The 135000-nt window shown below is 44.6% G+C and overlaps 8 protein-coding genes across 9 annotated transcripts in view; 3 read left to right on the top strand and 5 right to left on the bottom strand.

Annotated features, from left to right (window-relative positions):
• cubn (cubilin (intrinsic factor-cobalamin receptor)) overlaps positions 1 to 4981 on the bottom strand; it is a gene marked incomplete at both ends in the record, with an annotated part of 58673 nt that extends 53692 nt beyond the window's left edge. The window contains 7 exons of the mRNA XM_084475492.1: positions 1589 to 1715; positions 1939 to 2042; positions 2172 to 2273; positions 3058 to 3096; positions 3355 to 3450; positions 4127 to 4256; positions 4866 to 4981. Of these exons, the coding sequence (XP_084331618.1) occupies positions 1589 to 1715; positions 1939 to 2042; positions 2172 to 2273; positions 3058 to 3096; positions 3355 to 3450; positions 4127 to 4256; positions 4866 to 4981 (714 nt within the window). The remainder of the gene's footprint in view (positions 1 to 1588; positions 1716 to 1938; positions 2043 to 2171; positions 2274 to 3057; positions 3097 to 3354; positions 3451 to 4126; positions 4257 to 4865) is intronic.
• Positions 4982 to 5532: 551 nt separating this feature from the next.
• On the bottom strand, positions 5533 to 11836 carry trdmt1 (tRNA aspartic acid methyltransferase 1). The gene is made up of 11 exons (XM_084475001.1): positions 11741 to 11836; positions 10561 to 10670; positions 9441 to 9517; positions 9163 to 9234; positions 8391 to 8456; positions 7817 to 7886; positions 7618 to 7701; positions 6995 to 7365; positions 6399 to 6456; positions 6050 to 6188; positions 5533 to 5929 (listed from the first exon to the last, which is right to left on the bottom strand). The coding sequence occupies exons 1-11, from the start codon at positions 11805 to 11807 to the stop codon at positions 5829 to 5831; spliced, it is 1215 nt and encodes a 404-aa protein (XP_084331127.1). The 5' UTR covers positions 11808 to 11836; the 3' UTR covers positions 5533 to 5828.
• Positions 11837 to 12434: 598 nt separating this feature from the next.
• On the top strand, positions 12435 to 21847 carry LOC311355339 (vimentin-like). Its single transcript, XM_084475101.1, has 9 exons — positions 12435 to 13082; positions 13614 to 13674; positions 16001 to 16096; positions 17436 to 17597; positions 18453 to 18578; positions 19439 to 19659; positions 20327 to 20370; positions 21001 to 21080; positions 21225 to 21847. Exons 1-9 carry the CDS (start codon positions 12520 to 12522, stop codon positions 21264 to 21266), a joined length of 1395 nt encoding a protein of 464 aa, XP_084331227.1. The 5' UTR covers positions 12435 to 12519; the 3' UTR covers positions 21267 to 21847.
• Positions 21848 to 27391: 5544 nt separating this feature from the next.
• phldb2b (pleckstrin homology-like domain, family B, member 2b) lies at positions 27392 to 72193 on the bottom strand. The gene is made up of 24 exons (XM_084475145.1): positions 71919 to 72193; positions 66383 to 66439; positions 65100 to 65223; positions 63205 to 63303; positions 62959 to 63042; positions 56013 to 56132; positions 52460 to 52644; positions 50496 to 51806; positions 46733 to 47176; positions 45852 to 45989; positions 44950 to 45087; positions 42910 to 43038; positions 41616 to 41771; positions 40677 to 40787; positions 40237 to 40311; positions 39197 to 39349; positions 38367 to 38510; positions 38068 to 38167; positions 36541 to 36691; positions 30931 to 31021; positions 30360 to 30506; positions 29692 to 29911; positions 29365 to 29450; positions 27392 to 29114 (listed from the first exon to the last, which is right to left on the bottom strand). Exons 1-24 carry the CDS (start codon positions 71949 to 71951, stop codon positions 28974 to 28976), a joined length of 4437 nt encoding a protein of 1478 aa, XP_084331271.1. The 5' UTR covers positions 71952 to 72193; the 3' UTR covers positions 27392 to 28973.
• A 4383-nt stretch (positions 72194 to 76576) lies between these two features.
• plcxd2 (phosphatidylinositol-specific phospholipase C, X domain containing 2) lies at positions 76577 to 82491 on the bottom strand (the record flags this gene model as incomplete). The annotated part of the gene is made up of 8 exons (XM_084474880.1): positions 76577 to 76739; positions 78141 to 78271; positions 78687 to 78797; positions 80597 to 80752; positions 80861 to 80914; positions 81189 to 81308; positions 81740 to 81876; positions 82389 to 82491. 8 exons carry the CDS (start codon positions 82489 to 82491, stop codon positions 76577 to 76579), a joined length of 975 nt encoding a protein of 324 aa, XP_084331006.1.
• Positions 82492 to 86196: 3705 nt separating this feature from the next.
• On the top strand, positions 86197 to 97789 carry mak (male germ cell-associated kinase). Its single transcript, XM_084474917.1, has 15 exons — positions 86197 to 86313; positions 87890 to 87944; positions 88075 to 88196; positions 89483 to 89565; positions 89837 to 89969; positions 90286 to 90457; positions 90984 to 91151; positions 92203 to 92562; positions 93190 to 93401; positions 93690 to 93829; positions 94152 to 94298; positions 95380 to 95466; positions 96415 to 96534; positions 96883 to 96978; positions 97112 to 97789. Exons 1-15 carry the CDS (start codon positions 86210 to 86212, stop codon positions 97270 to 97272), a joined length of 2160 nt encoding a protein of 719 aa, XP_084331043.1. The 5' UTR covers positions 86197 to 86209; the 3' UTR covers positions 97273 to 97789.
• Positions 97790 to 98064: 275 nt separating this feature from the next.
• Positions 98065 to 99659, bottom strand: tmem14ca (transmembrane protein 14Ca). The gene is made up of 5 exons (XM_084475582.1): positions 99592 to 99659; positions 99108 to 99192; positions 98849 to 98950; positions 98629 to 98716; positions 98065 to 98281 (listed from the first exon to the last, which is right to left on the bottom strand). Exons 2-5 carry the CDS (start codon positions 99181 to 99183, stop codon positions 98224 to 98226), a joined length of 324 nt encoding a protein of 107 aa, XP_084331708.1. The 5' UTR covers positions 99184 to 99192; positions 99592 to 99659; the 3' UTR covers positions 98065 to 98223.
• Positions 99660 to 103832: 4173 nt separating this feature from the next.
• On the top strand, positions 103833 to 113815 carry tfap2a (transcription factor AP-2 alpha; the record flags this gene model as incomplete). 2 transcript variants are annotated; one of them, XM_084475603.1, is made up of 7 exons in its annotated part: positions 103833 to 103883; positions 106410 to 106829; positions 107875 to 107926; positions 109497 to 109722; positions 110678 to 110796; positions 112327 to 112468; positions 113527 to 113815. In XM_084475603.1, 7 exons carry the CDS (start codon positions 103833 to 103835, stop codon positions 113813 to 113815), a joined length of 1299 nt encoding a protein of 432 aa, XP_084331729.1. The 2 variants fall into 2 exon arrangements, with proteins under 2 accessions (XP_084331729.1, XP_084331730.1); XM_084475604.1 differs by lacking the exon at positions 103833 to 103883 and adding an exon at positions 105840 to 105866.
• Between the last annotated feature and the right edge of the window lie 21185 nt (positions 113816 to 135000).

The following is a 135000-nucleotide window of genomic DNA, read 5'->3' as shown; positions in this document are numbered from 1 at the left end:
ACAGACAGACCGTTGATGATTTATGCTAGGCTGCAGAGTACAGGATAGTCATAATGTAGCTGTTAGCGTTAACGACTGCTCATTGTAAAAGTCACGAAAAAATGTAGATAAGGTGATAGCTGTTTCTATATCGGCGGTTGTATAGTGGGAAGCGAATCCTAAGGAGAAAGAGCAAGGGATGGCACATGGTTCTCATCGGCCGAATGTGTTGATGGGAATCAGGTGGAATTCATACGTGACAAAACGTGTCCCACTGTTATCAGACAGTGGTTGTCAGCTGACTTTTTACAGCTGAACAGGTACGAATCTGAAGTCATCCTCTTTGGTCGACCTGCGACAGGAGCTGAGATTACACATAAGCTCGGGGTGCTATCCACATGATCACTGTGACATATTTCTCTTATTTCTCAGCCAGAATTCAATCAACCTGAACAAACTGAATTCATCTGAACAAACTGAATCCACCTTCAGTTAGTTTACAATGCTTCCTGTCTTTTAACAATCACTATGTCCATAGTGATCATATCACTCCTCTTGCAGCATCCCTGCCTACTTCCCTGCCACTTCCTACTGCCTGTCTCTTTTAGGATCGATTTTAAAATGATTTGTATCAGAGATCAAGCTAGGCTTCATCTCTGACCTTGTATCTCCCTACAGGGCTGTAGGCAGCCTGAGATCCTCTGCCCAGAACCAACATACATTCTGGACTAAAGTTAGGGCTAAAAAGTAAAGGAGATGGGCTTTCGCCACCACGGCCAACCAGGCTTTGTCGTTTCCCAGATTTATTATTTTGCTTCTAAAGACAATATCAACAAGTATTTGTGCAGAGTTTGTATGCATTGTCCTATTTATTTTGTCCTTTATTTTTTATAATATTCACTTGTAAAGCACTTTGTAACGTTCTTTAGAAAGTTGCGATACAAATCAAGTTATTATTATGAATATACTTAAAACTTAATGTGTCTTATTTCTTTACATTATGATGGGAAGAGTGCATTTACCACATGAGCCTTGATGGAACACAAGAGTAAAAGCACTCTCACAGAGACGGCTTCCTCCTTCTATCACTCCGCCATCCATTAAATCGCAATATTTATCTGCACTTCCAGGACTGCCATCAAGATAAAGGCTCCAGTTGGGCGGTGGACCAGTGCTAAAGCGTTGCATTATTCTAGCTGCTGTATGGAATATAATTGAGCCATAAAATTTACTAGCCTAGAGGGCCATCCGTCACACCAAGGTTATTACACTTGCTGGGGATGGGTGCTGGGGATGGGTGCTGGGGATGGGTGCTGGTGGGTACGGAAAAATGACCTTCAGGAAGACAACCCGAATATATAAAGACAACCTGGATAAATAAAGAGGACTGTATATATAAATATAAAAAAAAAAATATATATATATATATATAGATATATATATATATAGATATATTCTATATGTAGATATTCTATCTACTTTGCTGTTAGTGTTGACAGTCCTTAAATGTTTTATTGATACAAGGAACCATCTCCCGGTGTTCCGTCAAAGGAGGAGAACATGTGGGAATGTGAGAAAGAACCATGCTGGTGAATACTTGCTCGCTCACCTGTCCCGGAGTGACACGGTCGGCGTCGATGCACATGCCGTGCACGCACAGACCCTGCCCGGAGCCCCTGCAGTCGTCAAAGCGCACGGTGCAGAGCGTGCCCGACCACTCCGGAGAACAGCTACAGCTGTAGAGGGAGAGAGAGGGTGTGGGTGGTGTCCAAGCAGAACAATATGCATTCACGTATCGTGAGATAGTGTCCTGAGGTTCACACGCTTCAATGAAAACTATTTAAGTCTGTGTTCCGTCCTCACAGTCATGAAGATCAATGAAGACACACAGAGTGTGTGAAACGTAGAGCCTTCACGTTGTGTGTGTGTGTGTGTGTGTGTGTGTTCTTGGGGTGTTACCTGAAGGATCCTGGTCTGTTTTGACACGTGGCCCCATTCTGACAGCCCTGGGACGTCCCGGTATAGACCTGACACTCGTTCACATCTGTGGCACAGTCTGGGCCCTACCGCAGGCGACACACACATAGTCACACACATAGAATGGTACAGTGTATAGTAATAGAACTGTGTTTAGTAATGAAATATTGCATAGTAATAGTATAATAGTGTGTGTCTGTGTGTATGTTACTCACAGCCCAGTTGCCGGGACACATACAGTGGTAGGAGTCCAGGAGGTTCAAACAGGTGCCTCCGTTTCGGCAGGGATTGCTGTTGCACGCCTGCCGCTGAACGACCTGGGATGAGGCGCACCACACACACACACACACACACACACACACACGCACATACACAACACACACACACACACACACACACACACACACACACACACACACACACACACACACACACACACACACACCAATGAGAGCAGTCTGGTCCACAATCAAACTTCGCACCTATTCACTTTTTCATTACGACACTGATTCCAGACTGCAGGCGTCTTCACATCATCTTACCAACATACCTAAAACGTGACTAAATTTATGCCATAAAACATTATTTTATAATAACCTTTCTTAAAAACTGACATCCAAAAAATGTTTTGAATTGACAATCAACTTTTACAAAATATAACTACTAGTGTATTCTCTCTGTTTAGGCTGAATGGCAGCTTTGAGTTCCCAATCTAGGGAAAGTTTGGTGGGATAAAAAGGTTGAGAATCTATCGATGCATAGACTCCAGCAATCAATAAGGCATTGGGGGCCATTGGAGGCCAGTCTCGGATCAGTGGGTCCCTAGTTAGAATCATCGGCATCATATCATTAATTTACCACAAACATACACTCATACAAGCAATTTAACTTGGTTAATGTGTGTGTGTGTGTGTGTGTGTGTGTGTGTCAGTTAAATATGTAATATAAATAAAAACATTGACAACTAGACACATTATGTGCATGATGTGGCCTTATTGCGCACTGATGACAGGAGGTTTATGTAGATCCCTAAAGAGTAATCTCCTAGGAATTAACTGACAAAGATGTATGATAACAGTAACCAGTGTGTTGAATTCTTACTGATTCCAGTGAGGTCACTTTCGTCTCAAGCACTGACGTCTGAAAGAGAACAGAGCAAATCAAAGATGTAGGTTTAACGTCAACAGTGGATTAATTTGACATTACATTCAGGTGTATATCATTTAGACAGATTTACACTGTATTAAACTGTGTCTATGAGACACAATTGTTATATTTTGTGTTTGGGGTCTGGGTTTTTAGATAGTATTTAGTCATCTCTGGTTAGTTCTTATTTCCTGTCTGAACAAGTGAAGGCACAGACTGGGATGGAAGAGGTATGTGCACTGCTCTCCACACCTTAGTGTCCAGCTGGTTGAGTCGGGTGGTGATCTCCGGTGGTACCACACCTCCGTGGCTCTTCAGGTCCTCAATGTCAGCCTTGTTGCTGCTGATCTGCAATCAGAGACATGTTTTTATTTGGTGGCCATTTTAGATGTTACAACTGATGTCGACAGACTTATAACACGCAAGCATGCAAACCTAACAAATATGGGAGAGGGAAAAAGATGATAACAAATAGCAAAGTAAACACAGTATTGAAAGAAAAAAAAGAAAAGGAAAAGAAAATAGATATTTAGAAAATGGCACACACAGCTAAATTGTGGACGGGCAGTGTGACAAAAATGTGTAATTATATAGTACATGATTGACAGTTTGTTAGAGGAAGATGGTGATCATCGCTGCTGATAGAGATCTGCAGCGTGTGCGTCCAGAACTGTTAATCATTCCGGGTTCCACGTGAGCAAGTGTCTCGTTCACAAAGTGGCTAATAAAAGAAATGACCATGAAGGGAAATCGAATTAAATGAAGAACCATAAACATTTAGCATTAGCAGAAATGTATACATCAAATAAATAGCGTAGGTAAAGTAACCTACTTTGTTGTTGTCTTTGACTGTACAAGAAGTCTCATACTTTCCATGAGCTTGTGGAAGAGCAGCCTTCCATACCCGTATAAAACAAGGCTGGCGATACTAGCTAGTCTATACATTAGGGGGACTGGTGGTAATAGGCTGATGTGATGTGATGTGCTGATGTGAGGGTGAAACCTGGTGAGGGTCCGACCTTACCTGAGTCAGTAGCAAACTGAGGTCTTGGTCACCCACTTTGACCCGCCCCGATGCGGAGGGCTGGAAGCGGATTTCCTTGTTGTCTCCCGTGGAGAACACCAGGTTGCCGTTCTCCGAGAGCATCCGAGGTCTGTGGTGGGTGGAGGGGAGAGGGCTTTGAACAACTATCATAGCTAGCTTCATGGACAACTGATCCCACTTATGGAATTTACCTAAAAGTTAAATCAGCAATTTTTCTGCTGGCCCCACTTTGTCTTGATTAAATTGTGTTTTGATTGAGTCTTGTTGTTCTCATGTATTCGTTTGACTACAGGCCACTTGATTGAGATCCTTCAAAGCATTTGATGGACTTCAAAACTCAGTTGAGTCCAAACTAAGTGGAGTGAGAAAAGGTCCCTGATGTAAAGCTACTTATTAACTTATTAACCACCAAATAATAATAATAATAACTAATACACAGCATTTTCGATGTTGAAGTGGAACTCCATTAGGCCTACTTATCACTCGTTTTATACATAGGTTACTTGGTAGAAGTATGAATAAAACTAGCAATATATTTTAATATATTAAATATTTTGTATAAATATATTTTTCTTTATAAGCAATTCTATACCCACAATAAAACAAAATGCACAGGTTTTCAAGTAGTTCAAACAAAACCATTATATTTCTAACATCCATACATAAAACAGCCAAATTCACAGGTGAACTTCCCAGGTGAAAACACAACTCCACTCACAGGTCATTGCTGATGTCCCTCTTGTCTCGACCATGTACCCCGTCCTCCCCCTGCAGTCCCACCAAGAGGAAGAGGAGGACGAAGAGCGGCCGCGAAAGGCACAGCGGCCCAGCCATTGCCCGGAGGAGAGAATAGCAGAAAACAGTAAAAAGGACTTCTCCTCTGCACGTTCTCCGGACACTATGCTGACGACCTGACCGCTGGTAAGTGTTTGTATCTCTAAGGTCCTGCACCAAAACTCCCCCACTATGACACTTCAGCCTACAGAACTTTGGCCCTGAACCCCCCCCCCCCTCCACCCTGAACACAGCACAAAAGAAACTAATTTAGGATCATAAAAATCAGGTAGAATAATAAAGTTACAGAAGCATCTGTGGTGGGGGTAAGGGTACATTGGGATGGTTATAACACTTACGGGATGCTTTGAGCGTGTCCATCACATGCTTTTAATGAATAAGTAACAAGGTGGTGTGTATGTGTGTAAATGGTTCCCTGCCATAAGGGTTCTTCCACAAGGTAATGCAGCTGGCATGAGGTGTGAACGTCACTGTTACATCCTGTTGGTGAGACATGATTACGGATTCAAATTGAATTGAAGCCACAGTAGAATCAAGTAGCTGCTATAAAAAAAAAAATACTGCAATGCGTATTTTGGAGACATCTTTTATTTGTTTGTTTGAAAGATCATTAAGTAACATACAAAATACATATAACACAAGGAAATAGGGCTTTCTTCACTCGGAAGAACCATTTGAACCTTTGACATCGCCATCATCAATTGTGCGTTTTAAGCAGGAATCATCAAAAGCCCTAGGTTATCCTCATCATATCCTGCACGTCACGCATAAATAGAAACCCCTTTCCCCCCACTCCATCATGTTCCAATGCACGTGGGAGAAAGTATAGCTCAAATGAAAAAGTCTTTATTGGTCTTTGTGTTCTTCCGTCAGGTCCTAGCGTGTGCTAGGACGCCATGAGCTGTATGAGTTTGGCCACCACCCGTACATTGAGACTGTTACCCAGCACACGGTACCGCTGCTTGGTGGAGATGTGCTCTGGGAAGGCTGGGGGGCAGGGAAACAGCCAAGGATCAAAACAAACATTCTTCCGATGCAGCCGTAAATGTATGTATTGGGATGGTTCCAAAAGGGGTGTTGTAATGACGTTTCTACCGTCGGACTCACCCAGACTGGAGGGGAAGCCCATGAGGTTGGCGATCTCCCTCGGCGTGAAGTAGCGAAGCCTCAGAGTGCACAGCCGCCGCAGCTTCTCCTCGTCCTGCCCTGCAGACAGCTCCTCCAGGCCTTTAAACACAGAGTGCATCTGGGGGACAAGAGGAAGGGAGAGGTCAACCCAACAAGGGCGACACGGTGCGGTGGGCCCTTTCAAGAGGGCCCTGTTTTTGTTTTGCACGATAGACCAAGGGTCCTTTTGTGATTTTGCTCTTAAGGCTCTTGAGACACTTGACAAAAACACCAAAGGTGGTAGAGGAAGCAATTGTGTGTATAGGATGTAATGTGTGTTATAAGCTACCTCTGCCTCGACACCGGGCATCAGAACGGATCCTGTTCCCTCTACATAGTGGCCGTAGCTGTTCACAAAAGAAGGTACAGCCAATCACCAACCACAAGGGAACAGCAGGCACTCACCATCACAACCGTCCATCATCATTTACTGAGTCATTGGCTCATCAATTCAATTCATATCAAACTGAAGTTCATAGACACTAAGGAAAGTTTCTGGCTTGCCCATCAGCATATTATGATAAAAAAAAGACTGCACCAAATTGGAAGCAGGACTGAGCATCAAAAACATAGAAAAAAGTTAAAGTTCCATTAATCAAGTCCAGCTAGAAACTTTTCCAGTTGGAAAAGGTTGGCTCACGGTCCACCAGGTACTTGCAGTACTGCAATGCTGTGATATTTAAATGCAGCATTGGAGTATTGGATCTGCAATCATGTAGCATCACGTAGCATATATTGTCAATAATGTCACCCTCAACTATCGGTGGGTTTACATTGACGTTAACAAAACAAATTCTCATCTTGTGTTTTTAGATTGAATATGTATATATATATTTTTTTCTGGGACTCCAGGATGAATGAAGGACCCCTGGTTCTTATACGCACCCCTTGGTGAAGCAGACAGATCTCCTGCAGGTGGGCGTGACTATGTCCATGAGAAGAGCGTAGCGCAGCAGCGTCTTGGCAGGAAGGAGGTACTGACTCACTTCCTCTTCCTCTTCCTCTCCGCCGAGGTCTGACCCTGGCTTCAAGAATTCCTGGATCTGCCGGACCGACAGGTCTGCGTTCTGGTCAGACTTCCTGTCCGCGTCCCGGGCCGTCTCCAGCTTGTACAGGACCACGCGGCCCGGGTCCGGGGGAACCGCTTCCTGCTGCTCTTTGAGGCTGGGGCTCCGACAGGAAGTGGGTGGGGCCAGGGCCGGACATGGGTGTGAGGAGGACTTGGACGAACGTGGTTGAGGGAATCCTTCTACAATCTGCTCAGTAGCAGGGACACAAGGACAATCGGACGTAAAACAGAGGCAGGAGGTAAAAGTCCAAACCAGTAGTCAACCTAGTGGATTTTCAACCAAATCTACACATTCCATAGATACAACTAATGAATGAAAATATTATTTTTACTTTATAAAGATGGATTTTAAAATCACTGTCAGAAATATAATATAAGTATATAACAAGTTGTGTGAAATGATTCAAGATGACAGGAGTGTAGTGTATGGCTGTGTTACCTCTGAGCTGGTCTCGAATGAGAAGCTTCCGGGAGGTGCCTTGGCAATGAGGAAATAGCGAAGCCGTGAGTTTGGGATTCCAAGCTGTGTAGATGCATCAGGGATACATGAGACCAACAGAGCACAGGGAAAAATACAAGATTAGAATGAAGGCAGTCCTTCAACACATTCATTATTATTGATTATTGGTAGGGCTTACACTGGTAGGCGACACCAGGATTTCTTGAAACGTGTATCTGCAATCCTTCAGTGTATTTAGCAGTGATTCCCTGGACAACAAAGGAAAACGTTTATGCAACAAACCATACTTTTTTTTTTTTACATATTAATCATATTTTTTTTTTCTTCTTATAATTCTTTGTAATGTATTTTACATACTAAAGAATAATAAACTGACTGAATGTATTGTTATTGCTGTTCATTTTCAGTTAATTTCTATAATGTCAACTAAACTCAATGTTGAGCCAACAATCTTTTCATAGTTTCATCACCATTTATTACGTCTACTTCTTCCAAGGGCAAAATCCTTTCCCTAGACTTGGTTTTGGGCACAAAGAGCTCAAACTGTTCCCTGCTCCCATGGGGGGCCTCAGAGAGACTATTACAGACTCACTGGAGACTTTAAAGCATCTTGCCTTGTCTAGGGGAGGGGCAGCTCTATTGACAGACAGCCTTGTTGTCTTAGCGATGACCGCCCCCCCTAACCCCTTTTGCCCATGTGCAGAGGACACGCCCAGGCCCATCCTTCCCCCCCATCCCATTACCATGGTTACCTGGCCGAGGAGGTTTCGAAGCCCTTCACGTTCTCCAGCAGAATGAAACGGGGCAGGACAGCCAGCCTGCAGGGGTCAGGGGAGCATGGAGTAGGGTGGCGGGGGGAGGTCAGAAGACATGCATTATTGATGAGGAAGAGCAGGAATGGATGGAGTCTCCACAGTGGCAGAACTTATTGATTGCCTTGCGGAATCAAGAATACACACGTTATGCCGCATGGCATGCAGCCACCGACGTCCAACAGTATTTTAGAAACGGGGCATGACGTAGCAAACTACAACGGAGTGGGTAGGCATATCAAGAACCAAGAAAATAATTAATAAGGCAACGAATAGGAGACCCTATTAAGTGGGTCTAAATCATTCAAAGGCAATACTAGCACAATGATACACAAGATGGGAAAAACATGGTGTTTTACAGTATATGTCCTCCGTGTGTATACAATTCTCAGTAGAATTTGCTTGTTTTAGATGTTCTATATGGCTGAGATCAAAATAATTCTGTGTATGATTCACCATGATTTAAATATCACCATAAATAGAAACGCCACCTTAGAATCCCATGGGAATTCTCCCCAGCTGGAAGGCAAGGCTGAGCTCACCGCGGAGTCACCGCGCCACAATACAGTATCACAATGAGAGGAAACGAGCTGAGCTGGGGCGGACGGCGTAAAAGCAGAGCAGGCATGCAAGAGCGGAAGCACCAAATGGACACGGTTGGTAGTGAGAGAGGGGTGGACGAGGGTGGCGAAGCGTGAGTGTGAGGCCCCACCTTGGCAGTAGATCAAGAATGTAGAGAAAGCTCTTGGTCCTGGGGTCTGACGTGTCGCCCTGCAGCCCGATTCTGCAACAATGGAGAAACTCAATCAGCCAAAGTCGCTTGGTCAGCGGGGGTCCATAATGTGCAGGCCGGAGCACCAAAACACACGGTTGGTCATTTGGTTTGAATGAATCTGAAAGAATCTCACCATAGTGGCAGAGAATTAAAAGTACTTGAAAAGTGCTTTTCAAGTACACAGCCACACATACATACTGTACATGCACACCTACCTAGTGAAAGGTTGGCACGGTGGGCTCATCAATATCATGTCAAAGGACAGCTTGTTAAATTCCTCCAGTGATATACCCTGTAGATAAAACAGCAAGGCATAGGAACCCAGAGACAAGACAAACTGTTACAATCAAATCTAGGCTTTGCTGAACAAGGCTAAAATGAATGACCTTGATCCAGGCTTGTTTAGCCTGAAAAGTACAGACATTTTAAATAATGTTCCCGATGCAAGTCTACACTGCTTTTGATGTGTTTAAATGGAGTCACAAGATGCATATGAAATACAGCTATAACGCTATATAAAGGTGAAACTCTATTGCCCTTCTGCATGCCAGAATGCAAACAACCCTCAAATTCATGACACGATAACATCAGGCTGGACACGAGAGAGAAAAGGCTAAACAGTTCAGTGCAGTTCAGTTAATATTTTATTTTGCGTGAGGGAAAATCACTTTGGAGCAGGGCATAATAGACAACAAAAACAAACAACAAACAGACAGAAGGGCTATCCACAAGTGGAGCCAAGCTCCTTCTGCAGTGCAGTCAACCGTTATAGAAAGGGCCTGAAACACAAGCCTACTAACTAATAAGGCTACTTTCTGAGAGAATTCTTTCCCTTCGTCAGATTGGACCTTGACCCCCCCCCCCCCACACACACACACACACACACACACACACACACACACACACACACACACACACACACACACACACACACACACACACACACACACACACACACACACACGAGCGTCCTTGGGTATACTTTTACGAGAAATGTCCAAATAAAACAAGGACGGTCATGGGACGATGGTGAGAATAACAGAGAATAACAGAAATCAAGCAGATCCTTAATTATAATTACATCCTGATAATAGGAAGGTTAAGTCAGGGTCAGTGAATAGTCAGAGCTGTATTGTTGAACATAGAAGCTTTGCCATAATATGTCACAAGTCTTTGCACAGCTGAACACATCATTTATAATACACAGTATTATAAAGGAGAGGTATATTTTAATACACTGCATATGCTGAACTCACATTCCTGTATTTTATTATTTTTAAGGCAGGAGTTACAGTTAGGGTCCAACCAGTTAGAGCCCCAGATCACCCGACTCACCTCAATCGTCTTGGGCCAGAGGGGCGTGTCTGGGAAGTTGTGTCTGTAAATCTCATTGGCTGTGGTGTTGACATCAATGGCTGCAACTACCTTGGCAGCTACGCCACTCTCTGGATGAAAAAAAAGACTAGATAAGAGAAGTGGAACAGCTAGAGTTGCATTCTTTCCCCTGAACAGGCTATTATTGATATTTGCATCTTCGCTTGTTTAGACCCACAAAGATAGATTCAGCGTTACTGTCATGTCAAATGCAGACTGTTCATGTCAAATGCCGTTTGACATGAACTTGACATATAATTATTCATGTTATTTTATAACACGATTCATGTTATTTTATAACACGAAATCAAGAAGTTCTATTTTATTACTCATATTAATGATTGACAATGCTTTGAACATTTCCCCATTTCCTACTACACCCGTTTACATTGCTGGATCTTATATTATCGGGTATCGCTTTATTATACAGATATAAGTCCTGTCTTTTTAAATAGACCATGCTGTTCGACCACATATTAAATGTCTAACCTGCAAATGTTTAAATATTCGCAAATGAAGTCATTGAGAAGACAGTTAAAACACAATAAACATGCATTGCTGTCAAATTAATGGGTTAAACAAAAACCTCTGGATGGTACTTAATGGCCATTCCAACTCACAATGACAGCTCTCACAATTATATAGTAATTTAGTTAGAATCACTAATGATGACATTAAACCCAAGATAGGAGTTGCTATTGAGCTGTTGCCCTAAATACTTAATGTTATGCCTAGCCATTGATAAATATCTTGACTGAACTTGTTAAGCAACATCTATTAAAAATACATCTAGAAGTTAGCGAAGCTTTACATTTGTTGGTGTTGTGAAGTGATTAAACGCTTCAAAAGGTATCTTCACAGAAAGTTGCTCATACATGACAAACATAACATTAGACTTTTGTGAAACCAAAGGCATTTCGATACAAAAAGGATGACTCAAGATGTCCCTAGAGAGACAACATTGGTGGGTTTATAGCCATTAAATACAGGCAGCTAAGACTTATATTGTCATGTATAACGTTAGGGCTCTCCATGGAGGGGATTTAGAATAAAAGGTCGCAGTAATACGAAACTCTCGTCGAAAGTCGTTTAACGGCTACCTTTACCCGATCAACTACATGACGTTTACACCTACACCTACCTTTTAATGCATAATGCATTCCACCTATACCGCTGTACAGTTCTAGTACTCTCAGCTCCGCTGTCATATTGGCAAGTAAAGGTAAACATCAGGACCACACGTGTTTACAGAGGCGTGCGTCCGGGCAGAGGCAAGTGCTGTGAAGAATGGTTCCGCTTTTTTTTAAATTCCGCAATGCATTTGGTTCCGTGTCGTTGCGGCATGTATAAACGCATCGAACTAACTTTATGCCATAAGCTATAGGCAATTATTTAGCTTTTTAAAACGAATGTAGGCCTACTATATATAAAAAATTATATATATATTAATAATTTTTTATATTGCATATATGTATTTGTATATTATATATATATGTATTTGTATATATATATATATATATATATATATATATATATATATATATATATATATATATATATATATATATAAACGAAAGGTTGTGGGTGGTTAACTAGACTCACTTTGCAAAGCTGCATTCTTTGCTTTGTGAGGGGAAAACACCCGGAAAACAATAGCGGGGGGGTCGCAATGCGGGGATCTCTTTTCACTGCCCCATCTCTGACAGTCTCGCGAGCCAAACTCCTCCTGCTTTTACGCACCGTTATGTCATTTGCATAGGGAGGGGACTATAAAAACCAAGTGGAAGTCAGGACTGAGCTCTCACTGGTCTTGGAATATCAGTTGCTGGAGCGCCTGCAGACTGTACCATCCTAACTTTGAGCCCACTTTGAATTGCTTTAAAAAGGGCGTACTTCGGAGTCGGAGTGAAAACCGCAAAGATGATGAGTAATCGGTCCAGCAGCAGCAGTAGGCCTACCGCCGCCTCCTCCTACTCCAGGATGTTCAGCGCGGAGCGCCCCATCGCGTCGCGCACCTCCTACTCCAGCCGCCAGTACTCCAGCCCGGCGGTGCAGCGCTCCACCGCCCGCTCGTCCTACAGCGTCTCCTCGGCGCCCCAGCAGGGCATGTACGCCTCCAAGAATGTCCGCCTGCGCAGCGCCCACATGCCGCGTCTCTCGTCGGACGCCGTGGACTTCTCGCTGTCCGAGGCCATCAACACGGAGTTCAAGACCAACAGGACCAACGAAAAGGCGCAGATGCAGCACCTCAACGACCGCTTCGCCAGCTACATCGACAAGGTGCGATACCTGGAGCAGCAGAACAAGATGCTGAGTACCGAGCTGGAGCAGCTCAAGGGCCAGGGCAAGTCCCGCATCGGGGATCTGTACGAAGACGAGCTGCGGGAGCTGCGCAAGCAGGTGGACCAGCTGACCAACGAGAAGTCGCAGGTGGAGGTGGACCGGGACAACTTGGGCGACGATGTCGAGCGCCTTCGACAAAAGTATGACACTTCCGTTCCAAAGGCATTCCGGTTAAACACAGAGATTGATTTGTTAGACTATCCGCTCTTTTTTCATCATAATAAACGCCCTCGGTCGATAGTCAGGTCCCGTCGAAAGTGATGTAAACTTTCCAGTCTCAATGCAATTAATTTTTTATAAGACTACAGGCTAGTCGTCTAGGGAAGGTTATTTCATTTTGTTCCGATATTTTGATAACTTTTAGTCTCGTGGTCTGTGATAGCTTAACACTGCCAATGCATTGTTCCTAAAAAAAAAAAGAGAAATGAGCAGCCCTCCGGGTTAACACATGTTTTCACTTTTGTTAATACCTAGACCGTCCCTCCCGTCAACCTTGCGAAATACCTAAATTCGTTTCACGTTCTATCCATGCCTTTTACGTGAAAGCCATTTCACCGTGTGAAAAGACCTTCGTGTGGCCCAAAGCTAGAGAGCAATGGTGTGATTTCCCAGTTCCACAGCAGGCGAGGGCGTGGCAGCGGTTATGCAACTCTTTCTGTTTCTGTTGGCAGGCTACAGGAGGAGATGCTGCAGAAGGAGGACGCAGAGCACAACCTCCAGACCTTCAGACAGGTACGGCAGCCGAAACACAAACAACATACCGTTCTTGCATAAAAAATGATTCAGAAAGTCAAGCCCACAAATTCATCCAAATAATGCCTGAATATAGCCCTATACATCTGTTATGCAGCCCTGTACCCTTTGTTACTCATCAGCACATTGGGTGTGGCACGCCCTGCTGGGGAAAAAAAACCAACCTCTAGGACGACATCATCCACTTGCAGGTGCTCACTGGAGTCACTGCAATTAAGGATCCCCAAATACCCCATTATTTATTTATTAAAAAAACATCAATATTTTATTCAAGAACATCAAAGAAAAATTTCCACAAATGTTGGTGCGGTCTCAAAATATCAGCATTATTATCAATGAAACTGAATAACGTGAAAAAGTAGTTATTTTTTAATGTTAAGGATAATTATAAATTATCCTTAAATTGGCGGTTCCGATTTTTTTCCCGTGCAAATTTAGCCCAATCCTTTGATTCTTGAATGATTTATTTTGTCCTGGCATCTAGCATGCAAATGGAAAGCGTTGTTTCAGATAAGCCAGTATATGCCGCTCCATGGATTCCACTGTGCTGACTAAGAGAGGGGTATTCCTGGAGGAGGCAGTGTCTTTGTGGTGCAGTTTCCCTCAGAGGTCACAAGGAGAGCATCAAAACATGACCAACAGCTTGTCTTTGCACAACAAGCAACCTCTCAAAGCACCAGCACCAACAGAACTCTGTTCCATCTTTACCTTGACACACCTCTTTTATTGATATCAAGAAAGGCTTCTTGAGTGTGGTGAAGTGTGGTGACGGGAGAAGCCACGGGCGTGGCTTCTCCCGTGAGGTCGGGACGATGTGACAAAGGAGATGTTGGGGGTTGGGTGACTAGAATAACTAAATTGATTTTCTCTCCACCTTGAGCGAGCCCAGTGCGGTTGTTCGCTTACGGTGATAAAACCAATACCTCTGCAGGGTCACTTGTCAGGCAACGCTGAGAGGAAGTGATTTATTTCCGTTTTGGTGGCGCTCCCAAGGTGAAAGGATCTCAGGACAAGGGTGAGCCCTGAGCTCCTTGGTCATCCCCTTGCTTATTCTAAAGTGTCTCTTCCAATCAAGGGAACCTAACCCAGCAACGCAGAACGCCAGAGGTCAAAAGACTTGTTCATGTTGGTAGGCATCAGGCCATCAGAAAACAAAAAGAATATCTGATTTTTTACTCCTTTGACACATACTTAGTTTTATATGATGGATGCTATCATTTGTATTTCCAATATCTTTCTTTTTGTTGCCCACTGAGGCAGTGGGGCTGGTCAGTGCAAAACATACCAGCAGTTTATCGGAGTGTTAAAAAAGCCACTCAATGGGAGGCATTGTCTGGAGTGAGCCCTGGAGCCGGATGGCTGGGTCTCCCAAAAGCCGTTGTTTCTAACCTGATGAGGTTGTGTACGTGCGTGTGTGTGAGAACCACGTGTGTGTGGTTGTGTGTGTGTGCGCGCGTGTGTGTCAGTAGACTTGAGGAGTTTTGAGGGCACAATTTGAACGGACAGGAACTGCCCTCTCTCTGTCTTGCGGCCCCCAGCCCACTTCGGCCACAAGCCACTTGACACACCAGCAGCCGTACACTGTGTAGGGGGGTTGAGTGGGGGAGAGAGAGAATGGGTCCCGTGGAAAAATACGTCTGGGACACCAGCAGGCCAGCAGGCCTTTGTAAACCTGCCTCTTCACTGAGCCCTGGCTCCGCTCTCCCAATCACAGATAATTAGCTTGGCCAGACGCCCCCCCCCAAACGCCCTCCCAACAAATACATAGAATATCAGAAACTCCCCTATCACATGCTAAAGGATAGCTTGGTGTTGTTGTTTCTAACCACCGGTATCATGTCTAAAGGAGCCAGGGTCCGGTTCTGGATGCACTAAGGTTGCATTCATTCAAAGGTCACATTGCACATTTCACATGGGGATTCTGAATTATTTTTGAAGGTCAGGCTGAAGAAGGGTGTGCTATGCTGGCATTTCGATTTTCCATCCAGTGTCTCATTTTCCATGAGACAGATGTGAGATACTGCTTCGAAATTGAATTGCAGTGCATCTTCCTGTTGGTGATGTTGCTCTGGGCAAATATGACACAAGGAATAGTTATTCTCCATAAGTGAGTGCCTGAGACTGGCCCCAAAGATATGTATAACACACAGAAAGATGTTTTATTAACGCTCCTGGAACAGCATTACTTTCAACCAAAATGTAGGGATCGGATAAGCATGGGAATGTTTCATCAATGATGAATGCAATGCTTTTTATTGTGAATAATTGATGAACAATGTCTGTTTATGCATTTGTGTGTGTGCAGGATGTGGACAATGCCTCTCTGGCCCGTCTAGACCTTGAGAGGAAGATCGAGTCTCTTCAAGAGGAGATCATGTTCCTCAGGAAAATCCATGAAGAGGTAAGACGATGAACTGACAATACTGTAATACAATTATATGATAGTATTTAATTTATAACCATATTTCAGACAATACTGTTATACTATTATATAATATTATCTCATTAATAACCATATCTCAGATAATACTGTTATACTATGACACCCGTTCAGTTTACAGAGTTCAGTATCACTCGGCGCCTAACTTGAACTGTTATTTATTTATATATAAAAGCAATAGCATAGTTCACTGAAGCCTAAAGATATGTTGATTTCTGGAGAGGGTGGAAATGTTGTAAAGCAATAGGCACATGGTGAGTGAACTCGATAGTACCGGTAGGCTAAATTGCCGGCGAACCAAGCTACCGTCTCTAGCCTAGCCTTCTCTCTGAAGGACGCTACAGTGTGTTGCATAACAACCGCCGTACACTTTGCAGGCAGCCAGGAGGGACTACTTTTTTGTATTCGTTAAAAAAAATGCTTTTCCGACTTTCTCGCTTTTTCAAAATTGAGGGTGTCTATGACTTTCATTTCGCCATACTTACGTAACCGTTTTATAAAAGCAGTGAAATACCACAGCCTGTCGTGATCTATTGCTTAAATATGATATTATCTCATCCTGTATAACCAACTTGTCACAAACAAGACAAACAAGCTCTCACTTCCTGCATTTGAAACTCTGGTCATTTTTATGCAAAAAAAAAAAAAAAGGTTAACAAACAATAACAACAACCCGGACAGTTTTGTTTCAAAGGATGACAAAATAACATAAATAATGAAGTGCAGTTAAGCCTTTCATAGAGTTGGCACAGGTTATTGTTCCCTTTTGGGATAGATGAGAGCTCTAGAGCTGTAATCCTCTTGCACCCATTCTCCCCTGCAGTGCGTCAGCATTCCTTTCTTAGCCACCTGGGTTAATTCTGTTAAGAGAGACGTGAGATCACAGAGATTATACCCCCTGGGTAAGGCGATTAAAGGCGAGGGAAGGGGAGTAAATGCAACTATTTACTGTACTGGCAATGTATCAACAGCACAGAGTCTATGTGTGTTATATCGCATAGCAAGTGGTCTTATGAACTCAGAAGAGATATGGAGGTATTAAAAAAAATCATATATTATATAGACAACATAGTTATACAATTTTAACAAATTTAACGTGAAACAAAGGGACACTTTTCACCAGTACACATAGAGATTACATTCAGAACGAGGTTCCAAAAATGTAAATAAACTAATTGTGACTTGAGAACGCCACAAATCATTCATGTTCATTTGAGGATTTCACTCTTATCCTCTCCCTAACTCTCCTCTTTCTCCGGTTCTGCCCGTCCCCCTCTCCTCGCGTGGTTCTGATCTCCAGGAGCTGGCCGACCTGCAGGCCCAGCTTCAGGACCAGCACGTCCAGATCGAGATGGACGTGGTCAAGCCCGACCTCACCGCCGCCCTGCGGGACGTCCGGCAGCAGTACGAGTCTCTGGCCACCAAGAACCTGCACGAGTCTGAGGAATGGTACAAGTCCAAGGTGAGCATGGAGGAGGAAGGGGGATGGTACTGGTCCAAGGTGGGCATGGAGGAGTAGGGGGATGGTACTGGTCCAAGGTGGGCATGGAGGAGTAGGGGGATGGTACTGGTCCAAGGTGGGCATGGAGGAGTAGGGGGATGGTACTGGTCCAAGGATAGAATCTGAGATAAAGGGTGTCATTTGTCTCGTTTTGCTACATTAGGAGCTAATCACAGAGGTGAAACAGGTGTCCAGGGCTGATTATGGGCGCTACAGACCCTTAATTAACTTAATGAAGAACACCTGTTTTTCTCCCCTTCTATTACACCACGAGTACTTCATGCTATACTAACGTGTGCACTGTAGTCGGGCATACTACTGCACTTAGCATGCAGGCCAAAAGTTTGGATTTAATTATATATATAAAATATAGGTTACTATAAATGACCTCAAATGCTGAGGTATTGCGAATTCATTGAAACATTGAGATAGTAAATGTAGCATTGATAACATGACAATTGGTGAACCTCAGTTGGCTGAACTTGTCAATAAGGTGAATGGGTTAGGTAAAGGAAAGATGCAGCAGGTTGCTTTAAAGCCTGTCTTTGTCTCAGGATTATCCACTACTAACAGCTGACTCTGTGGATCAGATTGCCTTTATATGCTTTGCACGCACACACACACACACATAGCCATAATCACCCAGGATATCTGAGCCGTTACAGAGCAAACGTAATGGCTGATTTAAAAGTATATTGGAGCTCTGCAACAATCATTATTAATTATAAATATAATTTTATACTTTTCCAATGGGTATACCTTCAATAAAAAAAAGAAGCAATTACAGAGCCTGATGGATATCATATCACTTCTCAGTTTGCAGACCTCGCCGATCAACAGCAACGCAACGGAGACTCCATCCGGCTGGCCAAGACGGAGGCCAACGAGTACAGACGCCAGGTGCAGGCGCTCACCTGCGAGGTGGACTCCCTCAGAGGAACCGTAAGTACCGCCCATTGTGATTGACAGCTAGTAGGCCTGTGTACTGAGAGTAAAGACGAGTCCACGCCTGCCATCTATGGCTCAGTTCCAGGGAAATGTGTCTAATGGTCTAATCAGACCACTATCTAACGATGAATCTAATCTAATCTAGTCTAATCTAATGTTTCTATTTATTTGCTTCTAACCCATTTATTATTTTGTGATATTTTGTGTGTATTCATTTTCTATTCTACGACATGAATAAAAGCAAGTCATGTACTTGCTGCTTCAAGCTGACATGAGTTAAAGGCATGTTTACCTGCCTTACTGTGTAAACATGCAACAACTATACAACAACTATAAACACATCTAATATTAAATACCAAACAGGATAGCTGCAATGACTGAAAAAGTTCTATAATAAACCAGGCTTCGACCATAGCCTTGATAACTATTGTTTTACTTGGTGCCATGGTACCATGGTTTTTACAAAATTATTTAGAATCCCTCTCTCCCAGCCTTGAGCTTTTACACTGCGGTTGGAGCACAGCACTGATGTACGCAGCAGTGTGTTTTTACTGCTGAGTACAAGAGTTACAATACATTTTTAATGTGATTGAACGCACTCTAAAAATAGCAATGTGCCACACACGGCCTGCGTGAAAGCACGAACATGAAGCAGACCAACACGACTCTCATTGTGAACGTATAATGCTATGATTGACATTTTAAATGAATACATGGTGTTTCATCTGTCTATCACCACCTACATCCTAAGAAATATGTAAAAAGCTGTGGTTATATATTACATATTACATTTCTCTGTGTATTTTGTTTTGAAGCACAACATGAGGTTATCTCCTATCACCCCCTCCCCTCAGAATGAATCCATGGAGCGCCAGATGCGCGAGTTGGAGGACAACTTCGGAGCGGAGGCTGCCGGTTACCAGGACAATGTCGTCCAGCTGGAGGAGGACATCCGCAACATGAAAGACGAGATGGCCCGCCACCTCAGAGAGTACCAGGACCTGCTGAACGTCAAGATGGCCCTGGACATCGAGATCGCCACCTACCGCAAGCTGCTGGAGGGAGAGGAGAGCAGGTACAAGCAGAGCGCTGCTTCTGTTCTGTTGTCGTGGTGCCGTCGGTATACGCATTGAGATACATATGGAGATGGGTTAATTATTAGTCGGTGCTCATGCCAAGGTCATGAGATACATCTGTGTTAGCCCCTATTATATCTAATCTGTGATAGGGGCCAGTTGTGTCTCACAATGTTTATGTGTGGTAGCATCACAATACATATTGGGTTGTTAGCCGAAGGAAAAGGAGATACCATAATTGGTGCAATATTTGAATGTTTGAAACTGATTTATTTTACATTCCTAAATTAAAAGTCTGAGTAACTTTTAATTTGTGATTTCTTCTATTTATTTTAGGGGACTCTTTTCCTCTATACTCATTTCATTATATTTCAATCTGCAATTTTTTACTCAGAATACATTCAGTAACAACTCCTAGACTAGTATAGTTTATAAGTAGTTAATAATAAAAATTGTATCTAAAAAGTTTAAATGAAAATCACATGAAATGAAACATAATTAAATAGTACAAGAGAAACAGCAATTGTATTCCTTAAGTGGTTATAAATTATACAACATAGGCTAGATGTTCATGACTGGAGTGTATCTTTCATCTGCATGACGTACAAGCATAACCCGTCCTCTTCCTCTATCCCATTTCCCTTCCCCTCTCTCCTCATCTCTTAGGATTACCACTCCATTGCCCACCTTTTCTTCCCTTAATATGAGAGGTTAGTAACAAAGGACACAGCTCCTGATTTATTCAACAGGCAGCCCTGGTGTAGTTTAAATGGATTTGATACATTTTGTGGAAGGAGCTTTTCTATCGGTGTGTCCATGCGTGTGTGCGTGTGCGTGTGAAAGCGTGCATGCTTGTTGTCATGCTAGTGTGTGTGTGCGTGTGTCTGAGGGAGAGGGTTTTGCTGAGTAAGACTCCTCATGCATTATATATAAACTGAAGTTAGTGCACTTCATCCAGATGTCTAGCACAGGTAATCTGAAAGCCCGCCCCCTACCCCCCCTATTTCAAACATTTCTGCCAGGCACGCAATATTCATTCAGACCATTCTCTCACTGTTAGAGCTCTCCTTGACTTTGCATTACAATATTTGCATTAATTAAAAAAGGCCCTATCGCAATTGTTAACCATGCTCTGGCCTATATACATTGTACACTGTGTGGGGTTGTCAAAGATGCTATTGGTAACAGATTAAATGTTATTTGTGTCATCTATTTAAATGTGCAAAGTTTGTTAACAAGGCATTGTTTTTCCCCTATATTTTACATGTTTTAAACTAATTGCAATGCTGAGTTCTCAAAACCATGCTGTTGTTTTTTCTTCTTCTTCACTGCTGTCACAGAAACCATGATGGAGAGCCGGCCTATGGTAGACCACTCCAAGAGGGTCGTGATTAAGACCATCGAGACCCGAGATGGACACGTAAGTCCACAACTCCCTGTTCCCCCCTGCAGCGATCTGCGATCAGATCATTCAGTTGATTGATCTTCCATCAGTTGACTGGCAACACGATCCATATCATTATGTGCATTGATTATTCTCACCGTCTTGTTCTCCCCCCGTCAGGTAATCAATGAGTCAACCCAGCAACACGACGACCAGGATTGAGACCGACATGGAGGAGAGATGGGGGGGGGAGACTGGGAACACGTGATAGAGAAATGGCGAAGGGCGGTGGATACAGAGAAATACATTTCAAGCATGAAGACTAACAAAATGATAATGATATGCAGCAAACGGGGATATATTGATGTTGTGTTAGTGAAAGTTAAAAATAAAAAGAACATCTTAAAAAGTGCCTTTCAAAAGAGACACATTTTAGGGCATTGGGTTGCTAGTAAGGTTGTTCTAGTCTAGGAAACAGTAGAAGATAAGATAGACACTGAATGTAGAGGAGGAGGAGGAAATCCTGCGTTGAATGAGCACATTCTCTCCGGCGTTCTCTCTTGTAGCTTCTGTACCACATTTACTCCACCAGCACAAAGCGCTAGCTATTCAAATGGCTTTCCACAAGAACCACACGTATCTATCTTTAAGTTCTTATTCACTCTAGTATATATGTCGTGAGGGCCGCAATCATTTGCAATACAATCAAACCAGACAAAATGGCTTATTTTCAAATCATCTATGACAGATGTTCAAAGTGGGTGTGGTTCTTTCAGTTTCAAGGCTTCAATGGATCCACCAAATATGAAGAGATACGGTTCTGGACTGCAGCAATAATGCACTCAAAGCCATGAAGACCATGTCACTACTACTGTACCGTTCTGTATGACGTCAATAAATACTTTCAGTGGAATATCCTTTGGGTCTGTGATTTTCAGAGTTACTTATTTAATGACTGAACTATTCTATGTCAATGATTGGATTGTATGTACGGTGCATTTCTGGTACACCACAATGTCATATTCCAGGAAATATAAAGAGTAATTGACAAATAGACTATAATTAATAATAAAAAAACTAAAATCTTATGAACGGATTTGTGCCTTATATAGCACTTAAAAATAAAGGAAAACGGAGGATTTGCCATTTTAATCCATTGTAGGCAGATATGCAAATAAATGTACAAAGCACAACAAAAAAACATACCAGTGTGGTTGGTACTTCTTGCAAATAGAGTGCCCTCTGTTGATAAATCAAATTATACCAGCATGACCGTCTTCAGATTACTATGACATTTGGGAAATATGGCCGCCAGAGGGCGACCAACAACTTTACGTTGTAAAGAAGCAACGTCATGAGAACACCTTCATCTAAAATGGCTATATTAAGGACCCGTCCACACGGGCGAAAACGATCCGTTTTCCTTTGATGCATTTCAGGAATATCTCCGTAAAGACGAACTCGTTGCGAAAACGCATCGAGCTGTAGAAACGCTGTAGTAGGCTACGTATTCAAGGCGACCGTGTGGCTCTGGTTCTCCACAAAGAAAGTGGAGCGCATCAAACCTGCGTGCATAAAGTCATGCGCGCTGTATATAAACATGCAGTCGAGGAGGAGAAAGCAGTTGTTAAACCTTTTAGATTTAGCAGAAATACTTTTTAATGCACAGTTAGTAATTAAATTTACCAAGGCCCAAGGGGCTGTATTTAAAGCTACAAAAATAATACAAATCAAATAAATAAATAAATAAATAAATAAATAACAAAATCAACGCAACTCTAACGTCCCCAGGTGGTGGGGGGGCGACATCGTTTGCGTTTTAGGCGTCCACACGAATCCTAACACGAAACCGCATAGGTCCGTTTTTATAAACTACCTGGGATATATATATATATATATATATATATATATATATATTTTTTTTTTTTTTTTAACATATCATAGCTAGACAGGGGCGCAGATGGGATTTTTGAACAGGGGGGGGACCAAGCTGTCAGCAAATAATTTCAACTCAATAAGTTATTTTTGTGTAATTTGGGCTTTAACTAGCGCTCAAGTAGTTACTTTCGTAATAGCCTATGGGCCAATAGTTTGCACTAAAAAGCCATTGGAGAATTCTTATTTGAAATCATGGATAAACAACAGTGAACATGAGGGGCCCATTTACAAAACAAATACAGATTATATTATATTCCATTTACAAAACAAATACAGATTATATTATATTTATGGTTTTAACAATGCATGTATCTTTTTAATATCAATAAAAACAATATTCGTAACGTTGTTTACAGTTATCATTTGTAATAATAAACTCATACTATCTTTCATTACCTAGCTTAGGCATGGTTCCCGAATGGTCTCCTACGACCAGTTCAGTAATGCATTACATTACTGGCGTGAGATTCTGTAGAATCTTGTAATGCATACCTTATAGCAGGGTCCGCGGGTGTACTGGGCTGGGCTTTAAGCCCAGTTCAGACCAAAGATTCGCGACGCAACGACTTGCAACGAGACGGTTTTAGAACGTCGCAGGGGAAAAGTTGCAGCAGTGTGAACTGGTCGTCGCAAGGCGTCGCAATTTCTCTTCAGCCCATCAGGACACAGCACAGAACAATTTAGGCTTATTAAATAGGCCTACAAGTTGTAGATCCTTATCTTTGGTTCCAGAACAACGATTGTAGATAACGTTAGGCTTGAGCTGATTCATTGACATTATTTTAACGGGACCACCGTTACCGTTACACGTTAGCTGTTGTTATGGTTACATGCTGCCAGTCCGACGTGTTCCCATTCCGACAGTCCTGTGCGCGTATGCAAATTAGCCATGTGCGCCAAACAGAAGAAGGTCCCTATCTTGCGCCCGGCGCAATTTACTTTCTACACCGACGCATGTGTCGTTGCTAGTTTGCACCCGGCGCAAAGCTGATTTTCCCCCGCAGCAACCAGGCACCACTACACTTGCATGTTAAATATTATGTCAAAGATTATGCATATGTAACAGGAAGAGCGCTCACTGAACTGGCACCGGTGGGTTGAATGTCTCTTCCCCGCCCCGCCCACTTCGTAAGTGGGAAATTAGCAGCGGTGCACCATAAATAGGGTGCAGGCTCCGCGGGAGACATTCGCCTCTTCTGTCCGGAACCGCTTCATCGTGGTCTCTCGCCCCTCTTTCAACCTTCTGCACTGTTTGCCATCGGGTTACAGGTATGCACACTTAGCCATCTTCTAACGCTGTTAGTTATCTGAGTTGGAGAAGTTAGTGTTCTGTTTATATTCTAGCCACGGTGGCGTGCTGCACTTCCTGGACTAACACCCAACCTCGTACTTTCTACCTCATCAATGTTGTAGCGTGCGTGTCTATCTCACATTCAGGTAGGCTCTTACTGTTTCCGTTCTCGACTGGATATTGGTTAATTATTAAGATTACTTCATGTAGAATTATGTTGCTGTTTACAGTATTCGGACGCGGTGGTCCTCTGTCTGGGTTCCGTCTCTCTCTCTGTCATACGGTAGGTGTTCCGTCCCCTTAGTCAATTCTATAAATTAGACTAACATTGTTGTAATGGCTATCCACTCCTCTCAGGGTCTGTTGCAACTCATGCTGTTGCTGTTCTGTTCCCTTGTTGCTGTGCGGCCCGATCCCCTCGCTGTCGTGAGGTCGCATCTCCCTCTCCGGCCGCTCGTCTAGGCTCGGCTGGCTGTCAGGTGGCTACTAGCCACCGCTAGCTGGAGGGCCGCTTGCTTGGGGGCTTCTAATCCGAGTGCCGGTGTGTGCGTGTTCATGTGATAGTGTTGATCGTTGTGTGGCGGGAGCGGGTGTTAGGTGTATGCGTGATGTAGGTTGCCAACAACGCCACCTGGGACTCTACCCCAGGAAATAGCCCTCTAAAGGCCAACACAGGTCCGGAATCACACAAGGTCCAGAGGTCGTGGTTTCAAAAAGAATAACATTTTATTTAACAATTATTAAAATAACAAAACTAAGAGTAATGCAGGGGGGGAACAAGGGCACCCAGATGGGACCACCACACTGGCAAAATAAACCAAAAGGCACCAATCAGGGCTGGGCTTACCACGGCGGCAGGGAACTCAAAAGGGGATAAATGCAAACTAAACCACCAGTGTGCACTGCAACAAAACTGTCAAACACCACCAGGGAAGGGCTGCCGCTCGCTGGGACCCAGCACCTATGGTAAAAAAACAAGAAAACAAATTACAATCAGGCACAGTGTGGGGACATCTGGGACCTCAGTTAAAAGAAAGGGAAATCAATTGCAATTATTAACAAAAAGAAATATCAAAACCAAATACTAATTTATGTATAAACAACTTAACAAAAGAACGAAATCCTAATTTAACCCAATTTAGGCTGAACAGAAACAAATCAAAAGTCAAACAAAAGAATATACTATTAAAAATTGATATTGCTGTGTGAGGAGCAGCAATTACGTAAAACAAAGACAGGCGAGCCACTCGTTTGGATCGTGTCCACACCGGACCGAAGCTGCGGCCACGTGTAGCGACCCGAGCCAGTACGAGCTTCTCAGTCCGATTAGTCGAGCCAGGACAGGCTTCTCGATCCAGGACAAGCTTCTCGATCCAGGACAAGCTTCTCGAACCAGGACAACAGCGGACCTCGTCGTGGTGGCCAATGACCGGAACACACCAGGACGCCAAATGGATAGTACAGCACTAGTGGGAGAGTGGGAGACGCTGCATTACAGCGTCCCGCTCCGAGCTCTACTGCACCTAAGCACGCGCCCACCGAACTGCTCGCCCCCTCCGGCTCACCGTCGCTCCAAGCACTTAATATTGTGACGCGGAGACATGGGCATGCACGCCGACCGACACAGACTCACTGCAGTGTGGAGTCAAGAGGGAGAGTAGTGCCCAACACACCTGTTTTAAATCACGCACGCAGCGCCGCCCCCCAATTAACCTGTGTACGGCTGGCACAGCATCATGCAGTGACCAGGAGGGAGATGGCTCACCCGGTCACAGTTGTTTTGTAAATTGTTTTGTTATTAACGCTTGACTGTAAATCAGTGTTGGTGGCTTTGTCGCTTGCTGGCTTCCTCCCCTGCTGGTGGCTGGATTTATCCCCCTCTAGTGGTGTTAATTCGCTTTTTTGCATGTGTGTAGGCCTACTGTGTTATTTTCTTTAGTTTGTTTAAGTTTAGTTTTAAGTTTTTCTTTTGTTTGGTTTGGAGTGAAAAGCATGTTTTATTATTTCTACAGGGATTTATCATCCAGGAGGTAGGGCATTCATCTGGATAAGCAAAGGTAGCCTGACTCGTCATTTTGTATGTGAATTTGTGGGCCCATGTTCTTACTATTTCTGTGTGTTTCTTGTGTGTTTTATACTTAAAAAAAAAGAGTAAATAAATTATATTTTTGTATCCATTGAACTTCGCGTCTTTCCTCCATTCTCCAGACATTCTAAATATAATTCGGCTATGTCACACATACGTGTGAAACTGCATAGAAATAGCGTGTGGATTGTGGAAACATTTTTTTTTTCCATAGGGCTGCATGAATGAAGTATAGTAAGCTATGCCATGCGTTAAAATAATAATAATAACAATAATGCATTCGAGAAAGTATATTCCAGGCTTCCAAAACAAAATCTAGTTTTAGGGTAAATGATTGGTTAAATGATTTGGGAAAGAACAGCTGATACAGCGGTACATTGTAGGCCTACTTTTATTGATTTAAAAGTAGGCCTACAATTTACCGCTGTATCAGCTGCACATGGCTAATTTGCATACGTGCACAGGACTGTCGGAATGGGAACATGTCGGACTGGCAGCATGTAACCATAACAACGGCTAACGTGTAACGGTAACGGTGGTCCCGTTAAAATAATGTCAATGAATCAGCTCAAGCCTAACGTTATCTACAATCGTTGTTCTGGAACCAAAGATAAGGATCTACAACTTGTAGGCCTATTTAATAAGCCTAAATTGTTCTGTGCTGTGTCCTGATGGGCTGAAGAGAAATTGCGACGCCTTGCGACGACCAGTTCACACTGCTGCAACTTTTCCCCTGCGACGTTCTAAAACCGTCTCGTTGCAAGTCGTTGCGTCGCGAATCTTTGGTCTGAACTGGGCTTAAAGCCCAGCCCAGTACACCCGCGGACCCTGCTATAAGGTATGCATTACAAGATTCTACAGAATCTCACGCCAGTAATGTAATGCATTACTGAACTGGTCGTAGGAGACCATTCGGGAACCATGCCTAAGCTAGGTAATGAAAGATAGTATGAGTTTATTATTACAAATGATAACTGCAAACAACGTTACGAATATTGTTTTTATTGATATTAAAATAGAAAGATACATGCATTGTTAAAACCATAAATATATAATCTGTATTTGTTTTGTAAATGGGCCCCTCAATACAAATACAAATAAATCATGTAAAATATAGTACTTGTAGATTCCAAAGTAAAAGTTCTCTCTGCTGGTGGAGCCACAAGTTCACTGTGTCTCACAATAGATGTGGGATTTGAGTCGGTACCAACTCAAATCTTCCTTGTTGTATTCGTCTGTATCAAAGGCCAACATTCTTTTAAACCTTTTTCACAATAAAAGGCCCAGATCTATTTATGTTTCGTCTTCCTAACTACATATTGATACATGCTAATAGATGGAACAATGTCTTTGCGATTATAGTGGGTAATAAACAGTTCCATACAATGTAACATGTCGACTGCGACTGTCAAGGCACAAAATGTTTGAGATGTTGTATGACAAAGCGCAACTATAATACAGCGTATAATACATGTGAGATATAAACAGAAGGCCAAGTGGTAATTCAACATGCCAATGTATAATTATTATTATGAAAACGATTACTTGTATACAAGGGTCAACTGGTTTTCAAGCTGTTGCATTGCATTGACAAACCTGTTATCCAAATGCCCAGTATGGCATCTCCTTTTCTAAGATGGCGAAAAGCACATATTATATTAAACAATTTAGAGAGGGTATTTAGGCAGAGCAAATGGGTGTCATGTGTACTCAATGTCAATTGAAGATCAACGTCAATCAAAATAGCAACACGGAGCTACAGCAAAAACATTTCTGTCTTCTATCTCTCACCAGAAAATAAAATAAACTCTGATTCCATTTTCGCTATGACTGCTATGCAATATATTCCTAACAGCACATGTAATGGTCATTCAATATATAAAATACATCACATGTTGACCATTAAACATAAGAGTAGGCTCGTATATAAAGAGTCCAATATATGGCAAACACAACACAGAAATATGTATTTACATTTCACTATAAAGTCTGCATGGCTAACCAACATTTCAGTCAAATTCCTGATTAATTGCAAGAACAATATTTATTATTTTCCAAGAAAAGCAACTGGATAAAAGCATTGCTTTGGTTGAAAGGCACCGTACATTTAAGAAAACATGCCTTCTGTCAAACAGGTTTACGAAAGGATTTCAAAAGACACCGCTCATTGATTCATGATTGAGCAGAGAAACCCCTTCCTCAATCATGAATCATAATAATTATGGTTGTCATTACATAACAGCAATCTGTTGATAATAATTCCTAGACCGTTTCTTATTTTACATCTTGGGAAAGACTCTTAGAAGACACACAATCACACTTTGTTCATTCAATCCAAAAAAAAGTTAGGGTGCCACAAAGACACACACACACACACACACACACACACACACACACACACACACACACACACACACACACACACACACACACACACACACACACACACACACACACACACACCTCATTTCAAAATGAGAATGCCATCCATTAAGACAAACATAATAAAATAACCTGTAAAAAAAACCCACATGCTCCATCTGGGAGGGGGGAGGGGGGAGGGGGGGGGGGGGGGGGGTCCCAAGTGTGACACAGTGGAGGTTGGTTGCCGTGGCTACACCATAAACTGGGTGTAGCCCTCGGCACCGGTGACGATGACGTCCATCCAGATCCTCATGGCCTCGGGGGACGGAGCCACCATGTAGTAGACCCGGTCGTGGGTCTTCACACTGAACGTCAGGGACGGGTTGGGGCTCTGGGGCACAGAGAGAGAGAGGGAGAGAGAGACACACAGATTCACAGAGAGAGCGAAAGAGAGAAAGAAAAACAAAGGGTACATATTATAGATTTCAATGGGACATTGTGGTTGGACTTAAGACTGACATATATATTTTTTGGTGCGTCATTGTTTTTCCCCAATAAATGTCTCACTCTCACTCTCACTCTCACTCTCACTCTCACTCTCACACACACACACACACACACACACACACACACACACACACCTTGTGCGCATTCTTCAAGTGGTCATAATACACTTCCTCGATGGCTTGGAAGTAGATGACTCCTTTCAGTTTGGCTTCATGCTTGTCTGCAAGGAAGAATCAATACATAAGCTCACTTTAGACAGCGATCAACTCGTGTAGTTGTGTTGAACACAACGTCAGCTTAAGCACTTTTAACTTCAGGAACTCGCATGTATAAACTTGCATGAATAGCTCCTCAAAATCACAAGACACCCAGATCCATCTCATAGGACTACTCAGAATATAACATGAAACGATTATCCCTAAACTAAAACCCCTCCCTCCGAAAGCTCCTGGGGGGCTCACCTGCGTAGTAGGACAGCGTGCGGCGGTTGCGGTCGAACACAAACCAGCGCTTCTTCCAGGTCCTGATCTTGCCGCCCATCTTCACCAGGTACCCGCGGCAGGTCTTCTCCGTGAGCGACAGGTGGAAGCAGGTGTCGGCGCTGTGGCCCGCTGACTCGATGTGTGAGCGCAGGTCAAAGTCGTCCTTGCGCACGGGCAGGTAGCGGGTCAGAGGTCGCGACTGGAAGGGACCAATTAAGAAATGGGTGATTTATTTATTTTTATTTGATTAATCCCTTAAAGCTGCAGTAGGGGAGATTTGCTAATTGTGAAACGAGCGCAGAAAAGAGCTGGGGAATTTCACAGAACCAATCAGGGAAGAGATGCCCTAATTGGTCAGAAATGAGGGGTGGACTGAAGTCTAAATGGTTTCTTACAGAGGAAAGCACATTCAAATATAAACAGATATTCTCACAGAGAATTTCACTCACTAATAGCTGACAGACAGCTGTGGCCTTTCTAAGAAGTGATCTTTAATAAGTCCCTTAAATATATCAAATGAATGAATCCTTTCAACGATCCAAAAAACACAAAATGCTCATCAACGCTCCTTCAAAATAGGACGACAAACCAGGAAAAGGAATCAACCAACAACCAACAACCCAACACAAACAGAACTCTGTCCCCACCTGGGCCCGCTGCTTCTCCCGGAGCTTGACTTCTCGGTCGATCAGCTTCTGCCTCCTGCTGGTCTCCTCCTGCAGCCTCTTCTCCAGGTCCTCCCGTCGCCGCCGCTCCTCGTCAAACGCCTGCTTCCGCACCTCCATCTCCTGCTCCTGGAAGGGTTCAGAAGCACGCCAGGGTGTGTGAGACGCGACCCCAGGGTGCCCAACGTGGGGGCCCACCTAGGGACTACGATGCATGCAAACCGCGGTTTGGGCACAACGCCTTGGACCAAAGCATCCACCATATGGCGTATATTATGATGTTATGATGTTTGTATTTGTATTTGTTTATTATGATGATGTTTGTAATTAACAAATCCAGGCAGCATTTTAAACTTATTCGGCTGAGTGATTTCTATAACTGCACATCTAATGGGGCTCTGCACGTTTATTTGAATTCATCAGATCGCTTTACTATTCTAATCATCTAATCATGAGACGTATGTGTATGTGTGTGTATAGAATATACAGCGTGTGTGTGTGGGTATAGAATATACACTGTGTGTGTGTAGAATATACACTGTGTGTGTGCTACCTTGTGCTCCAGAAGGCGGCTCTTCTCTGCCTGAGCTTCCAGCAGCATACGTTCCATTTCCTCCATCCTGGCCACGTTGGACGTGCTGGCACTACACACACACACACACACACACACACACACACACACACACACACACACACACACACACACACACACACACACACACACACACACACACACACACACACACACACACACACACACACACACTTAGCATTGTGTAATCAACAGAACATATGGTTGTGAGAAAACACATTTCTTATTAAAAAAAATGTAATGAAAGATCTATACAGCATGTTCCACTCGTACACATCTGAATTAAAGACTTGAGGTATGCATGACTTTCTGCGTGTGTGTGTGTATGTGTATGTATGTATGTATGTATGTATGTATGTATGTATGTATGTATGTATGTATGTATGTATGTATGTATGTATGTATGTGTGTGTGTGTGTGTGTGTGTGTGTGTGTGTGTGTGTGTGTGTGTGTGTGTGTGTGTGTGTGTGTGTGTGTGTGTGTGTGTGTGTGTGTGTGTGTGTGTGTGTGTGTGTGTGTGTGTGTGTGTGTATTGTGTATTGTGTATTGGCAGCCAATAAAAGCAGTCTGCTGCTTCTCATTTCCACTTCAAAAGGAACACCTGGAACCATTCTTCGCCTCGACTTTCTCTCTCCTGTGTCCAGACATCGTAACAGCCATCACACTTCTCAAATCCCCTTTCTCCGTCCACATCCCGGTCCGCTCCTAATCCACCCCCTCCCCATCTTTTCCTCAAATCTGTACCTGTACCTCTGTCCGATCACCCGTTAGCTCATCCGTACATTCTGAAGTTCTCTATCTATGCCGCCCATATCTCCAGACATACAGTACCTTATTCAAATCATTATTAGCATTAAAAACCTAACCTGCCTTCTCATTTGCAATCTGGGAAACCAGTGCCTATCGTCGGGCGACAATTTGCCTCTACCGACAACGCAAAATATTGCTGGGCTTCAGGTGTAGCCGGATAATGAGTTCTGGATAATGGATATCTGTGCCAAGACTTCCTCCTCCAAGCATTGGTCATTGATTACGGTCATTTTTGTCTGCGTTTCAGGACCAGACAACACTTTGGCTAACCTCTATGAACAGGTATCAAAGCTAATTGAAAGCTAAATCCTCAGCAGACGCTAGCCGACGGTTCTGAGACTGTTGCCCTCCGCATGGACTGTTCGCCTGCAAGCAGCCAAAGCCCGATCAAACATGATTGGGTCGATGTAACCCAACTACAAACGGAAACCAGAAAGTTTCAGACGCCAAAATCGTGTCCTTTTGCCTACAGACTCTGCATTCATCTGCAGACATCCGTTTATAGAGGCAGTCTAATTTGTAAAGAATCGTACAAAAAAGGCAACCAGGTTGGGCTTAGTGAATAAGAACTTTGCACGGGCAATTTCGTCCCACTGTGATTGGTTGAGCTTGTAGTCTTTGCTAGCATGGTGGGCCCGCTCGGGCCTTGATGGTAAACACACATGGCTGAAGCCTTTAACCTTTGCCATGGCCTCGCTCCAAGTTATCATACTCATAGCTAACAGTGTGCATATTGTACACATGTGTCTTCCAGTATTGCTCCCTTGAAATGTTGAAGGCAGCTGCCTGACCGTTGTGTGGATGCCTGTATCCCCGTTTCTCTTTGAAATGACGTGTTTCTGATGGCATTCCTTAGAAAGGATTTAGATTGGTCTTCATGTGTTTTACATGTGAAGACTAATAGAGACTGATGGTGCTGGTCCCAGTTTTCAGGGACCAAATAATCAAAGGATATCTCTGGTATGTAGAGCTGGACATGATTGCTTTTGTTATAGACAAACTAGTGCTAGTAAAAAAGTACTACAGACAGACTGCATCTGGACTTCTTCTGTGGAAATCAATGGAGCTAAAAGAGCCCGTTTGTTCCCTTGCTCTGGGAGTGAACAGACGGTCATGGACTTGTAAATGGGTCTGCTCTGAAAATCTGAATGCATTATTTGATGAAATCTATAAAAAAGGAGGAGGTGCATATACTGATTTGTCGAAAGAACATGAAACACGCAAACACACCAATTATTATTTTAGTTTTTGTTTAAGAGATTGTCACTGTCAAGTGTCCAAACACTGGTCAGATAATAGAGTCTTTGAAACAATAGGAGTTTGGAGGAAATGATATCTCTAGGCATAGTGCATGTATGGTGATATGACATTAGACAACAAACTTGCAAGCAAAGCACAATAACAATGACCTCCTCAGCAGGTCAATGAATTAGACTAATAACAATAACACTTTTGAATCAAAAGTCAACAATCATCGACATGACAATCATCGACTTTTTGAGTCAACTGAACAAGCCTTAGCATGTAAACAAAACAAAGAAAAGATTCAGATTGTCTTTGACGGGCGAGGTTGCTCTGATCCTTTCATTGTTCCGTGATATTCAAACAAGCCTTTCCTTAGGTCTTTTTCCTTAGGATGTATTTTAGACTGTTTAATCTGTGATTGATGGTGGGACGTGCACTGCATCGTACACACATACTGTCGCAGATACTGTCTGCGTCGTTTTATAATCTCAAAATCACATAGGAAGCCCCATGGATGAAAAGAGCATTACATCATCAACCCCAGGGCTAAACTCTACCCTGAATCTGCATGCGTGGTGGTTTGTATATACGTGGGTGTTTGTGTATTTTGGAGTGTTTGTGTATGTGTGCACGCGTGTGTCTGTGTTGGATCAAACGATCATGATACCCGGCATTCCAGGGAGTTGCCAGAGCTGCCCCAAGGATCCTCTCTCTGTGTGTGTGTCTCCCTGTGTCTCTCTGTCTCTGTCTCTCTCGCTGTTTCTCTCTGTCTCTCTCTGTGTGTCTCCCTGTGTGTCTCTCTCTCTCTCCCTCTGTCTCTCTCTGTGTCTCTCCCTGTGTGTTTCCCTGTGTCTCTCTCTGTCTCGCTCTCTCTGTTTCTCCCTGTGTGTCTCTCTCTGTGTGTCTCTCTGTGTCTCTCCCTGTGTGTCTCTCCCTGTGTCTCACTCTGTGTCTCTGTGTCTCTCCCTGTGTGTCTCTCTTTCTTGTTCCCTCCCTCCCTCTCACGCCCTCATTCTCCCTCCCTCCTTGAAGACTGTGCCACATCACTGTCTTTATTCACCAGTAAGGAGAGCCTAGCTTCACACAGGTCCCTGTAAGCTCTGGTTAAATGAAATACACACAACAGACCTGACACCCACACCAGAAAAAGGGACACGCTTACTACATTTCTCTTCCTCTCCCCTTCCCCCCCTTTTTTTCTCCTCCTCCTCTTGGGAATGGTTTACATTAGACTTTAGTCTATACAAACATCGGTCGTGTGTGTGTGTGTGTGTGTGTGTGTGTGTGTGTGTGTGTGTGTGTGTGTGTGTGTGTGTGTGTGTGTGTGTGTGTGTGTGTGTGTGTGTGTAATGAATGAGAGAACAAAACAATAGCAGTATACAGTAAGAGCCTCGAGAGATGGTACATAGAAAAATGCAATTAGGAAGGTAGTGATTTAGAGAAATTATAGGTGCTTCAGATAAACACCCTTGCATAAACACCTCTGATGAGCTTTGAAGCGTTCAATGCAAGAAGCATTTTGATTGGCTGCTTGCAGTTATGCCCCCTGCATCAGAACACTAGAATCGACTACAACAATAATCTCCTTCCACACTCAAATCATCCTGCAATTCTCCTTAGTTTAAGTTATTGAGGACTAAATTGTAGTTTCAGTCATTAAGACAACTTAGACATTTGCAAAATAAACACAAAAAAGAACAGTAATTACAGTGAGAGGTGATTTGTTGGCTGACTCGAGTGTTCCAGTGTGGGAGTGTGTCCCTCTTCATCTCAATAACATGAAATGGGGGACGTTTTTCAAAGAATTACATTGAAACATCAATGCAATGCAATTGGCAGTAAAACCAAACACAGAAAGGCCAGTAAACACAAAAGCCTGGACAATTTACTCTATCCACATATGCTGGATATAAATCATGATGCTCACATCAAAGCAAGGTCTAAAAAACAACAGCATTCCAGAAGCAACCAGAGGGATCATATTCCAATCCACTGTTTGAACTGAAGTATTCCCGCTCAACCCAGAGAGACAAGTGGCCAGGAATTCTGTTACCTGCAGCAAGGAGCGATTTGGAAGGAGATACCCCGGTGCAGTTCATCTCTGCCAAAATGACCCTCCTTCTTCTCATTCTACTCATACATCATTTACACGCATATCCCTTATCCATCTGCCCTCTGGCATCCAGCTTTTTCACATTTCCCTTTCTCTGTGTCCGGACGCCGGTGTCTTACCTCAGGCGATGTGAGGGAACCCTCCTCACGGTCATGATGGACTCCATTCAGCTCACCGCTAAGCAAGGATTGGGGTTTCAAAGCCCTTTGAAAAGTAGTTTGAAAAGTAGTTTTCAAACTACGACTTTTCCAAGAGACGTCTCTCAATTAGTTCAGGACTGATAGATCAAAGGCGGTCCCATCTCTGGTCAGGTAGGATAAATCAAGTGCTCTTGCGCTCAAGTGTTCCAGCACAGATCCATGTAAACATACGTCCCGTGAGAAATCCCAACTGCATCCGAGACCCGGTGCTCAGTGTGCAGAGCTGTGAAGTTAGACCTAATCCCTGGGATACTTTTTACGATGCTCAGGGATGGCGCCGCAAATTGGCAAATGGGACCGTTGGAAGTCAGCAGATCTGCAGAGGCAGACTGTACCATTCGGAGCAGAAAGTGGGAAGGACTGGGTGAAGGCGGAGGAGTAGACTAAACCACTGTAAATTGGGACAGCGCCGAGGAAGTATGCACCACACATGGTTTGAGTCCTGCTGGGAAGGGGGGGCGTGGGGGTAATGGGAGGGAGGTCACATTCTACCTCTGCATCTTGATTCGCTGCCTTCATCCTGACTAGGGGGAATTAGATGATTGAATGGACGCTTGCTCGGAACGCGTACGGAGAGTCTCACACACACACACAGGCGCAAAGCTATAGGTTTCCCTCGTTCTGTAACTCGAGTCCCTCGGATGCTAATCAAGTCTCCACAACACACACACACACACACACACACACACACACACACACACACACACACACACACACACACACACACACACACACACACACACACACACACACACAATTCCCTGAGGATGAACCGCAACAAGGCGGGAACCCGCAGCTTTGCAGTTACACACTTTTTACATTAGCCTCCTTCTTCCCCTTCATCCTTTGTTTGTCCCCCCCCCCTCCCCCCAAGTTCCTCTCTTTCAACAGTCCATGTTTCTCATTATTTAAAGTAAAGAGACTTTTAGGTCCAAAAAAATACAAAACGGTTCTTTAAGTTCTGTCATATTCTATGAACAATGGAAATGTAAGCCGGCCTTCTCCCCTTTGATGTCCGTTTCTGTTCTCTGCCTCTTTCTCTGATTCGTGTCACATTTGCCGGGGCCAAAGGGATAACAGGATGGTGTGTGGTCGAAGAAAGTATGTTCTTTCGAGTTACTTTCTGCGGCAATTAACGCACACACACAGACACACAATGTCCACAATGTTCACCACCCCTGACTGTCCACCGCCAGCACTGACCTGGAGACGTTGTCGGGGGAGCAGGCGGAGATGCTGGTGTCTATGGAGTCCGAGCTGTCCACGCTCATGGTGTCGAAGGGCTGGTTGTCACGGTAACCAAACGAGTCAAGGTAAACGTTGGTCTGGGACGCCGCTCTGGAGGAAGGTTGACCTGATTGAAAAAAGTAAAGAAAGGGGGCAGCGGTCGTTAGCACACATCTTCGGGTGTGTGTGAGTGTGTGTGTGTGTGTGTAAGTGTGAGTGTGTGTTGACCTGCCTGTAGCTCGCCCTCTGGGGCAATGGTTAGCTCATTAGCCCCTGGCCTTACGTCACAGTTCCCTGCCACGGTGAAATGTATTCAGGTGTGCTCCGACCACGAATACAAAAACAAAAAAACACACAAAGAAAAATACTCCCTATGGCGAGGTTGAAAAGTTCCAACACACACGTGCTTATATATATTCCTCAGAAAAAAAGAGATTCAGTTCAGTGCAACAAAAAAAAGTGGTGTAAAAGTGAGCTCACAGCTCACTTTGCCACGACCGCCAGACTAACTGAATGACTCTTCCAACACTCTTTAAACAGAGCTACTGGTCTCTTGACTACAGGAAGGGCACACACACAGCTCTGATACCATCTGTCCCAGACAGCGGACCCACCCATCTGATGACCCCGCTCAAGGGACCACAAGGGACCTGTGGGGCCAAATAAGCTCCCTTTCCTTCCCCCCCCCCCCCACACACACCCGCAGAAACACACACACACACACACACACACACACACACACACACACACACACACACACACACACACACACACACACACACACACACACATACACACACACACACACACACACACACACACACACACGACACAATGGATCCCAGTCTCATAGACAAACCGTGAGACATCTGCTTGCATGCCATTCCTGCCGCCACCCCGAACCATAACCTATGATATGTGGTTCATGATTTCAATCCAAAGGGGTTACAAAGCATCCGACTGTTGGGTGAGTGCTGCATGATGTGTACCGCTCGGAGCGGGAGGTTTGCCTGGCGGGACGGCGTGTTGTAGCGTTGAGAGTTTGAACCCCAGTCTGTGGTCGACACACGAGAGTTCACCGTGGATCCAAGTGGTTGGAAAGGAAACGCAACGGCGATGACGGTGGGAAACACCACAAGCAGCTCCTGGGGTGTTGCGCTTGTGTATGAGTCACACGCGCGCGCGCGCGCACACGCACACACACACACACACACACACACACACACACACACACACGCACACACGCACACACGCATGCTTGCATACCACATACCGTGCCATTTAATAGAGCTGCCTTCAACTAATCACATTCCGACATCTTTTACCGCTAAAAATACATGCGTATATAAACAAGGGAGATAGGGTTGGATCCACCCAGAAATGCACAGGCACACATGTACACACACACACACACACACACACACACACACGCACACGCACATCACATGACCCTGTACGGCACCAAGTCATTTATGGTTCATCCGGCAGTAGATGAAACACTACCTTTATGCAGACGACGTGATTCTGACTCCTTGTTTGAGACAGAGAGCATTCTGGGTAGGAAACTGCCACAGCTGGAGCTCTGCGCCAAGGGTAGGTGGGTCTGTACAGAAACCGTCCACAAGGAAATAACTCATTGTTAGTTATAGTTTGAAATATTTGAATGAAAAAAAAAAAACGAAGATTTGTACAACCTAGAAACATGATTTTGGATTTTTATTTACAGAAATCAATTTAACAAAGTATACAACCCCAACGTGTTTGTGTATTGTGTGGTTCGTTGTATGAGCAGAGAGCCGTACCTTATTAGGGTAGCTGCGTCCGAGCGTGGCGCAGGAGAACTGGGGGGGCACGGGGGGCGTGGTCCGTTTCCTGGGTAGGGTGTCACTCAAGTGAGTCCCGCCCTCCTTCTCATACCGCTTCCGCTCCTCCAGATGTCGGAAGTGCTGGAGACACACGCAACACACACACACACACACACACAGGGCGTGAATACGACTGCTGATCGAAGACGACATTTTGCCAAAAGACCCTACCGCACACACACACACACACACACACCTATGGATGCATGAATACACGTATACATGTCATCACACACATGCCGAACCATCCCATGACAAAACTCGTACATCACACCACCCATTTATTTAATAACGACACGCGCACACACCCTTTACCTGCCTGTGACGGTGGCGGTGTTTTTTGACAGGGAGAGGGGGAGGAGAAGAGTCGGGGAGGGGGGAGGGCTCTCGGTAGGACACCATGTTCTCCGGCCAGTGAACAGAGGGCGTTTTGGAGAGAGGGCGGGGGGGGCGGCGTGGGGGGGGAGAGGAGGAAGAGGAGGAGGAGGAAGGTTGGGAGGAGGAGGAGGAGGGTTGGGAGAAGGAGGAGGAGGAGGAGAGGGAGGACGGTGGGGAGAAGGGGAGGGGGAAGTTGTCGGACGCTGGGAAGTGACAGAGCTTTGGAAAGAAGAGAGCAACGCTGTCAGAAAAAGGGAAGAGGACGGGGAGAAGAGGCGGGGAAACAGCAGGCAGGAGGTCCACAGAGTGGTCTATGTGTGAAGGAGGACTATTCCTAGCAATTGATGTTTCTAATGAAAAAGGAAACATGACATAATGACAACACACACCTCATCCTCGGACGATTTCGGAGCTCCGCCGTCTGGGGAGGAGCTAAGCTCGGATTCGGGGGAGGTATTGGTGTAAATGGGGGCAGGGGCGGGATTAGAGTCCCCCCCGCGCTGGGAGTAAATGTCATTGATTTCACTGACTGTGACATAACCCTGGAACATACCAAGTCAGAAAACAGGGGAGAAAAAGAGGGTGAGTGGTGAAGTGTGGAGTGATTCAGCCAAGGTGAAGATGTTTTATTAGTTATTAGTTGTTAAAACAATACAATTTTTTTTATCTTATGGCATTTCAGTTTCAAGGCAAAATTGCGGATGGACATGACACACAAAGTAGTAGTTTGAGAACATTTGTTTGTAGTTTAGTAGTCTTTAGAACATTTGAAAACAAACATTGTACAGTTAATATCGGTCATTAGTGGAACAGACAAGGCTTTGACACGTGATTCTTTAGCTGAAGCTGCAATTTCAATGTTAAGCTGTGCCTGTGGGTGTGAGTGTGAGTAGAAGCTGGGAAAAGCATCCTAGTGTAATTTGTTCTAGGAGTCATTCCTGTTTTCCATCCCGTAAATAAATGGATGAAATACATTTCAATGCCATTTCCTTCCAACAAGAAGTGGGATAAAAGAAGTGGAAGACAAACCTAAGAAGGGAAAGGAAGGAAGAACTGTGAAGAAACGTGGCAAGACGCTACGCCGTGAGAAAAAGGAAACCCCAAGACGTAAGAGGGAGAGGGGGAGAGGGGGAGAGGGGGAGGAGAGGGAAGGGGAGAAGGTGTACCTCGGCGTTCCTTCTAGAAAGAGAGGAGAGAAGGGATGCGAGGGCCCGCAGGTCAGCAGGAGGAGGAGGAGGAAGAGGAAACAAACGGTCGCTAGGTGATCGACACACGTCAGCCAGATGGGCTTTATTCTGGGATGCAAAAAGAAGGAAAACGGAAAAAGTTAAGAGTGAGTGTTTGGACCGGACGACCCAGCGGGTCCGAAGCTGAGGGCGGATGTAAAGAGTCCGACAGGTGTGACTGGCTGTCAATCGATCGGGCGTACCTCCTTCAAGGTGAAGCCCCGCCCCCCGGTGAGGTCCGCATATTTTCTCTCCAGACTGCTGAGGTTTTCCTTCTCCTACGACGGCGGACAGAGAAACAAGAAACATGACTGACTGAGGACTTGGAAGGTTTTCCTTTCCATCCTGTAACAACTCTAAAACAATCTAATGAACGGGAGCGTTCTTCGGTTTACAACCGGGAAATAACCAAACACAAGCAGACACAACCACAAAGACTCAAATAAAAAGTTTCAAGAAGTCTCGCAAAAGCTTTCCTGAGAAACCGTGGGCATGTTTATAGATTTATTCCTGTAAAGTGGATGATGTGCGTGGGCGCACACGCACACACACACACACACACACACACACACACACACAGACACACACACACACACACACACACACACACACACACACACACACACACACACACACACACACACCTCTGCAGCATCTGTTCCAGGTTGCTTTTCTCCTTCAGGAAGCACTCCTTCTCTCGCTGTGCCTGCTGGGTAATTTGTGTTGCCTGCTTCTTAAGGGTAAGTAACCGCTCCTGCAATCAAACAGCAAAAACATGCATTTAACTCGACTTTACTGCCCCACAAAAAACATCCTTGACATTCTACTTGATTTCGAATTGATTAGAGTATTATTTAGTTGGATTAGCCGCTTCAATTAAGTTAAACGTAGGGTTACGTATCAACATCCTCATCTTCTGCGTCATTATTATCAACAGACTAATCTCTTCCACATTATTGATGACTTACATAGAAAACCAAGGCAGGCCGCAGTAACTGCACGGGGAAAACTGCAGATACTGCGGGTTGCCTTGGTTTTTAGTCCGATTTTGTAGTCACTATGATTTGATGTTTGAACCAAGATTCTGTGTCTCAAGATACAACTTATATCCCCAAGCTCATTTTGAATTACAGCTCAATTTGACCAAAAACAGCAGTTACCACGCTTTGCCATTGTAGGGCACTTTACCCAGAAGTAATTTACCTTTGATCTACGCAGAATGCATTTACCTTGGCTTTCCCAAGAACGCATTGACCTTGTCTTTACCCAGAATCGATAAACCTTGCGCTTCACGTAGCTCTCTTTATATAAAAACACTTATGCTGACAAACAAACTAGGGGTTTGAACTACAGCAAAACACTGCATTTAAGAGAAAAGTGTTCAAAACATACAGGTGACGGAAATTTATTTTGCATAAATATTGACAATTTCATATCAAGTCACACATCTTTTCTCCAATATCAAGTCTGATATTGGTGTCAACACACACACACACACACACACACACACACACACACACACACACACACACACACACACACACACACACACACACACACACACACACACACACACACACACCTTGCGTGTGACCATGCTGCGCTGGTAGTCGGCGGCCTCGCGGAGGAGGTGCTGCGTCTGGTTCTCCTTCTCCTCGTCCTGCCGGCTCTCGCTCTCCAGCTGCTGGAACTCCAGGTCCTCGAAGCGCTTAGACTCCGCCTCCAGGGCCTCGCAGTCCTAACACACACACACACACACACACACACAAGATAAGAAAATAACAAAATTAAGAGTAGAAGAGCCGCTAGTGTATTGAAGACAGCAGAAAGAACCGACACACTAGTAAGTCACATGCCAAACCACACACAGCTAATACCACACACAGTTAATACACCAAACAATCTGTGCATCACACTGAAACTTCCAAAGAAATGTTTGGAAGGTACATTTCCCATCCAATTAGCATACCTAATGAGTTTACATGAATACAAAACTTAGTTTTACATTCATCCATAATAGTTAAAAAAGTGCATCATAAATGCTCACTTTTACAGAATTAATTGTAAACATTTATTTTTTACAAAAACAAGAGACAGAAATGACAAATGAGAAAAACAAGTGTAACTTGATAAATGCACGCAGATCTTCAACACAGCAACACCAAGCCCATGCAGAGAACCACAGACGACCACCATGTTGCCTACATGCATAGAACAAAAACCTTCTCCACTGCACACAGCGGCCTCGACACACGCTCACACACCACACACACTATCCCTCTGGGCCCAGCATGCGTGTGTAAGACCTGCTCAAAACAATGAGCAACAACAGATGTCACCCTGAAGCATCTACAGGAAGAGATGCTCAATGATACAATTGAAAATACAATACAATTCAGTAAAACCGTAGGTTTTATAATTGGCCAATGATTTCAAAAGCGTTTGCCCAAGCAAACACCGACATACAGAACAAAGTGAGGCTTCACAACATATCAAGCACTTGCAAAATACAAGTGACTTGAGCATAAGGAAGAGGACGAAGCAGAAAGGTGGCGTGAACAGGACCAGGTGCAGAGAGGGAGGTCATTCAGCTTGATAGTTATAATAACACGTGTGTGTGTGTGTGTGTGTGTGTGTGTGTGTGTGTGTGTGTGTGTGTGTGTGTGTGTGTGTGTGTGTGTGTGTGTGAAAAGATGTTTCGATATCTTTATTAGATCATACACGTAATCATAAGCCTATGTATTCTTTTATGATGTATTTTAAATATAGGATTTGCTCCATTGTGTGCGTGTGTGTGTTCATCTGTATCGGTGTGTGTGTGTGTGTCTATGTCCATGTGCATGTGCGCGCGCACGTGTGTGTGTGTGTGTACTGACCCTGACCAGCTGTTCCTGCAGGGGCTCCTTGGTGGCCTCAGGGCAGCTGTCCAGCAGGGTGCGCTGTTCACACACACTCTGAGCCAACCTCTCTACCCTGCCCCTCTCTATGCTCAACACCTCGCAGGCCTGCCACACACACACACACGTCCACACATACACACAATCACACATGCAGGCATTGGCAGGCGTGCACACACACACACACACACACACACACACACACACACAAAAATGACACACACACACACACACACACACACACACACACACACACACACACACACACACACACACACACACACACACACACAGGACAGAGAGGATAGCAGCGTTAGTGGGGGGGGTACACAGGAGGCACAGTTAGTTACTATGGCGACCGGGAGGCCTGACAGTCCTGCAGGGGAGGGAGGGGGGGGGGGGGGGGGGGGGGGTAGAGCATGAGGTAATGAGGAGGAGCCGAGGAGAGGAGGTACGGGGGTTAGACAACGAGGAGGAATGAGATGGAGGAATGGAATGTTTTAACGTGGAATCATGAGGTCATGGTTTTATGGATGTTTATATGGATGGACTCACATACACACACTCACACACACTCTTCACACAACCGTGCAGCCCAGTAGCATGTCACACTCTCGGCCACTAAACACAGAAGACCTCACACCCATCTCCCACATGGTGGGGTCTTGCCTCACTGCATTGAGGGAAGTCTTCACAAGACTCAACATCAGAGAAGACCGCCAAACTTCCACTACACACTGCACACTCACCCCATAAGACACATTTCTTAGAATCCCCTTGGCTGTCACGAATATACATTTCATACTTCAATGAAATTACACATGAATAGAAATACCCCCTCACACACACACACACACACACACACACACACACACACACACACACACACACACACACACACACACACACACACACACACACACACACACACACACACACACACACACACACACACACACACACACACACACACACACACACACAGGACATAGCGAGACCACTTGGGAACTGCTGCAGCCTGTATAGTATTAGCAGCTGTATATTTGGCCCAAGGTGGCCAGGAGAAGGATTAACACTTAGAGCCGGTCACACGACCCATCAACGGGGCCGTGTGTTACTGTGTGTGTTAGTGTGCGTGAGACGAAGTGCATGTACGCATTTATGAGGGGGCTTTGAATGAAACTTAATTTAATAATGGCTGAATGCCAATAAACTAATACAATCCTTCCATCCACCCGATCAGGATTGACATCTGTTCATATCGCCTTGTCGCTTGTTAACCAGGGCAGCTCAACATGAAGAGCGCGTACCAGTAAAGGTGAAAGTATACTACTCCGTATCCGTAATCTGACTGAATCTGACTGTCGGATACGCAATGCAATTCACCGCCCGATCGATCTTATATGCTGACTACTAACCATTTAAATAGAGTTGAAAAATAAACTTTCAAAGCTTTTCAAATCTTATTTGGTGTTTTATTAGTCCTTAATGTACAAAGTAAACAATGTACAAAGTAAATAAGGTGCAAAGTCAAACCGGGAAAAGGGATTCCGGAAATGATTTTGTTAGAGGACCAATCACAGCCCTTGCCGTCTCCGTCCGTCTCCGTTGCCTCGACGGATAGTTAAAAAATATTGAATGCGCACGTGGAGCTACGGAGAGGGTCTCCGACAGGCTCTCCGTGTCTACGTACAGCACTTTACGGAGTAGTATAAATCCACCTTAAGGCTCAGTCCTTAAGATTCCCATACTTTCCTGTCTAACTGAATTTCTGCAAAAAAAATCTTTAAAAAGACCAAAAGAAACATCTGATACATGTGACAGTGACTCCTTTTCTGGTCTTCCAACCTGATGTGGGACATCCTGTCTGCCGTGTCCCAGTCACAACAAAACGTCTCTCTTACCGTCTCTTCCTCATTTGTTGGGGTCTATGTGTCCCATGCTGGCTCGTTCTTACAACCTCCCCTACATGGAGGCACCACGACGACGACAGCTTTGAGTTTGAGTCCCTCCACCCACCTTGTCTTTCTCCGTCTGGGCCCTGCTCTCCAGGGCGTCCATCTTGCTGTGGAGGTCCTCCAGGCCGTCCTTCTCTCTCTGGAGCGCAGCCAGCTCCGCCTCCTGCTCCGCCTCCACCAGCGCACGCTCCACCTCCACCTGCAGGCCGGGCACACACACACACACACACACACACACACACACACACACACACACACATGCAGACGCACACACACACACACACACACACACACACACACACACACACGCAGACGCACACACACAGGCACGCACACACACACGCACACACATGCAGACGCACACACACACACACACACACACACACACACACACACACACATGCAGACGCACACACACACACACACACACACACACACACACACACACACACACACACACGCAGACGCACACACACAGGCACGCACACACACACGCACACACATGCAGACGCACACACACACACACACACACACACACGCACACACAGGCACGCACACACACACACACACACACACACACACACACACACAGTTAGAACAACGTGTGGTACCAATTTGTCTGAGAACGTTTTCATTTTCTATCTAGCCGTCAAGGAATTCCATTCCGGGATCTCAAAAACAAAAAATCTAAACCAAATCCAAATGAACCAAATAAAAGATCTGCACATCTCATCTCCTGTATTTTATTAAGACATTCCATTAATTCTAGAAATAGTCAATCCCTCCATCCATTGCATCGGGTCGGTTTCTTTTCTTCCCCTTTTCGGAGCCGTTAAACCTCACGCCGGACGACCGGGCTTTACAGGTCACTCGCTCTCGGCCAATGAAAAAACACAGGAGGACCCCATGCCCAACCCCCCCCCCCACATCTGCGCACCCCACCCCACCCCCCCACGCACGCACCTCCCGGATGGACTCCTCCATCTGGTTGCTGAGCTCCTTGATCTTCTGCTCCAGCTCCTCCATGTTGTTCAGCACCTGGACGCGCTCCTCCTCCATCTGCCGGGCCTCCTGCGCCCGACGCGCCGCCTCCTCCGCCATCTGGGGGGGGGGGTGTTATGACATCATCAACACAATGACCACCCCCCCCCCCTCTCGCCACACCACCACTCCTGGGTGTGTGGGGGGGGGTGGTGCTTACGGCTCGCGGGAAGCGGTGGTCAACTGTTGTGGTAGGTGTGGATGTGTGCGTCTATTTGTATAATTAGTGCAGCGAGTATGATACACGCATGCACACACACACGCAGGCACACACACACACACACAGGCACACACACACACACACGCCACAGCTGTCGCTTTTTTTTCCCGGTCACTTTTAGCTCTCTCTAATCCAATAAGAAGGTGTCTCCACTTTGTATGTGTATTGGTGCATCTGAAGTTGTGTGTGTGTGTGGGAACTGGGGGAACAAGTAGCTACTGGACACACACACACACACACACACACACACACATGCACACACCTGTTTCAGAGTGTGAAATCTGCCACGTTAAGTGTGATTAAGCCCTTGCTAGAGACTCTGGGAGGTGACACTACACTGTGATGTGATGACAAAGTGGAGGTAGGTGATGAGCCAAACTCTCCCTACACTTTGATCACACCCCCGCTCTGCTTCCCTGTGTGTGTGTGAGGATTCAGGGAGGAGGTGTCTGTTTGGACATGGTAATTGGAAAACTAAAATCTCTATGCACATGTGATGCAACGTAGTATAATTGTGGTCATTTTATAATAATAATAATGCTATATTAGCTGTAATACAACTGTGTGCGGTCATCTCTCCTACCTCATTGGTCCTTTGCATGCGTGGGGAGGGCGACGGGGCGGAGCTCCTCAGGCTGACAGCCGGCGACTCCGCCCTGCCGTCGCGGCTCCCGCTGCAGCGCCGGTGGCGCGCCCGCCGCCCGTCGTCATAGTAACCGTTCTCCGGGGAGAGGGCGGCGCCGCGGTCGCCGTTGACGCTGCCGTTGAGGGCCGAGACGTCGGAGAAGACGGAGGCGGCGGCGTCGTCGTCGTCCTCGTCGTCCTCGTCGTCGATGGTGACCTCATCGTCGCCGTCCTGGGCGTCGTTGTTGCCGTCGTCGTCGTCGTACAGCCGCAGCTTCTCCAGCTCCTGGTTGATCTTCTGGAGGTCCGCCGCCGCCGAGGCGGTGCCGGGGCCCTCGTCGTCGCGATCGGTGGCCCCCAGTTCCGAACACAGGGACAGGATGGTCTCCAGGCGCTGGCGCTCCTGGGCGGGGTGGGGGGGGGGGAGGGGGGGAGACGACACACAGGGTCAGGGCCCGGGTGAGAGAGGGGGCGGATCGGAAACTGAGGATCAGAGAGAGGTGTAGGCGGCCCAGCGCTCCATCAGTGGTGGGCTGAACTCCCCGGAGGACGTTTAAAAAAATTGGCGACGGAAAAAGGACTGGGCGTAGTCCAGGACTCTTGGTCACCCCAACGGCTGTGTTCTCTCTGTTGAGGTCTGGCAGGCCCACTGCCAGCACAGCGAGGCTCAGAAGGGGGATCCCTCCCGCAGAACATCCGACTACTGAACTCCCCCCCCCCCCCCGACGGACCTGACAGCAGGACGGACTGACTGACGGACAGGGTATTTATTAAAGACTATTACAGTTTTATTCAGCAGCTCACTTTTTGCCCATTTTATTATATGTTACTATAGAATTGCATGTTTTATATGATTAGATATTATATCATATACTGTATGATTTTTTTTTCTATAATAATAATGTATATCTAAGTCTAAACAGTGAGCTTGTTTGTAATGACTCTGCATATACAGTATAAGTAGATTACACACATGTACCACTCTGTGCATGCCCTGCTACCAGTATTATAACACCCATATTCAAAGTCATTCTTTACCAGTCATACATGACATTTGTTAGACGGGGACATAGTTATACGTAATGTCTAATTCTCCGTTTTAATGTTTCCAAAGTTACCTGTGGGAGCATTGCAGCCGTTAACTCTTCGAGATAAAACAATGGTAGGACTGTTGAAGTCTGTCTGCACCGAGCAAATCCTAAAAAAAAAATTCGGAAATTCGCTCTACTCAAAGTCTATATCTCCAAAGTCAACATATCCTTGTAAAGAAAATAGCGTATCTATTCCGAGTAATCCACATGCTATTCCCCAAGCGAGGAACCTTCTGAGACGCTCTCTGTGTTGCGTGCACCCCTTTCGAACTATGGAGGCTGAAGAGGCTCAAAATACATCCCCCATAGGTTTTACCCTCAGCTCCCTGCTGGTGGGAGCGGCAATGCACCCACGCCTGGGTTGATTACATTAGTGTGCGTGTGTGTGTGTGTGTGTGTGTGTGTGTTTGTGTCTCTTGCTAAATAAGAAGGTGGACAACTGCGGGCTGTGATTTGGAGTCTGTGCGAAGGAAGTTCCCAATATAAAGTATGTCAGTATGCAGAAAATGAATCAGAGTACCAAAATATCTAATACAAATTTCCGGCTTCATCATGGATATACCAGTACCACTTTCTATGAACGCATTTAAGAATAGAATCTCAATCTCATAGACTTGAAATCAAATCATACCCACATCAGGACCTCATTCACAAATAATGCTTCCCATAAACAAGACAATCCTGATGTCCCAGATTGGGTTTAGTGATAGTAGCACAGCGAGCCTGTGTCCATTGGGTCACCTCGTCCTATTCTCATGGAGACAAGCCACTAGAGCTTATAGTTATCAGCAGTCAAACAAGAGCGAGCGAGTGAAGGATAGGGATAGAGAGAGGAAGCAAGAGAGAGAGTAGATGATTCAGATGAGTATAAGTAGAGATAGGTCAAGAATAAGTGAAAAAGAAGGAGAAGGGGAGAGGGGCGAATGGAAAACTACAGGGGGGAAATATGAGCTGTTGGTTGGTTTGGCACATTGTCACACAGAGGCCTAACATAGGAGAAATTCATATCTCCTTATTTGACTCTAGTTTTCATTCATCTCTCTTTTATTCTCTTCTGTCTATTGTAGGGTCTGTATCTTTCACAAATCCCCTGTCTCTTCTTTAAAGTCTTCTTGCAGTAAAACTCTTGGCTGCATTTCATTGCAGAAGGATGTCTTTACTCCGGGCCCTGTAGCTGTAGTCTGACTGAAAAGGTCCATCTGTCTTTTTTTATGCAAGCCTTGTACTTGTAAGACACAATGTCCCCAAGTGTGAAACTATTCCTTCTGGATGGAGAATATTGGTAATAATTCATCCAAAAGGCCAGATGTCATTCCTGGTAGCACAAAGCACAGCGTCTTCTGGAAGCTCATCAACCACTAGAGGGCAGACTCGGGCCAGAGGAGCCAAGAAAGCCTGTCAGAAACTCTGATTCTGCACAGTGTAACACTGCGGGCCACACACGCAAACAGTGTATAATCCATTAAGAGAAGACTGAATATACTTTGTTAGGACCGACGGCTCATCCAAGTTGTACAAGGTAGCCTATTCAAAAGACATCTATCAGTACGGAAAATAAACATTCAGAGCAACGTTCTTATTACAGGGTGAATTCTGGACTGTGATTCCCAGTTTACAGAAGCCCGGGTGAGCTCCAAAAACCCACATGCTTATTCAACTACGGGGCAAAGTCCGGTCAGAGCTCAAAAGCAAAGCGAGACACACAGCACCAATTGTCAAATCCAAGCGTATGCAGGTTTGAAAGGACGTATCTGTGTTTAAGATTTGGTTTTCTATGGTTGATTATCAGAGTTGCTTTAGTGATATGAACTGGTATTCCATGGGCTGATGAAGACACCAAGCTGGTTCCCATCAAAATGTGGTCCTAATTATTTTGGAACTGGATTTAGACGTAGAAGAAGAAAACACACACACACACACACACACACACACACACACACACTTAATCAAAAAGGGACATTTTTCCCAGTTTTTCTTAATTAAAATGAATTAAGAACCTGCAAGGGCTTGTTTTTCACAAAATATTTGCATAGGACGACTATCCCCACATAACATCCCCACAGTCCAGGCGATGTGCACAGCAGTATTTATGCACCTGCCATAGTGCACCCAGGCCCTGTAATTTGGGCTGGGTTTCCACATCAGAGCCATCTGCTCTGTGGCTCGTTCAGTGGTCCAAACTCTGGTGGGCACTACTCCAGATTTGACATGGACAGATGTGCACGCAGGCACGCAGGCACGCGCGCACACGCACACGCACACGCACACACACACACACACACACACACACACTCACACTCACACTCACACTCACTCCCTTAGTTTGGGTTGGCGGCGAAAGGCATCTGTTTAGTGGCATGCGTGTGTGCGTGCGTGTCAGGAAAGGACGTTTTTAAAAAGTCCCAGAGAGGTCAGACAGAAGAAAAAACATTCCTACCCTGAGCATATTTCCTCCTTCCAGCGTGTTTAATCTGCTCCATCAAAACAAATGTGGAAGGGGATGAGGAGTGTAACAAAGAGCAGCAAAGGTGATCGCTGGTGCACACGCGCCATATGGACGGCACGTGGCTCCCCTGAAGCGGAATCGCCCCCCTGGGGGGGGGGCTCCGACGGTGCAAACACATCACTCACCAGCCTCTCCACCTCCTGCTCGCGGAGCCGCTCGTCCCGCTGCCTCAGGTGGTAGTCCGAGAGCTCCTCCTTCCCGCTCAGCGAGCTGATGCTGCCCCTCCGCTCCCGGAACGCCCCCGGCTGCGGCGGCGTCGTCCCCCCCCCTGCCCCTAGCCCCGCCTTGCCAAACGACTGCCTCCTCTCCCCGAAGCCAGGCCCCGCCTCCAGGCCGGCCTTCCCGAACGAAGCCCCCCTCTCCCCGAAGACCGGCCGCTCCTTCTCCCCGGCGTGGCCGGGGCCCCCCGGGCTGAGGGAGGACAGGGAGCTGGTGGAGGTCAGGCTGAGCTTCTTGGCGACGCGGGGCGACGACGACAAGCCCCCCCCCGCCTTGGACGGGAGCGTCACGTCGGGCGGGGCGGGGCCGGCGCAGGGCGGGGCCGGCGAGACCAAGGGGGAAGCGGCGGCGGCGGCGGGGGGGGAGGAGGAGGTGACGGGGGAGTAAGGGGAGTACGGGGAGGAAGGGGAGGAAGGGGAGGAGAGGAGGAGCAGGGCGGGGGACCTGGGACTGGAGAGGGAGATGGACAGGAAGCCGTCGCCCTGCGCCGCGCCGCTCGGCGCCTGGGCGCCGTGCCGCGCCGCCTGGCCGCAGCTGTTGTTGCCGTTGTAGTTGTGGTGGTCCCGGGTCGCCCGGCGGGCCCCGCCGCCCGCATCGCCGCGCCGCACCTGCAGCGCCGCGAGGGTCACGGCGCCGTTGCTGCCACCGCCGCCGCCGCCGCCACGGTCCCGGGGCGACGGGGCGGGGCAGAGGCGCGGCAGCGACCGGCTGTGGCTGCCGGCCGCCGCCGCCGTCATCAGCGAGCCCAGCGAGCCCGCCGAGTACTTCCGGGTCCTGGGGACGGGCGCCGCCTCCTGGTTGCCGTAGCTACGGCGGCCCAGCCGCGGGCTGGAGGGCATGCTGGCCGCGCCGCCGGCCGAGGGAGAGCGGGGGGAGGAGGCGTAGGGCGAGGAGGAGCCGGGGGGGGAGAGGAGGAAGCTGTCGCTGGCGGCGACGGAGTGGGAGGAGCCGCCGCCGTTCCACGTGGACAGCAGGGAGGCGGAGCCGTGGCTGCTGGCCGCGCGGCGGGCGTCGCCCGGGCCCAGCAGGGCGCCGTCGTGCGTTTGGCTGCGGCCGGCCGAGGAGCGGGAGGAGGAGGAGGAGGAGGGGTCCGAGCGACGGGAAGGGGAGGGAGGCGCCATGCCTTTCAGGGAGAGGGGCGGGCGCTCGGAGCCGTAGAAGCGCTTGGCCTGCTCCTGATAGGACGAGGACGCGGCGGCGGGCGTGGTGGGCGGAGACTGTGACGAAAAAAAAAACACAAAACAATAAAAGACACGCGGACGATTGAGAATGAACCAATGCAGCACTGTTACGCCTGCAGCAGGAGGTAAACGGTGACAAAGCCAGGCCTGCATTTAGAACGCACTGTGGTTTCAGAAACCGTGGGCCGCTCAAGGCTGTCCTTGTTGGACCCTGTGGTGAAACAAAACAAAACAACCACGCTCTTCCACTTCTCGCCTCAGAGTGGAAACCAAGCAGGGAGGAAGTCTCAAGGTTCCCCTGCGCCTGAACCCCCGGCTCATCACTTCCCACCGCCGGCTGACAGAGACGGACTCACAGGACAACATAATAAGCCCTGGGCTCCGTAATGGACGGTGTGGGCAAAACCAGGACAGCCATAGGTTAACCATAATAAACGGTGCGTAGCGCCAGAACGCAACGCAAACTGAGCTAATAAGTAAACCCTGGTTTAAAGAAAATACTAAAACACACAACACACACACACACACACACACACACACACACACACACACAAGAGTGTTCGTTGATGGGTCGACGCAACACATAAAAAAGCCACTAACAAGCACAGCAATCAGTAACCCCTGGATAGCATCGCTGAGCTAACGGTGTGTGTGTGTGTGTGTGTGTGTCCCCCGCCCCCGACACCCACCTGAGTCATGCTGAAGTAAGAGGGGTTGGCGTCCCCGTTGGCCCGCAGGCTGTTCTCCAGCGCCTGCTTCTTGCGCTGCAGCGTGTCCATCAGGTCCCGCAGCTCCGAGGCGGAGCGCATGCCCCGCCCACTGTTGGCCCCGCCCACCACCGAGTTGCCGTAGTCACTGCTGAACTTGAGATAGTCTGCGAGGAGGAGGAGGAGGAGGAGGAGGAGGAGGAGGAGGAGGAGGGAAAGAAAAGAGAAGTGGATAAATGTAGCCTGTAGTGAAATTGGAGAAAAGGCGTGAGTACATGTGTGCGTGCGTGCCTGTTGATGGGTCGTAAATAAAGAGGAGATTTGGTAATTTTTGCATCTGTAATGTGTTCTGGATGGCAAGAGTCCAAAACCAATGAAAAAGCCGAATCGAGGCACGAGGCAAGGGATGGGTGTGGCAATGTGGAATACACGTGGAAAGATACAATGAAAAAGGAGACAATGAAAGGCAGAACGCAAGCACTTTTCAGGGCCCTAAAGTGTGAAACAGTCAGAGAGGGCCTGAGGTTTCTCTTTCCTTTAGAGTGTACCTGAGGCCAACGCTATTCATAGACGAGGCCACCGGCAGGACACACACACACACACACACACACACACACACACACACACACACACACACACACACACACACACACACACACACACACACACACACACACACACACACACACACACACACACACACACTTAGAGGCAGCTAAACGTGGGTCACGTTTCCCCGTTTGGCACACGAGGAAATAAGAGTGACCACAGAATGCTCTGGAATTTCCCCAAAAGCCCACCCCCCCCCCCCAACCCCACCCAAAAAATTATTTAACCCATGCGACTAAAAATCACTTGCAAACCCTAAATAGACAAATGGTCATTTTTAGACACATGCACGCACACACCCACCCACGGTCCACTGCAGAACAGTGATAAACCATCGTACGGATGCTTGTATTAGCGGTACAGGCCGCGTAGATGAATGCTCCAGGGGCCCCTCCTTCCATGTGAGGGAGTGCAGAGGGCCCCACTGCTCCAAACATAGCAGCGTTGTGATGGATTTAACACCACATACATCACCGGGCGATAGAAGCCTTTCCAACATGAAAAAACAAGACAAGGAAGGCATCAGGGGTTTTTACTATGGAAAAAGAACCGTGTTACCGTGTTAAAACAAAGACCACCCTGCGTTTAACAACCACACACACACACAGTGCGCTAAAACAGACACATGTGGTTCTACCTAATGCAAATACACACTTTTACTTTCCAGTTCCCATCCAAAGTGCACACGTGGACTCTTTACTGTGTGTGTGTGTGTGTGTGTGTGTGTGTGTGTGTGTGTGTGTGTGTGTGTGTGTGTGTGTGTGTGTGTGTGTGTGTGTGTGTGTGTGTGTAAACCGTTCAAGCTTTTCCAGTGTATTAAAGTATGGGCATCATTAGAAAACAACAAAGAAGGTATGTTGCAAGCATCATCTGTAATATTTTCACTTGAGGGGAAGTCTTGTGAGTGAGTGTGTGAGTTAGTATTATGAGGTATTGTGAGTATTCGTGAGAGAGAGAGCTATTAATATGAATGTGTGTGAGACAAATCTCAAACCTTAAATGGTGGAGGTAAATGGGTCAGACACTAAAGACATCATAAGATCCAACACACACAGTGTTTGTCTCCATACATGGGCAGATTTATGCTTACGGCCTGCCCCGCATCAAAACTTTTCTCCCCCACTGCACTGAGTCGGCCGGCCTGGCATTCGTAGCCTCTTTCAAGTGTGTGCTTATGCGTGCAAGAAGCGTGCGTGCGTTTCGGCACATGGACATGGATCTCAGCCGTGCAAAAATGTACGGTACACTGTTCAGCTTGAATGCTAAATAAGTTATTCTGTGTTGGGTATAACTAAAGAAAGAAAGAAAGTGTGTGCGTGTGTGTGTGTGTGTGTTCTAAAGACAATCACAAAAGCATCCAATGGAGATAATCCCTGTGAAACACAGCAGGGTGAAACAGCAGGTTCTTCATCACAGCGCGCAGTTCACATCTGGCGTCTCGGGGTCAACCCATCACAAGCTCGCCACACGACACACAGGTGTCGCACATCCAACATTCCGAGAGGATCCACATCCACGGTTCCCTCGGGCCCGTGCACCAGAACCCTCGCTGTGCGGGGGCTAGCTGAGGACACCTCCAACACATCGTCAGAGTGGTGCGAAAGCAACGGCCCCTCTTCCTGACCGCGTCCCAGAATGCATCCGCCACCTATGCGAGCATTTTACAGTTGTCTGTTGGAACGGAAATGGCCAGGCCACACCTCAGCTCCACTTCTGTTATTCAACTCAGCTAAAAGGTGTATCACGTGACCAATGTTCGGAGTAGCTCAAAAGGAGGAGCCTAGCATCGAGTCTGCGTGCCTGGGTGAGGGGTGTGATTCCCACTACAGCCTCCCATGCAAAGTATGAATGCACTCAAGGTATTGTGTTGTATTATAAAGACTCTTAAGATAGCCCTCGAAATGCCAAAATAATATAAATATACAGTATATATAGACTTGATTGAATTGATCCGATATGTTGCACAAGTGGTGATGGTAATGTGCATCTGATTTTTATCTTCTATGATACTAAATGGATTCACAACTTCACAAAAAATATATAAAAACAACATAATCGTGTGAAAACGTTACCCTGCTTTCGTGCCTTCATTTGCCATACTGCCTTTTTAGCGCACAGTGGACTGGAGAAGATCCTGAAATGAACCCCCCTTTGAACTGAATAGACAATTGATTTTGAATCGAGAATCAAGGTTGCATCGAAACGAACGATTAAACGGGCTGTTTAATACCAGGTGTGCCCGCCATCTTTCTTAGGTGCTATCTGGAAACAAGATGGCAGGTCAAGTGAGCGGGGTCAAAGAGAGCGAGGGAGATAGAGACAGCGAGAGAGACAGTCAGTGCATTCCAGCTGTCTGGGCGCTTTGAGAGCACAGATCACCGTGAATTACGGCCCACCAACACCCGACACACCTCGCTCTCACCATCCAGCACATCACCGCGAACGTAGTGGAATCCAGCTGTATCGCCATGGCGACGGGGGAGGCACCAGATGACAACAACATTTCACACTCCACCAGTTCAGGAGTGCATGCGTCAGGCTGGTATGTTTACGATGCTAATTTATTGGCCTAACGTCAACTTGATATTCTAACACGGTTCTTAGCCTGGTTTATGTCGACATGCGAAACCTACACACACACACACACACACACACACACACACACACACACACACACACACACACACACACACACACACACACACACACACACACACACACACACACACACACACACACACACACACACACACACACACACACACACGATTTATTTCTACCTAGAGCCAACCGAAATCCCCATCTGAGGCACAGGGTGCAAAAATATTTGGGGGGCTTCTGGGCAAGATAGAGAGGAAAAGAGGGGAGAGCTAAAAAGATCAAAGGAAGTGAGAGAGTGTCCGAGGGAGTGAGTGAGTGAGCATACCTGTGCTGTAAGCCAGCGGGGACACAGGGCTCTTGGGTGGAAGCATGCTCTTCATTCTGCTGGCTTCCTCAGGGTGGTTGAAACGGAAGAAGTACGATTTACCCAGACACAAGGAGTAACCTGTAAATACACACACACACACAGTTAGTACTAATATTAATGTATTACAGGTGACCTGTCTCTCACACACACACACACACACACACACACACACACACACACACACACACACACACACACACACACACACACACACACACACACACACACACACACACACACACACACACACACACACACACACACACACACAATATTTATTCTGGCCATCAATTAAGCTGAGAGGGCCCAACATTAAACAAGATGTCAGGGTCACAACCTCGGTAAGACACACAGAAAGCAACAGCTGTCCAAATACCTCTGCAACAAGGGCAGAGAGACCAAGAGAGGGGGGGAGAGAGACCAAGAGAGAGAGACCGTGACCAAAGAGAAGCAGAGAAAAGAGCCAGAGAGAAAGAAAAAAAAATGAGCAAGTGTGAGCACATCAAGGAGAGATTCACAAAAACACTAATTGTGGGGCAGAGGACAAGTGAAGATGACAGAGAATCGTGACAGAGAACACACAAGAGAATCCCAACGCTGTAATTATCTGTTCCTTCAATACCCCCGTTGGAAGGGGCAGGATAGGGTCGGATTGACAGTAAATACCTACTGTGGTGTGTGTGTGTGTGTGTGTGTGTGTGTGTGTGTGTGTGTGTGTGTGTGTGTGTGTGTGTGTGTGTGTGTGTGTGTGTGTGTGTGTGTGTGTGTGTATACATGAAGAGAACATCATCCCCATAATGACTTCATTACAGCAGAGAGATGCCTCGGGCCTGAAGTCAGTCGGTAACCACTGAGAGACGATGGAGAGAGGCTGTGGAAAAAAACTGAATGGAAAGAAAGCAAACTCCCTCTCTTCCTCTCTCTCCATCTTTTCTCCTCCGCCTACCACCTTCTTCCAAAACAAGTTTTTGAGAAGGCACAACATCTTCAGAACGCCAGGACTAAACTGCCATGTTATCATTTTAAAACCTTTCATTCAAATCTAATCAAAATCCTCCACTTTTACAGTACATTTGCATGTAAGTGACATGTTGAGTTATTTCACCTTGTGTAGTAGCATTGTTCTTAATACATTACATAATGCATTTGTACTGAATTCCCAAGAGGATGGATCCATCTACCGAATAACCCCTTTAAATCAAAGCAATCTCTTCTCATGAATACACCGACAAGCCGCAAGAGCTCAAGAACACGTCAGAAACACACACACACACACACACACACACACACACACACACACACACACACACACACACACACACACACACACACACACACACACACACACACACACACACACACACACACACACACACACACACACACACACACACTCTCTCTCTCTCTCTCTTAGTGCGTGTTTAGTCTACACAGCTGGACTGCTAACATCCCCAAAACACACACTTGCATAAACACCGTCTTGCTGGTTTGGTCAAACACCACAGGTTTGGCGGTGAGGCTCACACATAGATCAAATGCTTATAGCAGGTCTGGGAGAGAGCAAGACGGGGAGAGAGAGGGGGAGAGAGAGAGAGGGAGAGACAGGAGTTGTCTGGGTTTGTGCTTTAGTCAGCAAGAGCCAAAACCCATTTTTTCATGAATTCCAGAGAAGTATTAAAGTGTGTGTGGGTGTGAGTATTTGGGTATGCAAGTCTAACGACTTGCAGTGTCTTTCGGTATTTAGCATGACAACACACACACACACACACACACACACACACACACACACACACACACACACACACACACACACACACACACACACACACACACACACACACACACACACACACACACACACACACACACACACACACACACACACACACACACACACAATCAGCCAGCTGCCCCTAGTCTCTCCATATGCCCCTTTTAAGAGGGGACCATAAGTGAGCTGTCTTATTTGTTCACAGCAGACAACCCTGCCTTTTCATTTCCTCTGAATTCATTACCAACTCATAATCTGTCTACCGTTTCCTATCGGCAGCACACATATAAGAACCAAAGACAGAGAGGGGGGTTTCAGAAATAAACCACTCAATATCCTCAATGCTCACATTTAATTTATTTTAACACACACACAAACACAAAAACACACCGCATTCCCTCAGTCGGAGGCGCTCAGATCTTACGCTGAATTTATTTATTGGCTCATATTGTACTGGCCTCCCACTGAGACGGTTGCACTGGTGTACTCATAACCCACTCCTCCGTCATCCAACCTTCAACTGGAAACACACGCACGTCTGTTTATACACATTTATGGACTAATTTGAAGTTTGCAATCTACAAAGTCAGACCTCAGGGCCTTTTGAGGATCCAGATGTACGCACAGTATCATTTCTGGACCCAATTTCACCCAGCCCGTATCCATATGCACGCTGCCGCGGCCGCAATGTTATGGGAATGGAAACTCGAAACCTTCTTTTGGTTTGGTTGAACATAAAATGGAGGAACTTCAGAAATTAAGACAATTAGGTTAGAATAAGCTATATAAACGAGACAAGCTATATAAAAGATCATTTTTTTGCGATGATGATGAAATTTCAAGAATGTTTTTCAATTGTATATAGCAATTATACCTATAACAATTGACTGGAACATTCATCATGTTTTGGCACAGACCACTCCGGCTAACTCTACCCTAGGGGCTGTTTAAATGTAGGCCTACCCTAACAATCACATGATTTTACACGTTCAGGGTCAAGAGGGTCCAATAACAATGCAATGAAAAACAAACGTTGTCGTCAGCCCTGCAGGGGAGCTCGAGGTGGCTAATCACTTGTCTGGAGGTTTGATAGGCAATCGATTATCTTATCACTGGTTATCACTTGCTCGCTACATCCTATATAATCCAGATGACGACGGACACGCACACGCACGCACGCACACGCACGAACGCACAACCATGTCACTATTCAGCGCATGCATTTGAGGAAAATAGTGAAATGGCAATTTAAAAAACAACATTAGACTTAATGAACACCCTTAGGGAGGCTCAGCTTGTGAGAGACATGTCTTTGAAATACAATCACAATGAACTTGTGCATTGTTGGACAGGTGTCAGGTATAATATATCATTGCAGGCAGTATTGCTGCTACTCCCTGCTGTCTGTGGTTAAAACCTGGTGGTTAAATACAACCACAGTCCACAGGTATAACACTACCGGGAGCTTATCATTCATTCAACAACAACAACAACAACAAACAACAAGATAACCAACCAAATATAGGCTACTACAACCATAACGTAAACCCTCCAATGTGTTGCCTCGGTTTATTGTTGAAAGTTAACCACTCAATATTTGCTTACACTTAGTTAACTCACTGAAGTTGAAAACTCTAGTCTTGGGGCACCAAGACTTAAACAAACATCAATAACTCATATCACGATTTACCTATTTGCGCTTAAAAAATAAATGGACTACCAGGCTAGGTGTGTGCTCGGATGCTGGGTCAACATCACAAGAAACGCCTTCTTACAAGGGAAGAAGGCAACCACTCGGGGCGAAACACATGCATTTTATAAAAATCCGCTACAAACCTTTTATTGCGTCCCATTCAATGAATATCGTTGCTATATTACTTCGTGTGTTCCCCAATCCTACAGTGTGGTCAATGAGTTATGTCCGAGGAGGAGTTAGAGCCGCTGATGAAAATGAGCGGTGTATCCCTTGTTATTTTTCTCCTTTCTTCAGCGGACTAACTTTCAAGATCCTCTCTCTTCTCCCCTCTGTTCCGAGGTTTACCCCTGCACAATCCAAGAGGCTGAGGCGAGGACCGCACCAACTTTCCCGACACGGGGGAGGGGTCTCAGGATTTACAAGCGAATTCGGTTCAAAGACAACCCGAGAAAGCAATAACCCTGCATATAGCTAGCAGAAATGTGGAAAAGAACGCAAAAACAGACAGTTGCTCGAAAGGACCAGTGTGCTTTCATTGAGTCTTGCTGTCCATACTCGCAAGATTTCATTATCACCCCTATTGTGAGTTGGGAGGTACAAAGGCTAATAGTCAGCGAGGTATGTTGTGGACGCCCCCACCATTTCTTCTTTGTCTACCTACTTTTCTTTGGCCCCTAAAACTACCTTTAAATCATAGTTACTCAATACCAGTAGGGTATGCTGGTCGAAGGTTTCTAGCTTAAACGATCACTATTTATCTATGAATTCAGTTTGCTTGAATATTTCTATTTATTTATATCTCTTTATATATATATTTGGTATTTTTTATGTGGTCAAAGCGTGTGACATTGAATAGAGTTGCGGGGGGGATTGAACAAGTATAAGGTGGGGGAAGGGGGACGGGACAAAAAATGCTGTCAAATGGGAAAAAAGCTAAAATAAGGCCAACTAATTGTGAATAAGGCATGAATGTATTACAGAACGTCAGTATTTGTTTTTTCATCTGCGACCATTTTGACGTTTTCTTGTTATGTTATCTTATGCGTTTCTTTCTATCCTCATGACTCACTTCAATGTTGGTCAAAGGTTTGAGATTATTGTTTTTGGGAACAAAATAGATTGCTCATCAAACCCTTGTTATGCGTTATGCTTGCGCTTATGCGATGAATTCAAAATGGACTCACTCATCATCAGACAAACATTTATTTGTTAGTAAAAACCAACACGTTCACTACCAAAAAGGCCGTAAAAGTTTTTGAGATAAAGCAAGGGAATTATCCATCCATTGAAGAGAGTTGTATGGTGGTCCCATTTAATAGGCCACCTCTTGCTTATGTTGTCAAACGTGTTGGCTTTGCTATAATCCAATTATTAAAGAAAACGTTCAAACGGGGGGTACATAAGTCTTCCTCATCCTGGGTCAAACCTGGGATCAATGGACCTCAAATCAGAGAAACATCAGGGACATAGCTAATCATCTCCAGAACAAATAGAGAGTGTGTGTGTGTGTGGCCAGACTCACTGAACCCTGCTCCACTGCAGCCACAGTATTTAGCATATCTTAAGCCTCCTGTCGCTCTCTGTATCTCGGACTGTCTGCCTGCCTCACTCTCTCTGTCGGTCTCTCTCTATCTTTTCCATTTGTTTACCCCCTGCCACCCTCTTGAACTCTCTGAGCCCTCCGTTGGGTTGACCCCCGAAGACTTTCCAAACCATCTTGCCCTTTTGGCCTGTGACTCAGGTCTCTCTCCCATTCTCTCTCTCTCCCCCCCCCCCCCCCGTTTACAGCTGGCCCACCAAGGCCTCCCTTGTATGTAGACACAGACACACAAACACACCCACACACCCCCCCCCCCCCCCCCACACACACACACACACACACACACACACACACACACACACACACACACACACACACACACACACACACACACACACACACCCACACACACACACACCGTCATGTTGTCAATATTTGAATCAGCCGGTCAGAGCAAGGGAGACAAACAGCCTGGTCAATATTTAACAAAAAAAGATTGACTGGAGCTCAGCGTAAACATGCGGGTACGAAGGGCTGAGGGAAGGGCAGAACAAAAGAACGTTTCAGTACGAGGAGAAGAGTTGAGGGGAGAACCGTGGAGCCGCGAGGTGTTCTCCGGCTTTATGAGTGGAAGAACACAATAGAAAATGATGGAATGGAAAATGGACGATGGAGGTGTCGGTTGTACAACTGTTAAACTAAACGAATGGAGACATTGGAGGAAGGAAAGGACACAAGGTGAAAGGAGGGAGGATGGAAGGAAACACAGGGGGACACAGGACAGAGTAAAGACAGCGACACTGAGTCAAAGAAAAATAGAGATAAGAGAAAAGGAGAAAGAGCACACCAAAAATAAATCTTAGGAGTGTGTATGTGTGTGTGAGTGTGATTGTGTGCCAATGTGTTTGTGTGCGTGTGTGGTAGGGCTGAGGGGAGGGTTTGAAATGTTCCGGAGACTGCTGTGTTTCTGTGCAGTGTTTGGAAGCTGTGATTCATCAGAGCCTAACCACTGCTAATGAAACTACGGTAACGTCTTAAACCACACACACACACACACACACACACACACACACACACACACACACACACACACACACACACACACACACACACACACACACACACACACACACACACAGCAACAGCACTTAGCAACATCAAAATATGATGTTTGCACACCAAGCACATTTGCAGTCATACAAAAAAGGATCTGTGTGTTATTAGTCTGTACATTTTAGGCACATTCTGGATTTTTCCATTTGGAGTCTCCAACATATTACAGCGCTAGCATGACTCATGCACCCATTCTTAAGTAACGCCAGCCGGCCAAACCACAAACCAACCAGCATACACACTGAGATTATGAAATACTGCAAGTATGTGTGGGGATCCGTGCTATGCAGTTCACTGTTGATACGCTTAGCCGGTGTTTCTCAAATGGGGGTACACATACCCCTAGTGGTATTCTGAAGGATTGCAAGTGGTACTTAGAATTTGGTTAATCGTTCCAATGATTGACAAAAATCATAAACACAAGCCCATGTGAGTGAATTTACACCATGTAATACTCATGTTTATAAATAACATGCAGTTACATAATTTATGTCAAATTTCATATTTTTCCCTCTACTAAATGATTTGTGCAGGTGAAAGGGGTGCTTGACTGAGAAGAATATCTTTGAGGCGATACATCAGGAAAAACATATTGAAAAACACTGCGCTAAGCAACACCACGTAACTTTATAGAACATGTTATATTATCGGCCAATAGATGGCAGGGTTAGGCTCTCTCTCCCTCTCTCTCTCTCATAATACGTTTGTGGTATAATGGGTGTGTTTGTGTTGGTCTGTGTGTGTGTGTGTGTGTGTGTGTGTGTGTGTGTGTGTGAGTGCTTACCCTGAGTGAGTGGTGTGGGAACAGTGACCTGCACTCCGTCCAGACTGCAGAGGTGACCGCAGGGGTCCAGAGTGACCACCCCTCCTGTGGTAACATTATCATGACAAGGTGGGCATTGGAGGAGGTCAGAGCAGTCTATTAGCCTTTTCTCAAAAAGTTAGGCCCAGTGAAACGCCTATAGTTTATACCAGCATAGGTTGTTCTCCACCTTATCCACTCCAAAGACCTACACTCACTAAGACCTACCTTCATTGAAGATAAGACAGTGCTCTGCCTCAATCCCGGGCCCCTCGATGTTGATGTCTTGGGGTACTGGGGCGTCATCGCGCCCAATGCGGGTCACTCCTGGTAGGGTGAAGAGACAAAGCCTTGAGCGCTTTTATGGCAGCAAATTCATTGTGCATTAAAGTGGACATGTGTAAGATCGAGCCCTTCCCAGGGAGTAGGCGGAAAACTTTCAGAATATAGATTTTTTTGTAAACAGTGTCCACTTCTCTTACTGTCTGTTCAACTGTGTGACACAAACTAGCATAGCTCAGCTGGCTGGTGGCATGAGTGGGAGGAGGCTCGGAGGGTTGATAGTACGATTCTTGTTAACAAAGAGAGAGATACGTGCTGGCTAGCATTTTTCAGTTATATATGATTTTATTGATAACATTATTTTTCTCCTAAGGGGCAGCTTAGGGGGTCTTAGGACATTAAGGTGAACTGTACATACTGTAGCTGATTTCCTTTCTATTTCAAACATTGATAAGATAACGCCGTAATTGGCTAAGCTATTTGGCTAAGCAAACAAGTTTCAACTCTTTTAGATACAATAAGAAACAGGTCTATAAACAAGAACCTTGTGGTTATTACATTTATATATTATCTGACATCAGCATATGAAACACGTCTTGCTCAAATGATCCTGCTAGTTAATATTTGGCATACTAACCCATCACTCAAAATCCTTGTTAGCATTTTAACTACCAGTCCTACTAATTTGAGGAAAGCTGAACGATTTACATTGGATTCATGCTTTTAAATTATTCTCTATTGACTCGGTTTCTCTCATTATAAGATACAGCTAGCCCCCTCACTTCCTCCTCAAAGACTTGTCTGTAGTCTTCATGGAAATCAAACGCACAGTGAGAGCGCAACAGTAAACTAATTCAGAGTGAAAGCATCCGATTGCAGTTGATCACAGGGGCATTGGAATGTAGCCGAGAGACTGCACTTCAGTCATTCATTACTCTCATCTATCCAGATAGTTAGCTCTCATGGCTCAGCTGACTAAACACAAACACAAACAAAGAGAAAGTCAACAAATAAGCAGGCCCTCCAAGGAGCTCTGAGCAAAAGGAATAGTTTCCCAGGACGACACATACACTATTTCACAAGAACTCAATTGGCTCTTGTCGGGTGAAAAAAAAATAAAAGGACTCCTTTGTCTCTCTCTGGTGGTTTCTTTGAGGAGAGAAAATGTTTCCTTTGCTTTTCCCTTTAGCACTAATTAACATCGGCAATGAGCCAAATGCAAAGCACTAAGTGTTCGACGGGGCTTTTGCCTGTCGGTCCAATTATACTGCTGTTTAATCAGTTATTTGTTGGCAACATCTGTTTGAGTTTGGTTTTGTAGACGGGTTGATCTGCTGCCTGGATCTCTCCCCCCCGTGGTCCTGTTGCTCTGGACGAGTCTGTCGGCATGTTCACTTGGCTCCCACGAATAGTAATGAGGCAACACCTGCAGCGGCACTGATCAATGTGTCGCTCTGTGTACGTGTGTGTGTGTGTGTGTCAGTGTGTATGTGTGTATATGTGTGTGTATGTGTGAATGTGTGTGTGTGTGTGGGGGGGGGGTATGTGTGTGTGTGTGTGTGTGTGTGTGTGTGTGTGTGTATACAGTATATACGTGTGTGTGTGTGTGTGTGTGTGTGTGTGTGTGTGTGTGTGTGTGTGTGTGTGTGTGCATGAGTGTGTGAGTGTTTGTGTGTGTGAGAGCTACAGCTGTGGATTGTTGACATGGAAGACACCGTGCATTCACAAAGATAGCCAGATTACATCACCAAAGGGGACAATACCATCATACTATGGTTGTGTGTGTGTGTGTGTGTGTGTGTGTGTGTGTGTGTGTGTGTGTGTGCGTGTGTGTGTGTTACCTTCGTTAAGCGGCAGCAGGGTGATAGCTATACTTAGCCTACCGCTGCCGAGGCTGACCAGATGGGGCATGGCTGTTTGTACCTTCAGTGCTTTCCCTGTGTCAATCATGTCGAGGGGCGGGGACTACATGGGAAGGAGATGACAACATCAGTTTGAAGGCATATTTTGTCGCATTGCATTGTATTATAACCAGTGTTGTGTAGCGTTGTGTTGTTTGTACTCTAGAGGTCTCCTTAAGCCCCGTCCACACAGGCGAAAACGTCTGTTTTCCTTTAATAATAATAATAATAATAGATTTAATTTATATAGCGCTTTTTCTAGACACTCAAAGACGCTTTACAGTGAAGGGGGGGACCTCACTAACCACCACCAAAATAAACCCTTTCAGGGGATTCAAGTTCCCTCCACTTTGATGCGTTTCAGGAATATCTCCGTAAAGACAGACTCGTTGCGAAAACGCATCGAGCTGTAGAAACGCTGTAGTACAGATTCAAGGCCACTGTGTGGTGCTGGCTCTCCAAAAAAAAAAAAGTGAAGCGCATCAAACCATGCGCGCTGTATATAAACATACATTTGAAGAGGAGAAAGCAGTTGTTAAACCTTTTTAGATTGAGCAGAAATACTTTTTAATGTACAGTTAGTAATTTAATTTACCAAGGGGCTGTATTTAAAGCTACAAAAATAATACTAAAAATAAAAATCAACGTCCCCAGCTGGTGGGGGGGCGATGATGTCATCGTTTGCGTTTCAGGCGTCCACGCGAATCCTAACACGAAACCGCACAGGTCCGTTTTCATCTGAATCCACCCTGGGACACTGGTTTCAGAAAAGTGAGTTTTCGGGCAGACAAGACTTATGTGGTTTCACCAAAAAATTGTCTCCATGTGGACGGGGCCTTAGTCTCCTCATCAGTCATCCTCGATCACTTTGCCTGTATTAATTAGCCTCGAGCAACATGATTGGTCGAAACAAATATGAAGCACAGAAAGTGAAGTGCCTAGTTCCCCCATATTTGAGACTATTGTTGGTGTTACCATGGCAACATTGTCTCGACATTTTTAAATGGTTGTATAAAAAATCCTTTACCTGTGATGACCAAAGAAATTATCTGCTTATAATGTATAGAGAGATGAGTATAAAGACTTAAGACTATAATGAGTGTAAAGACTAGACAGCCGGTTTGACTGAGACTCCACTGTCAGTGCTAATTTAAAAAGTGTGTAATTAGATGTCACTACTGTCATTGCTGTGTGTTTTGAAATAATAACACAAATGTACAAACCTTAGGTTCAACTGGACTCATTTGATCCGATTCTGGCTTAAACAGCATCTCAGAGTCCTATTGTACAGAGAAAGGAAAAAAAAACACATACAATTAAAGCCTACAGAATCACACACTTTTCATGTAAAAAAAGAATGATCCTGTCCACAGCTGCTTAGGCTTGTGAAAGAGTTCTGGGGTTAAGTATGCCACTTCAAGAGAAACGTTTAAACACACACACACACACACAACCAAACACACAACACACACACACACACACACACACACACACACACACACACACACACACACACACACAGGAGGAGAGAAGGAGAACCAGACACAGCAACTCCTCCGCAAGGCCGCCAACTACCAGCGGTGGTTACACGCAAGGTGTGTGTGTGTGTGTGTGTGTGTGTGTGTGTGTGTGTGTGTGTGTGTGTGTGTGTGTGTGTGTGTTTGTGACTGAGTGACTGAGTGACTGAGTGAGTGTGTGCGTGCGTGTGTGTATGTGTGTGTATATGTGTAGGTTCAGGAGTGCTTTTAGCACCTTGGACGAACTGTTGACAGCCATTCCAAAAAGTTCCTCCTGGCTTCAAAATGTTAAATCTTTACTACCACAAGCAGCGCAAACAGATATAGGAAAAATACAAATATTTGTACAATGAAATTATCTCTGCGAGCAAGAATTAGACTTTAGGAATCTAGAGGAATGTGTGTGTTTGTGTGAGACAGCGGGAAGGGAGACATGGTAGATAAACAACACGTAAACATGGGCCCTAATACACACCTCCAGATTGGTGTGTGTGTCTGTGTGTGTTGCCAAGGACAATCCACCCATAACCCTATAATTCTGTGTGACAAAAACAAACCCACTTCACTTTTACACACACGCACGCACGCACGCACGCACACACGCACACACATAGATGGATGAACCAAAACAGACATGAATAGAGCGTATGGGAAACCACACCAACCACATCTCCTACCACCAGCTCTCTCTACCCCCCCCCCTCTCCTCTCTCTCTCTCTCTCTCTCTCTCTCTCTCTCTCTCTCTCTCTCTCATCTCTCTCTCTCTCTCTCTCTCTATCCCCATCTCCCGCTCTCTCTTCTCTTCCACCCCTCTCTCTCTTGCTCTCTCTTTCCGTCTCTCTCTCTCCCCCTCTCTCTCCCTTGCACTTTCTCTCTCCACACTCTCCCTCTGTCTCTCTCCCTATTTCTTCCCCTGATTCCTTACTCTATTCACAGACTTACACCTCTCCCTGTTATCTTATCCGTAGGTAAACACTGTAAAATCACAACTGCCAAGCACATTCACCTATTACCTGGTAACCCTTCAAGTTAATGAATCATGTTTGTGTCTTTTGTTTTATGAATTAATTAATATTTAACCGATTCCTTCCGGTGAATGCGTCTGGAAAGTGCTGCTTGATCTTCAACGACCCCAGATCTTCATTTTCTATCTCTGTAATCCATTGTTTTTTTGTTCTCCTTTTTTGTTCTCCTCCTCGCAATACTTGTCTCTATCATTTACACTTCTTGTATAATTTCCTCTATACTCCTTACCACTCTTCCTCACCTCTCCTCCTCTCCCCAGAAAAGGAAACTGAAATCTAAGTCAGCTTCTGCCTCACTTCCTCTAATTCAGCCTTTACTTCCTCCCTTCAGTCAGTCACTTCCTGCCTCCCCCCACCCACACACATACAAACACACAGACACACAGACACACTTTGCAGTCAAGATGCCACCATGTCCTCTGTCTCAACGCAAACAGTTCAAGTCCCACAGCTCATTTTGTTATCAGATTGATATGGGCTTTTTACATTCCAGACACACACACACACACACACACACACACACACACACACACACACACACACACACACACACACACACACACACACACACACACACACACACACACACACATTTAGAGATTTGTTCAGAGATGGAAGGACCTTTTCATCACGATGTAGACAAAGCAAACAGGCAATGTGTTGGCAACAGTGGCTGGAGAAGGACCCACACTAGAGGTCCCTCCATGCTTTATCGAATACACACATTCTTTCTACAATATGCTGCTATTCATTTGCACAGTCCATGTTGCTAAAGAAAGGTGTTCCTCTACTTTTGAGCGTCGTCTATTCCTCTTATTCTCTTAACGTTGACTAGTCTTTTTAATACATCCACTCACCCAACTTCCCTTATCCTTTCGCCCCAATGCCCTCCCCCTGCCTTTCAATGCTCCAGGTGAGGAGCTATGGGCAGGTGCAGACAAGCCTTTAGGCCCCTGTCACGCTCCCTGAATCTAAAGATCACTGGAGTGTGTTAACCCACCTCACCACACACACACACACACACACACACACACACACACACACACACTCCCCCCCTCTCTCTCTTCCTCCCTGAGGGTTAGAAGATATGAGCAGGGGCTCCAAGGTTCTGGGATCACACATTCCAGGAGAACTCTGCAACCTCCGGTCCTATCTGTGACCAGCTATCAGGGGGTTCATGGATCAAAATACCAGAGTCAATGAGGTGATCCGGGTGTATATGTGGAGGGACACGCGCACATGCTCACTTACATGCACACGTGCGTGCACATAGACAGACAAACACACACACACACACACACACACACACACACACACACACACACACACACAAGCAGATGCACAATTATAACACATTAATGCTTTGCTGTAATCCGATTCAGCAGGTCCTAATCGGTACAACAACAAACCATGAATACGTATGATAAAATGCACAATGAAGAGGAAAGGAGGAACACATGGGGAGGAAAACAAATGACATAGGGACCATATGATGGGAGAGAAAGGGAGAGCGAGTGAAAGAGAGAGAGAGAGAGAGAGAGAGCGAGAGAGAGAGAGAGAGAGAGAGAGAGAGAGAGAGAGAGAGAGAGATAAGAATGAAAAAGATCAGACCTCGGACTGTTCCGTCTATGGTTTTATGAGTTTCTGACTCTTAACTGCAGCTTTACTCATTCTCGACCACTTTCTCTCTCTCTCTGTCTCTCTCTGTCTCTCTCTCTTTCTTTTTGTCTGTTTTCCTCCCAGATGTGGGGTAGGGACAATATTGTCGAAAGAGAGAGCATCTCAGCTGGTGCACAGATGAGATGGAAGTGCGTGTGTCAAGGTTGTCGTTTGTGTCTGTTTATGTGTGTGTGTGTGTGTGTGTGTGTGTGTGTGTGTGTGTGTGTGTGTGTGTGTGTGTGTGTGTGTGTATCCTACATACTTTGATGTGGTGCAAAAATCTGAAACAATTGATGTCTCCTACTGTACTTTTCTACACTTTTCCAACGACTGTCTGTCCTTTGATCTTACAAACACAAAATTTTGCCAAAGATGGTTGATGTCCTCAGAGTCACATTATGATTGTCATTGGGTCAACTAAAGTCTAGCTACAAGTTGAAATATATTTTAAATGTCATGTTAGATACGTCAGAGAAGTTAAGGATTAGTTGGAAATGGCTGTGTGGCTAGCGATTATGGTAGTTAGATGTTTACGCTTCAGTAAAGGTTAAGTAAGGGTTGGACATGGATACGGTCAGGGTAAGGATATAGGCATATACTTAAGCTGCACCTTGGTAACAGAATGTCCATGGAACATCTCCTTGTTTCAGCAAACAATATGACTCCAAAACCTGTTGCTCATAAGGCAACATAAGAATACCTGTTCCATCACATAACTGATATGTATGTGTCTTTTTAGGATATTGTCATTCAAAATATGACTGACTACCTCTTGAAATAAACAAATTGAATAAACAATGTTGTCTTTTGCACTTTGGCTCTTTCATTGACTCCTCCCCCATTGTGTCTCTCTGCCCCCTCCTTACATTCCAGTGTAGCCTTCTCCTCCCACCTGACAAAGCCAGCTTTGTGTCACTGTTTAATATGGAGAAACCCTCTCACTCTCTCTATGAGCGAGTAAGTCTTCAGGCTTAAATGAATTATCATCACCCATCTCCTCTTCTCTCATCTTCTTTCCTCTGCTCCTGTCTCTTCTCCACTGCTCCCATCTCCTTTCCTCTCCTCCCATCTCCTTTCCTCCGCTCCCTGCAGTCCTTAAGGAGCCTTGAGTGGAATGCGGACCCCGTCCACTGTCCCATCACTCACACCACCCTTTAGACGTGAATGTCTTGGGTCAAATGTTTTTTTTGTTAAATCGTTAAAGCCGATTAATAGACCAAACACAAGAAAAACATAGACCAGCATTGTTCTCTCTCTCTCTCTCTCTCTCTCTCTCTCTCTCTCTCTCTCTCTCTCTCTCTCTCTCTCTCTCTCTCTCTCTCTCGCTCTCTTTCTCTCACTCTCTCTTAAGATATTACACATACTTAATGATTGCCAAAAAAGCAAGGATTTAAAAAACAGGATATAAATCCATTGTTGTTACAGCTGAGTCAAAGATGAAGGAAATGTAGGCTGAATTTCAGGTCAGCTGTGTGTGTGTGTGTGTGTGTGTGTGTGTGTGTGTGTGTGTGTCACATTCATTACCCAAATTGCCATAATGTAGGGGATCAACCGGTGTTAGGTTTGACTTTCCAATGAAGCGGATATGGGCGAAGCGGATATAGTGTGTGTGTGTGTGTGTGTGGGGGGCAGGAGGGGGGGGGGGTGGGGCGCTGAGTTATGAGATGTTGACACAAATTAACAAGTGGAAGAAGAGACGTATAGTGAGTCAAATGGAATGAGAGAGTCACGCATTACAAAGAAGGGGAGAGAGAAAGAGAGAGAGAGAGAGAAGGAGGGAGAGAGAGAGAGAGAGACAGACAGACAGACAGACAGACAGACACACACACAGACAGAGAGATAGTGAGAGAGATAGACACACACACACACACACACACACACACACACACACACACACACACACACAGACAAAGAGGAGACGGACAGACACTGGGATCATAACAAAGACACAGTTTTTGTGGGAGACAGATAAAGGGAATGAGGCCATAGAAGTCATGGTGAGTACATTCCCCAACGTCAAATCAAGTTATCAATTCTTTATATTCAACATTCATATCATTCATGCCTATTCAGAATAAATTGTAAATGATTGGAATTTACTGCTCTTTATTAGACCAACAAATACAAGATGAGGTGAATGACAGTTGTATAGGGCATTTTGCCTTATATGTGAAATATCTGTCGTGCATAGCCTACACACAGCCTCATATCATTTGGTACATGCGCGCTCTCTCTCTTCTCCACCACAGACAGACAGACAGACAGACAGACAGACAGACAGACAGACAGACAGACAGACCGCCTGCACGCACAGACATGCCGCTTCAGTGCTGATAAGTTTTTGGAATACCAGCAGATGATGAGCAACACGTTGTGGGTTCATTGCGTTAAAAATCCCAAGATGAATCACAAATTGTTCTCAATTTAACTCAATTTAAATTTCCGTTTCAGTGAAATCGTGACAATTGCGTCGGCTATTCTTATGACATTAAGCACATTTGTTGGGTTGTTGTAGGTAGGCCTATGAATAGGTGGTATATAAAAAATATATGCCTACCATTATTGAAGTAGGGCTGACCACTTGTGTCATCGTGAAGAAAGCAGGAAGACTGTCACTCCGTAGAAAGTCCTTAAGTCCAGTACCTGTAACAGTCCAGTAACAGTTTCCCCAAAGTATCTTATTGAATCGTCCTTGCTCTATATCCCAGTTGGCCGATAACGCCGGCTCCAGGGGTTTCACCGCAAATCTTCGGACGACTACTTCACGCGGGCTCCTCCGACAACATCAACACACAACTGGCAACACCACTTCCCACTTCATGCAGGCTCACGAGTGAACGACCCAAAGCCCTCGCCAGCGGCGACGCGCAGTGGTAGAATGCACACGCAGCAGTTGGAATTGGACTGGGAAAGACACGACCGTACGGAACAAGGGGCGGGAGTTCGCTTCCCCCCCCCCCCCCCCCACACACACACACGCACCGTCGCACCCTGTCTCTCCACCCACCCCCTCTGGCCCTCTGCTCGGTCGTATCGCTTATTACTGCTGCTCCTATCTGCAGGTGCAAGCAGACTACTCACCTGAGCTTGACCCCACCCAGAGGTCCTCGTCTGAATTCAACAGAAAGTAGAGGACACATCGAAGGGAAATTAGATGGAAAAGGGGACAAAGGGGGTCGGTGTGTATCTTTAAGCCATTCACAATTATCCAACTATTGTATTACACACACACACACACACACACACACACACACACACACACACACACACACAAACAGACTTGTATGTCATTGGTCAAGTTGTATTTGATTGTAGCATGTGTTTGAGTTTACGGTAAGTATCATCATCCTACTGCCTGATTAACCAAGGTATGCTGCTGTGATCAACAATGAATGGGGCTCTTAGATGACCTTAAAGTGGCTCTCACGGTTAAGGCCCAATGTGCTGCTCCCTATTAGAAGGCAAGTTTGTGTAAGGACATAAACCTTTAACAACCAGTGAGAATGAAGCGATGGTTAACACACACTTAGAAAAAGTTACACACACACACACACACACACACACACACACACACACACACACACACACACACACACACACACACACACACACACACACACACACACACACACACACACACACACACGTAGCATCAGGAGCATCCCATGAGAAAAGAGTGAAAAATGTACCTTCTATTCTGTGATTAAAAGCTGTTCTCTTTTGGATGAGTGGATGTGTAACCTTGTTTCATTTATCATGATCTCGACTCTATTTCAGTAATGGAGCCTTGCTTTGATAGTCTTTGATGAAAACGACATGCAAACAGGCACGGGCAATCATGCTTGAGGGGGCCACCAGATACAGGCATGGGCTGTAATGCCTCCCTTAATGGCTCTCCAATTGGCCCTTTAGAGCAGATCTGCTTTCAACTCTCTCCCATGTCAAGTGTTTTTCCACCAGCCGACCACGTCGTCGTTGTGTTTCCGCAGTCGCTCCCTCGCCGGACCGAGGCTCTCTCTCTCTCTCTCCGTGACCTCATCCACAAGCTGAGACCCTGCGGACCGGTATGCAGACCGCGGTGGAATGCAGTGAGGGCATTCCCCCAGATAAGACTCCAAGACTCTCATGTGATCCTGTGAGGGTTTTGGGGCGGCTGAGCATGACCTGGTCTCAGAAGGGATTGCACACTTTTTAATGATTTAGAAATAGATCCTAAGGCAATTACTTAGGGTTACCTTTAAAGGAATGGACTGTCCCTTTTAGAGGTCCATGGTTAAGCATTTGAGATAAGCCATCTCGCCCGCTTAGTCCTCTATAAGTCCTAATGGCATCTTATCTGCTTTTTGGGGGCTGTTAAAAAACAAAGCTTCTCAAACAGCAGGTAGTCGCCTGAGCTCGGAGGATAAACATCCCCCAAGCTGCAACTAGATTGACGCAGAATGGGCTGGTCTGATGCAGGAAAGATGGGTATTCTTGATCAGACTGCTAGCGGATGCGGTTCGCTCCATCAAAGGTTGGGACTTGGGTGTTGGTGGCTGGCTTAGAAATCCTTGTCTCAAATCAGAATCTAGTCCTCTCTCCCACTCTCATGGGCTCCGAGGCGGGATGAGTTGATGCTTCAAAAAAAGGTCGCTGGTGTCGCACTAGCATACAAATGCTGTACAAATGTGTTTAAACATGCAGTAAAGACATACAGGAAGGAACCACACATAGTTAATGTTAAATACTTCAGAAAAGACTTGGATGATATGTCCAAAAAATGAATGAATAAGTAATGCATTTGAATAGCATTTATCTTCTATATGATATGTAATTCTATATCAGTTAGTAGTTAGTTTTCTGTATCTGTATGTTCAAGCTCCACACAGGGTCTGCTGAATCAACACATCATCATTTATAGAACAGCCGGCTTCTCTTTCAAAACCTGGGAAACCAACTGGGAGGGGCGGTCAAGATAAGCAAGAGCAAAACAGATATAATAGATGTCTGATAGAGAGAAAGAGAGGGAGAGAGAGAGAGAGAGAGAGAGAGAGAGAGAGAGAGAGGAATGTGGCTCGCTCTCCATCCATTTGAGCCCCTGTTCTCTCCCACTTGCCTGTCACGGTATGCGTAATTACTCTGCAATTAAAGTGCCTGTGTGTATAAGCGTGCGTGCGTGTATGTATGTGTGTGTCTATGTGTGTGGGTGGAGGGGTGTACTGCAGCACTGTGTGACCCGGGTACAAACGGCTAGAGAGCGCAGCCCGGCCCGAGCCTGTGAATATTTCACGCAGGAAAAGCGTGAGTACAAAGTAGGAGGGAAAAGGAGGAGAGAAGGGGAGGCAGACATGAAAAGAAAACATTGAAGTTTGTCATGAGATGAGGCTTAAGTGGAGAGCAGCTGTTGTCATTTCTCCCCCCCTATCTGTCTCTCTTCCCCTGTCTCACAGTCTAGCTCGCGCTATCGCTCTCCCTCTCTCTCACACATTTCTCTTAGTTTCTGACCAGCTACTTCAGAACATTCTGGAGTGACTGCTACTCTCTTTACAGCTAATTCTGCCCTGTACTTGAGTCAACATACTTAAGATATGCTATCAACTTTGTTTTTTTCTTTTTGTTATCGTATTTGAACAGTTTTTGCACTTTACTTTGGAAGGCATGACCACTAGGAATGCAGTGACTCCCACACACACAAATACGTTGGCACACACACACACACACACACACACACACAGCCTGTCCACTAACAATGCACGGTAAACAGTAGTATACAAACTATTTTATACATATAACACATGCAGGTACACATTGCAAGTGTAAGCCACATTGTTAGTGTGTGTATCAGGAAGGTATCACATTGCAGAATCTACTCTATCCATATATGAGAGAAAATGTGGTTTCCCCTCCTCTGGAGGACTCTGCATACCTTCTGAATGTCTTGCCAAGGAATTTATGCAATAAACCTTGTGCTGCGATTAAACTGTAAACATAGTCGCATATATAACTGCAGGTTGACTTCCCAGTATGTGTGTGTAGACATGTGCTCATGTCTGTGTTTTGTGTGTGTGTAAGCATGTTTATCGCTAGTGAGGATTTTGGCACAGACATTACACAAATGTAGTCACCTTTGTGGGTCGAAGGTGACTAAATGTAGTTAAAGTATCCAGACAAACCACAAATCAGTGAGGGAGACCGTGTCGGGTCCAGGGAGGTACTACTGATGGATTAGCCTGTCCGCTTTTAGCCACAGTGCTAACCACTACCTATAACAGACATGGGAAAGAAAATATACAGATGCAAACAGTTGGAGGTTCCATGTAAAAGCTATTATGAAAAGTTATGTTGTTTATTCTTCAATCCTTTTCTGTCACAATTTACAACTTTGATGTTTCTAACGTATAAACTGTGTTCATTTTACTTTCAAAACATCCTATCTAAGCTGCATCAACTGGCTTCTTCACGGACAATATCATATAATATACAGTAGAATACTTAAAAATACTATAAAAATATAGTGCCTCAAATAGCTGAAGCTAATTTCTTATTAAAATACATACCGAACAGCAATGTAGGTTATTCAATTTCTATTTTAACTCAATCCATTCCCTCAGAGACGTTTGACAGATCATAGGTAATGATGAACCATCACTGTGTGAAAATGTCTTTGGTATACAATATGATTTCTGGATTAACATATGAGGAAGGCAATGTTACTTTTCCAAAGCACTGTAGTGCACAGTACTGTAAACATAGACTGCACATCAACATTGACCTACCTACCCATGTTGTCAGTTTTATCCGTAGTTTGGATAAAACGTCTGATTCACAGTTATAGCACAATAGGTGAATTTTAAACATGACACATTGGTCAAATCCAGGCAGGTAGGGCGGAGTAAAACTTCCTCTTTACTAACCATATCTGTCTTATCAATTCCCACTGCAATCCCATAATGTAACAATATTCATCCATGTTTAAATCTCCTTGGCTTCATTTCATTCACATTTGTTTGTTCCTCCTCTCGTTGCTTCTGTGCAAACCAAATTTCATTGTCACTACAACCAGACGCTGAACAACAACAACAAAAAAAACAAAACGTGTTGCCATGACTGTTTGGTGTCCCGTCCTCCGGCTGACATCATCATTCCACAAATGACTCAATCATTTCCACACCGCCTCATCCACCTTAAATGACCCCCACGGTCAGCCCCGCCACCAAACCCAGGGCGTGTCCTCCGTCAGGAGGCCCCGCTGTGGTCCCTCTCAGACAGCAGCAGGTTGTTCAGCCTGATGACGGTGTTGGCAAAGTCGGTAAGCTCCACAAAGTCAGAGGTGATGATGTTGACACCACCAACGCCGGGCTTCTGGGCCTCCACCCAGGTCATGATGGCAGGAAGGTTTCTGGAAGTGGGAGCGGGTCAGGGCGGATGATGAGTCAACACATGAGTTAAAAGAATGAGCTAACTCACTATTCTAGCTCTGCGCTAGCAGTGGGCCCTTTGATGTTTACAATGAAAGCATAACAATGCAAAAAAATGAAATTAAAGAGTCATTTTTGTCTATTTGTTTTCCATCTGCAAACATAACCAGAATATGATAACCATAACTACAATTTTGACTTTGTTTCAAACGACAGATCAAGAAAAAACTTTTTCAGTTTTTTGAAAAACGTCATTGCTCAACTCAATATTTATCAATGTTTAGCATATTCCACACATCCCGTATGGAACGCTGCCCATGTGCAACAGCAGGAGAGAGAAAACGGATGAGGACAAAAGTGGGTAGGGTGTTTTCCTGTATCTAGATGTATCATCTTCAACGGCAGAACTTTCCATTTCTCACACACACACACACACACACACACACACACACACACACACACACACACACACACACACACACACACACACACACACACACACACACACACACACACACACACACACACACACACACACACAGGAATCTCGAGACCCATAAACCATCCACAGGCTCCAGTGGCAGGCAGAACAAAACCAGGAAGTCTAAATGTTTACCCTGCAATAATAAACAATCCCTGCTTCCTCGGAAGTACAAAATTAGGTGACTTCCTGTCTCGCCTCAGCATCCGTTGTGGGACTTCAGTCCTCGCTGTGGGCTGTGGTTTGGTACTGGGTGTGAGTAAGCCGACAGTACCGGGCGGTGCAATGGGGACATTAAACTAAGCTAACATTCACAGCTTTACTCAGATCCGTGCCTTCAAAGTGGGATCCCTTTACTCTGTAGTTTTAGTTCAAATGAAAAAAAAAGTAAATATTTTGAGGTGAAGGGATTTCAGTCAGTTTCAATCTGTAATCTTTTTTTAAAAGATGTTGAGAACATTGCAATATATAATTGGAACCATTACAAGTTACATATAATGTATACTATAGTATATAGATGTGAGGTATTATGTTAAATAATTAAATGCTTGTAGTAGTACAAATCCATTTACACCTCCTTAACCCCTTTAAGGGTGTACTCACAAAGTTCACAAAGTACAGAGCAAAGTTGCCCGGTACCATACTCAAGTACGATTGCTGACGGTTTTAGTCTTCATCTGGTCATCTTTTTCTTATTTTACGAGGTATTGAAGATATATTTTGGTTAACTTTGCATTGATGACCACACACACACACACAAATGCGCCACACACACACACACACACACACACACACACACACACACACACACACACACACACACACACACACACACACACACACACACACACACACACACACACACACAGCGTGTGTATAACTGCGTGTGCGGGGCTCTGACCTCTCCACCAGGTAGTTGCGGAGGCCCCAGACCAGGCCTTTGGCCACGGTGTTGGGCCGGGGGGTGAGGATGGCCTGGGACACGTGGAAGGAGCCCTGCTGCGGCCGCTCCCGCAGCGTGGTCTCCAGGAACTACACAAAGTCACCACACACGTGTCAGAGGCACGTGAGCCCATAGCCTGAGGGCAGCAGCATCACCGCTGTGTGTCCGGGCCAGAGGTCATCACCACTGTCCTCGCCTTTTTCTTTTTATGGGTACTAATATAAAAACATATAACTACAGCTGTATGACATCAACGTGGAACCCATTTGAGCTGATCACAACCCCAATTTTAATATCAAGTGTTTCATCTTTGGGTTGGTGCTGCTGCGTTGGATTTTGGCAGTAGTTTTGGTTACTCATGAATGTAAATCACCTTTAAGGTTCACTGAAGACATGTATGTATGTATGTATGTATGTGTGTATGTATGTATGTATGTATGTATGTATGTATGTATGTATGCATGCATGTATGTATGTATGTGTGTGTGTGTGACACTGGCTGACCTTGATGAGTTTGTGTGGCTTGGTGGTGTTGGCCCAGGGTGCGGGGATATTGTTGCCGGGCCAAATAACAGGACAGCCCTGGGCTGCAGAGTGGTGGTAGAACACTATCACCTGGAGAGACAGGTAAAGACTGTCAATCACATGAGAGGACAGCCCTGGGCTGCAGAGTGGTGGTAGAACACTATCACCTGGAGAGAAAGATAAAGACTGTCAATCACATGAGAGAGAGTTGTGGAAGAACACATTATTGGAATCACTATCCATCAGCTTGGACTACAGATATGTCCAGGTTGTTTGCGCTAGCAGCTGGTTGAAACATACCACATTGCGATTTTAATGTTTTCATGCGTTAAACATCTTTCTAACCCTCCATTCTTTTCACCGCTGGGCTGTAGTGTGTCATTCCAAACCCTCTCTCTTCCTGGTCATCCTCTCTCTGGGTCTGTGTCTCTCTCTCTCACTCTCTCTCTCCCCTGCAAGTAAACTGGCCATAGATGAAGGTTGTTAGAGCAGGAAATTACTTGATAGTATTTTATTCACACACACACACACACACACACACACACACACACACACACACACACACACACACACACACACACACACACACACACACACACACACACACACACACACACACACACATATATATGCTAGTGAGTCAAACAAGCTAATGGTTAACTATAATCTCATAAGGATCCTCCTCTAAGACCTATGGACCTGGCGCTTACTGACAGAAATAGCTCAGCATGTGTATGTCACGATGGGTTGTCTTACTCCCAGAGTAGTAGACCTCAGTGCTTTAATTAAAGCTAGACATTAGTGTATACGTTTGGCGAAGAAGAAACTAATATGCTTAAACATTTAGGGCATTTAGCAGACGCTATTAATCCAAGGTTCCAACGGTTCATACACACCGACGGCGGAGTAAACCATGCAAGGCAACATGCAGGTTGTCGGGAGCAGTTAGGGTTAGATGTCTTGCTTAAGGACACCTCAACACTCAGCTAGAAGGAGCCAGGGATCGAACTAGCGACCCCATCTAATATGTTGATGGTAACTTACTTATTGTGTCTCGATATTCTTCTCAGCATTTATCACAATTACTTTTAGTACAGAATCCATGTCAGACATGGTTGGGTACCAGAGTGGAGGGTTCATGTAGCTAGTTCTGACGAGACAGTCTAGTCATACGCCACCTTAAGCGTGTTGAGCTGAATTTCATCCACCACCAACTCAGCCTCGACCTGCATTGATTCTTGATTCTTAAAAAATTGGGTTGTGCTCCCGGTTGTAAAATGCATGCTTTAAATCGTGCACTAAGGTCCACCCAAAAATAGTTTAACCATAACACAAAACTAAACTGAACTCCCATTTCATGCAACAAATGGATAAATCTATGGCACAAGATTTCTGCCATAAATGTGGTTATAAGTTAAGTTAAGTTATCCTTTATTGTCCCTTTTTGGGGGAAATTCTTTCTCTGCTTTTGACCCATCCGGGAGCCGGTGAACACATACACACTTGCACATACACACACAGAGGGGTGACCTTGTCAGAGGTCCACACACATGGGGGCACACCGGCACACCCGGAGCAGTAGGCAGCCACAGTGCAGTGCCCGGGGAGCAGGTGGGGGTTTCATTCGCCTTGCTCAAGGGCACTTCATCCGTGGATGAGGACGTAGGAGTGCTGCACAACTACTCCCCCCCATCCACATTTTTTTTGCCTACCGGTCGGGAGTCGAACCGGCCACCCTCCGGTTACCTGTCCAACTCCTCCCTGCCCCCCGTGATATACTGTGAGTATATTTGCTTATTACTAATTTCGGAGCTCCTTTCCATATTAAAGTCCCAGTGTGGACCATGAGGGATTGTTGTGGTTTTTTACTAATGAGAACATATTGTCACCTGGTATTTCTTCTCCCAGAGGAAGTCGAGGGTGATGGTCTCCACAGGGCTGGCCCGGCACAGCTTGCTGCCAAACACCTCCTGCAGCATGCTGATGAGGTAGGCATGGTGCTCCTCCTCCATAGCATAATGGTGGTTGAAGTCCAGGAACACCACCTGGATCAATCAATCAATCAATCAATCAATCAAGCAAGCAATCAGTAACCATGCTGGTCTGTCTGTCTGTCCTTTATCCATATATTTATCATTTTACGCGGTGTTCACCTCTTTCCGATGTTTGTTCAGAAACGAGTTGATGTCTGACAGTCCATCCCTCACCTTAGGATAAACAAGCAGAGAGAGAGAGAGAGAGAGAGAGAGAGAGAGAGAGAGAGAGAGAGAGAGAGAGAGAGAGAGAGAGAGAGAGAGAGAGAGAGAGAGAGAGAGAGAGACCGTTTTCAGCACTGAAGGTCACTCTGACACATGTCAGATCTCCTGGACTAATCAAACAAACTTTGAGTCACACGATTCTCACTTCCATCTCATCCAGCTGAAGTGTCATAATCGACACAATATGATGTAAGAACCTATTGTCAATAAAAACACCATTCACCTTGTGGCCAAAGAGTCCATGGATGAAGTAGATCTCCTTCCCTGGCTCTCTTGGCTTAGAAGACACTCGGAGGTCAAAGTAGCGGATACCTGCATGAAGCTGCTCTCTAAAAGTCAGGTTCTACAGAGAGACAAAGGGAGGGAGAAACAGAGGGAGAGAGAGAGAGTGGAATAGAGAGAGAGAGAGAGAGAGAGAGAGAGAGAGAGAGAGAGAGAGAGAGAGAGAGAGAGAGAGAGAGAGAGGTTTTAATCATGTATCTGCTAGTGTAAAGAGAGAGAGGGATGGAGAATCCAAACATTCTGGTGAAAACAGGCATCATTCACAATCAACAATCATTACTGTATGTATTCTATTCAGATGAGATATATACGTTTTAATGAGCCCCTACAAGTTGTGTTCAAGAATGTCTCAGTTAAGCCATTAAGGGACACGCTTTGCAGTTTCATTCAATTCAAAGTTTCATTAGTCAAGTCAAAACCTCTGGAACTTTTGTTCTTTAAAATCTGTGCACCTGAGTTTAGTTTGTTTGTTTGTTTGTTTGCGTGTGGTACCTGGGTCATGGACCACTTCACCATGACTTTCTTGGCCATGTGTCTGAAGATGGTGGCCAGGTACTTGACAAGCACCTTCTGATCAGGACCCACGGGTGCCTTCACGTCCACCCAGAATGTAAACGAGTCGTGGGACCCTGCCAGAGAGAGAGAGAGAGAGAGAGAGAGAGAGAGAGAGAGAGAGAGAGAGAGAGAGAGAGAGAGAGAGAGAGAGAGAGAGAGAGTGTGGATTCATGTCTACAACATATTCACATTAAAAGGAAAACATATCTGGATAGAAATTAAAGAAGTGGGGTTAAAACAAGTGAAAGTGTGAGAATATGAAAATATGACACACACTCACACTCAACACTCAATACATGTACACAGACACAGCCCTGTGAGTTAAGTTAAGGACCAATGTTGTACACAAATCCAAATACCCATGTCTACAACTAAGCTTAAGACAATAAATGGTCGATGCACCGCTCAAAACTATTAGGTTGCATTTAAGAGTTGGATCGGCACCGAATAAGCACTTCATCTTAATATAAAGATAATTTTATTAATAGTGAAATAATATAATTATTTCTTTTTTTTGGGCACCTAGACACAACACAATTTCACACAAACAATAGTTTGATTAAATGTCACTGTTAATTTGTTTTACCTGGAACAGCGAGGTATTTGAGGGGCATAGCAGTGAGCTTTGGGGACAGCGAACCCATCCAGTCCGCTCGAGCACTTCCGATGCCCGCCGGTCGTGTCTTCATGACAGGTGTGGAAGAAAATAATGCCTGCAGGGACAGTAATCTTCAGTGTCTCTGCACGGTGTCGACATTTCCTCGCAACATAATTCCTATTTGCACCATCCTCCTCTTCTCGAGTATAGCAATAGGGAAGCATGCATCTCGTGGGGTACAGGTAGCAGGACTAATATTGACAGGCTTTCATCGCGCAAATACGGAAACCCGGGCAGTGTGTCTTGGCGGGGTTTCAAGCCGAGGAACTAGACGAGAAGCCAATGGCTTTGATAATCTGCTTACACCTCCACCCCCACCCTCTCGCTTCAATTTGGTGCGTGGTTTAAACAAGCGTGCAAGAACACACACACACACACACACACACACACACACACACACACACACACACACACACACACACACACACACACACACACACACACACACACACACACACACACACAAATTGAATATGGTATCGACGGTCAACAAGTCAGCTTTTACAATCGAGATTTTACTGCTCCTATGCAATTATTTGAATGTCCGCTAGGCATATATTAAATTCTCGTCTGCAATATCACAATAAACTATAACAGTCAGAAATGCATTGGGATTAATAAATGGTTGAGGTCTATAAAGTCAGATTCAGGTTAACACACATATCTGGTTCAACAGGACGATAGGCCTTAACATACATGTCATATTTTTGCCTACGTTTACTGAATCCATCCCGTGTAGGTGCAGCCCCCAGCTGGCCAAGAGGATAGTCGGATGATGGATCCTCATCATCATGATATTGGTCAGCAATGAACAATTAGTAGCCCCGACTGCGAAACTCTCTTTTAATGGTCTTTCCAACCGGAGGGCAGACTTTAAAAGGGTTAAATTGAGCTTATATTGGAGAGGACCTTACCCATTGCCTGAGTCTAATTATTGTAGGCTACCTCGTTTCAGGACTGCACATTGTTTTAAAGCGATCTACTTTGAATGATGGATAGCTGAATCAACCAAAGGCGTTACGATTGTAACCAGATGTGTGCAAAATGTTTTATTGAGGAGCAATACAATGAGCTCAAATTTAAATACATTCAGATTTTTACTAAATTAAATATGAGCTGAAACTAAAGTAGGTCTAGCCTACAATTAAGTTTCAAGATGGTTGTTTTAATTTTACTAGTGGAATCATTTGTCCCTACATTCCTACATAAACATAAACGTCCAAATATATAAAATGGAAAAAATAAATATACACAATATAAATTAATAAATTAATAATAATTATAACAATATCACAAGGACATAATATGGTTAAATTGTAAAATGTAGGCTAAATTAATGATTTCTGGTATGAATGATGTACATTTCTAACAACTACTATGATCTGTAGCTATAGGCTAAATTAAACTAACGTTAATTTTGTTTAATTTACTTACTAGTAGGCTAAACATAGTTATTGTAGCCTATCTTAGCTACAGATAGCCTATCTAAGATACCTTTTAAGCTACTAGGCCTATAGGCCTAAAAAACAGCTAATTCAAACTGAGGTAGGCTAATCATTTTAAAACGACAAAACATAAACAAATTTAATTCCCACACATTCAGAAATCTTTTTTCAAGTTTAGGGGATCTGCCTAATTTCAAATGGCCGAGGACGCTTGTCAGTGCGTCTTTTACTGTAGGCCTATTGGTCTACAACTACCCTGCACCGCCACCTAGTGGTCAAACTGAAGGTTTCCACCTACGGGACGCCTCAAGCAGTACTACAACCAGAGACCACACAACACCCAGTGATCCCCGGTCACGTGGTCCTCCCTGGCAGCCAACCCGTTCCGCTGCTTGTGTGTACGTTTCCAAGGAGAGCAGCCATACAGTCAGACAACACGCCTGTCACTGATGATAACTCTTCAGTTATCTGAGGGGTCGTGCGTTATCACCGGGCACAGACAACGGCCAAACAGAGGGACCACACCTGGGAATGGTGAGTCTGAAGTTAATGTTTTAGTCAAACTGCTTCGAATGCACTATTTGGACGAGTTGAATGGTGCAGCTCTGTCAACAAGCAGACCTCAACAAGTGCATCACTGTAACGTGAATGATTACAGTTTACTTTTTGTCTATGCTTTTTGTTTTATACGACTCATCATTGTGGTGCTCTATCAACAATTGATTGAAATACATATTGTATATCTTGTTTATCAGTGAAATGTTTCGGCTAAACAATCCATAAAATGTGTCACTTCTAACTATTTACATGATAGAGTAGTCGTACTTATTCTTACTGGGTTGCCATCTCTTCCCATGTTGTTAGTACATTCTTATTTTCTGTTTAATTGACCCTGTATATCTTCTGATTGCCATGTGTCTTGGCTACACCCAAGTAATTCCGTCTAAGTCTTTTAATCCCTTGACAACAGATTGCCATTTGTGAGAGTGTAGTCAAGCATTGGTCTGTTTGCCTAATAAGCCTACTGGTTTTTATCATTAGGCCTTTATGTTCATCCAATTAATTTGATAGAAATAGCACAAATGTGTTAAGACCATTTCAATCTTTAACTTGTACTCAAATGTATAACAATATAAAATATATACGTATATATAAAAAACAAATATAATTAGATAGCGTTGTGGTCACTAGGTGCAAGATACCAACTCTGCGATAATTTAATTATTAAATATTGACTTTGATGTAATTTCTACGAGGTTCTTTTCCCAGTAGACTTGAGTTGCCAAATAATTACACAATGGAAATGCATACACAGACAGTAATAAATACCCTCAGGACCTAATAGACAGGCCCTAAAGACATGCTGTCAACACTTTTCCTAACATAATCATCAAACCAGGATATGAATATCCTATCTGTTACTAAAGTTTTTTATTTGAATATATTACAAAACTTCAGGCATTGACCAATTAATACAGTTTTGTGCAATCTTACAAAATGTTATTAATATGAAGATTGCAAACAAACTTGTGTACTTCAACATTTCAACGTTTGCTGAATGTTTCATTCTACACAGCACAATTACTGTAGCCCATGGCGTGAATCAAATCCTATTGCAAGGCAAGCTAGGAGGCTGGTAAGCATGGTTGTGATGCAATGTTCTATTTACATCTCCTGTAGGCTAATCTGCCTGGGCTTGGCTCTGTCATCTCCCCGGGGCCGCCATGTTGGAGTCTCTGACTCACTCACACGCACATAATCCATTTTACTAGGAATTAATGCAGGATAGCCGGCCCAAACCTTTTAAAGTTACTGACTCAGTTGTCAGGTTCTTTTTTTTGTGGATCTTCATTCCTGGTTAGTGGTAACCAGTTGTCTCTGTGTCGGGTGTCTATCTTTCTCAACTGGCTCTCTCACTGTGTTTCCCTCCCTCACGCAGTGTGCTGTGGCTGATGTTTTTCTCCTATTCACTCAAAGGCTAGCGAGGACTCTGAGTCAATGGTCGGCTGAACAATTCCCAGACTCCAGCCTGAGAGAGAGAGGGAAACGATGGCTCCGTTGCTGATCCACGATGCATCGTGAAGACCCTGAACGCCTCATAACCCTTCCTGATCCACTCCAACCCCCCCCCCCCCCCCCCCCCTGACCCACAAGACAAAGACTCAGCTGAATTTGATTTGAAAGTGGCAAGGAATGGGCCTTTCCAGAATCGGCTGATAAAAGAAACAAACAGCAAATGAACCGTAACCGCTTCAGTTCTCTTCCAACGGTACTTTTTCACATGAAGTGAACGAGGCCTGAGCCATGATGAACCGCTACACCACGCTGAGGCAGCTGGGGGATGGCACCTACGGCAGTGTGCTCATGGGCCGCAGCATCGAGTCCGGAGAGCTGGTGGCCATCAAGAGGTGAGTGGCCTTCTGTTGTAGCGTCTGTGGAGAACCAGCATCTAGACCCTTTTGACCGCGCACCTTGATTAATAATACAACTATCCGTCGTTTATGTCCCCACTGATGACGTTATTTAAAATAAATCTTGTTTCCTGATTCATTCATTACAAATGCATGTCATATAACATAATCATCAAATAATTAACTTAGAAACATAAAAAGCTGCATCCCCCCGGCAGTATTGTAGTCTATCTCTAGCCCATGCTTTGACCAGTCCTCTGAAACTAAAAGATAACAACCAAACAAATCTCAAAGTGTTGAAGTCACAACCCCACCTCCTCCCCCCCCCCACACACACACACACACACACACACACACACACACACACACACACACACACACACACACACACACACACGCACACGCACCCTCTCGTCACCATGGAAACAAACTTCAGTTTACAAGCGTTTATTTCAACGGGGTCCTTTTGGACATGCATGCGTCCGCCAGGGTGGGGTCTCTATAATGGATGAGGCACCTTAGGGTGGGGGTGGGGGTGCTTCCAACTCGCTGGTAAGCTGCTGCTCTGTGTGTAAGACTACACCTGCGTTAGGGGTGTGAGCAGGAGTGAAAGTACAGCCCAGCTTGTGTTGGGTTGCTGCTGCTGGTCTGTTTGTGTATTTATGTGTGTGTTTGTGTGTGTATGTGTGTGTGTGTGTGTGGCGAGATGAGCACCACTGGGCGGCTGCCCGGAGAACAGGAACCAGATATTGTCGTGCTCCGTAGCACTTGCATTACTCCAAAGATGGAGGTCAATTTCGGTCTGGCACAGTGTGACCTTATACCAGTGGTGCTCATTTTTTCTGTACCACTAGAAGTGTACCTTAGAAGTGTACCACTTCTAAGTTATCTTTGCAGCCAAGAACCCCTTTCACCAGCCCAAAACTGAAAAAAATATATGATTTTGTTACTAAATCCTTCAATCTTTCCAATTTACCAAACTTGAATGTCATTATTTAGATTTACTGAATTTTATTAAGGTGCAATTCCAATTAAATTATTCAATGACAATTATCTTACAATTGTCACAATTGTTCAGAACCGATATTAAAACAACAGAAAAGAGACACTTTTTAGAATTTGTTCTAGTACCCTCTGTTGTTCTAGTACCCTCAATCCTTCAAAGGACTTCTAGGGGAACCCCCATTTGAGAAACACTGCCTTATATATTATTGCCACGTGTCTGTATTCATTTGTGTGTAACAGATTAGCATCACATAATGTAATTTCATTCATTCATTTTTAATTTAAACCATACAGTGTACAGGCTGGTCACGGCTGTCAGGGTTTCTGGATGAAAGAGACACCTGTCATTGAGTTATCAAAGCAGTTTAACACGACTAGCGCGTTCTCAGGTTGCAGACCCATAGCCGGGAATGTTCCTGATGAAAAGAAAGAAATAAGCTGAAATCCGAGGCGCTGGGTTTTGTATTATTGATGAGGAGGCCCAATGACATTTAGTAAAGACATGAACCGCTGAGTGTGATGTATGTGCTCCGCACCCTGTCTTCATCATGGCCTCTGTGTTGTGTAGGATGAAGAGGAAGTTTTACTCATGGGAAGAGTGCATGAACTTGAGAGAAGTGAAGGTAGGAGGCTATGGCGGAATGGAGCATTAATTGTGGTGTTGTGCTTGTGCTCTGTCTTAATCACATTATTCTGAGTATTGGGTAACAATTTCCAGTGACCTGCGTTGAATATCATTTTCCTGTGTGGCAGTCCCTGAAGAAGTTGAACCATGCCAACGTGGTGAAACTAAAGGAGGTGATCAGAGAGAACGACCACCTTTACTTTGTCTTTGAGTACATGAAGGAGAACCTCTACCAGCTCATGAAAGACAGGTAAAATAAGAAAATAAATGGAACCACTCCTCTGCAGATTTTATACAAACACAGAGACCCAGAGACAAAGGGCAAAAGCGCATTCATGTTTAGGCATGAAATACACACTTTTTAAACTACATTTAAGGTATCTTACCAAGTTAACTTAAATTATTTGTATTGAGTTGTCTGTATATTTGCCTGTACTATGTAATTTTCAAAATGAAGAAGGGGTGTGATCCAATACAAGAATTATATCATAATGCTTTCATAAATCTACATCTGACGCAGTTATGGCCTAAGAGTCTGATTTGGGAGCTGTTGGATGACCCAACATCCTGTCAGCTTTTAAGATCATTCTGACCGTCACTTTTCTTGTGCAAACCGTCTTTTGCTTTTCAACCACAGCCAATAAATCACCAATATGCATGCACATTTATGCTTATAAACAAAGCTATTAATTGATGTGCCCATTCGTGAGAACACTCAAGATATCTATAATATTTTTTGTTTATGTTTGCAGAAACAAATTGTTCCCAGAATCTGTGATCAGAAACATAAACTTTCAGATTTTACAAGGCCTGTGTTTTATACATAAACATGGTAGGTGGCGCTGTTGTTCACCTGTCGCAGACATTTGAGAGTGGGGAGCACACACTACAAGATAAGATAATCATCTGACCCAACCGTTACACTCATTACACTCTCACAAGGAAAGGGGAAGCATTTACCTCTGCACAATAAATATCTTTGAGTTGTTTGGACGACTAGGAGGAGATAGATTCCTCAGAAAAACCTCACAGAAGTAGTCAATACTGCAGTAAAACAAATCAAAAAACGAAAGAACATAACTTTATCAACTGGCTTCATTAACTGCTACTCAGTCGACTGATTATGTTTAGTGCAGGTGAAGTTAACATATTCTTGTAGTTGGTGAACCCTCTGCAACTCTCTTATGTCAGCAATCTCGCCTTACTCTGTGGGTGGAAGGTGGGCTGGTACTGCGCTTGTGAATGGACGTGTGGATCACACACATGTACGCATTTACTGTATAATGAACCCACAAGGGAGAACCAATGAGTGCAAGTGAATTCTGCACATAAACACAAGACGTAGTCACAGCTTGTGGTTGCCTTATACACGTTAAGGTTCAAATGTTGTAATGGAAAATGCATGCACTTTTCCCCATGCTGTCCCTGTCCTTTTAACTCATATTTATTTTAAATTGTTCTCTTTTTCTTCTTCTTCCTTTCTTTCCTTGTTTTGGTTGCTGTTCTTTTACACACCGTCGTCCTGCCTGTGCTTAGGGAGAATAAGATGTTCACAGAGAATGAAATTAGGAACATCATGTTTCAAGTGATTTCTGGGTTGGCTTTTGTGCACAAGCATGGTAAGACGCTTTGCTCTGTCATTCTTTTGCCACTGTAATATGTATTTACTATTAAGGATGCCTACATTTGCATGGCTTCTGTTGCAAACTAGCCTTCGCTGCTTGTGATGTCTCCCTGACTTGTCAGTGTGTGAAGAGTGTGTGAAGGTGAATTGTGCGCATGGAGAGTGTATTCAGCTTTGGTTGTACAACATAGGTGCTCATTGTTAAACTTGAGTAGATCTATGTTATTTGTTATTTGTTTTTACAAACGCATTGGTCATGCTGCCAGGTTTCTTCCACCGGGACATGAAGCCTGAGAACCTGCTGTGCATGGGGCCGGAGCTGGTGAAGATAGCAGACTTTGGCCTGGCCAGAGAGATCCGCTCCAGGCCTCCATACACCGACTACGTCTCCACCAGATGGTAACCAAGCTTCACTTTGCACGTTCCAAACACCACGTTTTTTTATGCATATATATATATTACTTGACTTGAATCTTATTTAAAGCCTGTGGGATGTAAGGTATGGGTAGGTTAGGTGGGAAAGGTTATTTATGTTTACATTATCATGTTATGTAATGTTATTTTGTACATGCTAAGAAAGCTCCTCATAGCAAATACGCTGTATGAAGACATTTATTTTATTTTGTTTGTTTGTGTGTGAGGGGAATTTTATAAATTGAGTGTTATTGGGTTTGCTCATGGCAGCACGTTGGTTCTCTCCCTCCCTCCCTCCCAGGTACCGTGCTCCAGAGGTGCTGCTCAGGTCCTCCACCTACAGCTCTCCCATCGACATGTGGGCGGTGGGCTGCATTATGGCCGAACTGTACACCCTCAGACCTCTGTTCCCTGGCAACAGCGAGGTGGACGAGATCTTTAAGATCTGCCAGGTCCTGGGCACCGTCAAGAAGGTGGGGGTCTCAGCGTTGGTCTTGATATGCCCACGCTTTTGTAAAGTGGAAAACTGAAGCTAAAGTCAAAAAAAAAATTGAGATGCAGATAAATAACGTTGCCCATACAAGGAAGACATTGCCAAATATGGTCATGATGGTGAATAATGTTAACGTGATGAATTTGCATAAACTCTGCTTGATTGTCTACGGCTGTGAGATGGCTTATACAGTGGAGTGTGTAAATATGGGAAAGTAACATTTCAGCAGAGACAATTCATCCATGAAAATCTTTGTAGAGAGGCGTTTTCGGTGCCGTAAAATGTAATGCACAACTGGTCTGTGAGTCTCTGAGTTATTAATGACTTATGGTCTAAAAGACAAGCTCTAGGCTCAAGTAAGGTCCAAATAGATTAAAGATGTCTCCACAGAAATTCAAATTTCCAAACATGAGCACGAAAAGGATGAACCACAAAATGACATAACTTCGATAACTTCATGGCGTGTGTATATTTTCTCACAATACTTTTCTCCTCCTCTCCTGCAGTCCGATTGGCCAGAGGGCTACCAGTTGGCCTCCGCCATGAGCTTCCGCTTCCCCCAGTGCGTGCCCACACACCTGAAGACGCTCATCCCCAACGCCAGCAGCGAGGCCATCGCCCTGATGAGGGACATGCTGCAGTGGGACCCCAAGAAGCGGCCCACAGCGGTGCAGGTGAGACGCGAGACGCGCGCCGGCTGTCAGAGCGGCCGGTCGGAGACGTGGTGACAGCGCCCACTCTGCAAGTTAAAGGCCTCTGCTCATAATGCCCTCCTTCGTTCCCATGCTAATTCGTCCCCTCGAATGCCTTTGATAGTGAGCATCATCCACAAGTCCTCCGCGGGGTAGCCCAAACAAACGCACAATAAGGCTCCCTCGGCGTTTGCATGCGAAAGGGTGCATTGTGTTAGTTGTTCTGGGTCATTTGCATCACTTAAAAACTGTTTGCTAATAAGGTTGGTTGTTACTCCAAATGGTCTAATAAAAGTATGCGTGTAAAGTTTTAAGTGGTAAAAACGCTTAATAAAATGTAGGACATTAACAGTGTTAATAGTATACATTTTTATATGCTACTAGTATCGGACTACAGCAGGACATTACTTGTTGTATCTGTAAAAAGTAAGTTTATTTAACGTTTCTAAATTGGTTTTAACACCATATTCCATCTTCTATGTCAGACACCTGTTTCCAGATTTGTGTCAAGCTAATCATTTAAAGTGTTTCCTAAGCCTAAGCCAACTCCCCGGTCACATGACCACCCTGGTCACATGGGGCCAGTGAGTCAGCTGGCTCTCAGGATCAGCATCGGTGACTCATAGCAATTGGATATGAAAAAGCTGTAATTGCATATATCCTGCTGTGTACGTGTGTGTACGTGAGGGATCTTGTTGTTTGTCTTTTTACATCACCCTGTGCAAATGGCCTTTAGGGGGGGTTTTAAATCCTGCCGAGGTCACAAATGATTCCAAGAATACAACTACATAATGGAAAATGATGCTTGGCTTCACCTTCACCTTGAAAAAAACATTGGTGTTTAAGGAGCCATCTCCTCTTGTACTCGCGAAGTTTGTTCAACCCAAAGGACACTACAGAACACACAACGAGGATGGATGTATTTGTATTTGACACCATCCTAAACACACTGAACAATGTGAATTTTGCATTTCACCCTGACCTAAAAATCCCTTCCTTTTCCCCCGTTCCCTCCCCTGGGCTGTGGGTCCAGTCTCTGCGCTACCCCTACTTCCAGGTGGGCCCGGTGCTGGGATCCCAGAGCCAGGAGGTGCGAAAGGTCAAAGCCAGGCCTCCGTCCCAGACCGAGGCGCAGCCGGCCAAGGCCACCCCGCAGCAGCAGTATTCCTCAGCAGAGTCCAAGACCTCGTCCACCTCCTCCTCCCGGTCCCTCCACCATAGCCCCCAACAGCAGCAGCAGCAACACCAGCAGCCCCAGGAGCAGCAGCAGCAGCAGCAGCCCCAGCAGCAGCAGCAGCAGCAGCAGCAGCAGCAGCAGCAGCAGCAGCAGCCCCAGCAGCAGGTCCCCGTGTCCCAGGCCGAGCCCAAACACGGAGCTCCCGGCCACCATACGGTACGGCTCTACTCCGTCACGGCATGTTCTCGCTCGGTTTGAACTCAAGGGCTTTGTTATTTTTGGGAGCCGCGCCATTATAGGACGATTGGCTTGGATTCTGACAAGTAAATCTTTCAACGGAAGTGTAATCTTCTGTTGAGACTTTGATGTATAGTTTAATAAAGGATAAGGGGGAGGATGCTGTAGACTAGAGGCTAAGGGGTTTGACCCTCCCCCCCCCCCCCCAAGCCAAAAGTATATCAAATCCCCCTATCCCCGTTTCACATCATCACCCGGGATGTCCCCTCTTTACGGTAGTGAGTAACCTACATCATTAACCATAGCAGACCCAATGAAATGTCCATCTTCTCTGGGATGAGACCCCCTGAAGGTTGAATCCGAGAAGCCCCCCTGGGCCCAGGGCTTTACTGTTTAAATATCGGATGGGGTGAGGACTCAAGACTGCCTGGTTCTGAATTGTTAAGCCTCAGTATTGTATTATTATGAGACTGCATTACAATATCTGCATTATGATTTTACTCTCCGTTACCTAAATAATACATTGGTTCGATAGCTAAATTGAAAGTGGCCACGATGAACAAAGATGGTTCCTGGTTATGGAGTCCGGTGGCCCTTCCTCCCCAGAGGGCGGCGGTGGCGGCGGTCGGTGAGAACGGCGCGGCGGCCGGGGCGGGGCCCGTGAAGAGCGGGCGACGGCGCTGGGGCCAGACCGGGGCCCGGGCCGCCGACAGCTGGGACGAGTCGGACCCCATGGAGGCGACCGTCCCCCACTCCAAGAGGCCCAGCCTGGGGAGCCACGCCGAGGAGCAGAGGGGTCCGAAGGAGCAGCCCCGGCAGTGAGTTCCTCCCTCTGGGGCCGACGTGTCAGTGAACACATTATCCCTGGAATGACCTAATGACACACACACACACACACACACACAGACAGGCACTCATTCACTCACGCACTCACTCATGCACTCCCTCACTCACTTGCATGTTTTGAACGGGCACTGCGCTGGTGCTTGAAAATGGAATTCAACTCTGAATGGTGTTTTACCCTGAATCATTTCAGATTTTGATGAATGGATTGAAAGTATGTTTGTTTCTTCTTATTCTTCTTCTTCTTCTTCTTCTTCTTGCAGGCCTAAAGAGCAGAAGCCATTGTATTCCTTCAGCACAGTAACCAAGCTCCCCAGCAATATCAAGGTCGGCCAAATAGACTCCAGTGTCCCCGTGTCTTCTGCGCGACAGCACTATCTCAGCCAATCAAGATACCTGCCAGGTAGGAAGCATGGCATCACAAAACAACACTCGATTATGGTGGAGCCACTGGTTTCTGTGAACACAATCACAATTGTAGACAGCTGATATATTGTCATTGTCATTTTGATTTAATACATGAAATAGATATAGGCATAGAATATATATCAAAACGCTTTCCATAGATACATATTGTTCTCAGTTTGTGTACATTTTGTATGAAGGTAAAGGTATGGAACCTAAAAAGAAATGCTCTCCCCTTGAGAAGCACTTTGGCCTCCAGCTTGTGTTCAGTTTCAATGTTAAGAAAGCGGTACGTGACCACATGACCCGTGTTGCTCAAGGGTTGATAGGCAAGAACCAGCCTTCCAACATGGACAAGGAGCTGAGCGGGGCCACACTCCGGGACCTATGGGACAACTCCAGCAACGTGGGGACCAAACCTCTCGCTCCGATTGGTGGAGGTGTATCGGTCCACAGAGCCAATCAGGGTAAGGCACCATCTGAATTATATAGACAGGAGATGTTTGTCGTCTATGAAAATAAGGCTGTGGAGAAAAGCCCCAATTTGCACTACTACGTTTTCATTCTAGTGCGTGGCAGGATTCTGTAAAAACGTTGCTTTTACTTTTACTCCCACCACACAATCAGCTACCGCGTGAGCGTTAATCAAACAGCAGTCCTCAGGTTTTCCAAGCACAATTCATTGAACCACTCTGGTGTCCAGGTGGAGACAGAGGGCGGCTATTTTTACATTGCAACGAGGAGCGTTAATAATGAATGGATCCTGGTTATCCCTGTTATGTCCTATCGCACGCCGACGCCGAAGCCTCTTAGGATTACCTGCCGTTGAATAATTTGACACTTCTTGTGTCCACCTAAATGCTAATGATGCGGCTAATGTGTTGGACCGACTGATCAGTGGTATCGGGGGCCAGGAACAAAGCGCTGTTTTGAGTGCACTTAAAGAGGCCGGGGCTCTGGGAGCAATGGCAGACCTGTATAATTCATTTGTCATGTAGACCGATACACAATATGGGCCCATGCTGTGCTGCCTCTCCCGGCGTCTCCTGCCCTCTGTCTGCGGGCCTCTGCTCCTTGTTTTACTCCTTCTTCTTCTGCTCCTGTCCCTCCCTACCCCATTTCTTATTCATGAGATTAAGACTGTTGGTGTAAGATCAAGTGTCTCTTCAGGGGCCCCCGGGGCCCTTCAGCCACCGCTGTTTGTTTTAGATGTGGGGCTCATTCATTCCATTTCTTATTTCACTCATTCAACGGTTTAATTTTTAATGTTAAGTATTACACAGACCTGGGCGGCAAATACGTTCTTTCAGCGCTTGGCGAGAAAGACGTGTTTCGCGTGCACACGCAGTGTGTGTATGGGAGGCCTGCATTCCAAATTGGCATTGCACACCTTTAAGGGTTTCTGAAAGAAAGTCATATACGCCTCCCGTATTCCCCCTGCGCCCGTCCTTCAGTTGTCTTGCATTTACTTTTCTGTCTTTCTTTGTGTTATTCTTCACCCCTTGCATGCGTCTCTCCCTCATCTCACTGTCGTTGCTACGAGGGTAGAAGAGGGGGCCGGTAAGTCAATGGGAAGCCCGACAGAGAAAACGGTTGTTAAGGAGAGAATACTGGAGAAAATGGATCCCTGCAAAGGTATTTCAGTAGTAAGCTGTTGCCAGTTCCCCAAACCTGTCCTCTAATGACTAGCCATAGCTCTAATTGTTGTGATATTATTCCATCGCTGACACCGGCTTCAAAGCCAACATGTTAATGAACTTTACACCACGTGTGATTGGTAGTCATTGAGCACATCATGGCTGAATCGTTGAGGTAATATTAACCGGGGGTAAACAAACTTTGTATTGATTGAGCGCCCTCGGTAGCTCGAGGGCGAAGGCAGATAAACTAACAACCGGCATGGCAGTTGGTGTAACAGACTTGGGGTGTGGAGGGGGGGGGGGGGGGGGGGGGGGGGGTGGTGGTATTCAAACAACTGGTTACCATGCGAAAGAGGGGCAGAGTGCTGGAGACCCCTGCTGTTGCCCCCTAATACACACACTAACGCCGAGAACTAAACACCCAGATGCTAAACGGAGCGGAATTCCGGAAGAATCTCAATCTCCTGCAAAGGGAACAATGACACATTTGACTAATTATACTGATAACCATCCACGACCAAACGGTGGACCATAGTGGATCGAAGGCGTTGCTTGCCCACTTGAATGACTTCAATCACGTGTTTATCGGTCCTGTCAAGCCTTTATTATAAGTAGTGTCACAAATGGCGGCAAACAGTAGCCTCTGCCTCGTACTGGGGGGGGGGGGGGGGTGTTCATGTGAATTCTTATCTCTGTCAAGCATGAATGTAGAAACACCCCGCCGCTGTGTGTGTATGTGTGTGTATGTGTTTGGGCTTAATATCTACTTTACATATCTCCCCTGGATGTATGATGTTTGTTTTGCATATTAGAACTACATATTCACATTAAGCCCAATATTCCATTTCAAAGATATGTGTATGTACACACATAACCTATATAAGTATATGTCAAATGATGGTTAACCTGAAGAGGCTTCTTTCCAATCCGGTCTGTCTTTTAGGGAACTTTGTGAGCACCAAGTACAACCTCTCCGGCGGTTACATGCCCTCCTTCCAGAAGAAGGAGGTGGGGTCCGTGGGCCAGAGGATTCAGCTGGCTCCCTTGGCCGGCCAACACACAAGTAGGCCTTCACCTCCTCCATGTTTATCTCTTGAGTCGCCCGCAAAAGAAAACCGTGGCCAAAGAGTGATCTTCTCAAGGCTATAGGCTTTTCTGCTATGATATTCTCAGGAATGGCATTGGTCATGTGTCATTCATATTTCTACTCACTCTGCTTACTACTCTAGTGTATCTCCACTCTGATCCGATTGCTTTAAAGTTGATCTTAGCTGTACCCAACTTGGACCTCCATAGAGCAAGCCTGATCACTCTTTCAGCTTTACACTGTTCTCTATCGACTCTATTCTCCAGCTCTCTTTCAAATCCTTCACTGTGCTGACACTTCTCCACTTGCTTCACCCTCTTTCAGTAAACCTTTCTTCCTCTCCTGAAATTAAAAAAGATAAAAGCAAATCTGCCAAGGCCAAGCCCACATCCAACTCCTCTCTGAATGAAAGTTATGAAGGTAAAGACTGAGATATAACTCTCTTTGTTGTGTTGTGTTAACGTCCTTTAGGACAGTAGTCAAACTTAACTATAGCCGGTGTCTAAAGCCATCGATTCATTGGACTGACCCATCGACGGTGTGATTTCTTTAGACTACGAGGGATGGAAGAGGAGGACGGAGCGCACTCAGGTGAAGGGGAGCGGCTACGCAGCGCTGGGGAAAACTTCCGGAAACCTCCTGACCCGGGCCACCACCGTACAGCCGGTCCACGGCAGGGTGGACTGGACATCCAAATATGGGGGAAATCGGTAAACTGAGGCGCCTCGATGCAACGAGCCGCCTGCCTTCACTCTCTGGTAGGGGTTTGGCAAGGTCGGAGTCACTTTGGGGCAACAAAAGGAGGGTTCCTGCTGCGTTGATGAATGCACCTTTTATTCTCTGAGTGGGACCAGAGTTTATTTCATTTCCTCCAAATTGTATTAACTGTACTTTTATAAAAACTGATTCTAGATTACATCTTATAAGCAACTCCATATACATCTGAATCATAATGTTTTGTTCAGCCCCGTAGAAATTCTAAGATTTCACCCGATTTATATCGTTTAATGTTTTTGAGGAGGTAATTTCCTTGATTTCCCGCACATGCTGGCACTTTTTTATGGTGTAGCTGGATACAAGGTATTCAGGAACTATGACTGCGTGCTTAGGTTATATCTTCAACTTGGGATACCAGGTGGTCGAATCTAAATAGGGGAGTGGATAGGCAACATGATTGGCCTATTGAAGTCTATTAGTGGCCAGAAATTCTTACATTTGTGTTTATGGTCAAAGGTCGTTTTGTATCTGTAAGGGTTTTTAGTCGTTTTGCTAGTCAACTGGCATCAGAGAAAAGTCATACCAATGCTGTATCACTGTTTATCTTTGTTTACCACATGTAGGCCATAACGATCATCTTTGCATTGAAAGTGATTATTTCCTGTTCTATGACATACTTTTCAAATATTGGCAAAATAATTTGTATGATGCAGCAAATAAACGTAATTTTGTAAAAATTTTACAATATACCTGAGTTTGTGTCCTTTTTAACAAAAAAAATACACAGTATTATATATAAACACGATTGGTTTATTCATCAACATAACATTTCTTTTTACAAAACACATGCAAAGCATTTAAACAATATTAGCGAGTGTTAACAGGCTGGTCCTGAAGAGGTTGCAGAGTGGATTCAAGGGAATGCGTTCCATAGCAGCAGACATCTCTTTAGGAGTCCTGGGGTTTCTGAAGCAATGCCACGCCAAGCTTCCCCACCATCAGAAGACTAAGATAGAACAAAAAGAGTAAAACAAACTTTGATAAAACATGAGACCAACATTTATTTGTAGGGCACAAGGTGCCATACATTTCCAGGTGAAGTGGGACTTTGTTTCAAAGCAGCATTGACAGTATAGCTGGGAGCAACCAAATAGGATTTACCAAAAAAGAACCGATGATGTATAAGAACTCTGAACATTAAAACAGTGAAATATAAACATACAGGCAACATGTATGTCACATGCATGTGAATAATACATATTCCCCATGGGATATTTAACATGGTTGAACCAAATCCCAATGTGTATGGTTGTTACCGAGTGGTTAAAGGACGGTTGGTGATCACATAGTTACCTTGCTCCGGCGACAAGACCAGCAGGCATGAACTTCCTCGACCCGTAGAACCTCTTTCCCATGACGCCTGTTAGTGCTCCAGATGTAGCTGATGACGTAGAATTAAAAACATAAAGAAATGTGATTACACCTTATTTGAATCCGAAGAGGTAACATGGGTTGGAGATTTTGAAAAGTTTCCCCCCACGCATCAAGACAGAACATATGTTAGCTTGCTTACCGAGGGAGATCCAGACGTCAGCAGGGTCCTTGGAGACCTGATAAGCACCGAGGCCAGCAAGCCCACCGAAGACTAGACCAGCGGCCAGGGAGGGGACGCTGCCTGGGGAGAGTCAAGGACAGCAGCGGACACTTACAGTGGAAGAACTTCAGAAGAACACATATAAAAATATTCATTCTTTATCTCACAGCACACATAAAAAACCTATTGAAGGAGATAATTAGAGGTTATATATTTGCAAAGTAAAATACACACCAACCTGCTTTGACGTAACCCATTACCCCCCCGGAGGCGACCAGGGCTGCGTACCCATATCCTACCCAGTCAACAGACATGTTTGACACCTGTCAACAGAAGAAACATTTTAGTTTATTTCCATTATGTATACAAAGCACTCTTACCTTGAAGCTAATCATGAACAACTAGAGCTCAATTAGTACATTCTGAACTACTATACTGCACTACTATATACACTCACAGTTGCAAAAACATTGCTAAGCTTGTCTGACTGCCCCGAAACACACACACACACACACACACACACACACACACACACACACAGCAGCAATAGCTTGCAAGCTATTGTGTGTTGTTCCAAGTGGCGGCAAGGCTTGCGCCACTTGGAACAACACACAGCCAAACAAACACACACAAAATCTACATTGAGTAAACATTGCTAATTATCAATGCATGATTTATATCAAGGTCATATTATTAAATTAGCCGCGTGCGTACTGACTCACCTGTTAAGCCCCAGTTTGTCCTTTACTGGTCCTTTCGCCCTGGTTCTTGCTCTCCACCGGTCATATATCTTTGGCGCACACATCCCCGCCGGAAACGGGCTGGAGAAGTGCACTATGGATAATGAAGTCCCCTTATTTATAGGCATTGATGTATATATATATCTATGATTTATAGGTGCTTCCAAACCATGAACCCTCATGCACTCTTCCGTTATAGGGTATATTCCGACATCCGTGCAAAAACGAGTAACATTTTATTTTACGTTAATGAAGTTTAAGGATCAGGAGCATATCTTATCAGGAGCAGAAGTAATATCACCACACGATGGCGCTACAGGACTAAAATGGTTTTGTTTATGAGGTGGACTTCAACTATTTTTCTTCCTCAGATTATCCGCGCGCGCTTGTACGGACTTAATTGACAAACACGCGCGTCAATCAAGAACATCTTATCATATGCACGATAAATGTGGGAGAAAAAGCCTTAATAACGTTATATATTTTCATTTCAACGGACATGGGATTATGTTTCTTGAATTATGTCCCTTTTGTACATTTATGATCAAATATGTGTAGATATACGTTAGGCTACACGTCGGTTCTGTTTCAATACGAGAATTATTCACCTTAACTAAAAACCGAAATGAATGAACAGTGCTGCCTCCAGAAGGAAGATGGCGCTAAAAGCCCATTAAAGAAGCCTCAGTGACAGAATACGTTCAATAGGTCTACAAGACGGTCCAATACTTGAAGAGCCTTGTGACAGTCGGGTCTATCATAATGTTAATGTAGGCCTATATAGGATGCATATTTGATGTGTGCATATTTTCACTCATAGACCTCTGATGTTTGATAGCCTCGTAGGTAGGCTACTACGATAGGCGTAGGTGTAGGCTACCATCTTTACGACATGGAATAAGCAAGATAAACCAATGGTTATATGCTTAACCATATATTTTTATTACTAGTGCCTATTTGTATTAATGTTCTTATTGTTATTATTATAATCATTATTAATATTACTATCACGCACAAACGTACACATTCGTCCCGTTTTATGAACCTACCCCTATATAGCTTTTTAGTTTTATTTTTCCGGAGGCCTCAGGACGCAAACCTGGCCCTAGACAAACGGAAATATGTTGAAACGGCATGACAGTCTTTAACATACAACACATAGGCTACACTATAAGACTTAGTTTATAGCCTGCTTCTGTAGCCTGTACTTATCTCCGTGATCCGCAATGCCTCAAAAACAGGTGATCACACACACGCACACACACACACACACACACACACACACACACACACACACACACACACACACACACACACACACACACACACACACGCGCGCGCGCGCACACACACACACACACACACACACACACACACACACACACACACACACACACACACACACACACACACACACACACACACACACACACACACACACACACACACACACACACACACTTTTGTCCAGGCGCAGCTTATATCATGACAGGTATTCTGTTCTGCCGTTATTGATTGTGCGCTTTCTTTTGAAGATGCTTGTTCTAAATATTTGATCGATAAACCGCTGCATGGAAAGTAGGCCTACAACTCTAGTCGACTGAAAAGTATATGTTGATTCAAAAATGTTCACCTAGTTTCCAATAAATAAAGAATACTATCGAAATGTTGATATAGTTGCCAAAGCAGTCGGTGTTCCGCACACGCTCTCTGGTCATTTAGACTTGAAAACAAAGAATTTGGACTAACAACCCATTATCACTTTGGTGCGTACACACGCGCGCGCGCGTGTGTGTGTGTGTGTGTGTGTGTGTGTGTGTGTGTGTGTGTGTGTGCGTGTGTGCGTGTGTGTGTGTGTGTGTGTGTGCGCGCGCGCGCGTGCGTGTGTGGAGAATAAGAAAGTGGGGGGCAGAGAGAGAAAAGGAGATCTGAGCTCATTCGCTCTTGGCCCGAGGGGCCTACACAAGTATGTATTAGAAATAAACAGTGGATAAATAAATTATGACTCTTACAATACGTATGTATACCCTTTGTGTAAACGCAATGATTTTGGCAGTTAACCTTCAAGTTCTGTTTTGACATTGTTTTATTTGCAGTAATAATCACGCTCACACCGTCTTTTTGGTTAAACCGGTGGAAAGATATTAGGATCTAATTAGTTTCCGCATTAACGTACAGGCCTGTTCGAGGCTGTCGTGCTTAGCTTATTTCCCGTTACCTTGTTTGCAATGGTATGACGCTTTCAAACGACGTATTCCAGTCATCATTTCGCTTTTACTACGACTTCTCTCAAGAAGGGTGTCGGTGCACACACGCGCTCTGCGCATGCGTCACCAGGTGGCCCAGAGCGTTTTTATGGCCAGGTGAGCTGATCCTGTCCAGGTAGTAAGTAAAGACTAACTTCTGTGAGTAAAGCTGAGATAGCAGGTTGCTCGATCCACCCGAGGTATCAGGAAAATGTCAATTATGGGAAAAATGGCTGAATGGCAGGTAGGATATGTTCTGCTTATTTGAAACTATGAACGAGATAATCATGCATATAGATACAACTCGTTCAATGTCATAATTGTCGATACACGTTTTTGTGGGCCGCACAAGTTGGGTTTGCTCCCGTCAATTGTACGTGCAGTAGGCTATTTGTTTTCATTGCGTATAATTTATGGGAAATAGGCCTTTGTGATTTAATATGCCTCTTTACAAATATATAACCCACACCAGCCAGTTCCCTTGCTTTGCTTTGTTTTGGTGAAAGTGTCGTCTGTTCTTTGTGTTTATCGGTGCTCTGGTGTTTTGTGTCCAAATAGAATATATTTTTGGAAATGACTGCACGTCTCTCTCACTCCATAGATAGTGTTCCAGGTAGGCTACACCTAAAGGCAATCCGCCCACCGTTTATAGCCTATAATTAAACTAATTATCCAACATGCCATGAATTAGGCCTGTACATGCACGGTCCGATTTAGGATCAAAACTTACAGACTTTGGAACAGAAACAGGACGAGCTGTAAACGTAAAATCCTACAGGGCTCGTGTTTGGATTGGTGTCGATGGGTTTGGGAGGCTGACGTCGGGGATTTGAAAGTTTAACAAAAGGCTATTCCAAAAAAAATACTTTCAAACTCAACAGAAGTTAATCCATTGGGGGTTCACTTGCCCAGAAAGAAAGCGATCGCCATCAAAACAACACTGAAACTGGTGAGAGCCCCCCCCCCCCCCCCCTTCTTCTTCTGTTAGTTGTGCGTTTCATGCGTCGGTTTTCATTAAGAACAACTGGTTGTAAATGTACCCCACCAAAAATGGTAATGCAGCTTTAAACGAAAGACCAACGCCTAAAGAGAGCCGGCGACCTGTCTGGTGACCCCCAACCTGCTGAGGTGAAGGCTGGGCCGGCGACAGGTCTGAGCCCGGCTCCCCCACCGCCGCTCATTCACATGAAACGAGCCCATGTTGTTGTGTTAATTATTTACATTCCCCCAAACCTGTGTCCTTACAGGTAGTCAATAGACCTGTATAGCAGCTTAGAATGGCTTCCCTCTTTAGCATAACACTGATTCTCAAGGTCTACTCTCGGTCTCAATGGGTTAAAAATAACATGTTTATAAAAAAAATAGGCTACAGAATAGTACAGCATCGCCAGCCCCATCAGTCAGAGGAGACGCGGGAGGTGGTTTGCGTGTGTGGCCCTTTTGGGTCGCGGTTCAATTCTTGCAAAAATTGGCTTGATCAATTAAAAATCCATTGTGTGGGAAAAAGTCTGAAAACATGTTTTTAATTATAATAACACTCTAATAGTAGGTCTGCACATTAGGTTATCTTCACTCCGTTGTTATGAAAGCATTGCCCAGAACTTGTATCGTCGTTTGTTTAAGGATAGTGATATAAACTCATGTATTGTGCTCGTGTAAGGCTACACTCGTTGCTAAATCGTAGAAAGTATTACACGGGAGGCTATAGTTTTTACCTGTGTGCTGTCCATTGGTGTTGTGAGCAGCAGATGGGGGGGAATCAGACGGCTGTTGATATGCTAATGAGGCCCTATGCCCGCGTTATTACAGCGCTGCGCGACTCGTTCACTTCCACCATTAGAGGGAGACCTCAGAGCGCAGACAGACAAGTCCACAGCTTCAATAAAAAATTGTATTTTTTTCTGAGCGGGAGCCCTATTCACTGACTGAGAACAAGGCTTAGGCGATACTTATACTCAATATCCACCTCAGCAATCCATGAAAATGCTCTGGAAATTAACTGATAACATTAAATATGAAGAATGTGAGGTAAGGGACTCGTGTTTTGTTTGTATGGTTATATTTTTTATACTTAGATGTGATTATGGTGTTTTTTAAGATTAGGCCTATGTGTTTTTGTAATCTTTCAGTTTTGACAGTGACACATTTATTTAAGGATTGCTCAGATACTATTTAACAAAATTAGGTCTAATCATAATAATATCCATACTACAATTAATAATAGACTAATAGACCAAAAATGAAAGCAATTGTAAGAATAAACTCAAATTAAGAATAACCACGCTACTTATAATATAATCTTCAAAACGATACCATGTTTTCATAATTTGTTTTTTATCAATATTTTTCTCAATAAAATAATAAATTGTATTTATATGTTTGAATATATATTATTCAAATAAAATATGTTTTGACAATCTACAGTTTAGTTAAATGTTTTAATTAAGCATGGGTTTTATAATGCAGAAAATATTATTCCTGTCAATTAATTCGCGCGACATCTTTCCTTTAAAACGTAGTTCATGGTCTTGTCTATTTTAGTATTTTGCATGTGCGAGCAGAGTGCATGTATGGCAAAGTGTCGATGATAATGCTGTTATAATATTATAATACAATATGCGGTCATAATATTGCTAATGTCCAGCGTGCTGAAGCCAGTCCAACGTGTTTTTATTCTTGCACAGTTTTTATTCTTGCACATTGCAGTGACACCACGAGCAGAAAAATAAAAGCTCCATTTTATTATGTACGCTTTGAAATATAATATTTATAATTATTTACCATCGCGTAGTCCTATGGGTTTGAAGATACAATCTTTAAATAAGATCGAATCCCTTTTAAGAGGAGATGATTTGAGTGGATGCTGCTTGCAAAACGCGTGTGTTCGTACAATATAATAAAGGGTGACTGTGTCTCTACGAGCGTTTTAAAGTATAAGCCACTAGATTCGAGAAGGTGCTTTCAATTTATATTCCTGCTTTTGTCGGAAAGAAAGTTTGTTCGCATGTCCAGGCTCTGCCGTCTGGTATTGTGGATTCATTCTTCGCACAGATACAGTGCAGAGAGGGCCGTGGAGGGAGGCGATAGCAGAGAATGGAATGAGCCGTACAGTAAAAACGAGAAGGTGCCAGTCTAGGTGCTTATAGCGTTTGGCTGGATATTTTCACACAATCGAGAGGGGTGTACATTGTTTCCATCTACAGCCTCCTTCCTCTTTCTCTGCTCCTTCCTTCATTCTGTCTTTCTTTCACTTTTCGCCTTGCCCTCAAACCTTTTAAAATGTCCCCCCCCTCGCTCTGATTCGTCCAGAGCTGGAGAATGTGCCTCTTTTTGTCTCCCTCTCTCGACTCCCCTCCTCACTCCCTCTCTCACTCACTCACTTACTCACTCCCTCTTTCTCGCTCTCCCTCCTCTCTCTCTCTCCCTCTCTCTCTCTCTCTCTCTCCCAATCGCTGATTAGATATACTGATTTCTTCTTTCAATGGACGTCATTTAGTGCAGACTCTGCCTTGAGTTGCCTTTCCTCGCTTCACGCTCGATTTCCGACCATTCTTTTCCTTATTAAGCATTCGTGTCATATTAATAGTCATGAGTATCTACTATTAGGAGTCCAGAGGAAGAGGAAGAACGAGCAGATCTGTGCTAAATATGAGCTCAGGCGAAGGGACGGCAGCACTGTGATAGAACCGGGAGATCGGGGAGAGAAAAGGGATACCGAGAAAACTTTCAACCTAAACCCACCCAGACCGTCCGTATCTGCGATTTTTAGTCTCAAATGAAGGGCAGTGGGAATCTAACCAAATTCTGATGGATTATCGTCCCGCCGTGGCTCGTATCTGACCGCTGGGCACCGTGATCTTTGCAGTGTGAAAGCCGATTTCTGAGGGGTTTCATTTTTTTGTTGGCTCAGAAATCCCTGTTGATTTTACAACGTTTTTTGAACTAAATTTCTTCTTTTTTTGAATCGCACGAAAACCATTACAGATGTTGGTGCACAGTTTTTCCGCGATGGTAAGTTGCAGGGCTATGGGACCGATACTTTGATCTGAATGCGTTTCTGTCAGCATGGTCGCTATAATAACCCTTCGTAAATGATATAAATAGACTACATACAGTGGGCCTTGTTCGAATTGTGTTTAAAATTGTATCAGACTTGGAATTTTCAAATTGTGTAGTGTTTCTTGTTATTGTTTACTTTTAAGATATTTGCAAATGCATATGAAGCTTAAACCATTGTCTTATATTGACATCCTATGCACTTTAGTGAGGGACATCGTCCTTTCAGATTCTCCTATACGCTTTGCGACATAATTGTTATGATTTCACGTTGTGGAGCGTCCATATGGCTCCTCGATCCATTTCGAGGAAGCTTCTTGGGCCATATAGCCTATTGGATGCCGGCCAGATATGAGACTGCTAAACATTTTCTCGCAACGCCTCAGCTGGCCTATACTGTGCTCTATAGTCAATTTTGGTGTGTAAATAATCTTAAAATAACCTCCAAGAGAGGAGCCTTTCCTAACCACGTCTCCCTCCATCTCTCCCCCCGAATAGGACCGCCACGACGGCACCAGCAACGGGACAGCTCGGCTACCTCAGCTGGGCGGCGTTGGCCAGAGTCCGTACACGAGCGCCCCGCCGCTCTCCCACACGCCCAACTCCGACTTCCAGCCTCCATACTTCCCGCCACCCTACCAGCCCATCTACCCGCAGTCTCAGGACCCGTACTCGCACGTCAACGACCCGTACTCTCTGAACTCCCTGCACGCCCAGCAGCAGCCCCAGCACCCGGGCTGGCCGGGCCAGAGGCAGAGCCAGGAGAGCAGTTTGCTCCACCAGCACCGCGGCTTGCCCCACCAACTGTGTCGGGAGTATCGCAGGGAGGTGCTCCTACCTTCGGGCCACGGACTTGATTCGGGACTGTCAGATTCTATCCCTATTCATGGAATACCTCATTCTTTAGAAGACGTCCAGGTAAGAATCCATGGCTCTTCGTTTAGTGGCATTTAAAATTAATTGCGTTGTCCTATTTTTTGCTATGTTTATAAATGTATTATGAGAACTCATAATACTCATACTCATAGTGTTGTTTTTATTATGATTATTATTATTATGATTATTATTAGTAATATTATTATTATGCTGCTATTCATTTATTTGGAGCAGGCCAAAAATGAGCATGAATCTGCTTATGTTCTCATATTATTTTCTGAACGAAATATGTAATGGTTAAAACTATCAGTTGTCTTTAAATGTTGGGGCAGTTTTTAATTCATCATTAGGCCTAATTGAAGATAAACGCTGGATGTTGTCTTACGTTATTAGTAGGCCTACCAAGTAGTACATTATTTAAAATGTTTTGTTTTAATACTTTAATGTGTTTAGATTTACATTTTAGGGCTTCTTTATTTATTCAAAGATAAACTAAAAAAATCCTTGGTTAGGATGTTAAATGCGAGGCACTAACTATATTTAAAAATACACCAGAGAGCGACTGTGATTTTTAATAGGTTATATGGACATCATTTATAAAGCGTTATCTCCTCAAGAATCCCCGATTAAATTGGAAATATTCTTAGGGAGTTTTTATAAAAAAAAGACGGAAAAAAACACCAATGATTTTTAATTAGTTCATAGGCCTTTAATAGGCTGAGCTGCCACAATTACTTTCCAATCTAGATTAGTAGTTTCCAAGCTAGGGTGGCAATCTCAAGGCGAAATTAGGTCAATATTATAGGGCGACACAGCTTTATTATTTAAGTCTGTGTTTGTATGACAATCGCCGAATCGCCGAATCTAGTTTTTTTTTGTAATTATATAGTTTGCCGTCGAATTAATTGCAAACATTTATGGACAGAAACACCACGTAGGCCGAGAGCCTCGACGTTGGATAATTGTGTTCGCTAATGGTTCCGGGCTTGTTCGTGCAGAGTACCCATGCGTGCATTCGCTCAGAAATGAGCGTACAATTCATTTTTATTTCATCCTCAAATTGACCATTTTTGCGTTTTTGTCTTAGCATGTCGAGGACCAAGGAATCCACATTCCCGACCAGACAGTAATTAAAAAAGGTAAGCAATTTATTTTAAGATATCAAGCATGTTTCCGCAAGCTGCACACTCCACTCCAAATTCAACCCAAACACACACACACACACGCGCGCGCGCGCGCGCACAGTCTCGCGCACACGAATACATACAAACACACACACACACACACACACACACACACACACACACACACACACACACACACACACACACACACACACACACACACTCACACACACACACACACACACGCACACACACACGCGCACACACACGATTCTGCTCGAGCGAACTCGATGCAATGCGGTAATGCCTGACTGATCTGACGGGGGCTAATACGCAGTAGCCTATTTTTCATTACATGGTTTCCAAGTGCATCAAACTCGTCCACCTTTTTTTTTTTTTTTTTTCTTCCGATGATGGAATTTACTGTCAGCATTTCAGAGTAGCGAAAGATGAGTAGAGCTGGTGGGGCTTTGTTGCTTTATTGCATGGATGGTCAAAGATATAGGCGTGGGCTACATTATCTATGGTGGAAGCCAATGGCTATTCGCCTTCCATGGTGGAATCTAAAATGGAAGATACTGGTGCTGTAGCACAGAGAAGCACGCGAGAAGCCAAGACCAAATGTACACATTTCATAATGATAATAATAATAATCTCATTTGCAACGCGATCCAGCCCTAAGTAGGGATCAAAGCACATTGGTCCGTTATAGATTATTGTGTATTTCCTGTTCTCTTTATTTAAGGCATGAACTTCAGAATGAATTTGATTGATGGGAGTACACCACGAAGTAGCCCCTTTTCACGGTCAGACGTATAAGGCCTTGCGCAATGTGCGTGCCTTTTGTCAGGTCAAATTAGATGCGCACGAGATAGATCTTGAGAGAGGCTCTTTCTTCCCTTCTCCAGATCAACATGATAATTGGCTTCTTATATTAGTAATCTCAAGAGTTCGTTTGACTCCTATTGTCTCTATTAGGCTCCCCTGAGCCATTAATGTCACAAGTGATCTATCCAAAGGCGCACAGTCCCCTTTGTCTCTGGTTACTGCGCACAAAACGGTGTAAAGCCCACTGTAGCCCCCCGATGTGAAATAACACGTGCGACGGTGCTTCGCTGGTAACCGAGGAGAAGTCTAAATATGTAGACATCAGCGTCGCTGTTGCGGCTGCACAATCGATCCCAGCGTCGCGCGCGCCTTGGACCATGCAGGGCTGCGCGCGGTTCAGGGCAATGTTTTCGTTTAAGATTTCGCGATAGGAATATCTGAGCGGTTATTAGGACAGTCGTGCCTGTGGTTATTTTTGTAATATTTGTTCCCGATCGTTATGATTAATATTATAGTTATTATGATTATCAACATATTTTAAATTATTATAATTAATAGCCTATTATTGTGTGGATTATTGTGGTGATTGCTTATGAATTATATAGTGTACACTGTAGCCAGGCCTTGGGGGTCGCTGAACCCTGTTGGGCCTAAACCTTCCTTTGCTGTTATTTAAGGCTTTGCATTCACAGAGCACGTTCTCTCCTTCTCCCTCATCTCCCCTTCCTCTCCACCGCTCCCTCCGTTTCCTTGCTAGGTCCAGTTTCTCTATCCAAGAACAACAACGTCTCTGCCATCCCGATAAATAAGGACGGTCTCTTCGGCGGCGTGGTGAACCCCAACGAGGTGTTCTGCTCGGTTCCGGGTCGCCTCTCCCTGCTCAGCTCCACATCAAAGTACAAGGTCACTGTGGCGGAAGTACAGAGACGCCTCTCGCCACCCGAGTGCCTCAACGCTTCTTTGCTGGGAGGGGTGCTGAGAAGGTGAGGCGGTCTAGAACCCCCCCCCCCCCCCCCCCCCCACATCTCTCTAACTCTGTCTATTTCTCTATCTCCCTGTCTGTCTGTCTTTCTCTATCTTTTTATCTCTCCCTCTGTCTCTGGTTCCTATCCTCTCTCTCTCTCTCTCGCTGTGTGTGTGTGTGTGTGTGTGTGTGTCTCTCTCTCTCTCTCTCTCTCTCTCTCTCTCTCTCTCTCGCTCTATGTCTCTGTCTCTCTCTCTCCCCCTCTCTCTCGTTCTCTCTCTCTCTTTTTCTCTGTCTGTCACTCTCTCGCTCTCTCTCCCTTTCTCTCGTACACCATCTCTTTCTCTCTCGCTCCCTACTGAACTCCCTTCATTTTCTCTACTCTCTCTTTTTCTCTGTACCAAGAATAATTAAAATCGACCAACCATGACACCTAGCTCCTGCATTTAAAGCAGGGGGGTCTGTTAAATTCCATATTAACTTCCTCGGCGCACTGAATTTCTCGCTCTCTTCTCCCACCCCCTCCTCTCGGTCTCTCTCTCTTGCTCTTCATGTGTAGCAGCCCGCAAATTAATGTAGTAGGCCATAGTCTCTTTCAACCCCAGCTCTATAGGCCCAGTGAAGGTATTACAGATGAAAACATGGGTCTCCAATGAACTTTTTAGTGCTGCAGATATGCAGTCGGTATAAATAGGCCTGTTACTATCAAGTATTTATTAAATAATTGCATAAAGGCCTAGTAGGCCTATTTGTCAGCGGGGCCGGTTGGTTAATTCATTTCAAATCGACTTTAGCGTTCCTATACTCTTTAGACTGCCTGATTTTGAAATAATCTATTTTAAATAATATTCATCCATTTGCACATCTTTTTGATCTTGGGGAAAGTAGGCCTGCGTTCCCTATATATTATAAATGATTCTTCCCGGAAGATTATTCCAATGCTTATATCTCTATTTTGTGTGTTTTGATCATAGGGCAAAGTCTAAGAATGGAGGCAGATCCTTAAGGGAGAAATTGGATAAAATTGGCTTAAATCTCCCTGCTGGCAGACGCAAGGCGGCGAACGTTACCCTGCTGACGTCACTAGTTGAAGGTAAGTTCTTGTTTGCATTGTGAATCTCTTCGTTTTGTCGGTTCCGCGATAGCAGGTGCCTGTGAACAAGGGGTTTCTCAGTGCACAGAGCGCTCGAAATCAGCATATGCACTCATCCGTGTAATTTGGACTGACTTTGCCTCGCAAGTAATAATGCATGAAGGATATGTGTGTGTTTGGAGAGAGAGAATGCTACAGGCCGGCTGATAATTGTAAAGCCTTTACACCATGGGTCCATCGCTTGTTCAGTGTATAGGCCTAGTTTTGTTTTGGTCAAATTTGAAATGAAGTTAATGGTTGGGTATGGCTTACTTATCAGCAATGTGTGAACAATTCGTTTATTTATCCATCGCAGATGGCTTAAAACGGTAATATTTATTACAAAATTCATAGCGGTGAGGCCTGGGACGGATGACAGATTGGTGTGGATTTCGGTGCATATTTTATGTTGCATGTTAATGTGTGACGCTGACCTATTGAGAAGCCCGGCCTTTATAATATGGGCACACTAAAGAAAAAATTACTCAATTATGTCAAAATGTGTTAAAATGTATTTTCCACCACTGGATAAATCCATTTTGCTTGCAGAGTTGAAGCATATTATTCAGTGCAGTGGTATTTGGTGTGTGGTGGGTTTTAAAGGTGAACGGCTGCGCTGGTTCATTGGTCCCTGTTAATAATTATTGCAGAAGAACACCGCTCATTGTGGTTCGTTTAAATGTGCTGCTGTGTGTTATGTGATATTTGTTGTTGTTGTGGTGGAAATGTATAGGGATGCTTTTGGGCCAATGTGAATGGGCTAGTGTACGAAGACAAACGGATATCTTTATTCCTGAAGGGCCTTTATTGTTTATGATCCACTTCATTTTATGGAACGAGTTTACTGGCCCTCAGCTCTAAGACTAATTGGCGCATGCGTCCTTCCGGGTACAGGCTTATGGGCAGGAAACCCGGCAGTAAAAAAAGAAAAAAACCCAACTGTTTCAGGAAATTAAAGGCAAAGACTTGGAGAAAGAGAGAGTGACCCCTAGTCTTGGACTCCGATGGATTGGAGTCTGCTCATTGCTGAGGCATGTAGGCCTAATGGGAAAACGATAGCCTACTTTTGGAAATGGATTCAACGAGCATGCATTATCATTTACACAATAATGTAAGCAACGAGTCATTGGTAATCAATGACATGGGGTTAAAGTTGACGTTCCATCTGAGTGTGCATTTCATTCACTGCTATTGTTTTTTACTTCCATGTGTTACACAACTAACGATATAACGCATGGGCTATACTGTGAGCTTCGGCATATTGACAACTTGCAGATCTCTTTTATACCAGTGCTTATTGTTGGAGAGGTCTAACGGTGGTTTGGACTTCATCAGTCTGACACAATAGGTCATGGTTTGAAGGTCTGCTCTGGACCCGTGCTTTTCTATTCGATTGGTCAGTTGGTCATCGGGGCAGTGTTAATTGCTGTGCGGGGCCATTGCGGGGCCTATGACACACAGACGTACTTATTGCGATGTTTCCTTTCTCAGGCGAAGCCGTACATCTTGCCAGGGATTTTGGTTATGTATGCGAGACAGAGTTTCCAGCCAAGGCAGTAGCTGAATATGTAAACCGTCAGCATTCCGACCCAAACGAACAAGTCCAAAGAAAAAATATGCTATTGGCGACGAAGTAAGTGCTATTATCACATTTTATTACACTCATATTATCACTATTTCATTAGATCAAATTCAAAACGCATATTAAACACGCGCACACACGCGTACTCACGCGCACTCACAAACACACGCACACACACACACACACACACACACACACACACACACACACACACACACACACACACACACACACGCACACATGCATGCACGAACACACACACACACACACACACACACACACACACACACACACACACACACACACACACACACACACACACACACACACATGCAATTTCATTTTATACTAATAATAACTGCCTGAATTATTGTAAATACATTGTATGATGCAGTTTAACAAAACCAGCACATTCCACACTGGTCTGAATAGCTTTCAAACAGATACGACTATTACAACTTTCAACTTTCAGATGTTTGACGATGATATTGTTCTGAACAGCGGGCATTCACTGACAAATTCCTGTAGCATCCATACCTATTTAGTCATAATTAACTCAGTGAACACACATTTGTTTCACGAGCCAACCGGTATTTGAAATCCCCATACTGACTTTTATGAGCCTAAGTATCTTCCATTCATATCCCTTTAATTATTATATTCACATAGGCCTATATGAATCGACTTAATCGACACAGCCACAAGTAGGCCCAACCGAGCTACAACCATATTATCGCACTATAATGGGCTGTTGTATTGATAATAAAGCCAAACTATAAAATAGCATTAGGCCTACACATTTGCAGCCTTTGCTCACGCAAACACTTTTCATTCAAATTCCTATGAGATCAAATAGAAACGTAGTTTAGTTTAGCCTGTCATTAAACGAAAATAAACATGATACAAACAGGATACACATGCTCTCAGGCCGTCCTGCACTATTGATGATGGACCCGGATAATTAAACAGCTGTCAATTATTATGACAGCGGATTTCATCACCATCGGTGTCAATGTTTTTTTTGGTCGATCAAAGCTCTCGATAATGAGCTGGACTTTTTGAGCTCTCTGACTGGTAATTAACACGACGTTTTCTTCACCCTCCTTTAGGCAAATTTGCAAAGAATTCACAGACCTGCTTTCCCAGGACCGCTCGCCGTTGGGGAATTCTCGACCACAGCCTATTCTTGAACCCGGGATTCAGAGCTGCTTGACCCATTTCAGTCTAATTTCTCATGGATTCGGGACCCCCGCCATGTGCGCGGCCCTCACCGCCCTCCAGAACTACCTAACCGAGGCCGTAAAGGCCATGGACAAAATGTACCTCAACAACAACCCAAACAGTCACTCAGACAGCGGGTCGAAAGGCGGAGACAAAGACGAGAAGCACAGAAAGTGATTCCCACCTGCCAAGTCGCCCAGTCACCCTCCACCCACCGCCCCAGCCCCCCCCCCTCCCCACCCAATATAAATATTATAAATACATCAAACATATTATTGATCGAGTTGAACGTGCCATTTCCGGGTCTCGCACCGATTTACGTTTGTTTATACTCCACCACTTCTACTTTGGATTCATGAGGATGGGAAGCAAGAGTTTTCTTCCGAGCATCCACCAATAGGAAACAGGCCTGTTCAAAAGAGAGAGAAAAATAAGCCACGCAACAGAGGAACTTCTAGCCGGTGGGAGACGAGGTGTCCTGCAGCATCCGGAAGACCTTTTTTTATGTAGGCCTACTCCCCTTATTTTTATGAGCTACAACGAACGGACTGAAAACACAGAGACCCTAATTCTACGATTGTAGCCGTGTGACAACAAAAAAAAGCAAAAGAGGATGAATTCTTATCAGTATTGTGAATAATAAACTTGAAAAAAGAAATTCTCCATAGCTCCATGTCATCAGTAGACTCACCCTCTTCAAGCGACCAACTTGAACTTTTGAATTTCAACACGATTCACGGTTATATAAGGGAATCAGTGTTCATGTATGTATATATTTATTTATGTGTAATTTAATGGGAATTGTAAATATGGTGCGTCTGTTGAAACTTCTTTTTTTATTTATCTGGTGCCTCCTGTTTTAGTGGGTTTGGATATTCGGTTAGTTCTTCATGTGATTTTATGGTTCTTAGAAAACTGAAGTTTGGGGTATTTTCTCTGGGATATTTCAATTCAGCCCTCTTGTAGCATGTTGAGGCGACATTGAAGCAAGTGAACAAATTTAATAAAAATAAACTTCAATTTCTCTCTCTATATATATCATCCTTATTCAGTTTTTTTAAGTGAGGAAGAGCATACGTGAGACCCCGCCAAGAAATGTCTTTGTGTTTCTATTTTGTTGTTTTTCTACAAGCTTTTATGTGTCGTGCCATTCAGAATACGTTTCACCTCTCGTTCTCTCCTTGAAGCACCATAAAAGCAATAAATTGATTATTGTCTTTTTTTAATGTTTGAAAACATTGAAAAACATTTTGGGACCACCTGGTATATTGTTATGTCCGATTATGTCCGAAATTGGAGGCGGTTTTAGCTGTATTGTATAGACACGTGCTGGCAATAGTTCCCATGCCTGTCAATGTATTATAGTCCTTTGTTGCCCAGAAAAAAATAAATATTTGATACGCTTCATGTCGATTTTTATTCATAGCTTTTAATTTTTTTTTAGTCATTGTTGATACGCCCGCATGTATTTTGGTTCTTGGATATTTCTCACTATTCACTACGGTTACAGTAATTGCGTTTAAGTCTCCCTTGGCGATTGCTCCTTGCAATAAGCAGCTGAACTCATTGTTTCCCACAAGTATAATACAAAAAAAAATAACTTTAACCTCTTTCGTTCAGAGCACGGGTTCTCTTGAAACGAACCACTCTTTTGCAGGCCAAATGACACACAATGAATATATTCCCGTTTGAAGTGTGTTCGGCGCTGAAGCCCTGCAGCCAAACCCTTCCTAAAAACCAGGGAGATGTAGGCTATAGACGGCGTCCGGGTGTAATGTTTGGTTGTTACACTCTTAGGCCTATTTGGCGTTTTTGCTTTATGTGCTGGTGGGACTTCATTTAAAAAACATGCATGACAATGTTTGTTAAGCTGTTGGCAATTCTGTAATCAATGGTCTCATAATATTGCCCAACAATATTATGGAAAAGCAACTTGCGAAACCCTTTTGCGTAAATTACGCTACCCAAATAACTATTTACGCAGCTAATTGATTTACATCCATTCACTCTACCGCAAAATTATTTGCTTAATTGTCTATTTAGTCAGGTGCTTTTATACGCGTTTCCCCCAACGAATGCATATCACATGTCATCATTCGTCTTGTGTGCAGACAGCGGTTGCCGAAGTCATTGCATAAGTCCTGAACTGAGTTAATTTGCAGCCTTTATATGCTGGATGGCGTGGCGCTCAGCTCGACAATGATTGTTGTCTTACAAATTGAATCGTTGTTGAACCCTGCATCTTTGTGGTTTCTTGGGTTTTTCGTCTCCCCCACTCTATTCGCTGTCTCGAAGCGCTCCAGCTCTGTCTAGTTCAGCATGCAACACCGGGGAGATAAACACCCCCCCTTATCCTCCCACGTCTCCCTCCTCCCCAATCTCCTCGCTCAAACTATAGCGGCTACATTTATTATCTCCATGATTTGGGGGCCCCTGGTAGACAGAGGTGGTATAATTCCGAGGCGGTTGTTTTGAAAGCGGGTGAATGAAGCCTAACTGTACATGTCCTTGGCATAATTGTGATGCACAGTGCGCGAGCAGGTGAAGCGAGGCATTGTCTGTCAGGGCCCCTGTTTTTGTTGGCTCGGTCCTCAGATTGTGTGTGGGATCCTGTCCTCGGGCACAATAGCTCACTCATAAAGGGGAGCGAGTACTACCCGGCTGCTCCGTGTGTGTGTGTGTATGTGTGTGTGTGTGTGTGTGTGTGTGTGTGTGTGTGTGTGTGCGTGCGTGTGTGTGTGTGTGTGTGTGTGTGTGTGTGTGTGTGTGTGTGTGTGTGTGTGTGCGCGTGTGCGTGCGTGTGTGTGTGTGTGTGTGTGTGTGTGGATGTGGTGGTGGTGGTGTGTAGCATAAATAGTCACTTTATGGGAAAACAATCGTATTAAAAGTGCATTCATTGGAATTAGGGAACAGGAAACCCCCTCACGTGTGTCATTAATGCTAATGTTATTTAATAATAAATGTCGGTGTTGTAGCAGAATGAAAATAGCGGTTTTTTTTTGTGTACGGTAAAGCAAAGCTTTGGAAGACTGTGATATGTGTGACGATGCTGGATGCAGAGAGCTGGTGTATATTATGGGTGTAAAATGAAAGAGGTTCGCTGCTCTGTAATTGCCTCTTTCACTGATGGAAATGCCTAAGAAACTCTAAATCCCATTGTCTGCCGTTTGTTTACGCCGATACTAGTCTATAATTTGCATACATTTTAAATACAAAATTGTAATTTTACCCTAATTTGATCTTAAACAGGTAGAACTGGTTTTGCATAATGCCTCACAGCTATAACAATTTGTTAAAACGAAGAGGTCTGAAATTTGAAGAGCCAGTCGGCAATACCCAACTGAATATGGTTAATTTAATCCATAACTGCTGCTTGTCTCAACTAAACCAATTACAGCTGATTCCAGTATAGTAATTAATAAGTGCGCATGTTGTCATCAAATAATGCAGCGAATATCACTACACACGAAATAAAATTAATAATACAAAAAAATATCCAAAAAGTGGAATCGCTGATCTCGTTCTACTTCCTGCATGAGAGGCTGAAGGCACACACACACACACACACACACACACACACACACACACACACACACACACACACACACACACACACACACACACACACACACACACACACACACACACACACACACACACACACACACACACACACACACACACAATCTGTAAAGGCTGTCATGTAATTCGCAAGCAGACATTTCTCTGTTGTGGTCAAAGATGAGTTAGTCGACGCTGCAGCAGAGCTTTTGCTTGGCGAATTGTCTTGTATTTAGCAGGCATGACCTAATTATCCTGTAGCATCACCACCACCACCACGCCGGGCGGCACTGGAACGCTCGCAGGCAATACTTTGGAGTCGGTTGCCTGATGTAGGGCAATAGCCTACTAGGCCAAGATGTATTTAATGTGAAGCCAGTTATGTTATATGCCTATAACTGCTGCTTGAGTTCGACTCAAGCCGAGCTGTCATCTTGTCATCTTGACAAGTAGGCCTATCATTTTTTCACACTGAAAATATGGAACGAAATTAAATGCAATGAATGGTGAGCATGCAATATACCTAGGTATTCTGACATTGTACAGCCAATATTTTAATTTAATTAATATAAATAAATCATGTTGAATTGTATTAATTTGTTGAATAGATCATTTTCATGTTGGCCTATGCTTGCTAAATTATTTATCATAAAAAACAGGAAATGCTAAAGCCGCTAATAGGTCTTCTTAATGATGGGCTTCATCTGGTAGCCTAGCCTGTGATGGTAGCCTGTCCGGTTTCTGTGAACCTATATCTGTCACTTGTCAATTAACCCTACTTGTCCCACGTGTTCGCTAACGACATTTTACCTTTATTGAGGGCTTGACAAAAATTGTCTCGGACGTTTCACAGGGTCTCTCTAAATGACATTTAATGTGGTGATTGTTAGGCCTACAATCGAATTAGTTGACTTTAAAGTTTGAAGTAAAGCGCAAAATGGCTAATTGTCTTAAACTCTGACATGAAACGTCATTTGGGGGCCGTGGCCCCCCGCATGTCAGTGACCCCTCATTGGTCTTCCTCACGGTGCAGAAGGGAGGGAAATGACTTCACCAAATCGTCCTTGATTACTGGAGACATTAGGTAATCGATTAGAAAACATTAGCCTAGCCTTTGAATAAACACATGAACTTTGTATAAATAGGATATAAATATATATATAGACATATATATATATATATATATATAGGGTATAGACATTTACAGATGCACAAAACATAATAAAATGTGAAATGTATATATGAAATGTAAATTAATTAATTAAACACGGACAAGGAAACAAATAAACACAACACAAGCAAACAAAGAAACAAACAAACAAAAAAAAGGCTATCTGTGTTTTTCAGTGTCACTTCAGTCACCTATCAAGCACTGAGGTCTGGCAATTTCATGGGCTTGTGTATCCGAAATATATGAAAAAGGGCGGATTAAAATTGTGTTAATGTCTCTCCTTGGTTAATGCAGTTTATATTCTATTTCTTCCCCTCTTCTCTCTCTCTCTCTCTCTCTCTCTCTCTCTCTCTCTCTCTCTCTCTCTCTCTCTCTCTCTCTCTCTCCTTCCCTCTCTCTCGCTCTCTCTTTCTCTCTCCTTCCCTCTCTCTCGCTCTCTCTCACTCCATTTCTGTCCCTGCATTCTCTGAAGCCAGCCAGGGGGAGTGTCGCCCCGGGCCAAACATATGCTTCTTTCCATTGCACTAATCCAAATGCAGCGTGGAGGAATAATTGCTCGAGTGGCCATGGCTTCGCAGGGCTTTGTCCCTCACTGGCTCCCGTCAGCCCGGCACACGCCATTTCAATCAACTCTTTTTTTTCAACAATACTTGTCTCCTCTCTCTCTTCTTATTTTTTAATCAAACCCCAGAATTTGCAAATGAACGAGAGCGTTTAAACAAACGGCTTTCCGCCTGATGAACATCGGCGGCATCAATTAAAAGGTTATGTTTTTTTTTTAACAGAGTGGGGGTGGGAGTTGGGGTGATGGAGGGATGGGGGTGTTTGACCAGCGGTTATAGGTCATCATTTTGCTCTCTAGTTTAACGTTCGTTCGGAGCTGACCTTCCCAGCAGGTTAGGCCTACTTATCCAGTGATTAACTCCCGTTTCAAAAGGGTGTCAATTTTATCAGAATTTAAAGGGTCCAATAAAATGAAAGAACAATAATAATATAAATAGATAGATAGGCCTTATAATAAAAGTAATAATATTAAGCCTATTGATACTACTAATACTACTACTAGGCTACTACTACTAGTAGTGCTAGTCCTAGTAGTACTAGGCCTACTACTCGTACTACTAATACTAGAACTACTTCTACTACAACTAGACCTACTACTGCTAACCTACTAATACTACTACGACTACGACTACTACTACTACTACTACTAATATTTATAATAATAATACAAATAATACAATAATAGCCTAATAATAATAATAATAATAATAATAATAATAATAATAATTATTATTATTATTATTATTATAGAAAACCATAATAGTAAACTATAATAATGAACTATAATATAAGATTTCAATAATAATTATTCAATTAACATTGACTTTCGATTAACCAAACGACAAATTTTGTAATGTCGCATTGCTGATTTCACATCCTGGATGAGTGCATTCGTTCTACCAAGTTGTCATCTTGCACGTCAGTTTTGCATAGACTTGACCTATATCAAATTTAATTATTTAAATTGCTGGAATAACAGATTCGATAAACTAACAACATTGTCTGTTTTTCTGTGATGGTTAATAGAGAATTTGTTTATCTTGCAAATGCACAAAAGGTAATGAAGGTAGGCCTACGTCATGTGTTTGTTATAGGTGGCCTTTTACACTTAAACACCAAACGCTTCAAAGTCCAACAACCATATCCTTATTTTGAGGACAGAAATTATAAAAAAAAAGACTGTAAAATGGACCATTTGGTAAGAAATCGTGTATTTCCACGGATAAGAAATGGAAAAGGAGCGCTGGGGTATATTGAGAATGTGGGGGAAATAGAGAGAGAGGGATATAGAGAGAAAAAGAGAGAGAGAGAGAGAGAGAGAGAGAGAGAGAGAGAGAGAGAGAGAGAGAGAGAGAGAGAGAGAGAGAGAGAGAGAGAGAGAGAGAGAGAGCCAGAGGAGAGCTTGGGAAAGCCGTTGATGTCTGACTGAATTAATAGACATGATAATTTCACACCAAAGAAGAACACTATTTCATCTAGCAGGCTATCTGTTCCATCACAAAAGGGTCACCGCGCAGCTGTGGCAAACCCAGCGTTATTATGAAGTTTGATGATAGAATCCTTTTTGCTATCCCAGCACTTTGCTCCGGGCGAGCAATAGCTCGGGGCACCGCCGGTGCCTCCTTGTGATAAAGGACTTACTCTGTGTGTGTGCAGAGAAAACAGCTGCAGCTTTCACTCCCGAGCTAATCAACTCACTGACTTGGCCTATATGGCGTTTTTTTTCTCTCTCTCCCTCCCTGTATCCTATTTTTTTTTTTTAACAATGTTGTTAACTTGTATGTTTTTAAAAACCGTTTTTGTTCTAGTCAGTGCAGCTCTATGTCGTAACACGTCTTTATTCATTTATATATTTATTTATTGATCAGTTTCCACTGAATCATTAACTGTATCTTCTACTTTTACGGTTTACGTGCATACACTGTAGGTCTACCACACAAAAAGGCTATGTTCTGCGATGATGACATTTATAATTAGGGGGAATTGAATGAGTGACAGATAGTAGGAGGTATTTAGAGGGAAATGACGACATGAACCCATCTTTGTCTCGGTGTGGTCTTTTAAAGTATTTGAGTACCCCCCCCCCCCCACAAACTCCCCCATATGGACTATTTGACCAACAACATTCAGCCTTTGTTTTTGTAGTATTATTTGACTCAATAAAAACAAACACCTATTCATACATGTGTGTGTGTGTGTGTGTGTGTGTGTGTGTGTGTGTGTGTCTGTCTGTCTGAGAGATAGTGTGTCTGCATGTGAATGTGTGTTGCATGTCTGTAAAAGAGAATCATTAGAGGGTATCATGAATATGTGAGGAAAGTACATGTGCGTGAGAGAAAACACAGGTTTTCTTCTATTTGAAGAAGGCCTGTATTATTAACTGTGACATTATGAAGGACATTCTCTCAGAAACAAATGTTTTCCATAAACATCCCCTTTACCAAAAAAGAATTAGGATATAGTTCGCCTCTTTTTTACATTGATCCATTTTTACAGAAAACCACTAATTGACCCTGTGATCTTGAGAATGTATTTGCATTAAAGCCATAATTGTTTTTGACAGGGCATAAATGCTACCTTCAGTTCCACTACAATTTTCAGTAGATCTTTGTGAGTGGCCGATAATAACAAAATAACATTTTATGATAAATGGCCACGTTATTAGCTTAAGAGACAGAGCTAGAGTGCTTGGCCTGGTCTCGTCTGTGAAGCAAACGGGTTTGATCTTACCACAGGCTAAACACCGCCAACAGTACTTGACATTGCAGAACAATTTCCAATTTACCTTTTGACATGCATATTGACACAAATGCACAAAACTGTAATTTTCTCTCTGAATTTGTTAGCTTGAGGGGCCCTCCTGCCTGCGATGCTGCTCTGTTACATATTGAGTGTCCAGAGAAACGCTCTCCCACTCTTGGTCAAGAGAAGTTTTGCCCACGTTCATTGCTAAGCATGTCTTTAAAAAAGCAGTGTTTTGTGTTTCTTTGATGAGAAATATTTTTGTGTTATTTCTCAGTTCTTTCATGTAAGCCAACTACAACTGGTAACCATATTTAAGAGCATAAAATAAATGTACAAGTACAATTGTTTGCTTCACGATTGCTCAGGGCCTACCCAATGCGGTGGGTTGGCTCACTTTGTGTCTGCATGCAATTCCAGCCCAATGCTCCACCACCAAACGGTTGTGCACCAACAACTTGTTAAGTCTCCGGATGGACTTAAACTGAACAAAAACACAAACACTGCAATGTTTCTTTGTTGTCAATCTCAGGCTTCTTCGCCAAACTCAACATGCCAGTTGACACTGAAACACGCCATAACCGCTGGAATTTTTTCCTGTGGTTCAAGACGTCCGGGCGACCAAAGAGGGGAAGGGGTCATTTGGGCCATGTCATCGCAAGCCTGTCATGGCGTACGGCCTTGATTGTCACATGCTAGCCAAGATTACAAGTGCGGGTGTTGACGGAGCGTTACCCTTGTTCTCCCAGTCGCCTCTTGTCAGCAAGCCTGGAGAAGTGGGTCAGACCGGGGCTTGGCTCTGCCCCGAGCTCCCCTGATGCTGTCCCACTGCAAGGTCCTCACTGAGGATTAGGATCCGGCCCTCGCCCCCCCAGGGCCAGGACGGGGGCCAAACCCTGGGCTTCCACCCTGTCTTTCATCTCTTGCGGCCCCTTATATCCAATGGTTCTACTGGGTCTGCGGCATCCGTCTTAGTTGTTAAAAGTCAATAATTTGATCTGTTTTTTGTTTGAATCCTTTCCTTAGCTCTACTTTGACAGCGGTCGGACAAACACGATCCATCCACCACACTTATATTCACTGTCAAATCTCAGCAGAATAACAATGTTATTTCTTTAGTTTGAATCCTTATTCAAAGTGGCGTTTGCTATTGCAAATTCATTTAAACCCCTGATATATCCCGTGAACCTGATTAAGCATAGAATTGTATCAACTACTGCTAGAATGAATGTCACTGGATTAGGTTGAGACAACATCCAATGCTCGTGTATTCAATAGTGTGAGTCAATAGTTTCAGCCTCTACTCGTTTAACAAAAACGACAGATCCTTGGATGATATGCAAGCTTTGCAGGACAGCATAATGCGAATAAAGTGTGAAGGCGAGGGGCCTTGCCACTTTAACATTTCGCAATGGTATTCAACCCAAGCTGAACTTTGGAAAATACCCAACCCTTCTTGTGGATAGGTAAACCCGCAGGCTAGCTTTGAATATCAGAAAGCAGCTTGAGCTGGGAACAAAAACAGCCATTGATTATAATGTTGCAAATCATTAAATATGAGGCACATGTATCATGGTGGGCCTTCGTTTTCAATGTGCAGTAGAGAGTTGAAATGTTCCTTGGTCATTTTAATAGTGTCAAAGGTTCCTCAATCGAATTATGCAACTTTAACAAACCATTCCTCTCCACCCTTAACCCACCCTTAAAGCAAAGTCAAACAAAACTCCAGTAAACATGGCCGGCACCGCGTGTGAATTAATTGCCGGCGTCTTTGTCTTCGTCCGCCATGACCTGGCTCCGAAAAACACAATTACCCAAACTCCACCAATGAGAGCGAGCTCCTGGCGTGGCTCAGCGCTCATTTAAAATGAACGCCGCCACCGCCACCACCACCACTACCGCCGCTGCCGCCACCGCCACCACCGCCACCACCGCCACCACCGCCACCACCGCCTCCGCCTCCGTTACGAGTGCCGGGGTTTAGAGAACGGAGGCCAGGCTTTTGTAGTGGCAGTGCCATGTTAAACACAAGTTCCATTAAAGACAGCCCATTACTACTACTGAGGGATACGGAGCCCGGGGGCCTCTCCAAAGTGTTGCGAAAACCTCATTGATAATTAAATGTTGGTTACCCCCGGTATGCATCGCTCCCACACTTTGCTTACCAATCAAACATCCACCTACCGCTGCTGCCGTCCCGCACGCTCCCTCAGCGTTCATCAAGGAATCACACAGCCCTACTAATAGGGGCCAATTAGAACCAACAGGGGCTCTAGGGTTGATTGTTCTCCAGCAAATGATTTGACGGAGCGTGTTTAGAATGGTACAGTATAGTGTTTGGCACTGTTAGGATGGGGTGGGTGGAAGGCACAGAATGGGGTGGTGGTGGTGGGGGGGACGGGGTGTGACAAGGGTGTGGATTGGTAACACCTTAGTCTCTGCTGACACACACTCACAAAGAAGTGGCAGGACATCGACAGACTCCACGCGCGTGCGCGCACCTGCGCACGCACGCCGTGCATGTACGCACAAGCACACACATGCACACACCACCGCCATGCAGTTGTACACACACACATGCACACAGACACGAACACGTGCATATAAACACACACACACACACACACACACACACGCACACGCACACGCACACACACACACACACAGCCCTTTAGGTGTACCTAGAGAATTACACTTTAAGAGTTGCGGTGAGTAAAGAGCTTCCATTAGCAGCATGTTTATTGTTATTGTTTTACACATGGACTCATAAACGAGGCAGACTTGTTAATAATTTGTATTGTTGAATAATCTCACAGACACAAGCAAAGTAATGCCCCCAAATGTAATTGCTTTATACCCCAGAATCAACCAACCCAACCAACCAACCAACCAAACAAACAAAACAAAAATCATTATCTCTTGTTTTGTGTTTCAGTCAAGTAAAGCATGATGCATATCATCATCAATAATACAACACTACGCGCAGAGAAGGAAACAGAGGCAGCTAGAAGACTCTATCCTTGAACAGTAAACACAGGCAGTAAAAAAAGGTGCATGGCAAAAAGAGCGAGACAAAAACAATGTACTCAATACAACGTGCAAGAGGTATCAGATTTATGCTGGGCAAATAGATAATAATCATCATGCCCAAAATAGTAGTTCCCCTAGTCACACCAGGAAGAAGCAAAGACATAAAAGTAAGTTGAGAATGAGGCTTTTGACAGGCTCTTAATGGATCGCTGTGGGCCCATCTGTTTCACTGCAAATAGAGAAATGGTGGGGTTTTGATTTGGGTGTGAAACTGTTACCACTGTCACTGTAAACAATAATTGTCAAACATATTTACTCCGCAATCGCTTTAGCAGATGTTCCGCTTTTTGTTTCCAGCGCCTTTTTGTGTCGGTGTTGTATCTCCCCTCTGCAGACGCACCGCATGCCCTCCCCTTCCTCCTTTTCCTCCTCCCCCCCCTCCTCTCACCTCGCCCTGCACCACTACCTCAACACCCCCCCCCCCCCCCCCCCTCCCCCCCCCCTCCCCCCGTTCAACCCCCGACTGGAATATTGAGCAGGTATTTGCGAGAGGTGCTTCAGGGCACGAAGTGGGGGAGGAAGATGGGAGGGGGTTAGAGAGAGAGAGGGGGGTGGGGGAGAAGAGGAGGAGGGAGAGAGGGAGGGAGGGAGGGTGCTGGAAGGAGGGAGGGAGGGAGAGAGGGAGGGGGGAGATTATCTGGGCCCTTCATCAGTGGTGCAGCACTCCTGCCCCGGCATCGCTCTCTGCAGCCCAGCGCGAGGCCCCGAGGGCCTGGGAACGAGGGCCCCTGTGCCTCCCGGCCACGGAGCCTCTTTATCACTCTAATCTGTTAATTGTAGGCGCTCAATTGGCACATGGTGGCTTTTTATTAGAGCCTAGCCGCATTAACTAGGATGGAGAATGCAGAAAAGCTGGTGTGGTCTTTTTCTTTCTCTCTCGCGCTCGTTCACTCGCTCTCTCTCTGTAGCTTTCTCTCCCCATCTTTCTCTCGTTCTCCTGCTACAGTCCCTCCTTCTGCTGGCGGTCTGTGTTTTAAAAAACAGAAGTTCAGCAGCCAAACGTTCGTCGTAATGTTTGTAATCATGATGTATTTGACAGGGGCCCAGCTCGACTGCATGCACTGACGTAATCGTATCACGCTTATCCAAAAATCGAATCAACTGTGGGATAAAATCATCGACTGGTATTAAATAAAAATAAATAAATGCATAAAATAAATAAGAAACCCAATAAATTGCAAAATGACACGGGGGGAATGTGCACTATAGCAAACTACAAGGGGTGTACGCTAAAGAAAGACACAACTTAGGTGCAGTATGATTTGAATAGTTGATAGTATTCAAAATATAAGAACAGATCTATCTCTGCGTGTCTGTCTCTCTCGGGTTGGAACGCCGGTCTCCTTGGTCATTGGCTTGATGTCCTCTCTTGCACAATAGGGGCTCCATTCTTTCTTTTAAGAGGAAAGAATGGACACAGGGTTGACCCCCACACCCCTTTAACTGGAGGCGAGCCATCCCATCTGATCTCAGGTGTTCTCTCCCCCCCCCCCCGCCACTCCCACCCCCTCACACACACACACACACACACACACACACACACACACACACACACACACACACACACACACACTCCCCCCGTTTAGCCTCCCTCTATTTCGGTGCAGTAAGTTACAGTTGAGTCTACTGATATCTCTCTCTCTCTCTCTCTCTGTCTCTCTCTGTCTCTCTCTGTCTGTCTGTCACTGTCTCCCTCTCTCTCTGTCTCCTTCTGTCTGTCTGTCTGTCTGTCTGTCTGTCCTCTCTCTCTCTCTCTCTCTCTCTCTCTCTCTCTCTCTCTCTCTCTCTCTCTCTCTTCTTGGGCTTTCCCTTGTTTTGTTTGTCAGGCCGATGCTGGTGGGCTTCCACCAAGGTGACCAGAGACACGGTCTTCTATAGAAATACAATAAAATGGATGGATGAATTCACAAATAACTAACCACCTAAATGCATATATCCATGGGTAAATTCAAAAAAGTAATAAAGAAATGTATGGTTGTAGGATGTGGAGGTGCCCATGTGTGAAATTCACACACCTGCCCCCCGCCCCCCCCGCACCACACACACAACCCCACCCACACCCACATCCACACACACACACACACACACACACACACACACACACACACACACACACACACACACAAACACACACAGACACACGCACAAACGTGCACACATGCACGCACGCACGCACGCACGCACACACACACACACACACACACACACACACACACACACACACACACACACACACACACACACACACTTACAATTGCTTTCTTTAGCCCTTCCTGGCCAAAACAGCTTGTGTTTGTTGTCAAAAGACTGATTAAGGAACGGGACCTCTCCTGGCTCTGACAAAGGTCAGCAGAAGCCTAGTTCTGGTAAATGAGTGTGTTTTGTATGCAAAGATTCATCCTGATATCAGTAATCAACCAAAAACCGTCAGTTAAAGAAATTAACTGCCATGACTAATTTGTAGTCAAATGACATGCTCAACAGAGAAAGATACCAACTTTATTATTTAAAGGCACATCCTGTTGCGCAACCAACATCCAAAGCATTTGGATGGAATATACATTTGCGTTTTTCTTTTCTTCATTTCTTGTTATTTTTCCTTCCAACATCCAGCCAAGTTTCGATCTAATCAGTCCAAACCAACCGGCAAAAAGAGCCAACATGCCACTCTGTGACAATATAGTGAGCGATTTACGGTTGGCCATTAACAACCCTGGCTTTTAGGCGTGCCATACCTCAAACAGGTGTTTTACGAGCCTGCTCCCACATCCACTAAAGGTTGCGTCGCGGCAGCCATCCACCATCCACCACCATCACTGCATTCTGAACCATAAAACAACACACTCAGGCCAACGACATTAGCTGTATTCTAACTAAAACTACCCTGAATTTACATCACAGAGTGAAATTGCGTTCTCCGATCTTTGAGACAGCAAAAAAAAATAAATAAATAAACATTTTGCAAGAAGCCTTTTCAGAGCAGAAATACCTGTGTAATATGCGTCTCCTGCCCCACTGACATGTATGATGACTTTATTATCCAAGGGTCACCTGTTATGTGTTTATTGGGCTCTTCAGCCAGGCTATTCAAAGAATTCCCTCCTTGAGAATGCTATACAATAGCCTCGAAAGAGGCAGCTGGATTCATAAATTCCTACCGGGGTTTGACAAGTTCACAACACCACTGTTTGAAGCTGGTGTCATTGGTTGGATTGATTTCAATCTTGTGTTAGAGTTGACTTGTCAGATCATAACATGAACTATGAGGACAACTAATTATATATGTATATATATATATATATATGAAGTGTCTATTTTTGGACATATATATATATATATATATATTGCTGAATGGAACATGGCTTTATATAGGGACGTTTTTAGATGTTAACACACAGCTTTGTCTGTATTTGAATACGACTTGTTTTATGTGTGTGTGTGTGTGTGTGTGTGTGTGTGTGTGTGTGTGTGTGTGTCAGCATGCATGTGTGAGTCTCTTGTGTGCTTAAGATTTCTTCCTGCTCTTCTAAACTTTGTCTAAATGCAAATGCTTGGTATGACTTAATAAAACCATGACACATATACAGTTACACTGGAAGTTGTTAGCGTTGGCTGTGTGAACAAAATGGCGGACACTGAAAACACTTCTAGGTCAGAAAATGAGCAACGCAAATACATTGTTTGGTTTGACTATTGTTTTGTTTTTCCCCCTTGCATTATGTTATGTAACGATGTCCTTCAAAAACTAGAAATGTGAACATAACCTGTGGTTAAAAATACATGCCGAATGACTGCAGAGTCAAAGTAATACAGCAGAGTGTGGCAGTTGAAAACATGAGAGGGTTCAAGGGGAGATTAACTTGAGGATATGCTGTTAAATCACATTGTGTATGCGTGTGCCTGTGTATGTGTGTGTTTATGTACTCAGCAAGTCTTTGAGCATACATATTGATATTGATAGCAAACATGTGCCCTTTATCTGTTCTCTGCGGGCCAAGTCACATGGACTGCATGTGGCATCCCACAGTGAGCGTTATACAAAGCTAAACGCACCATGAATGTGTCTATTCTGGGCCGACGGAGCCACAGTTTACAGTCACAGCTTTCTTTGGGGTTCCTTGAAGTTGCCCCGAAGAAGCTCACAATGTCCTCTTATGTATTATAAAGGACTTTCCGCATGCCCTTTATAAACAGCCCTAGTAATTCTCAGTACCTTGCCCTTGCTTGCTCAGATTGTGAAGAACTGAATTACCATGTGAATCCTACACAGTTATTGATACCGTTACTAATTCAAAATGATAGACGACACACACACACACACACACACACACACACACACACACACACACACACACACACACAGAGATTTAGACAAACACAGATACAAACACACACTCACATACACACACACACACACACACACACACACACACACACAAACACACATAAATGCTCCCACATGCACACACAAAAAAGAACCCAAACATAGGCCGAACACCGACAGCAGTAGTGACTTGTTTACAGTAGAGGCATAGATTCAAATACCTATTTCTACATCTGTCATGAAGATAAGCGAGTGGGCTTGAGAAGGTCTGATTGAAGGGTGAAGAGACAGGGCAGTTCAGGAGTTCCTTTGGGTTACGACGAAGAGGAAGGAAGACGAGGCGAGCTTCACAGAGAGAGAGAGAGAGAGAGACAGTCTGCCGACATTCTCCTAAAGTGATGAGTTGAAAGGTTATGACTGAACATGGGGAGAAATGCTTTCACTCCTGCCTGGGGTGAAACGGCCTGGTTACCATAAAGGAATGCAAGTGGGCCACTGCGCACAAGGTGTGTGTGTGTGTGTGTGTGTGTGTGTGTGTGTGTGTGTGTGTGTGTGTGTGTGTGTGTGTGTGGGGGTGTGTGTGTGTGTGTGTGTGTGTGTGTGCGTGTGTGCGTATGCGTGTGTGTGTGTGTGTGTGTGTGTGGATGGTTTGCAAACAACCCATGCTGTTCTTTTTTTGTCCTAAACTTAATATTGTCTGACGTTGACATGAACTGACTTCTTTGACATCTTACCATATCACATTTAAGCTGTTATGTATGTTTTATTTACACAATATAATATAGTGTTAGGATGGCAGATTTAATAATGACAGGTGCCAGTTGGACTGATTTGTATATTGTTGAAAAGTTGAAAGTTTTAAACCTTTAAAAAATATATATTGTTGTACATGGTTGCCATTTCCATATCATCCCAATGATTTAATTCCCATTAAAATCAAATCATCCTGACTACCCCCCTCATATTGCATGGGGAAGGAAGAGTAAGCAACACCCACCGCCATGCAGGGGACCCAGCCTTACTACCCTGGCTTTATCAGTATGAGCCTGTCTCTAGTTGAATTAGCTGTCATTGCTAACAATGCACCAGCCCAATGCTGTTTCTGTTGACACCTGGCTTATTGCTAGCCTGCCGATGCAGCAGGCTAAACATGCTACACATGACACCCCACTCCAGTTAAACAGCTTGGGTGACTTTTCGCCAGGCTAAATGGGGATATATTTTATTCTTACCTTGTGTTTGTGATTGTGTGTGTGTGTGTGTGTGTACACGTGTGTGTGTGTGTGTGGAGAGCCTGAGGTGTCCATTGGCAACATAAGCGGAAGGGCCTTACAACTTAAAGGAGCCCTTAGCTTCCGGCACTCTTTTATTACACCTACTGTTTACATCTCGCAATACATCCTAAGTATTTCCATTATTAAGTTTGGACAAATCATTTGCCTGGGGTTTGAGGTAGTATGGCACTGAAACGTAATCCTACAGTTGATCTTATTACTGCCAAACCAAACAAGCAGAAATCAATTTCTGCAGGAAAGGTAAAGGAAGGGAAAAAAAATAGGCAGGAAATTAGATCAAAACATTAAGGGATGGTTGGAGTTAAGATGGGAGGTGGTGCTGGTGCTGGTGCTGGTGGAGATGTTAGTGGTGGTGTCGGTGGAAATGGTGTAGGTGTTGGTGGTGGTGGGGCGGGGGTGGGGGGGTGGGGGGGTGGGCGGAGTGTGTTCCTCTGCCAAAACATGTTGAAAAATATTGCATGTATTTTTTTTTGATCGACCCATTAGCCCCCCCCTCCTTCCCCTGGAGGTGCAGCAAGACACCTTGGATTACTCCCTTTCATATTTATTGTGCACAATGCCTTTGTTTTAAAGTGCTTGTTTGGTAGGACGTTGGGCCACTCTCAGCTCACTCCGTACTCATGTGTTGCAAAATGATTTGTATCGGCTCACGGGTGATTATGTGGGGCTATTTCATGTCACTGGATGATTTCAATAAGCCCTTGATATGTATACAGGACATGTATACTTGGACATCGTAGCAATGCGAACATACATAAACATCGCAATTAGCCAACATGCAGAGAAAGACTGCAGCTGCCCGTGAGTGTGGTATTGTGTGTTTGTTTTGTGTGTTTAAACAGGGCCCTGTTGATGCATTGCAAGTAGTTGACTGACCAATCACAGCGCTGGGGATTCCAGCAAGGTTTAGGTTATAAAGTAATAAAGTATTAAATAAGCCCAGCTGGGAGGAGTGAGAAGTACTGTGTCCAGAACTGAGACATCTGTCTGTTCCAGTCGCCGGCCTCCGTCGCATGAACCCTGGCTCCCCTCCTCGCACACACTTCTGGTGAGAAGGAGAGCAAAGGAGAGACACATAGATACATAGGGGGGGGGAGAGAGAAAGAGAGAGTATGTGAGAGAGTGAGAGAGGTGGTTAATCAAGTGATTCATGGAAAAGCAAGGAAGAACTTCTGGCAGGAGACCATGTGGAATCCAAATAAAACATCCACCATCTCTCTTTCTCTCTCTCTCTCTCTCTCTCTCTCTCTCTCTTTTCTTTATGGGTGGCACATCGCAGGAGAACCCACACCCCGCACACACACCCCGCACACACACATGCGTGCGTGTACGGGGTGATTACGACAGTTCACAAATGCAACGGTACAATGTGTGTTTAAATGAATGGACATGCATGCAAAGGACTAAGCATGCAAGCAAACATGTGAAGGTCAGACATGCACCCGTTCTGTGTAGGCATACAGTTTACAGGCATATGCACTTGCATGCATGTTAGCACAGGCAACCTACACAGCGTACACACACACACACACACACACACACACACACACACACACACACATACGCACACACGCACACACACACACGCACACCACACACACACACACACACACACACACACACACACTGAACCATAAGGATTTACATGTGTTTCATTGTCATAAGTTAATGAACCTCAGGTTTTCAACAAAACGGTCAGTGGTTACAGCAACTGAATTTGTATTTACAACTTGAGTGTGGACGTTGCCCATTGTGTTTGTTTGTTAGTGTACGTGTACGTGTATTTGTGTATGTGTGTGTGTGTGCGTGCGTGCAGTCCTTGGCAATGAACACTGCTCTAAATATGATCTGCCTATCCAGAATGTGAAGAGACAATTGTTTGGAACGAGTCCACCAGGAATCTTTTTCATCGCTTATTCCGACTGTATACGAAAAAAATAAAAGAAACGTTCCTATTGCCATTTCAAATGCAGTGAGCAGACCGTTTCGAACACATGGCATATTCCTTAAATATCATACATATTTCAAATATGTTAATACGCCGTGAAATATATGCAGCGCAAGGTTACAAAATGCACATTAGAAAGCCATGAATTAATCTCATGAAAAATGCAAACCTGTCTAATTATTCGTGGGGGGACAATCATCAATTTCGAAAACAGCTTTTTTGCATTCAAAGCGAAGGAAGAATAGAACAAATAGTCACATGGAAATGTTCACCCGGACATTAGCATTTTATTCATCTCGCGCTAAGCATTTGCAGGGATTTCAATTTTTTGGGGACCGTCGGTCAACCGTGCGCTGATCCTAACCAATCTGAATTTTCTTCGGGACTTTCGCCTTCTTACATCATAACCGCAGAGCGATGGTAATGTGTGAAGAAGCTCCTTCCCTCCTCGCCTCGCTCTCGTTGTATGCAAATCCTGGGGAATGTGCAGCGGGCCTGAATGCTGCACGCGGTTGATTTTCCAGCTTTGCAGCTCCACATGAGCTTTGTTTGTGGGGCAAAGAGCAACGGCTCCACGAGGGCCCACGTGCACGCGGCTCAATAGCGCGCTCCTGCACGTGCGCATCCGTCCGGGCGTGCGGTGACATTGTTTTGGGTGCGAGGGTGCGTTTTGAGGTACACATGCACGCACGCATGCGCGTACACGCACACACACACACACACACACACACACACACACACCCACGCACGCATGCACAAATTTGGTTTGCAAATTTGACCTAATTAAAATGCTACAAAGCAAAACCTATTAAAAGCGAAACCCGTTGAAACAAGTCATACGATTAGACATAAGATAAGACATAAAGATACTTATCCTGACCCTTTCACCCCGGCTCTACCTATCGTGCAAACAAGTGGATATGCTCACGAACATACATGAATCCGATGCATGCGTTTATGAGCAATACCATGTAGCTTGCCATTAACTGTTGCAACTACCTATCTGCCTGTTTGCCTGTTTTGCTTGTCTGTCTGTCTTTGCGTATTGTTTTTCCACACAGTTGTAGTTGTAGCATACACCCGACGATGCGCCAAACAGATTCATAAAACATGACGAGGCTTGTCAAGCTAATACAGCTAATGTAACTCTCTACGCCAAAGTCAAAACATATTTGTCTTGAAACTTTAAAGAGAAGCCTCCCTCTACCAAGCAGGAGCCTGGCCTCGCAGGCAGCATCCTCTCTCCTCCTTTACTGCTCACACATCTGAGAGGAGACAGCACATCTTTGATGGGAGACAAGCCAAACAGCGAGCATCATGCAAAGTGTGAATATTTGTATCTTTTTTTTTTTCTCCCCCTCTTCTCTTTTTTTCCTGCCTGCCCTTCTGTCTGCCTGTATTGTTTTGAAGCGGTGAATAGATTTAAAAGATGCAGGATGACAAGACAAAGAGCCATGAAATAGCCCCCGGGCGCTTGTGCTTTAAGTCATGCCATTTCCTTGCATGGCAGGCAGCCCTAAATAAGTTACTTATAAGCATTTATTGATGCACAAGTGTGGCATCTGTTCCTAGGCTCCGGCTCTGGATGCAATTAGCTCAGAACCTTACGCACTTCAATCAAGCGACACATTTAAAGATACACACCACCTCCCCTTTCCCCCCTGCCCCCCATCACCACCCCAGCATCCACCACCCCCAACTCCCCCCATCCCTATTCCCCTATCTGCACCCCATCCTTCTCTGCCTTCAACCTCCCCCCCCCCCCCTCTCTCTCTCTCTCTCTCTCTAGCTCTCTCTCTCTCTCACACTCTCTCTCGCTCTCTCTCTGTGCTTCCTCTTTATTCCCTCTTTCAATCTCTTTTGCGGCGAGCCCTCGTCGTGATGCGTTCGCCGCGGCGTGGAATCCTGCATGTAGAGTAATTACTCCGTGATAACCTTCCTCGTCATTATTGGGCACACTCATCAGCGTTCGCCCTGCCCGCGTTGCGAGGGAATTGCTTTCGCTTGGAAACCCAGTGAGGTATGATAACGCAGGAAGGAGGGGGTGGTGGGGCTGGGGGAGGGTGGGGATAGGGGTGGTGGTAGTGGGGGTTGTGGGCGGATTTTTGATGACATCATCGACAGTAAAGTGACAACGAATTAAAACAAGCAAATTAAATCAGGCGTTCGCTCCTGCAAGAGCTATTCTGACAGAGCCGGGGTTTTGAGCCGACCCCTGAAATGCCTTTTAATAGGGTTTGTTTCAGCGCCCTTGGATCGCTTTGTCAGCACGGGGGTACGTGTATGAGGGGGAAAAACAAAAAAAAGCCGTACCCCCCCGCTGTGCGTTTGTCACCGCGTTCCCCTGTCTGCATACTTAGGCATGCCACAATAAGGAATTACATTTGATTAATTTGTGATGGATTTTTGAAAATATGAACTATTCATTTCAGCTGCAAAGAGCACAAGAGAAGCTCTAAACCTAGCCCAGGGGTACTTTGCCATGGTGTTTCTTAGGGCTTTCTTTTTATTGAGCGACATTGACATGATAGATAAAGCATATAGTGGATTGAATGGCCTTCTTCTGCCGCACCCAGTAAATGCTGTTTGCCATTAACAATGTTGCAGTGGTGGTACATAAACCATTAATATAACCTTTACGATTGCACGACCTAACTGAGCATGTCC

The sequence above is a fragment of the Micromesistius poutassou genome (genome assembly GCF_964030765.1).
Source record: "Micromesistius poutassou genome assembly, chromosome: 11".
In the NCBI taxonomy this organism is placed as follows: domain Eukaryota; kingdom Metazoa; phylum Chordata; class Actinopteri; order Gadiformes; family Gadidae; genus Micromesistius; species Micromesistius poutassou.
The sequence above is the reverse complement of the archived record's forward strand: the minus strand, read 5'-3'. Positions and strand labels throughout refer to the sequence as shown.

Excerpts from the sequence above, each read along its gene's own strand:
- trdmt1 (XM_084475001.1), bottom strand. The coding sequence starts at position 11,807 with ATGACAGCGGAGCTGAGAGTACTAGAACTGTACAGCGGTATAGGTGGA. Across the intron at positions 7,702-7,816 it reads TCCTGGTGTCGCCTACCAGT|CTTGGAATCCCAAACTCACG; the intron begins GTAAGCCCTACC and ends GCATCTACACAG. Across the intron at positions 7,366-7,617 it reads CATTCGAGACCAGCTCAGAG|ATTGTAGAAGGATTCCCTCA; the intron begins GTAACACAGCCA and ends GCTACTGAGCAG.
- LOC311355339 (XM_084475101.1), top strand. The coding sequence starts at position 12,520 with ATGATGAGTAATCGGTCCAGCAGCAGCAGTAGGCCTACCGCCGCCTCC. Across the intron at positions 19,660-20,326 it reads CTGGAGGGAGAGGAGAGCAG|GATTACCACTCCATTGCCCA; the intron begins GTACAAGCAGAG and ends CTCATCTCTTAG. Across the intron at positions 21,081-21,224 it reads TCGAGACCCGAGATGGACAC|GTAATCAATGAGTCAACCCA; the intron begins GTAAGTCCACAA and ends TCCCCCCGTCAG.
- phldb2b (XM_084475145.1), bottom strand. The coding sequence starts at position 71,951 with ATGACACAAGTGGTCAGCCCTACTTCAATAATG. Across the intron at positions 63,043-63,204 it reads CTGTCTTATCTTCAATGAAG|GAGGGGTGGTCACTCTGGAC; the intron begins GTAGGTCTTAGT and ends ATGTTACCACAG. Across the intron at positions 30,507-30,930 it reads GCCGCCTTCTGGAGCACAAG|GAGCAGGAGATGGAGGTGCG; the intron begins GTAGCACACACA and ends GAACCCTTCCAG.
- mak (XM_084474917.1), top strand. The coding sequence starts at position 86,210 with ATGATGAACCGCTACACCACGCTGAGGCAGCTGGGGGATGGCACCTAC. Across the intron at positions 86,314-87,889 it reads GAGCTGGTGGCCATCAAGAG|GATGAAGAGGAAGTTTTACT; the intron begins GTGAGTGGCCTT and ends TGTGTTGTGTAG. Across the intron at positions 93,830-94,151 it reads CCAATCAAGATACCTGCCAG|GGTTGATAGGCAAGAACCAG; the intron begins GTAGGAAGCATG and ends GTGTTGCTCAAG.
- tmem14ca (XM_084475582.1), bottom strand. The coding sequence starts at position 99,183 with ATGTCTGTTGACTGGGTAGGATATGGGTACGCAGCCCTGGTCGCCTCC. Across the intron at positions 98,951-99,107 it reads AATGGGTTACGTCAAAGCAG|GCAGCGTCCCCTCCCTGGCC; the intron begins GTTGGTGTGTAT and ends GACTCTCCCCAG. Across the intron at positions 98,717-98,848 it reads TGACGTCTGGATCTCCCTCG|CTACATCTGGAGCACTAACA; the intron begins GTAAGCAAGCTA and ends CTACGTCATCAG.